This window comes from Prunus avium, chromosome 1 (assembly GCF_965620075.1).
Source record: "Prunus avium chromosome 1, drPruAviu1.hap1.1, whole genome shotgun sequence".
In the NCBI taxonomy this organism is placed as follows: Eukaryota; Viridiplantae; Streptophyta; class Magnoliopsida; order Rosales; family Rosaceae; genus Prunus; species Prunus avium.
This window is the reverse complement of record NC_142284.1, coordinates 4,345,305-4,450,456: the sequence shown is the minus strand read 5'-3', so window position 1 is coordinate 4,450,456 and position 105,152 is coordinate 4,345,305. Positions and strand designations below refer to the sequence as shown.

General features: G+C 35.5%; 9 protein-coding genes and 1 pseudogene across 12 annotated transcripts; 4 read left to right on the top strand and 6 right to left on the bottom strand.

Annotated features, from left to right (window-relative positions):
- Nucleotides 1-16,716: 16,716 nt before the first annotated feature.
- LOC110750908 (Leucine-rich repeat receptor-like protein kinase family protein) lies at nucleotides 16,717-22,403 on the bottom strand. 2 transcript variants are annotated; one of them, XM_088247119.1, is made up of 4 exons: nucleotides 21,789-22,403; nucleotides 21,474-21,537; nucleotides 18,323-21,270; nucleotides 16,717-17,448 (listed from the first exon to the last, which is right to left on the bottom strand). In XM_088247119.1, exons 3-4 carry the CDS (start codon nucleotides 21,258-21,260, stop codon nucleotides 17,027-17,029), a joined length of 3,360 nt encoding a protein of 1,119 aa, XP_088103245.1. In that variant the 5' UTR covers nucleotides 21,261-21,270; nucleotides 21,474-21,537; nucleotides 21,789-22,403; the 3' UTR covers nucleotides 16,717-17,026. The 2 variants fall into 2 exon arrangements, with proteins under 2 accessions (XP_088103245.1, XP_021806987.1); XM_021951295.2 differs by lacking the exon at nucleotides 21,474-21,537.
- Nucleotides 22,404-31,402: 8,999 nt separating this feature from the next.
- Nucleotides 31,403-37,100, top strand: LOC110750909 (protein PAM71-homolog, chloroplastic). The gene is made up of 10 exons (XM_021951297.2): nucleotides 31,403-31,875; nucleotides 32,560-32,713; nucleotides 32,871-33,054; nucleotides 33,562-33,609; nucleotides 34,692-34,788; nucleotides 35,780-35,943; nucleotides 36,167-36,232; nucleotides 36,329-36,379; nucleotides 36,477-36,581; nucleotides 36,679-37,100. Exons 1-10 carry the CDS (start codon nucleotides 31,755-31,757, stop codon nucleotides 36,742-36,744), a joined length of 1,056 nt encoding a protein of 351 aa, XP_021806989.1. The 5' UTR covers nucleotides 31,403-31,754; the 3' UTR covers nucleotides 36,745-37,100.
- Nucleotides 37,101-37,487: 387 nt separating this feature from the next.
- LOC110750918 (Core-2/I-branching beta-1,6-N-acetylglucosaminyltransferase family protein) lies at nucleotides 37,488-41,017 on the bottom strand. The gene is made up of 4 exons (XM_021951311.2): nucleotides 40,272-41,017; nucleotides 40,085-40,160; nucleotides 39,858-39,973; nucleotides 37,488-38,253 (listed from the first exon to the last, which is right to left on the bottom strand). The coding sequence occupies exons 1-4, from the start codon at nucleotides 40,885-40,887 to the stop codon at nucleotides 37,742-37,744; spliced, it is 1,320 nt and encodes a 439-aa protein (XP_021807003.1). The 5' UTR covers nucleotides 40,888-41,017; the 3' UTR covers nucleotides 37,488-37,741.
- Nucleotides 41,018-43,385: 2,368 nt separating this feature from the next.
- On the top strand, nucleotides 43,386-44,869 carry LOC110750933 (hydroxyethylthiazole kinase family protein). The gene is made up of 2 exons (XM_021951326.2): nucleotides 43,386-43,956; nucleotides 44,266-44,869. Exons 1-2 carry the CDS (start codon nucleotides 43,498-43,500, stop codon nucleotides 44,656-44,658), a joined length of 852 nt encoding a protein of 283 aa, XP_021807018.1. The 5' UTR covers nucleotides 43,386-43,497; the 3' UTR covers nucleotides 44,659-44,869.
- A 1,005-nt stretch (nucleotides 44,870-45,874) lies between these two features.
- On the bottom strand, nucleotides 45,875-46,748 carry LOC110750934 (dirigent protein 16 pseudogene; annotated as a pseudogene).
- A 21,106-nt stretch (nucleotides 46,749-67,854) lies between these two features.
- On the bottom strand, nucleotides 67,855-68,687 carry LOC110750937 (dirigent protein 18-like). The gene has a single exon (XM_021951329.2). The coding sequence runs from the start codon at nucleotides 68,619-68,621 to the stop codon at nucleotides 67,872-67,874; it is 750 nt and encodes a 249-aa protein (XP_021807021.1). The 5' UTR covers nucleotides 68,622-68,687; the 3' UTR covers nucleotides 67,855-67,871.
- A 315-nt stretch (nucleotides 68,688-69,002) lies between these two features.
- Nucleotides 69,003-76,071, bottom strand: LOC110750916 (Serinc-domain containing serine and sphingolipid biosynthesis protein). Of its 2 annotated transcripts, XM_021951309.2 has the most exons (14): nucleotides 75,296-76,071; nucleotides 75,104-75,211; nucleotides 74,331-74,545; nucleotides 73,880-73,956; nucleotides 73,426-73,585; nucleotides 73,008-73,032; nucleotides 72,311-72,400; nucleotides 71,904-72,075; nucleotides 71,682-71,755; nucleotides 71,168-71,237; nucleotides 70,534-70,605; nucleotides 70,078-70,211; nucleotides 69,899-69,972; nucleotides 69,005-69,487 (listed from the first exon to the last, which is right to left on the bottom strand). In XM_021951309.2, exons 3-14 carry the CDS (start codon nucleotides 74,542-74,544, stop codon nucleotides 69,396-69,398), a joined length of 1,254 nt encoding a protein of 417 aa, XP_021807001.1. In that variant the 5' UTR covers nucleotide 74,545; nucleotides 75,104-75,211; nucleotides 75,296-76,071; the 3' UTR covers nucleotides 69,005-69,395. The 2 variants fall into 2 exon arrangements, with proteins under 2 accessions (XP_021807000.1, XP_021807001.1); XM_021951308.2 differs by lacking the exons at nucleotides 75,104-75,211; nucleotides 75,296-76,071 and adding an exon at nucleotides 74,839-74,928 and having other exon boundaries at nucleotides 69,003-69,487.
- Nucleotides 76,072-80,626: 4,555 nt separating this feature from the next.
- Nucleotides 80,627-93,057, top strand: LOC110750870 (protein transport protein SEC24 C). The gene is made up of 25 exons (XM_021951245.2): nucleotides 80,627-80,784; nucleotides 81,110-82,088; nucleotides 82,858-83,091; nucleotides 83,323-83,397; nucleotides 83,531-83,629; nucleotides 84,166-84,277; nucleotides 84,721-84,848; nucleotides 85,506-85,625; nucleotides 85,962-86,042; nucleotides 86,207-86,284; nucleotides 86,451-86,543; nucleotides 87,160-87,214; nucleotides 87,820-87,896; nucleotides 88,783-88,854; nucleotides 88,997-89,080; nucleotides 89,375-89,494; nucleotides 89,599-89,667; nucleotides 89,925-90,002; nucleotides 90,184-90,322; nucleotides 90,633-90,797; nucleotides 91,208-91,356; nucleotides 91,433-91,612; nucleotides 91,931-92,019; nucleotides 92,148-92,179; nucleotides 92,524-93,057. The coding sequence occupies exons 2-25, from the start codon at nucleotides 81,195-81,197 to the stop codon at nucleotides 92,631-92,633; spliced, it is 3,333 nt and encodes a 1,110-aa protein (XP_021806937.1). The 5' UTR covers nucleotides 80,627-80,784; nucleotides 81,110-81,194; the 3' UTR covers nucleotides 92,634-93,057.
- Nucleotides 93,058-94,351: 1,294 nt separating this feature from the next.
- On the top strand, nucleotides 94,352-97,631 carry ING1 (RING/FYVE/PHD zinc finger superfamily protein). Of its 2 annotated transcripts, XM_021951317.2 has the most exons (7): nucleotides 94,354-94,574; nucleotides 95,266-95,337; nucleotides 95,986-96,173; nucleotides 96,324-96,384; nucleotides 96,573-96,672; nucleotides 96,992-97,145; nucleotides 97,234-97,631. In XM_021951317.2, exons 1-7 carry the CDS (start codon nucleotides 94,547-94,549, stop codon nucleotides 97,342-97,344), a joined length of 714 nt encoding a protein of 237 aa, XP_021807009.1. In that variant the 5' UTR covers nucleotides 94,354-94,546; the 3' UTR covers nucleotides 97,345-97,631. The 2 variants fall into 2 exon arrangements, with proteins under 2 accessions (XP_088102605.1, XP_021807009.1); XM_088246479.1 differs by lacking the exon at nucleotides 95,266-95,337 and having other exon boundaries at nucleotides 94,352-94,574.
- Nucleotides 97,632-97,922: 291 nt separating this feature from the next.
- On the bottom strand, nucleotides 97,923-103,342 carry LOC110750914 (chaperonin CPN60-2, mitochondrial). The gene is made up of 18 exons (XM_021951307.2): nucleotides 103,149-103,342; nucleotides 102,851-102,875; nucleotides 102,608-102,739; nucleotides 101,722-101,881; nucleotides 101,345-101,520; nucleotides 101,146-101,241; nucleotides 100,806-100,910; nucleotides 100,588-100,674; nucleotides 100,420-100,509; nucleotides 100,222-100,302; nucleotides 100,053-100,121; nucleotides 99,760-99,837; nucleotides 99,475-99,570; nucleotides 99,116-99,215; nucleotides 98,810-98,913; nucleotides 98,570-98,675; nucleotides 98,378-98,456; nucleotides 97,923-98,281 (listed from the first exon to the last, which is right to left on the bottom strand). The coding sequence occupies exons 1-18, from the start codon at nucleotides 103,184-103,186 to the stop codon at nucleotides 98,179-98,181; spliced, it is 1,725 nt and encodes a 574-aa protein (XP_021806999.1). The 5' UTR covers nucleotides 103,187-103,342; the 3' UTR covers nucleotides 97,923-98,178.
- Between the last annotated feature and the right edge of the window lie 1,810 nt (nucleotides 103,343-105,152).

Genomic DNA, 105,152 nt, shown 5'->3' with positions numbered 1-105,152 from the left:
CCTCACCTTTTGTTTCCTAGCACTTAAGCTTATGCTCTCTTGCCTAAAAGGCCTCTCGCTAGGAAGTCAAGTGCACATACATATATGGCACTTTACCTTTCCCTCCCAAGCGATGTGGGATTGCTCACTGATCTTGCTAATTCTCATCTTGCATCTTTCAAGATTCACAGGTCTTAAAATCCACTTTGAATGATGTGGGATTGCTCATTGATATTGCTCCTTCTATTGAAGATGTCGTTATAGTCTTTTCAAATTAATGCAAATCAAACAAGAAAACACACTAACATGTGTTGTATTCATAATTGACACAAATAAATGTGCAAACAACCAATTAAAATTACCCGCAAGTGCACGAATCTATTGAGGTATAGATTATGTAAGTACGGGGTCGATCCCACGAAGAACTGTCGGCTTCCTATAAGTTCTAACTTAAGTACGTAAAGAACACTAATTCAACACAATACAAATTGGAAACTAAAAATGAGTAAAGAAAGGTAAAAGAAATGAAACAAAACAAGAAACCAAAGATAAATACAAACAGTAATTTCTATCACCCTTTTATCACCACTGTAACACCTGTTTATCACCTATTTATCACCATTTGGACAGATTCGTTTCTCTGTTTTTCAGCTTCGACCTCTGTTCAGTGTTTGGTCTATAACTTTCCAACTATTTGTCCACATTTCATGTTCTTTATATGGTTGGATTCAGCACAGAAAAACAAAGAACTTAACACGGACCAAAATCCAAACACAAGTACAAAAACAGACAAAAAGCAATGACAAAAACACACTATGTTTCAAACAATGTAAACACACAAACACAATTTGGGGGGGGGGGGTGTTTGGGTTTGGTTCAAGTGACTTAATTCTAATGCATGAAAGTGAATGAACCTTAAATTTAAATGAGAATGGCAGAGATGAGTTATCAAAGTGTGAAAGTACAAAGTAACAAACACTAGGGTTTCGGAATCCACCCTAAACAATCCTACTCAAGTTCGTGAATACTCAAGTGATGAACTCTAAACGTGTTGATGAAAATGTTCGCAATCAAGACCGGGTTTAGTGGCTCAAGATGCATGATTCTCTCTAAAATAAGTAGAGTGCAGGGTTAGTGCTACAATACTCGTGCCCTCCCCATAACCAAACCTAGGTGTGATTAGTACTTCGATTCAATTACAAAGAAAACCCATTAAGTTCAAAGAGAATATGAACAAGAATCCTAATAGCATGGTGTTTACATTATGCATTCAAGAAACCAATTCACATGGATGGTTCTTACTTCATCCATTTGTTACGTAGGAAAATATGAAGAATTCACACAATCCTAACAACCTCAAGAAGCATGCTTTCAAAGGTGATCAATCAAAGAAGAACATACATCAATGATAGATTATTTTAGTGAGTAGGAATTCATCAACAATATCTAGAAATTCATACACTCAAGCATCAAAACAATAGAGTAATCATGTTTAGGGCTTCAACCTAAGCCCTAGCTATGGAGTTTAGTTGATCATACTTAATTCAACTACAAATTCAAAACAAAACTAGAAAGAGCTTACAGATTTTGGAAGTGATGAAAGCTTGAAGTCTTCAATGGTGGAAGTCTCCTCCCTTCTTCCTCTTCTAGCTCCAAAAACCTACTCTCTTACTCTGCAAGTGCTCTCCAATTCAATTCCCACGTTCCAACTCTCAGACAATCTGCCCAAATGAATTCATGAAGATGCCTTCTCTATGCTCCTCTCTCTCATCCTTTTCAACTTTTGCTAAAGTCTTTGTCTCCTTGTCTCCTCCTCATGATGAAGTTTTGTTTTTCAATATATTCCAATTGACTCAGAAAATTCCACTTCAATCAAGTAATTTCTTGTTACCAAATGGTATGGTAACAAGAAGAATCAAGATGACACTATGGAGGTAAAAACTGGCCCAAGATAAATCTCTAATCTCTAGAGCTGCTGTAACATGTAGGATCAGTTGGATAAGCTACACTTGTCCAATGGAGCTCAAATTTGAATATGTTGTAGTTAACATCCATTGGAACAAGTTTCATGAAGATCTTCACCTCATCCGAGCACCAGAGCATGCTGATCCAAGGCCAAGAAGTTGATCTACGAAAATGAACAAAAAATGCATTCCCGTAATTTACAAACAGAAAGTTGGTTTTCGCAAACTATGAATGCAATTGCATGTTGTGTTTACAATTACCTAATTACTGTTTGGCAATTTGAATGTTGTGTTTGAAATTACCTAGTGACTGGTTGGCAATTTGAATGTTGGGAAATGTTCTCAAAATATAGGCATGTGCCCAAAGTCTTGGAAAATTTAATACTAATCTTTTGTTTTTTTCATTTTTCATTTTAACCAAGGTAAAACCTATGAGAACACAAAAAGGAAATAAAAAGCTATAAAAAGTTAAGAACTAACTCAAAATAAAGGGTGAAAAACATGATAAATCATGTGTAAAAATGAACCGAACAACATGCCAAAAGACACCACAAGGAATTAAGCAAAAAACCAGAGGCACCCACAGAAAACCATCCAAGCCCACATAACGTAGTGTTAATACCACTTTGCAAAACCCAAGAGAAGGTGTCGTATAGTAATGTAGCTCGAAAGTCCGAATGTCGTTTCCACAGAGAGCGGTGTAAAGAAAATAACATAGATGAAAAAGAACAATTGTGATTAAGAAGTAGATTTAAGCAGGACTTGATTTAAAGAAAAATTAATTGATTAAAACACTAAGGCATTGGGGTTCCACTTTTAACATAAGCATGCAACTCTTAATAATTTGATCCACAAAATATTTTCCAATGTAGTTGTTCAAAATAATTAAAGCTCTTTTTAATTTCCTTTAGAAGTATTCTAAGCATAACTTGTACCATTGGCAACAAACTATCAAAAAATAAACTTCATCAAAATTTTATTAATCTTTAGTAATTCTCTTCTCTTTTAAAAGCATGAAAGTTTTTATTGCACAATGGGAAAAACATGATTGAACCCATGAAATAGATTATCAAACATTCATCAATTAATTAAAAAAGAAAACTACAAATTTCATTTGAACAAAAACTACAAAATCACATTAAAGCTTAAGTTTGGATCAAACTAATGAAAATTACATACTCATATTAAAAGCTTTCCCCCTAGCCTTAGCTAGGGAGTTAGTTCCTCATAAAATAAAACTAAAATAGAAATTTAGAACTAGAAGAATCGGAGGAAGGAGAGAGAGCTCAAGAGAAGATTGTGAGCTTGGTGTCTGTTTTTGAAGCTTGAAGACTTCTCTATTTATAGGGCTAAGAGGGAGGAACATCATGATGAATTCCAACACCATCATTCCTCTTTTAATACAATCCATAAGTCCCACTTCATCTTGTCTATGTTAGTGTGGTTGGAATCAATTCTTTTTTGTTTGCTTCCATCCCATACTTCTTTTCCTTTCTTCTTTTGGCATGGGTGTGGCACTTCATGCATTCTTTTCCTTTCTTCTTTTGATAAGAGTTTGGGTGCCACTTCAAAGAGAGATAACCAAATAGAGAATTCAAATGAATTAGCCTATATTTCAATGAAGTGCAAATGGATTCGTAAAATGCAATGGAACATTCTAATTGGTGCAAAAACCAATAAAACAAAGTACTAACAAATATAGATTAGGGATAGAAATTGTAATAATTATATGTTTATCACGTAGTATACTAATCCACATTTTGCTAGCCCAATTTAATACCATAGTATACGAATCTGCATTTATTTGAGTATATTTAGTAGAAAATCTAGTACTGGCCTTTTTCCGGAAAAAACAGTGGTCTAGATTTACAACAACTTTGGTCCATAGTTAGACCTCACTATCCATTGTAAATCCAGGACGACAATCTAGGTAATTAAAGAGAAGATAATTAAAGAGGAGAAAATTTTTAAATTATGCATACATGCGGGTTGCTTTTTGGGTGGGCATAACTTTTTATGTCTCACATATAGTCTAAAATATCGATAATATCGACGAAATATTGAGGATATTATCGTTTTTTCGAGTCACAAATATTTAGAAATGTATCCATACACATGTCGTATAAATATCGGTATAGAAGATATTGTGCCGGAATGAATTATTCTATTGATTGTACAATATTCTTATACAGGGAGAATACAAGCCTAACTAGGAAAATATACATAGCCTAACTAGGAAAAGAATTGTACACCAATTCTAGGAAAAGTCAAACAATTACAAAGAAGGTTTTCCTATTCTAGTTCCTGTAGAATCGGGTATTGATTACTTTCCAACAATAATTTCGCTCACACTTCAGTAATATTTTGTCAAAATATCGCTATAATATCAAAAATATCAATATAATGAAAAAAAAATGCTAAAAAAACACTAAGCACACACACACAAAGGGGATTCGAACCCCTGACATTCCATTCCTCCAACGTCTTAACCACAATATTGCTTACGTGTTTGTGATAATACGTATGTGGTACTAAGTCACTCATGTATCTGGGGTGTTTCATCTTTTTTATTAATTACTACATATTTTCTACACTCACAGTGTTTGTCATCTTGCTATATAATCAACTTAAATCAGTAAAATCCAATATGCAATGCATTTCCTTCCAATTTATTGTGATAAACTAATAGATAATTGACTAAATAACCATCCTCTAAAGTTTCAATAAAAATTTCCAAGTTTTTCTTACAATTTCCGTGGTTTTTATTCAATTTTTATTGATACCGATAATATCCCGATATTTTTATAGAAATTTCCGTGTTTTTGAACTACCGATATTTCCGATACCATCGATATTTTAGACTTTGGTTTCACATGAGTTAGCCTATTTTATATGGGTATATTTTATTTTGGACAATTTTGGGGTAGGCGGCAGCCTACCTTGCTCTAGGCGTAAGACCTCCACCAAGCATTTGGGGAACCTCAAGTTACTATTGCAGCATGGCGTGGGAGGGGACATCTCACCAGTTCACAACACACAAACAAAGGAGAGACAAAAAGAGGTGTAGCATTTGTTTGTGGGACCCTTAACATGCCACGTTCTCATATTAATAATACCAGTTGACCAATACTGTCAATGAATATGGACCAAATTGGTTTAAAATTGAACAGTTCATGCACCACAATTGTTTTTAACCCTATTAATCTATAAATTGGTATAATATCATGTATAGAAATTATCACTATTGGTATAAAATCATAAATGGATAATAGGAATTACCTAGGTATATAACTATATAAGTGGCAACCACACACAAAGACTAGCCATCCTCAAATTCACTTAGCGAAAAGAAAGAAAAACCTATTCAAAGTTTAAACAGTCATCATGGCTTTGTTCACTAGGAATGTAGGATTGCTAGTGCTGCTTGTGTTTGTTTGGTCCTTAACCATGTGTGAGGCAGGAATTCATCCAAATGCAGGAATTCTTCCAAATGTAGGGGCTCTTCCAAATACGACACATGTGAACATTACTAATGATTTGGGCGGAGACTTGACGCTCACTATTCACTGTAAATCCGCAGACGATGATCTTGGTGCCCATGTCCTCCCCCCTCTCATCTCCTATGAATTTGTATTTCGACCCAACATGTGGTGGACTACACAATACTTTTGCTCGGTGGAGTGGCCGGGTGCATCTCATTATATTGATATATACATACAAAAAAGAGATCAAGATAGGTGTGACATTTGTATGTGGGTTATAGTACCCTATGGCGGATGCTTGTTCAACTACAAGACCAGGCTATATGACATTTGCTATCCATGGAAGATGGAACCCACCTAGTTATTAGTTGTCTACCGTCGACACCCTTCATTTAGAATAATTAACAGTTCCATTGTTTCGAATACTATGATCATTAATCTCTCTCTCTTTTTTCTTTTCTTTTTTTTACAGAATAGAGCTATTTTGTCTCCAAATATTAACATTTTATATTCAAAAAGTCATGTATTTCATTCTTCCCGAACAAAGAGGCCTCAAATTAAATTCTTACTCCATGGTTGGTTAATGAAAATGAATAAGAAATATGTATAATACTTGTGATAATTGAAAGGGAGGGCACGAACCAACTATTTAATGTAGCTTTCCATTTTTCTTTTGGCATGTATAGTCCTTTAATGGTATAACCCTAACAACTTCCTTTTTATCCAAAAAAGACTTGGGGCACGTTTTAAAATAATATAATATAAAAAGACATGTTAAATAGTGTGGTTTAAACCATCCATATTGTATTGTAATCTTTTTATAAAAAGACGATAAAATTATATTAAATAAATAAATAAATAAATAAGAGTATAAAAGATACAGACAGTAAAGGGAGTCATCCCAACAGGAATATGGCAGACATGGGTAAAAGCTTTCCCAATGACAAGAGCCAGTCGAAAAGCTGAAACAATCCAGAGAGAATCACTCTTGATAATAACTTTTCTATAACCCATTTCTACCACCATAGTTCTCTTGAATCTAGTCAAATGACTGTTGCATTCCTAAGAGGACACAAATTAATGTGCAAACAACCAATTAAAAATACCCGCAAGTGCACGAGTCTATTGAAGTATAGATTATACAAGTACGGGGTCGATCCCACGAAGAACTTGTCGGCTTCCTATAAGTTCTAATTTGAGTACGTAAAGAACACTTAATTGACACACCACAAATGCACAAATACAAAATGGAAACTAAAAATGAGTAAAGAAGTGTAAAAGAAATGAAACAACACAAGAAAACTAAACAAAAACACAAACAGCATTTTCTATCACCCTTTTATCACCCATTTATCACCAATGAACAGTGCTAAAGCGACCGGTCGTCAGGTAAAAGCGACCGGTCGTTTTTGGGCAGATTCGAAACTCAAAATTTGTCTTGAAAAGCGACCGGTCGTCAGGTAAAAGCGACCGGTCGTTTTTGGGCAGATTCGTTTTCTCTGTTTTTCAGTTTCGACCTCTGTCCAGTGTTTTGCCTATAACTTTCCAACCGTATGTCCAAAATTCACGTTCTTTATACGGTTGGATTCAGCACAGAAAATGCAAGAACACAGCGCGGACCAAAAGTCCAAAACAATTACGGAAACAAATAAAATTCAGTATCAAAGACACACCACGTGTCGAACTCACAACTCACACACACATTGGGGGGGGGGGGGGGGGTTTGATTTGTTTCAAGTGATCTATTTCTATTGCATGAAAGTAAATGGACTTTGAATTTAAATGAGAAAGGCATAGATGAATTATCGAATTGTGAAATTAAAATGTAACAAACACTAGGGTTTCGGAATCCACCCTAAACAATTCTACCTATGTTCATAAATACTCAAGTGATGAACTCTAAACGTGTTGATGAAGATGTTCGCAATCAAGACCATGGTTCGTGGCTCAAGACGCATTGATTCTCTCTAATGTATGTAAAGTGCATGGTTCGTGCTACAATACTTGTGCCCTCCCCATAACCGAACCTAGGTATGGTTCGTACTTCGATTCAATTACAAGGAGAACCCATTAAGTTCAAAGAGAATATGAACATCACAAGAATCCTAATAGCATGGTGTTTACATTAGGTATTCAAGAAACCAATTCACATGGATGATTCTTACTTCATCCATTTATTGCTTAGGATAACATGAAGATACACATAATCCCAACAATCTCAAGAAGCATGCTTTCAAAGATGGCCAACCAAGGAAAAACATACATCAAGGATAGATTAATTTGGTGAATTGGAATTCATCAACAATATCTAGAAATTCATACACTCAAGTATCAAAACATTAAGGTAATCATGTTTAGGGCTTCAACCTAAGCCCTAGCTATGGAGTTTAGTTGCTCATACTTATTTCAAATACAAACTCAAAATGAAATTAGAAAGAGTTTACAGATTTTCAGAAAATGATGAAAGCTTCAAGATCATCAATGGTGGAAGTCTTCTTCTCCACTTTTCTTGGCTGCACCTTGGCTTTCTCCTAGCTCCAAATCTCCAAAATCTGCTCTCTAGTTGTCTGGAATGATAGAATCCTCTTCTCTCCCGTTTCAAGCTTCCCCCAAATCAGATTGCACCTTTGACTTCTCTTCCCTCTCTCCTCCTTTCCAGCTTTTACCTTTTAATATTAAACTACCACCTTTGATAAAGCCTTAGCCCATTGTCCCCTTGCCATGATGAAGTTTTGTCCTCAATAAGATGCCAATTGCTTCAGAAAATATCTCAAAGCTAAGGTAACTTCTTGTTACCAAGAGTTATGGTAACAAGAAAATCAAGATAACACAAAGGAGGTAAAAGCTGGACAATTCCGGATTTCCAGAGCTGTGGTAACATGTTGGATTGGATGGATAGGCAATACTTGTCCAATGGAGCTCAAATTTGGATATGTTGTAATTAACATCCATTGGAACAAGTCTCATGAAGATCATGACCTCATCCGAGCACCAGAGCATGTTGATCCCAGGCCAAGAAGTTGACCTACGAAAATGAACAAAAACAGAATTTATAACCAATAATGCACTTTTAGCTCATTTTCATTCCAACCAAGGTAAAATCTAAGAAAACACAAAAAGGAAGTAAAAAGCTATAAAATGTCAAGAACTAACTCAAAATAGTGGGTGAATAACATGAAAAATCATGTGTAAAAATGAACTGAACAATGACATGAAGGAAAAAACTAGCTGATAACCTGTATGACTCTCCTAAAGAGACTAAGAATACCCATCCAACTCAACTAATTAGTTTCTTGCATTATGAGAGAAAAAATACACATAATACTCATAGAATTTCTGGACTTTATTGACCAAAAAAGACAAAGAATAAAATCTAAAACACACCGACAAAAGGAAGAACAAACGCCACTAATCTTCCTCCGGAACATGACATAAAAAGCGCCACATAATCACTCCATGTCCCCAACGCGCCAATCAATAATAGATATGACATGACCAAGCATCACCACCTAAAAGAGCAACCATACCAGACAAGGCACATCCAAAGCCAACCCAATCTGCCGAAGTAAGACCATAGCGGCATATACACAACTTGTTGGCTATCAAACCTCAGTCTTATGCTTATGTTTATAAAGTTGTTCAAGACTACCATTTATTTATATTTTCAATCTAAATTTCAAATACCAAGGGCACGTTTGATAACCATTTTAGTTCTCAATTTTCGTTTTTGAAAAACTGAAAACATGAAACTTGTTTCGTAACCAATTTTACTCTTCAAAAAAATGAAAAACTGAAAAACTATTTAGAAGTGTTTGGTAACTGATTTGAGTTTTCAATTTTTCAATTTTATGTAGAACTTGGAAATAAATTTCTTTTGGGGTCAAATTGTGAATTTGAGGTCATAGAATGAAAGTGCATGTGTTACAAAGAATTTGTAGTACTTTTCTGCGATTTTTTTGGAGTTATGATGGGTTTTTTGTGAGTTTTGGATATGAAGGTCTCAAGGCTCGAACTAGCTCCACGACCGAATGTAATAGTCTAGCAGCCGGGTCCAAGTCAGGATGTCCCAAATATCGAGTTTTGGTAACTGGAGTGAAATGTATGTGTGGTGATGTAAATTGGTGAATTGAAAACAGAAAATATGTTTGGTAACAATTTTCGTTTTTAGATTTCAAAAGAGTGAAAACTAGTTTTCAAAATCACCCTTATTTTAGAAGAACGATAGCAATTATTGATGAAACATATCATACTACAAAGTCACAAAAGAGCCAAAATGGGTACAACATCTCCAGTGACCAAACACAACAACATGTTGATTTGATATGGAGATAATTACGCCTAAACCAACAAATACTCAACCAAGCAATGGCAAAAATGGCAAATTTGTATTGCAACCGAAAACTAGAATACAAAACACAGCAAACTCCCAAAGAGTTCTTGAGAATTAAAATAAAAAGTACAGCAAACTCCTAATGAGTAATAGACTTAAAACAAGAAACATGAACATCGCTCCACATCCTCTCCGGCAACCGAAGAAATACATAACGCCATACCGGCTAAACCCTTTGTGTCGCACCGGCTAAACCCTAACCCACACAAACCAATAACTTTCATTATTGTAACTCCAAACACTGAACTGGAGCCAAAACTCTGTATATGTGGGCCAAAAGCGACAACTAAATCATGGCGACAATGGTGTTTCGCGGTGTCTGCTTCCACATCACATACGAACCAGCATAGCAACTGTTACTACCTCCACCGGGATAAATAGCCCCACCGATAACTCTTATTACAGCCAAGCAAAAAACACCTAAACCAAAAAAACCTGTAGCCATAAACAAAACAAAAACAAAAAACAAAACCAAGATCTATGAAAAAGGAAAGAGGAGGAAAGAGGAGAAAAAAAAGGTTTTTTTTTTAAAGGCCCTAAATTTTAAACCTAAAGCAATTAACCCTTAAAAATCAAAACGACTTCGTTGGAGGTAAGCACAAGGAAACACCAAAAAATCATAATAGCATTTATTTCTTGCTTATCATAATGCTGGCAATCTGGTACTATTAAATGTGACACCATATGAAGCCAATTGTATAATTAACAACCTCACAAAAAAAAACTATTTTACTTGTACGTATAGGGCCTCATAAGTTTTCTTTGCACATATGAGAACTTTTGGTTTTTCTAGAAACTGCAGTGCATTTTTCGATCTTGTTCTTCTATTGTAGTATTCATGTTTCGATGTGAAGCTCAGTTTTTCTTATGTTGAGGTATGTATATTCTTGATTAAATTTTTATTTGAATTTTCTAGTTATTTTTCAATTTTTATAAGTTGATTTTTCAACTCTTTGATGTAGTTTTTGTTTTTGCTTTGGCTTTTTTTTTTAATCAGATTTGAGTTTGAGATGCTGTTTGGTTAGAGATTTTTGTAGAATTTTCTAGTACTTTCATTATGGTTTTGCCTTTTAGTTCCTCATTTATTAGTAGGTGCATTTTTGCCCAAACTCTGCATTGCAGTTTTCGTTTCCGTTTTAGTACTTTCATCATGGTTTTGCATTTTGGTTTCTCACTTTCTAATATGTTTATTTTTTCTCATACTCTGCAGTGCAGTTTTTTTTTTTATTTGTAGTTTTTGTTTATGTTTTTTTTTTTTTTGACATCATTGATATCTACATTGTATTTTTCTTGCAGTTTTTGTTTTTGTTTGCAGTTTTTGCGTGAACCTATGTTGAAATGATTTTTTTTTAAACCATTGATTGTTTATATAAATATTGTGTACTTGAATAAAAATCACAAAAACAAGTTTGGTGTAGTGATTTGTGAGTGAGGCTTCCTCCTTTGAGGGTCAAGGCTCGAGTCCCTTCAATGATACAAAATATTCTATTTTTTTAGGGTGAATAAAGGCCAATGGAGTTGGTCCCCGGTTGGCCGACTATAGGTGGCTACCGTCGGTGGAGACAGTGGCGACGGCTGGCCTGAAGGGGGATTGCCGGAGGTGGACATGTGGCATAGTGTGCTTGCCTTAGAAAAGAGTGGCATTTGAAGTAGATTTCCTTGAGCATATGATTTTAGTAGAAAGAATTTATGTGGACTCTTATAAAGCGAAGCGATGGTAGTTTGGGTGCAACCTAACAGGAAGTTGGTAAGGACAATGTATTATCACAAGGAAAGTGCTTGAGTCGGTTAAGGCCGGCAAAGAAAGTTGAAGAAGCAAAGTAGCTAAGTGGTTAAGGGTTGAGTTGTGTGTCCTTCAGGATGGACCAATGGCAGTTCATACGGGTTGTCCTACCCATAAACAATACGCGTGTTTGAAGTGGATTTCCTTGAGCATATGATTTTAGTAGAAGGAATTAATGTTGTGTGTAATTTTGATGTTTTTTAATTATATTATTGTAAAATTAGGTACTACTTTTTGGTCTTTGACCTTATGCTAATTAAGTGAAATTGTATTCTCCCTTAATAACAAAATTTATGCGACACTAGGTTGTTTTTTCTTTCCAATTGGATCGAATTCTGGGACCAACCTTTTGAATTCGAATGGCATTCATACATGGAAATTGGAAAAAATAATCTGAATCCTTTACCAGGTACATTGAAGAATCATCAATTAGGAAATGAGTTACTCATTCTAGGTTAGATGAACAATAAATAAATTATTATGAATTGCATGTCGCCTTGGACACTCACTAAAAAATAGAGAGAAAAATAACCTTTTCTCCACCTCCACAAAATGAGTCCATCTTTCACTGCTACATGTGTTCTTCCACTGATGCTGTTGCTACTCGTTGCTCATATAACAACACTAGTTGAGTCGTCTAACCCACCTAAAAAGATAACGGTTCGGATCACCAACACTTTTGAAGACAACGTGGACCTCACAGTCCATTGTAAATCCAAGGACGACGATCTCGGCGAGCACCTACTGCATCCGGGGGAGACATGAATTTCGTTTTGGACGAAACTTTTGGCAGTCGAGCACACTATTCTTCTGCGGATTTCGATGGTCTGGGGATCCCAAACTTCACTATTTTGACATCTACTCTCAAAAGAGGGATGAATGTAGCAAATGCTTTTGGACGGTTAAAAAAGTTGGCCCGTGTTTGTATGGTCAGTGCTTTCTGTGGCATGACTCATAATATGGTTTTATATTGAACAACTCAACCATCATGATACCAAGTAATTCTGGTTCATCATGGATATTAAATAATTATTTCATCTCTTCAATTGTTTGCTTGATATTCTGTTTTTGTTCATGTTAATCTTTACAAGGAAAATTAACTTTTTTCTTTTTTCTTGATTTGAGAAAGTTTAGGGGGAGGGGATTTTCTTTTTTCTCTTTTATTTTTTTTTTGAGAAAAAGAGATAGTAATTGTTGATGACAATTAATTTTTTATGTAGCCGAGGCGGCTGAGGTTTCTTTCCTTAGGGTTTTCTTCTTGGAGAGCGTTTAGGGTTTTTTTATGTAACAGTTCTACTAATTAATTGATCATTATAATGGAATGTTAAATTTTCAGAGGCGGTGGGATGTGAAAAGAATGTACCCACCATCTCTTCAAATTCACCTTTTGTTGAAATAGTCTAGCATGCAAATTATGAATTTATATAAGGTTAGCCTCAACCATATGTACACATGTTGAAATTTTTCCCACGTTAAAAAAAATGAGTCGATCTTTGTCTAGTGTTCTTCCTCTGATGCTGCTTATGCTAGTAGCTCTCATAATATCAGTTGAGGCTGGTCTCCTTCCTAAAAGAAGAACTGTCCGAATCACCAACGCCTTGGGAGCCAACGGAGACCTCGTTGTTCATTGTAAATCCAAGGACGATGATCTTGGCGATCACGTTCTTCATCCTGGGGAGAGCTTTGAGTTTCGTTTTAGGCAAAACATTTTTGGAACCACACTGTTCTTTTGCAGCTTTAGATGGTCAAGAGAGTTTCATTACTACGATGTCTACAGAGCAGATAGAGATGGATGTAGCAAATGTTATTGGACTGTTTATTTTCTTGGCATTTGTTTTCATGATCAGAATTGTTATCCATGGCCGGTCCAGTCGGGCCGGTTCATCAACCCCTAGGCCATTCCATTAGGCTATGAATGTGCAAGAATGCTGATTTTGTCCAGTACATTGATTTTGAATTTAAAATTTTGATGCTTTGCAATTGGTAATTTAATTGTTTTGTATACAATCCCTTTAAACCTTGCGCTACATCAAACCCTATGATTATAAACTGCAAACAAATACCATGGTCTAGCTCATTCACATAACTGCACTATATTTTCATATAGAAATCATTGGATGAGTCTGTGATACATAAATCCTCCTCGCAGTTGAAAATTTTATTGGAATTGTCATTCATGAAAGTTTAATTTTTCCAAGTTCAAGAAATTCATAGTTGAAAATTTTACTAGAATCGTCGTTCGTGAAACCTGAACTCATAATCTACTCTAGCAAGTTGGAGTTTATAGGCCACAACTAAATGGGGGATGGATTTCAACTTGCTATTAATATAGAGTTTTTCTATTTAAACCTCACACTTCTCTTTGTTCACCCCAATACTTAAATTATTAAGATATTAAGTTTTATTATTGTGTAAAAAGACAAAAAAATCAACCAACTTAATATTTAACTCTAGTACACACCCCACCAGGAACAAGTTCAAGCGTATGGCTCAATATCCCACCGCGCACCACCCCTCCTAATCGCCTAAATTCGTCTTTAGCTACTGAAACTTTATCATCGTCATCATCATTGTTACCCCTATGCATATGCACGATGATGCTACTGAACCCCTTGGACTCCGATTTCTGAGAACCATGGTAGTACCCAACCACTGGAACCCAGGCGTTGTGCTAGACGACACCGTCACATAGTCCTTGACAATTCTCTTCCTTCTCAACATTGCTCTTGAAGCCATTTCCCAATTTCACTTTCAGATCTCCCTACAAATTCGCCGATGACCATTGAAACACATAATCAACTGCAACAAATAAAGAAACAATTCGGGGCGTTTTGTGTTCTCAAGAAAACACTAGATTGAAATTGAAATGATTTCGAAGAAGAACGTCAAATTGAAACTCTTGAAAGCTTGCTGTTTAGGGGTTTAGCGTTTAGTGGGTTCCAATTCATTTTACCAAATTTCCCAAAAATTGTGGGGTTTGTAAAAGTGGGTTCTTTTGCAATTGAATTGGGCAAACTAGAAAACTGAGCGTTAAGTGGGGTGTTGATGGGTATATTTTATATTATATATTTAACCCTATTCTTAGTATATTTTGGTTGATATTTTGGAAGAATTTTGATACTTTGAATTATATTTCCAATATAGGACTTTCGACTTCCTCTGGAGCAAAACATAATCAAATGGACGAATTTTGGAGTAATTCCAATTGGATGACGTTCGTGAGTCACTTAGTTTGATCGTATCAAAATTTCAGATTTTTCTACCAAGCGGTTACTTTCTGTCAATAAAATAAAGGAGCAGTGTGCGGTGCTGGAATAGTGACGTTTTGGGCCTTTATTGCGTTTTTGGAGCCCAATATGACCTCAGATGGGTTCGTGGCCTTCCGGAGAAGTGTTCAGAATATTTTTATCTTTAAAACAAGTTATCTTGGGCCAGATTTGGAGAAGATTTGAGGCCAAAACGTGGTTGGGCAGATTGTGGGCAGATTCTCCTAATCCAATTTGGACTTTATGTCATGTTATTATTTTATTTTATTTAGTTTCCTTGTGGGGATAGAAAAGCTGGACGTGGGCAGCTTGTTTGTAGGAGGTATTTAAGTTCTTTTTCATAGCAATTTTTGGGGATCTTCCTTTTGATTTTGAACGTGACATTGTGGAACGTGCTAGGATTTTGGAGTTTTTGCAACTTTAAGGTGTTTTCATTCTTTTCTTTCTTAATAATATTTTCCATGATTTCAGTTATGAATATGCGTAACTAATTCCCTTTTGCTAGGGTGAAGCCTTGAACCTTATCATGAATATGTAATTTTTATTTAATTGCTTATGATTGAGTGCATGCATACTTTGAATTGTTAATCACTGTTTTAAACTATCTAATTGTCTTAATGCCTGATCACCATTAGGATCTTTAGAAAAGTAATTGGATGTAATTTTGGTCGGAAGGTTCCCTGAAGTTGACGCTGGCTTCTTGTGATTAATAATTGTAATTTCACTTAAGATGGACACCGCGTCTTAAGGGTTGCATGGTTTTTCAAAGGGTTTTCACAAAACTTAATGAGTCTTTCATGTTCAGATTTGATCCGAACGTCCGGACGGGTTGCATGTTAGATATACGTTCTATGTTGGAGGTTTCAAGTAGAATATAAATTAGGAAAACCTAACCTTCAAAGTGGCATGTGCAGATCATAAGTAATTGGTAAAAATTCATAGGATTACTAGGTGATGGTGAAACCCTAGTGCTTTTATTAATTGGTTTTTTAAAACTTGTTTTTCTTCAATCGTAATTGTTTCTGTTTAAAATCTGTTTTTAGTGTCAAACAATCTCTTAATCATCTTTCTCAACCTTTAATTTTAGGTAGTTATTTGGAAATTATTTTTACATAAATTGCTAAATAGTCCTTGAGGAGAACAACTTTGCATGAACATCTATACTACAATAGCCTTGTATTCTTGCAAGAATTTTATGTGATTTTAACCTGATTTGCATGGATAGTATTTTAACCTGATTTGCATGGATGGTAAAAATCGTATCAGGTGTGTGGGGGTGTGTGTAAATTAATATTTAATCTAAGGGCAGTTTAGGAAGATAGTGAAGTTTTCTTAGAAAATTTGAAAATTTGAATTAGAAGTTGGGGTGAACTTAGAACATGGGGTGAACAAAGAGAAGTGTGGGTTCTAAATATAAAAACTCTTAATATAACGTTACTTCTCTTCACTTTATTGTAAAATGTACTTCAAATAAAATAAATAAATAAAGCATTAAACTTGTAAAGATTTTTGGGTTGGTTCTATGGAACATTGCAAAATCCCACATTTCAATGAACAAGTGTATACCAAGTGGAATTTTTGGATTAGTCCGATTCGGCTCGAGTTCGAATTTTTGAATTCAAACTTGAAGGCAACGCCGAGTTGATTGGGTTTGTGAAAGTTTTGGATTGGTGAAATATTGATCACTTCAGCCCAGGCCTTGTGCCCCATTGAAGCCCAAGCCTACTTTTTCTTATTTTTCAATTTATGAAAAAAAATCAAATCAAATTACAAAATGTGACCACAAAATCTGTAGTTTTGAATTGATAACAAAAGTTGAATTCAAGCTTCTTTGTTATTCAATGGATTAAGATTTAAAAGTGAACATAATGCCATTTAAAATGCACAAAGCATCATACTGCTAACTGTACACTGATTTTTACTATACTGTATAGACTGTATAGTAAGAAAAGAAACAAACTTTGAGAGCAACTTTACCCTCATAAATTAGAAAGGAAAATTCCAGTATTCATATTTCTATTTGGAAAAATGTACAAGATATTACCATTTCCTTGTTGCAAATAATTGGAGGAAGAATCAGCACCCAAAAAAATCATCTGAGTTACTAAAATCTAGGGATGTGTTGTATACTTTCATCGGGTATCATCTCTCGAAGGAGGAGGTCAGGTTTCATCTTTCAAAGGAAGATCTTCATCATCCTTCGGAAGATCTGTATCAACTTTCAAAGGAAGATCATAAGTTGGAGATGGAATAAAGTCCCCTTCTTGCTCGTTAGACTCAATAAGCATGAGCACAACTTCTCGAATTGAAGGACGGTCGAAAGGCGTCATGCTTGTGCATATCAAAGCAATTTTTAAGACAGTAAGCATGTGATCAACAATACTTCTGTCCTGAAGATTTAACCGACTATCAAGTATCCCAGATGTCAATGAATGGTCTTGAACATAATGCCTCACCCATGTGACAAGATCACCTCCCTGATCCAGTGACTGTACAGGAGTTCTTCCAGTTAGCAACTCCAATAGAACAACGCCGTAGCTATAGATATCGCATTTTTCTGTAACCTTCATGGTGTACGCATACTCTGCCATGAAGAAGAGTAACATTATCAACCATTCAATAAAAAAATTGACTCTAAAAATGATAAAACAGGAATGAACTAAGCAACTGCAGAGAGAGAAAGGGAAGAGCAAACAAATGAAAATCTAAAAAGTACAAAGTTAACAAGTCAGCCACAGTCAGCCATTGGGGCAAGCACCTCGTAGATAAGTTAACACCCACACTTAGATGCTGTCTAACATATATCCACTTATTTATGAGAAGTTATCATGTTTCTCAGTACATGGATAAAAAACACATAAATCAATATGCACACATCAAGCCAATCCACAAATGAGTTTCCTTGTGGACGCATAAGGCTCCTCCCTTATCTTTTAATTCTTTCTAGGTGTTGTTTTGTCTTTAGTTTTTAAATTTTTGTAGACAGCTTCTGAACTTTGGTGATGGCCCCTTGGCACCTTTCAAAAGAGACTAGGAAAAGAATAAAATATCCTAACCAGATTATTTCTGCTGCTTACGTTCTTATTCAAGGGTTCCAATGACAAAATGAGGGATTAAGAAAGAGGTTTCCAAATAACAAAGAATTTAAAATTTAATGCTAATTTCCCTCTTCTTACATATCCTCAACAACCAAGTTGTAGCTGTAACATTATCTATCAACATGGAGGAAAATTGATTTCTATTTTTACTTTACAATATGTAAGAAAAGATGTCCCAACTTTAAAAGAATCGCCAAAATAAATCATCAGGGAAAAGAGGGGCGGAAATATGGGTCTTAGAGAGACTAGAAATTAGTTCTTTCAGCCTTAAAGAATACTTGTTCTTCAGCAGTATTCTCAGAGTAAATGGCAATTCAGTAACTATTTAAGTAAATAATGAAGAACAAATGGGAAACTTACCAGGAGCAATATATCCATACGATCCTGCAACTGCTGACATTGATTTTGAATAAGGCATATCAATCACTTTTGCCAAACCAAAATCACCAACATGGGCTTCGAATTTCTCATCTAGCAAAATGTTATTGGACTTTATATCACGGTGGACAATCCTGGGTTTGCAGTCATGATGTAAATAAGCAAGACCTTCAGCAGCTCCAAGGGCAATCATAAAACGAGTTGGCCAGTCCAAGCTACAAGAGGCACCATGAAGCAATTCACCCAAGCTACCCTTTGCCATGTACTCATAAAGAAGAAGATTGGAACCCTGGTGATAACAGAATCCATATAACTTCACAATATTTCGATGCCTTATATTTCCTAAAGTCGAAATCTCAGCCTGGAAACTGTTTTCAATGTTGTTGCCCTCCCTGTTTGATGACAGTTTCTTAACAGCAATTGTCTGTCCAGTTCTCATTACTGCCTTATAAACTGTTCCACAAGCTCCCCTTCCAATAACATAGCTTTCATGAAAGTTATTTGTCGCCTCAACTAGATCTTGGAATGTGAATCCCTCCTTTGGAGGCAAGTACATATCCATATCAGGAGATAGAGTATCTTTATCTTGCAAGGAAGGAACTGTCTGACCTGGATGTCTCATGAAATATAAGATAATAGCAATGAGAATAAGAGAAACACCACCCACAGCACCTGCAATTACTGTAACAATTTTACCGCGTCGAGTACCCCCACTTTCCAGAGATGGAACAGAATGAAGAGAAGGATTTACACTGCAACCAACGAGAGGTCCACCACAAAGACCTTCGTTCCCGATAAAGCTGCTGATTGCCATGTTCTGAAACAGTGGGATGGGAGGTAAAGGTCCAGTAAGGTCATTGTATGAGAAGTTGCAGCCCATTAAGCTCGACAGATTCTCAAATGTGCTGGGAATGTCACCAGTCAAATGGTTGTTATTGAGTAGCAGGAATTCAAGTAAATTAAGATTTCCAAGCGTTGGTGGTATTCTCCCAGTGAAATTATTAAAACTGAGATTCATTGCGATCTGCAAGCTTGAAAGCGAACCCAATTCTGGTGGTATTTCACCAGAAAACAAGTTGCCACCCATCTGCAACTCTGTCAAATGGGAGAGGTTTCCTAGTGCTGCTGGTATGTTTCCAGTGAAATTATTTTCTGAAAGCCTGAGAAGCTCTAATTGCAAAAGGGTTCCCAGCTCATCTGGCAAAGCGTCTACAAATCGATTCCGACTGAGATCAAGTCGTTGAAGCTTCTTGCAGTTAACAATTTCAGGCGGAATCCGCCCGGTGAGCAAATTGGATGATATGTTGAAAGTCACCAATTGAGACAGATATCCTATTTCCTTTGGCAACTCAGATGTAAAGTAATTGTCTGAAATATGAAGCCTTTGCAACTTTTGGCAGTTCCTAATCTCTGGAGGAATTGGACCAGTGAATTTGTTCTGGTCCAACTCAATTGCAGAAAGGTTTGGCAAATTGCATAACTCCGAAGGAAAGCTCCCAGTTAGCCTGTTTCCAACTAGACGAAGTTGCACTAATGATTTACAGTTCACGACTCCAGGTGGAATGTTTCCATTAAGATCATTAGCCTCCAGGTTCAACAAAATTAGATTGGAATGTTGACAGAGATATGGAGGTATTCTTCCTGTCAGTAAGTTATCGGAAAAATCAACTACCCAAAGTCCGCTGTGAAGTCCAAGCCACCGAGGTATGCTACCGCTTAGAGAATTGTTAAACAGCTGTAACTGGTACAGTTCAGTCAAATATTGAAACCCATCTGGAATAGGACCTTTGAGGTAATTAATTGAAAGATCAAGCTTTGTCAAGTTCCTCAAGCTACTCAGTTCATTTGGAATCACACCTGTTAGCTGGTTCTGGAAAAGGTACAGTAAGCTTAGACCTCTTATCTTACTTAACTCTGTTGGGATCTCACCTATCAAATAGTTCTCCGAGAAATCAATCTCATTTGCAAAAGAAAGATTTCCAATTTCCCGTGGAATGGTTCCATTCAAGCCATTCCTGTAGATGTACAACTTCTTCAATGACTTCAGGTTCCCAAGTTCTGGAGGTATAGGCCCCACAAGATTGTTCTGATACAAAGCAATAGTCTCAAGGCTAGTGCAATTTCCAAGCTCCTTTGGTATAGGCCCAGATACCTGGTTACCCCACAGAATCATATCTGTCATGCTCTGAAGCATCCCAATCGCCTTAGGCAATTCCCCCCCTATAGCATTTTGGGCAAGACCAAGCAGTTTCAAACTCTTACATCCACCTATTTCGGCTGGCATGCTACCAGAAATAGCATTCTGCCCAGCTCTAAAAGTTACCAGATTCTTGAGATTTCCAAAAGAAGGGGGTATTGAACCCGTAATATTGTTGGTGTATGCTACAAAATCAACCAGTAAAGACAAGTTCCCAAGCTCCTCCGGAAGAGAACCATTGATTTTGTTATTACAAATATTCAAACTTCTTAAATTTGACAGCTTACCCACCTCCACAGGTATTTGGCCCGTAAACTTGTTATCATTCAGATAAAGTTGTTCCAAACTCGAACAGTTTCCAATCTCCTTGGGTATGCCTCCCAAGAAATCATTGTGTGAAAGATCAAGAAAAGTTAGATGAACCAAATCACCAATGCTAGGGCTGAGGACTCCTGACAGATTCAGGAAACTTAAATTAAGACCTTTGACCACTGGAGCATAACCAGAAGAGCAATTTACACCTATCCAACCACATGGTGTTTGATCAGAGGAGTTCCAATTTCCCAAAAAATAAAACTCATCCTGAATACTTTTCTTTAGCTCTAAAAGGTACAGCCCCTCGGTATTCAGCCCCTCTGAAGTAGAAGCAAGTAGAGTGAAGGCAAGTAAAATTCCTGCAAACTCCGCTTCCAAAGCCCTCCTCAACTCAGATTTTTTGGACATTTTTGTAACCCTGAAACGAGCAATTACAACATAATCAGATATTTTAACACCTTCAAATGCACAACTCTTCAGATGCAATGCGGTACAACTAAATCAAGTAAAATACAATCAGATTTTTTCACCACAAAAGAATTTGATAATTCAGAAACTGCCTTTAAAGAATCCAGTTTTACAGTACAAAATCCAAGTATATCAAGAGTTTAAGGAACCAACCATTTGAAAGAACAAAACTCGGTATTTAGATAACTCAGCGACCCATATAGATAACATAGAGAACCTAAAAATCAAATTCAGACACGTTAAAGGAAAGAAATGACACAATCATTTGGGACAACCCAATAACACAAAAGTCAAAACTAATGAATTTAGCAAACCTATGAACTGTTTCCAACAAGAACTCAAACTGAATGATTCAAATTAACCAGTGTAAGAGAAAACAGTGACAAATCAATCAAGAAGAACAACCCAAAACACCAAAACTGAAAAATAAATTAACCAATAACAACAAAGTTAGTAGCTTTAGCATACCTCTCAAAGTCTATGATCATCACTCATCAAAAGAGTGATAATGCAAGCAGCAAGTCCACCTCTTGGCACTGACTCCCTGAAATGACAAGCTGAAAACCATGGAATTATGAACCAAAAGACAAAAGTGAGGCAAACCCAGTTCGCCTTTTCCAACAAATGGTGGGGATCTCCGGTCTACAGGCCAAGATTTGTGCACAAATATCTCAAAGCCCACCCCTTTATTGCGGCTTTTGCACCAAGAAACTCAGAGCTCAAAGTGCATAGAATCATATAAAAGATCTCGTTGAGAATATTTTATTCCAGAAATATCAATACCCTTTCAAACTATGAAAAGCAACACACACAGAGGGAAAGCCAAGTCCTTCAGTTGGAGCTCATGGCTCAGAGTCGGGAATGGAATGATGGGCATGAATGATCTTTTGGAAGAGAAGGGACCAGAGCTCTTGGGTTGAAGCTTCAATGGCCGACAAAGCATGCCTTCATATTTTTCTCATCTTTTCTATCTCTTTCGCTGTGTGTGTGCTGCTGAGTCTCTCTATCTAGAGAAGAAGATGGTTGTGGGGACTCGGTTTTCCTTTTTTAAGTGCTTCGGAAAGGGAGCGGAGGGGAACTGTGAACTTTTTAGGCAACCAGAAAAGTTTGAATTTCTTTTTTATCTTTTTCAGAAAAATGCTTTAGGATTTTCTTAGATTGAGTTGGTAGGTAGGTGCTTTACTCTAAAACAAATTCGTTTTGTATCACATCTATCTGTATTGATCAAGTTATTTTTTAATACAAAAATTTAACTTCATCTTTATCTGTTACTAGATTATGTAATTTCTTATTTAATGGTAACTCTTGCATATATTCGGTAAGAGTTCTTAATTATTATTTTTTTTGGAAGACATGCTTTTTAAATAAAAAAAAGCATTATAAGATTGTATAACAGATAACACTGAACAATTGATAATTATATTTGAAAATCGTCATAATGCGCTTTCCTTTTATTTTTATTTTCTTTAAACACATTTTTATAAGAGAGATAGTATTGAAAATTAGTTAAATTAAATGAAATTTTAAAATGTATGATGACTATTTTTTAAGAGCCTATAAGCATATAAAAATAAATAATATATTTTATTTTAATAAGTACCAATGACTAGTCAACGGGATTTAGTTCAATAGTTTCAAATTCGAATCCCCATGACACTTTGATAGTGCGTATGAAATTCCTACTCCGTTGTAATTTAGACTATCGCTTGTATTAAAAAAATTAAAAAATAACTATGAATAACCATGTAGATTTAATAGGACTCTCGAAAATTATCCAACGAATTTGTTGTATGTCAGTTTTTTTTTTCTTTTAAAGTTTTTCTACTTCTAATTTTGTTTGACCGGTTTGTTTTTTCTTTTTCTTTGGAATGAGCATACTCTGTTTTGTCAATGGAGTATTAATTTTCAACCATCGATAAGGCAACAATATCAATAAGGCAAAAAACATTAACTACATTCCTATGATGCTCTCTATTTCTTAGCTAAAATTTAGCTAAAAATATAAGAAAGCTATTTTAAGAGCTCTCTAAAAAATTTCAACTCCAACCATACTCCCTAATTTGGAGAGTCATAAATGCTATAAATCTTTTTTGATTGGTCCATCTCTATTAAAAAATAAAATAAAAAATAGTTAGCATTAAATGAAGGTTTGAAATACTCATTAAATAAGGCAGCATTAAATTATAGGGAGCCACTAAGAGTCATTTCTCTCTCCTCAGATTTAGGAGCTCCTAGAGGACTCCCTATTTTAGGAGGTGGATATAGAGCATGGTTGGAGTTGCATTTTTACAATGCCTCCCTAAAATTTGTCTAAGGATGTGATTTAGAGAGCTCATTGTAGATGCTCTAAAAAAGTTAAATAATGGATTATGCCAAAACCAGATTAATACAAAAACAAATAAATGAATAAAATGAGCATCATAATCTAAGGTAGGCAAAGTTAAAAACACATGGTCCACAAATCTTAAAGGATACAGACGTTGGAAAATTGGAAAGTTGGAAAATTGGGTGAGATAGATCCCTAGCTTGCCCAACCACTAGGCAATGGCTTTATGTCCATATCATCAACCAAGTCCATATTTGTGGGTTATGAGTCTGATTTCTAATCATGGAATGCTGAAAGGTGAATATCAGAGGGTCCCGTATGAAAATTCAAGAACATCACAATTTGACAGAGACAAAAAGAAAGAAAGAAAGGTAATACAGATAGAAAGATGTTGATAACTATTGGAGCACAAGCAAAAGGGTAAGGCTCTTTGCTGGCCACATCCCCTTGACTTGGACAATGTTGAGGGTTGGCTTAACTCCACTAAAAACTCCATCAGTTTCACCATTTAGGTGAAAAAATAGACTCTTTTTTCAATATTAAGAGAGGCGAAATCGAATTTATGATCTCGAGTGCTAGAGAAAATAGACACATTCGATCATTAGTCTATTATATAATCCACAAAACCTAAAAAAGGCAACAAACAAAAAAATTTATGTGAGTATTGTGGCTTAAATGTTCTCACGTTCTCGAAGGTCTTTTATTCCAAATCATGTCACTTCAGTTGGTTAATTTCCAAGTAACATTCTGAATTTTGTGCAAACCATACTTATCATTTCCTTATTATTTTTTTAATAAAGCAAGCATGTCCTTCCCTCCACCATCCTTATCAGTTATAACTGTCAGGTTTAAAATATTTAGACAAACCTGAAAAGGAGTGTGAATGAGGCCTTAGCCGATAATTTAACACCTGATGCAGTGGAGCACTGTACAACAAAAAAAGCATGTAAAAAAAATATAAAAACTGTTGTTGAACTGAAACGTCAGCCTTACCAACTAGCATCTGGTTTAGAGATATTTGTCTTTTACTTAATTAGAAGAGGTCTTAGGTTATACTCGAATGGATGACGAAGATGATATATATTCGTGATGAGTTTGATGTATAGTTAGTAGTATTATAGTCTTGTTGTGGGTGTATTGACCCGTTATAAAAGTATATTGTAATTATCCCATATCGTTTCAAAAATAAAAAATAAACAAGAGCCTTGCTTGATTTTTATACAATAGTTAATTTTTTTGTAAACAATAATTTAGCATCGAAAACCAGATATGCAATAGCGATTCCAGTTGTGCGGCAGGACTGGGGCAAAGGGGGGGCTCAAGAAGAAAAAGGGGTTCCAGCGGGCCTTTTTTGCCCGGGCTAGGTGTGGGCTCCACAAGCCTGGACTGGCCCTCAGGCAAAACTAGCCCTTGCTCTAGCCTGAGTTTGCTGACGTCAGCGATGACATCAACAATCAAAAAACTTTTAAAAAATCTAAAATAAAAATACTAAAATACTAAAAATTTTAGAATTTAAAAATAAATAAATACTTAGTTATATTTTTCATTTCCCACACCAAAACTTTATACAAATTCCTCTCCTCATATCTCATGTGAATAGTGGTTGCCATGGCAATGAGTGGAAACACCACAAGCCTTTTGCAATGCCTGCTACTATGTGAATAGTAGTAGCCCTTACCTCCCCTTACCCTTTGCCATGACAAATGGGTGGAAGTGCTCTAAGAAATTAATCATTTTCCCAAACGTTCTGGTCCCAGCAACTATTTTATTTGGTCTAGTCCTTTTTATCTGTTTTTTCTTTTCAAATGCGCACATGCCTTAGCTATAATTTATTATGTCAGTGATGACTCTCATCTTTGCTAACAATGATACCTTCCTTTACACCTTTTATTGCAAACTATTTTCAATTCCACAATTGAAAACTTGCCCGCCACTAAATATGCTGCAACCAACATGATTTTTAACATGGCCAAAAGGAAAAAGAACCATTTAATTTCACACATGAGATAACAAGATCGGGTATTGATTTGATTGGAAGCAGTGCTTGCTTTATGGTTTTCAGTGCTATCTCTAAATTTGATTAGGATTAGGAAGGGAAGAAGAGTTTCTTTTAATTGTTTAATTAGCATTGACCCTTAAGTTAGGAGGCTCATCTGCCAAGCTTGACTCCACCGTCAACTTTTTTTTTTTCCAAAATTTTGGAATTGCATCATAATTCAGTTTAAAAAGTTACTAGTCCAAAAAATCTCTTATATACATATCCTAACTAAGAGTGAAACTTCTTAGGTTTTTTTTTTTTTTTTTTTTTTTGTGAATAGAGGTTATATTCATTTTTATTTATTTGTTATATGTTCCTTTAAATTTGTGTTAATATTTCAGAGGGATGGATTCAGGACCTATTACTAGCAACATCAATATTGTGTCCAATTTAACCACCTATTTAGCAGGTGTGAAGTTCTATATAAAAGGTCTCGATATTATTAGGAGTGGAGTCATTCATTATATGGGACTTTCTATTTTATTAAGTTTCCGATGTGAGACTTTTGTATTCTTTAACACCACGAGCAGAACTACTTACAAGGCTACCCTGGGCTGTAGTATCGTTTTGAGGATTTTTTTTAAACCTATTGTAGCCCATGTTGTTTTTAAAGAAAACAAAATAAAACCAATATAGCACATCAACTTGCCGTTCACACTTGTGGTTGGAGCCCTCGTTTTGTGGTCTTCTTAGCAGTTTCCCCACTATTTCTATGAATAGGGAAATATTATTTTTCCAAAGTATGTTTTGTGGTCTTCTTGGCAGTTTCTCCATTGTTCTTGTGTTAACCCTTTTGTTGCATTTAATATGTATTTTTTTATGCTAAACTAAACTTATTAGAAATTAGTTCATAGGGTTATGAATTAGCGTGGTTATATGATTTAATGTATATTTTTATTTCTATAAAAAAAAATGGAAATTATAAGTTTAAAAATATTATTAGATTTTAAACTAAAAATTTTAGCTAACCCACCCTTCCAAAAATTCCTAGTTCTACCCTTGTTCAACACATATATGATACAAATTTGCACGAAAACTTACGAGTTTGGGTTGGGATTTATTGAATAGGATTGATAACGAGTGGAATCGAGAGTTACCTGAACTAAGATAACTGGTTGTTTTTTGTCAACCCACGAATCACCCGTTTCAACCATTAAAAATAAAATTATTTCAATTTTAATTGTCTTAACGGCTAAAGCGGATCATCTTGGATAACTCAATAATTTTACGGATCATGTTTATGTTTGGATTTTTCACTCTTTAAGAAAGTTTCGTCACCCTCGTGGCGATGTTTTCTTTTTCAATTGCATAAAATAAGAGGATACAAATATTTCTTGTTTTATTTCTTTCATCAAAGTGGGGGGAAAGAGAATTGATGAGTGGAAAGTTATATCATATATTATAGTATTATACACATGATTAAAAAATAATAAGAGCAGCTAGATGATGTCATGTGTGATGTATCTGGCACTGGTAACTATAGTTAAATTATCTAGTGCTGTTTATTTTAACTTGTTACTGAGTGAGTTTAGGGGCTATGATTCTTGCACTTTGAAGAAAAAACTTACTTATACCGGGAACTGCGGAGCTATTTTGAGTCAATTACTCATTGTTATGTATTTTAATTTTTGACATGACAATGCATGATAAACTTGAGATAGCATCATGGTGGCTTTCCCGTTACATGTAAATTCTTCTCCGTACTAAAGGGGGAATCGAACTTAGGCCCTCGAGTGTAGAGATAAAAACTCTAAACCAATTGAAGCGCCTTACCACATATATCACTTTTAATATCACTTCTAACACCAAATATATTTTGTTGGAGCAATTTTAAAAGAAAAACATGAAAGCCAAACAAAATATAAAAGTTTTCTTTAGTTTTTTGTTAACAGGTGATGGGAGAGATTGCTCCTCATGGTTCTTTTTGCACTTGAAATCCCTTTCTATGTCATCAAGATCCTAGCAAATCGGGAGGTCATCTTCTTCAAATCTTCCTCCGTGAAAACTGTGATTCATTTGGAAAAAAATGTGCAAACATCTTTGTCAAAATTGGGGTTTTGCTGGTTAGGAAAAAGGTGAGATCGATGCAAGTTGTGGAGAAGTAGTTTGTTTCATCGTCACTTTAGAAAAAGTGTGGTCTCATGCATTATTGCAAAATTTGAAACCTTTTTCCATTGATGGAAAATTTTCTCGAAACATACCGTAAGGTAATGTGATGGTTGCTTTACACATTCTTGACCTCTTGTCTAGACTTTGTATATAGTCTGGCGTGGAAGCCACTTAGTCTGTTGATTCGGATACAATAGGCAGATTAATCTAAAGGGACTTCGATAGTTAGACTTTATAGACGTGAGTTAGGTCAATTGATTAAGATAGTGCGTGCGTCTATTTGCACCAAGTTCGACCTCTCTCTCTTCACACATGAGACTAGTTTAGAATCGTTTTATCTTAATTTAAAAAATAAAAAAAAAGAATTTAATGGACATCAATCTCCATGGCAAGGCTTAAAATATGGGTGAAAGTTTGAAACCCAAGCCTATCCTCCAATAATATACACGATGTCGTGCTGCTCATGCAATTGGCCATACTGGGAGCCACGACCTCGTGACACCAGCTAATAGATCTTGTGGTAGTAATTAAGGTCCTCGCGTAAGGAAGTAGGTCTGGATTTATTGCCTCCTCTCTTATATAATGTGTCTAGAAATATTTGCTTTTTATTTTTCTCTAACAATTTTTCCAATGTATATACATATTTCTTTGGTTTTGAAAGCAATTTATATATTAAATATGCACTCATGATCATACTGATCATACAAAGGCCGGTTTGACTTTGTTCCTAAAATCTGTTTTTAAGTGTTATTTTAGTCTGGAAACGCTTGAAAGAGCAGAAACCGTACTACATTAGAGCTTATTATATTCTCTTTACCAATTTTATGGACTACGACAGAACTAAATAGGGTTATCTGTACTCATTCTCAAAAACTAATTAAGTAAATTAAATGAGAGAAAAAAGAATTAATATACTATAAGTACATGTAAAATATAGAAACGATATGTAAGATCAAATGACCGAGAAATTATAAAATACTACAGTAGTATGATCACATGGTACATCTTGTACATGTATTATAATTAACATGAGTGGACTACATGTTTATTTTCCCCCGTTTTAGAGAATAGTATCAATAAATATCCACTTATATTATAACACATGTACAAAATGTATTACGTGACCATACCGTAGTATTTTATAGACAATAAGAAAAAATTGATTCTCAAAATAGATGGATCTATTTTCCATGGGGTTTTCTTTCCTCTCTTGTCCTTGTTTATTTTTTTCCCCACTTTTATGGTAAGTTCTTCTTTATTTTAAGGCATGAACCTTACACAAATTCACGTACCAACTAAATACATGCATCTATAACTTTGTAGCATTAACCCCTCACAATTTTAGAATTCCACGTTCTTCACCTGGGGGTTTCGACGAGTGCCTCATACAATGCTTCACGCCTTCAATTACTTTGTTTTCCTTTTCTTGCTGTTTTTCTTTTTCTTTTTCTCTTTTGGTCATTTCTCCTCTATGATGAGTTACAGATCAGGTCAGGAGCCTTTTACGTATGCTACTATTTCAAATTCTTGAAATAGTTACTTGAAGGAAACCACAGTAGTTCTTTATTTACTTGTTGCAAGAGATTCGAAAGATTTACGGTTCGAATTCAAACGATTCGGATGTTTTCATCCCAACATGTTTTTACCAACAGCTTCTACTGATATTGATCACTTTGATAAGAGAGAAAATTATCTTGTGATGATCAACTTTTAAGTAAGATAACCCACAATCTTTCAAATTAAAGCACTACAAATTATTGCCCTCATTTGCTACAGGAAATAAACTGTAGATTTGTATGTCTCTACGCATGCATAGTAGGAATTATTAGTGATATGATGGAATATTGAAGCAACTTGTCCCATATATATATGTATGTATGTTTCTCAGACAAATAAATGGTAAAAAATCACAACTCACACGTTTTTCTGAACAAATACGATACATTTAAAAACTATGAGTAAAATAGTCATTTGTCAAGTACTGTAATGAGGATTGGGCGGTGGAGGCTGGACCCTCCATCAGACAGAATGCATGTATTTAATGTATAATTTCAAATCTATGTGAAGATATTGACAAATATCCAATTCCATCATGATGATGAGGTTGATTTGTTGATTACCTTGTAAGATTGATGAACTTGGCAGAATTATTAAACCTAGAGGAGACCACACCTCGGAAAAAAGAACTTGGGCTGGCCTTTATATAATGGCATTTCGAGCAAACTCCTTCTCACAAGTACGGTTCAAAGAATTGATTGTGCAAGTTAATTTACCATGCAAAAAATCTTGCAATAGTTCTCAAAATATGATTTGGTGTCCGTAGCATTACTTGAATTATAACAAAAACTGAGCATATTGATAATATAACACAAAAAACTTTAGTTTATAGATCCAACAAGGGAAAATTTGACATTGAAACATCCCCACATTTGCTTTTTGTGAGACTTGTCTCCAGTCTTATGTTTGTCTTACTAATTCTCTAACATGGATGAAGGAAAGTGGAATGAATGTAACAATTAAAATTGAGCCACCTTGCCCCTTCTAAATGTCCAAAGATTCCGTCTACTAGAATGTTAACCAGCTAAAATGGCCAGAAGTCTGGAACTGTTTTTTTTTCTTTCCCTTCACTCTTAAACAAGTCATGTCCAATGAAAATAATAAATTATAGAAAGGAAAATAAAATCCTAAGTTAAGCAGGCTCAAGACAAAGTGATATTGGGAGAGGGAGGAATCGAACCTAGGACCTCAAATGCAGAGGTAAATGTTCTTAACTACTTGAGTTACAAACCCTTACGACTCTATATAGCTTGTTATGGGAACTTGTTACTATATAGTAAATCAGCACTCAGCAACAGCACAAACTGCACACATGCAACTGTACAATATTATTCAATGGTAGCATCTTCATCAAGCGCCGGTCCTTTTGTAAATTGTTGGTTTTGCGTTACATGAAGGGAAGGGTCCAACTCCCCAACCTATCCACACTCTCTCCAAAATGTGGGAGTGACAGCCATAAATCAACAGTGTTTTTTCCTTTCTTCATTTTTGGGCCATCCTATTTGAACTTCATTGATAAGAACATAAATTGCACAAAAGTCTAGTCCAAACTTACAAGTCTACACCAGCCCAACACAACAAACCAAAAACACACATAGAATGACTGACAAAACACCCAAACACAAGAAGGCCCCAATAAAGGTCAAAAAGGGCAGTGAAGAATCATGTAGAGAGGGAGAGTGTATGAACAACATGCCAAAACAGCTCCTTGGCTCTTTAGAAATTGTTGAAAAAGAACAAAGAAGTTTGTAATGATGGCGATACTAGTTAAATGAGTTTGTTGCATCAAAATCAAGTTGTTCCTGTTTGAAATTAACCCATCTTATTTATAGTTCTTTGTTTTTTTCTTATTATAAATGAATTGAGAGCTAGCAAATCTTGTCAAGCATTACATGGGGAGTGATAAATGAACCAAATGGAGATAAGTTTTTTCTTGAAATGTTGCAATCAATCACTCGCTTAAGTGACTGTGAGCCATTGATACATATAAGTTCTCTAATGAATTAACGGTTCATAGTCGCTCAAACACGCTTCGGTGATTGCTAGCATAATCCAAGTTTTCTTTGCTTCAATTTGTAGCCTACGGCCCCCACTACACATAGCCATCCATCGTCGTTCGGTAGGCACGTTACCAAGCTTCCATTTTATCCCTCCCATAACACACGTGGCAGCCTAGAAAATCCCCACCCTCAGTACTTAGAACTATCTTGAAAGCTTTAAAAACAGAGCTTGCTCAACTGGGCAACGGTTTCTCAGCTCAATCCCAAGTTCTGCTTTGCGAAAACTCAAAACCCAACATACAAAAAAAAAGAAAAAAAGAAAGAAAAGAAGAGTCTTTTGGGTTTTGCTGCAGAGAAAGGAGATGAAAAAACTATAAAAAGAAAAGTCTTACAGGAAAGAAAGAATGCAGGGATTGGGGCTTCTTCGTACACCATTCATTCCAGGAAAGAAGCTTCCTTTGTCAGCTTGGGTGGACACTCTGCCAAGCTGTCCCACTGTTTCTAGAAAGCCCATCTCATCCTCGTGTAAGTTCTCATCCAATTATTTCTCTCTGAAACACTTCTATTTTTCAAGTTTGAATCTTTACTGTCTAACTGGAATTCAAAGAGGGACTTCTTGCATATTGGTTAGTTTTTTTGGATTTACATTTGTTTTATGACTTCCTGTACAATTTGAGTGCTGGAAGATTTTTGGTGGAAGTTGAGCTATCAAGTTTTTGATAATTTAGACTCAGTTACCCAATAAGACACCAATTACAAGATTCATTGGCTATCTGGGTTCACCTTGTAGATTGATTCTTGTGAAAATTGTGCCATCTGTGTTGGGAGAATCATAGTGAATCTAACCATTTTATGTATAGTTAAGTGTGTGAGAATTCGGTTTAGGAGGCTGGTTGCTTCAGTTAGTGGTGGTAGTGGACGTGAATTGTTTCAGTTCAGATGGCAGGTGCATATTAGTTGATCCGGATGCATACGGCATACCCAATAACAGTGCATTGTATATTTACTTCTTGTGATTAGTTACAAATGTTTGAAGTAATACATTATTGACTTTTCTTGAACAAATCACTCTGTCTAGTTTCAAAGGTGCTAATTCTTGTAATACTTGTGAAGGCCATACTGTTTGCCTTTCTTCTTTGATCTATAAGGTCATATATTTTGTGTGTTTATAGCATGTTCTGAGTAATACACAGCCTAACTTATTTATAGTAAGATATAGAGAGATATCAAGGCCCACAGGCAGCAAAGTACGAGTTCAAGCATCTAACGTTAGTATTGGATCTGGAGGCTATGATGGCAGGGAGGAAAACAAGAACCAGAAAATCATTCCCAATGATGCACCCACTGACAGTTCATCTGAAATGTGAGCTATATTGAATTGATTTGATTTCCTGTTGAATTGATGATGTAGTAGTGTGTTATATATCATCTGACTTGATTCCTTTGAATTGTTGCATATTAAACTGCTATCAGTCCATAATGAGCTACCTGAACCATACTCATATTTCATGATTTGGCAGTGAGAAGCCTCCAATTCAAATCCCTTATCCTCTCTCAGTGGGTCTTGTGCTACTTGGGTGTGCCTTAGTTTTTTCTCTGATTGCCTTTGTGAAAGGAGGACCTTCAACACTTTTAGCAGCAATCGCAAAATCAGGCTTCACAGCTGCATTTTCTTTAATATTTGTTTCTGAAATTGGTGACAAGGTAACTCAACTTTTTTAGCTCTGTCTTCTCTTTTATTTCCATATTCATGTCAATTGGTGACAAGGATGTTGTGAATTTTACATGTAAAAGATGCGTCTGCATTTCCAAGATATAATCCTAAGTAGAGCAGAATAGTGACCTTAAGTAATGTGGTATGGCACTAAAGATTCATGTAGCTAAACCTAGAGAGATGACAATTTTTGGTAAAGTTGAGTACTGGGGTTAAGAAAATAATAGTTTCTATTTTGTTATTATGAAGATTTCACTTTTAGAAATTTTTAAGTATACTTTAGATCTAACTACTTGTTGACTGTCAATAACATTTGATTATTTAATTGGCTGAGATTGGATATACTATCATCATGAATTAAGGAATTTAATCTATTGAACCTGAAAACTATGTCATAAAGCTAGTTTCCAAGACGTGAAACTCTCCGTAATTTTTCTATTATGTGTGCTACTAGAGTTGAAAGTGGATCTAAGTTAAACTTTCTGTTTATTGACTAGACATTCTTCATTGCTGCACTCCTGGCCATGCAATATGACAAAGCACTGGTATGAATTTTTCTAACTTCTCTAAATTTTGACTACACTAAGGTTGATTATGTTCTTTCTTCAGTTATTTTGCCAATCTGTATAGGCACACATATATACATGTATATTTTTTGTTGGATGAGTGTTTATACCTAGTAACTGACAAATTTATACTTATATATGGATAAACCCTTGATTTCTACTATGGAAAAGGAAACAAACTGTGGTTTCTCCTTGCAACAGAAAATATATTGTTTTCTGCTTTTCTTCCTTTAACGTGCAACAGAGAGGGAAAACTGTAATTGGATATAAAGCGGGACATAATTAAAACCTAAAGGCAGTTGAACCCTTATTGGAAGAGTTATCTTTAGTAAACCATTTGAAGATATGGAATTACTCTTGAATTAAGAAACAATATACTGATTAGTTTGTTTTTGTAGATTCCTAATTAGGAATTGGAGTTCCTCAGTCCTGAATTTCAAAAGATTCATGGAGGAATGCTTTGTTGTCCTTTTTTTTTTTTTTAATTTTTTTTTTTTTTTTTTTATGAGATAGGGGGGATAAAACCCCAAAAGGAAACAACAACTAACAATGCTTTGTTGTCCTTAGTTTGTTCTAGTCGAGCTAATCGTAATTTTGCTCTCTATTGTGCTTATACATAGCTTAGGATCTCAAAAAGCCTGAACTATTCTGAAGTAATTGAAGTACCAACCCCAATACATATATTACAAAAGAGACAACAGCATGTAATTTGATAAAACTAGTGAGATGAAATTAATTCCAAGAACCTCTTACGTTGATAACCAAAATGGTTCAAGCATAATGTTACCCTCCCTATAATCTTGATATTTAGGAGACAAAAAAAACTTGAAAACTTAATGCAAAATCCTTTTCTTAATACATGAGTTTGGAGTGCCATTGGTGAACTAAATCTGTGTTTAGGATCTTCACGCTCCCTTAATTCAAAACAATGGAAATGTCATTCTGAGAACAACTTAGTTAAATGGTGTTGATGAAATTGCAAATGCTATTTCGGACAGCCATATTAAAACAGATTCAGTATTAATTGACGAATACTTGGGTTACTTGCTTTAATTTAACAGGTTCTGTTGGGGTCAACTGGTGCTCTTTCACTTATGACAATCCTGTCTGTCATTATTGGGCGGATATTTAACTCGGTGCCTGCTCAATTCCAGACAAGTAAGTTGTAATTCTTGGCATTTCTCATCTTGAACATAGTTGCAGGTGTATTCAGGAAACAGGTTGGTGAATATTAATGTGCTGCTATCCGGCAGATCAGTTAGATAATAGTAAATAGTCTTCCAATGCTAATCAGCTTGCCAGTCAACCAAGCTTTTTATAAAGAAAAAGGGTTAGTCTCCCCCCTCTCTCCCCCCAAAATCCAAAGGTCCCTAATCAATGTCATTAATGACTTTTATCATCTTGATGATTCTTTTGAAATACAATCCTAGCTGGTTTTTTTTTCCATGCCACATGCAACCTGTCTTGTTCTCTATTCACGCATCTTAGTTGATTGTGTCTACTAGATAGTGCCCAAATTGATGTTAAACAAAGAAACATTATGTTCCTGGATATGTTAGCCTTGACTCAATTTTGATTTACTCCAAGATGGTCTTGATTTCGACCACCCCAACCTCTTGGGGCCTCCCCTAGTGGGATTTGTCCCAGTATTTATTGGTGTGTGTTGGACAGGAGGACTGCATGTGCTCAAATGCTCTGTAATACTCTAACATATACTTCTCGTGGTTCTCTCTTATGCAAAATCATCAATTTCAACAGAAATGAAGCATGTAGCACATGATGATGAGTACTACAATTTCATGAGGATGGGTTGTAAAGAAACCAAATGGACATCATATTCTTCATCATTGCTCTCTATCAATCCTAATTCTCCACCAAAAATCTACCAGAAAATCACCGAATCAGAGAACCCAAGTTCCAAATTACCTGTGCATGGTGCATCGAAGCCAATGTTAAACCATCATGGAAGCCTATAAATTTTGTATGAAGAATTTGAATTTTGAGATAAAATTCTCGCTTGATATTTTAATGACGTCACAAACTTATATCAATTTTGAGATGCATTTTTAATGGCCTGATGAAATTATGTAAAACCATATTTGACATTAAATCTCCTCATCCTTTTGTTGTTCTGTGGCCATATCAACAGCCTTGCCAATTGGAGAATATGCAGCTGTAACTCTTCTACTATTCTTCGGTCTCAAATCAATAAAAGATGCATGGGACCTTCCATCAAATGTTGCTAAGAGTGGTGGTAAGAGCAGCCCTGAGCTTGATGAATATGTTGAAGCTGAGGAGCTTGTGAAAGAGAAGGTAGTCTAGTAGTTCACAAGGTTATAATACTCAGGCTTTGTGCATATACAAAGTTCTGCCTTTTGCAATTTTTTATTGCAGGGGCACAATTCAAAATTTTGTTTTTCTCAATGATTTGGCTGTGTGTTGGCGCATGTGCATCTGTGTCCATGTGTGGTATATTTTCCCAAATCCATTTAGAAGATTCTGTTCTGAGCCATTCTTATCATTTACACTTTCTCAGGTGTCAAAGAGGCTCTCTAATCCGCTTGAAATTGTCTGGAAATCATTCAGCCTTGTATTTGTTGCCGTAAGCACATTGCCTAATTTGCAGAATCAATTTACATGCGTATTAATATGGCCTGAAGGACAGATGTCAACTTTACCATATTGTTTTTGCTTCTAGGAATGGGGAGATCGCTCAATGCTTGCCACGATTGCTCTTGGTGCTGCACAGGTGCAACCATGTTTAGTTTAAGTCAGAGCATATCTTTTCTTCCATGTTTTAGTATATTTTGGTAATGGTTTTTATCTAAAATAATTCCTGAATACAGTCTCCATGGGGTGTAGCAAGTGGAGCCATTGCTGGGCATGTACTTGCAACATCTATCGCTGTTCTAGGAGGTGCATTTCTTGCCAGCTACATTTCTGAAAAACTGGTAAGATCCTTAACCTTCCCTTGATATTATTAATATTAGAAACTTGTAGCTTGATGTTATAATATTACAACATTAAACTCACGGTATCTTCAATCAGGTTGGCTACGTGGGCGGTGGTTTGTTTCTAGTTTTTGCAGTAGCCACATTTTTTGGATTTTTCTAAAATTCTTGCAAGCCCAAGAGAGAGAGAGGGAGGATAGATTTGAGTGCAATAGTGAGAAAACATGCTGCTCATGGAGACGGCCGAGGAATGGTTATTGTAGAGATAGAGAAGACCTGAGGATGTGCTAGAACTTATTCATATTGCACAGGTTTGTAGTGAAGCGTGTCAAAGATTCGACAAAGGGCCGAGGCAGATGTTCAGTCATCTCCATATTGGCTTCCCTAGATGCTTTGTACTATGATGTTCCTCAAATTCCAGGGAACGCCATTGTTAGAAAAGGAATGACAATAAATATGGTCTTAATGTATCGTCGGATTTGGCCATAAAAAAAAGTATCATCGGCACTTGTGATTGCAGCTGCTGTCCCAATGTTAGTGGTGTTAATGTTATGGATGCTAGCAGTGTCACATTGTGCTTAAAGAATTACAAAAAGAAAATCCCTAATGATCCAGCCATCCAAATCTCCCCTTGCCGTTTGCTTTTCAAAAAATCAGTTTTATTTCATAACCTTAATTGTCAACGTTATATGCTACTTTAGCTTTAAGGAGCTAGGCTTTCAATAGTAAAACGAGTCAATTTCATAAATAAAAAATTACAAACTAATATTATCATGCAAATATATTATTGGAACACTCTGGAAAAATAATGACTCAGAATACATATTTTAAGAAAAACAAAATAATAGTTCAGAACGCATGGCACATTTTCACCAACAAACCTGTATGCTTACAGCTCAACCTCGATAGCAAAAGGAGATATATGACATTCATTTCAAGTTATCTGCGTTGTAATACATCACTTGTACAACAGGACACCTTGGTCAACTCCAAGCACAATGATTTGTAATACATTTTACAACAATTTCAATTTAACTAAGCCTAGTTTCGCTAAAATCAGTCCCTATAAGATACTCTTCTCCCAAATTTTCAAATGCTGAAAGGGCAACTTACATTATCGTTTTCATTCAATCTCTTGTGGGACAGAGGATCCAGATCACTCATATATTACATTGATGAGATCGAAATGAGCCATTTGAGAGCAATCCAACCATAAGTTTCTCAAGTCCTCTTGCACCTGGACCAGGCCGCAAAATATCAGCATCTCCCCAGACTGAGCACGTGTCATTTCCAAACCCACCTAAACACCAGCCACCAGGCACAACTTTTCCTCGACCACGCTTTAATACATCTCTATCTATACGGTCAAGCATTGGATCATCTAACCGGAATCCTGTGGCAAAGGCAGCCCCATGATGAATCATAACATCATAATCATCGGAACTGATTGGCTGGGGCTTCTTTCGGGAGGGTGTGTCGAAATTAGCATATAGCAAGTTGTGGTTTATGACAGTTTTATTGAACTGATAGGAGTTGCAAAGAATGGTAGGGAAGTAGTTGGAAAGGGCTGAAGGTGTGTTAGAAAAATACATCAATACAGTCCTTGGCAGGTTATCAGTACCAAAAACACAAAACTCAATAAAATTACGACTTAGAATCGCAAAAGAAGAACCTGCAGAGAAAAATGATCATACGAGTTAGTCTGAATATATTTTTTTTAATAAACTGCTACTACTAAGTTTCCAAAATGATCCCTATCTCAATTGGAAAAAAGAGAGAGCAAAAAAGGTAAGTTTTACATAACAACGATCAGCGAACAGTTAAGCACAGTTCATATCTACAAAGTAGTAGTGCAAATTTCAGGATAGCTTAAGGGCATCACGGTAAGCATAACTGGCACATATCAATTGGTCCATGGTCTCAGTCCCAAAGACCACCAGAGTTATGAGATCTTCAATCAGATAGTCTCATAACTGGATCACCCTACTTTGCTTCTCTGCCCAATTTAATAACCTTACCAACGCTATTTCCCATTTCTCAAGCCTTTCAGTGAACTATTGAAGCTATCAAGAGAGTACGGTGACGAAGGTTACCGGGTGGATGTTACATTTCTTTGCTAAAAGTGTATGCCAAATGCTTTTCTTTCTGATTGTCTTTCTATGCTGACTCTCTTCAATGCCTATTCCTTTTTTTATATGGTAATTGGAAAACATTGTGGTCATTGCTGTATAGGCAAGTAATCTTGAATCTATTCAGTTTAAACCAGGTAAAAAGCTGATATTAACTCATCTAGACTGCCTCTTTGTGACAGAAATCAAAGGTTAATTTAAGAAGAATACATATTTTACATCATCAGTGTGCAAAACTTAAGAATATCACATATTACATAGTATTTATGGGGAAGGAAAAAGAAGAATCACTAATTCCATCTCTAAGTTTGTTGGCAACTAAAAGGTCAAATTGACTCATTCCTAATATCTTTCTGCAATTGACGCTATGGATGGGAAAGTAGTAACCAGTAATTATAATTTTAGTTCTGAACACAAAGTTAAAGGAACCAGTAGATAAATTTTGAGTTAAGAACTCAAACTCACTTTGTTCGAATGGAAATTGCAAGGCTCCATACAAAGCAACCTAGGCTATGCATCTCCAGGTTCTCCACCACCATAGAAAAGACCACTTGAGTAGTGTTCCAGAATTGGGTTCTTTTCTAACCAAAATTGGTTTTGATCCTAAACCACCAAAACCATAATACTTGCCCAAAAAATTCTTGGCACCAATGACAGTGAAAAACAAACTGGAAGGCTGTTACCTTTCAGCTTTTTCTCCAGCTCTAGCAATGCAAACAGAAAGTGATAACCCATTAGATGCTCAAGGGTAAGTGATTGCTTCAATCCGATAACTGCTTGATGGATCCTTATGTATCCAGCAGTGGGACTCACCTAGCCTAATCACACAATCTACAAGCTCACACCACTTTATAGGTTATTCTTTGGTAATATAATTCGAATTTCAAATTTAAACACTTTGCAAATTGACCAAATTATAGTACTAATTGATGGAAGTACAATGGATAACTAAATCTCAACTAAAATTTTGCGAGGATAACCTAGATAGACTATTGATGTTCATTCGCTCTATAAACAACTCATACTGTGTGCAAATGAAGCTCAAACTAACACACAGGCAATCACATTTTTCGTAGTACAATTTCCTCTTTGATAATTGAAATAAAGAACTTAATTTAAGCATAACTAGTTTACAAAGAAAATGCACCTGTGAACAACCGGTAAGCATTAGGCAACACCCTTTTCTGTGCAGCATAGAACATCTCAGTTTTCTGAGAAAGATAAAGCCCCGGATCAACTATTATCGGTTTCAATCTCCTAGACCTGTAAACAGCAAACACATTCAAACCTTACATTTCATTTACAGCACCCACACAAAACTTGAATACCAACATAAATGTGAAATCAATAAATCTGAAAGGCATACGATCGTACTCTCTCCAACCAATATAACTTGAATGGTTCACAAAGTTTAGATCTTTGGGCAGGAATGACATAATGTGAAGAAGATCTACACAACCCAGAAAACCCCATATAAAAAATCCGACATAAAACCAAAAAATACACACACAAAATCAGAAACAGTAATTCAAATCCAACAAAAATGCCACAAAATCCATACCGTCTTGTGTAACAAGTGGATAATCACCAACACTGAGGCTGATAAACCAATCCCAAATGGGCGACAAGCGAAGCAGAATCGACGCGCCATGAAGCGTAAAGGAGATACCAGAAGATCCTGTTGGGTACACAAAATCAGCCTTTCCAATGACATGGACATTCTGGGCAGCTCTGAAAATGGGGAGTGACTGGACTTTGAGAGCCAACTTTTCACGCTCAGAATCAGAAGCAGAGCGGTCAAGGTGGAGAAGATATTGGTTTCTGGGGTGGTAAGTGGCGTAAAGGAGTCTGAGGATCCGACCCAAGTCGCCTTTTGACCCGGACAATAGGTAGGCTATGGAGGGAGGGATGGGATCTGAGGAGTTGTTGTCGTGGTAAACGATGCGGTGGGCTTGTCGGGTCGGGAAGAGATACGGGTCGGGTATAGAATGCGGAGAAGAAGAGGAGGATGAGAATGAGGATGAGGAAGAGGAAGAGAGGAAGAGGAGGAGGGCAAAAAGGGAAGAGACTAGGATGATTGAGAGGAGGGCTTTGGGGTCTTTGATTGAGAGGGCGGTGGGTGTGGAGAGAAATGAAGGTGGTGATAATGGCGGTGGCGATGGGCTTGAGTTTTGCATAGCTGCTTTGGGATTGTGAGTCTCTGCGAGTGTTGCTTGTGTTTTGTTTGAGCTAGAATTTTGCTTTCGGTTTATCTTTCACGCTTTGATGCTCTCTTCCTACTCTGTTTTCTGATTTTTACTTTCTCGTCTCCTCCTTTCTTTTTCTATTTTTTTCAATCAAGTTGTCTTCTTTCTCTATTTTGCTATATTTTTAATTTGTCTGATTTGCAAAGGACCCACTCTTGGAGATCCTCTTAATACCAAGTGTTATGAATCGAATCCTAGTATCTATGTAGTGTATGTAAGTTTAGTATACTATGGTTCCTTTCAATAAGAAAGGTTCTAAATTTAAAATAAATAAAAAATTAAATAGGAAGTGAGTAGAACTCTAAACCTATTGAGCCTAAATTAAGTTCTTTTAGCAAACGATAACTACGGTCTAATATTATATAAACTAGAAAGGTACAAACTAAGTGTGTCAATGTTGTGTGTCCAAATAGCATTACTCAAGAAGGTTTGAAGATATTTATTTACATTAATAATCCCTGAGGTTTTTTATGTTTTCACAAAACCCCTTTAGGCCTAAAAAATTACACAAATACTCATTAAGGTTCCAATTTGTTTTCACAAAACTCCTTTTCGTTGATTGTTCGTCCAAAAATTGATGATTTTATTATAATTAAAAAAAACTTATGCAAATGACAAAATTAACCTCGATGAAGAATGCAATCTAATCTCAAGGGCCAATTTTGTCATTTGGACATTGTTTTGTATAAAATCATCAATCTTTAGACGAAAAATTAATGAAAATGGATTTTGTGAAAACAATTTAAAGCCTCAGGGGATGTTCGTGTAATTTCTAAAATCTCAAGGGATTTTGTGAAAAAACCAAAAACCACAGGGGGTGTTAATGTAAATAACTCTAAGTTCTTTATAGTTGTGATTTTTTTTTCAAAAGAAACACCATACGGCATGTGTCACGGATCGAATCCTCCTAACTTACACATGCACTATTACTAGTGTTGTAACTTGAAAGTCTGTAGGTTGAACTCAATCTAATCTAGGGAATATAATTTGATTGAATCCGACATACTGCATCAACATGTTGTATGAAAACATGGGTCCGCTTTCTCCTTTTTGGTTGATGAAAATATAGACAAAAAGGAATCGGTTTTCATCCTTTTTTTTTTGGGTGAAAAAAATGGCGTTAATATAAAACCTTAAAACGGTAGAAACTAATGATACAAATCCTCTTAAGAAAATTAAATATGAACATATATGATGACCATGAATACAAAAGGAAAAATATGATCATCTTCTTAAAATTTATGTGAGTGAATATAGAGAAAGAAATAGGATGAGAATGACATGATAATCTTGCAGGCTTTTTATTCGAGATTATTAACACTACATGGCGGGAACTCTCTATTTGATTTATATACAAAGAGATTACAACTAATTAAGGAGCAACTGTCGTAATGACCGGTCCCTATCTCCCATGTATATGTCGAAATAGTGAAACTCAGTTCCCCACTGAAATTCAGTTGTCCCCCAAAAGTTGGGCCGAAATGAAAACTCATGCTTGCCTTTAATGGGGATAAGATGGGAACCAAGATCGTCCTGCTTGGATTTACAGTGAATGGTCATCTCTGCGCCGCGCCCAAATCATTAGTGGCGGTAACAGTTAGTCTATGCTTACGAAGACTCCAACCGCAAGTAGTTTGGAACAACACCAACACCATTAGCAGCAACAATACATTTCTGATGAGCAAAGCTGTATTGATATTGTTTCTGCAAACTTGTGGTTTTGTTGGTAAAAGTTTTCCCGAAATTTACTAATTACGCAAAAGGCATGTGTGTGCTGTTTGTGCACCTTTAGAAAGTCCAATTATCTACACACAAAAAAGGTCCAATTACTATCAACGGGGTCTAGCCTAGCCATGCGGCTATACTCACTTTATATATTCGAATTTTTTTATAGTATAACCGGCGGCAATTCTCTCTAAATATATATGAATATTTTAAACAGTACAGCCGCACGGCTAGACTCTTTAAAATATTCATATATATATATATATTAAGAGAGTATAACCGCGCGGCTATACTATTAAAATATTGAAATTTATTTAAAGAGTTATATTTTCTATTTAAATGATAATTATTTGACCATTTTATTCTCATGATATTAAGTTATGAACTTTTAACACTTTAGTTAATCAAGGGAATTTTTTGAATTTTAAAATTTTATTATTTGATAGATGGATGTCTAATATGAAAAATATTTTTACACCATAATTACAAAACCATTTTAAAAGTAAAAAAAATCTGTGTAAACCAACCACAAGAGGAGATCTGGAAAAAAAAAAGAAAAAAAAACCACAAGAGGAGAAATTTAAAATAGCCCTAACACTTTTTGTATGTTTATGATATGAATATCCAAAAAATTAATTGCGAGTCCCAAATTCTCCAACGTCATATAGTTTGTCCTTCATTTATCGAAAAAATTATTTAGAGGAAAAATTGACAATTATAATTTAGCCTTATAAGTTACATAAAGTTGATTTCTTTCTGCTACTAGAACGAGTCTTCACCAGAAACAGAGCTCTACACAAGCGAAAGAGAGAAAGCATGGAAAGCAAGTCCAACTACAAGGTAGAAGAACCAGAGGCAACCATGTGGTCCCGGAAAGCATGGGCCCTACTATCCACAGTTCGATCCCAATCACCGCTCATCCAGTGCATCACAAACTTCGTGTCAATGGATCTGATGGCCAACACTCTCTTGTCCGCGGGTGCATCACCCGCCATGCTCCACACCTTGGAAGAGCTCACGGACTTCACGCCTCAGGTCCACGCGCTCTGCGTCAACGTGGGCACACTCTCCGCCGGCTGGCTACCGGCCATGAAACTCGCCGCTGAACTGGCACATAAGTCCGGTAAGCCTTGGGTTCTGGACCCAGTTGCCGCCGGTGCCTCCGGTTTCCGGTTAAAGGCTTGTTTGGAGCTTGTGGAGCTTAAGCCTACTGTTATCAGGGGAAATGGGTCCGAGATTATCGCCCTCGCCAAGGCTTCTGTGGAACCCACCAAGGTAAATTTTCTTGCTTTATCACAAAAATAGTCTGATCAATGTTTTCATGAGGTGTTATGTCCTGTGCTTTGAATCGGATTTCTGACACCCAAACAAGTCCGTTGAAATTTGTTAATTTGTTTTTTTGTTGTTGTTGAGAAATCAGGTGTTTAAATTGTTGAGTAAAAGTTTTTGGCTTCATGTTATTAGTATAGATGATGATTCAGTTCATTGAATATCAAAGATAAATTTTTTGCTATTTTTTGTTTTTTTCTTTGTGCATACTAAAGTTGTTATAAATCAATTTTAATTGAATTTTGTTGTTTTTAGGGTGTAGACAGTTCCCATAAGTCAACAGATGCAGTAGAGTCAGCAATGTCACTGGCTCAAGCCAGTGGTGCCATAGTGGCAGTTTCTGGAGCTGTTGATATTGTTACAGATGGGAATAGGGTTGTTGGTGCTCACAATGGGGTTGCCATGATGACAAAGATAACAGCAACAGGGTGTTCAGTCACTGCCCTCATTGCTGCCTTTGTTTCGGTTGATCAATCACATGTATTGGAAGCTACAGCTTCGGCGTTATCGGTATTTGGGATTGCTGGTGAGATGGGAATGAAAATGGCAAATGGTCCAGCGTCATTGCGGATGCATTTGATAGATTCACTCTACGGGATCGATGAAGCGTGTGTGCTTTCTCATGCTAAAATCACCAGCTTGTCGTGAACGATGAGGAGCTGTATGTGTGGTATGCTACTTACCATTAGGCCTGTTTTGTTGTGTTTTTCTTTTTTGTAGATTTGCCATATGTTGATCAATCACATGAATGACGAATAACATATACTTTGTTCTTGGAAGTAGAGTTCTGGAGTCATTTACAGGCAAGTACAATAGTAATTGGAAGCATTCCGTTGTAAACTGAACTTTGTTTCACTTATGATTTTTTTCCCCTGTATTTTAAACTTTTCCTTTGTAATATAAAGAAACAGTCTCCAAATAAACAAAGATAGTTTAAAAGCAAAAATTTGGTAATTCATTCCAGTTGTAAGCTGCTGTGCCTGTTCCAACATTAATTATATGGGTTACATAGGGTAGCAACAATTTGGTTTTAGATGAGGTATCCTCTTTGAAAGGCCAAGACTAAGTTGGTGGTCATGAGGCCATTTTTGTCCGAAGGAAATGCTCACTGTTGTCTACAAATCAGTTAAAAAAGAACTAAGAAAATCAGAGAGTCAACATAAGAGTTGATGTCTCTGAGTCAATGGTTCGAGGTCTTAGAATGGTGTAATTTTCAAGTTTATAAGAATCTTCTACTATATAATAACTCTTTGGGGTTCTGTTGGAAGCTCGATGAATACAAATCAGTTCTCAATGAAGGGAATTATTGTTGAAAGCTTGCTGCCTTGATATTTCATATACTTTTTCATCTCTTTTCCACATCATTTTTCTCTGCAACTACCCTAATCATTCTTTTTTTTCTTTTTCTTTTTTCTAACGTTCTTTACAATTACTAAAATTTTGACATCTACAGTCTACAGTAATAGGCAGCACTCACCTTGTGTTGCCTTACATTGAATACTCTTATGAGTCTCATGCTTTAGAGAGAAAATTGTAGTCTAAAGATTACATTATCATAGTTTTTGTTATTGGATAGTAAGTTACTGGTCATCCATCCGTGAGGACAATAAGATTTGGTTTGATATGTGATGTTCTCATGCAATGTTTACTTATATGGTGGCTGTGATCTGCAGTAATGCATCTTGCATGATATGGTAAAGGCGTACTATGACATTTAGTATGATGGTGATTTGGAGTTTTTGTTTGATCTTGTTCCTTGCCCTTTTAGCGGTGAGAAGATCAGTTGACAAGATATTCTTCATTAGGCATTACCATACTTAAGCAGAACAGTTACAATTGAAAGATACTCCACGCATGTAGCTAATACAATCACAAACACTCACATTGACATTGATATCAACACAAACAAACCACTTTGTCTCAGTACTTTAAGTGGACAGTAATCCTCAGCAATGTTTCTGCACCATCTGTTGCATGTTGACCTGGAGGAATCAGTGGTTGCAGCACTGCAAGCCCATTGGCATTTTTAAACTTGCCCGTCCCACCAGTCACTGACAACTGTGACTTGGTACTCCCAATCTTGTACACTCCGAAGAAGTTGAGGTTGTCATTATACTCCCCTCCTTCTATCATAGCCGTAAATGCCATCAGCTGTCTTGTTCCATCTGCAGAGCTTGCCACATAAACTCCTTGCGCTTTTCCAATCGTTTGTGACCCCAAGTCGGGACTAGAGGTCAGTATGTCATCAATGACAGTGATTGTCCCAAAGCCTAGTCCCAACCCATCCGGTGCTAGTTGGGTAGCAGGATTGCCATTCTGTTGAGCATTAGGATTTCCTGCAAAAGCTGTACCAGATAAGCCGGTTCCTAGTGGGAGACCGTTGGCACCATTTACAGTTGGAATGGCACCATTGGCATTAGGGATAGCCACCGCACCATCTGGAGGAAGGAACCCTATCGGCTTTGCAAAGGGCACTTGGCTGCTGTAGATGTTGCCTAGCAAGCCAGTGATTGGCCTAGCTGTAGGGCTACTGCCTCCAAGAATGTCATGCATGTATATTTCAAGAACCGGTTCATTGCCAACTGGTGCAGGATCAACTGCAGACACAAGTACAATTGCATTGTGCATATTTGCAATCAGCATTATGATGAAAACAGATGAAAATGTATGCTTGAACATCCTGAAATTCGGTATCTAAAGATGTAGAATTGAATGCTGAAGATTTCTTGCTGAAGTACTCTGATGGGTAACAGATATTGCTCTTAATATAGAGGAAATGGGCACATGGAGTGGTTGAGGCTACTCCAAACTCAGGAGGTGAAGTTGTTGGATTATCTTCTTTGTAGGAATCATTTGAATTTTGTTCTAGGTGAATTAGTTATCGATCACAGATGGCATACAGAAGTGGGTTTGTTGTATTGTATCATTGGTTCCACAAGACAATTTTCTTTAATTAAATGAACAGATGAGATGATCATCTGATTTACCTTTCTTTTTTCTTCTTTTTTTTTTTTTTTTTTTTTTTCAAATGTCGCAGCTGATTTACTTATTGGTTAATTTCCGCTCTGCTTTCATGGTATAATGTTGTTTTTGCAATTGGTCAAAGTTTTAAGCCTCGCGTATATCAAAGATGTATGCACCAGCAATAATCTCCAATCTTGTGCTATGACTTGTTTAGTAACAGTTCAGAATTTTATCTTTTCACAATCTGGTCCTTTTTGGTTAGTCTTTGCAATAATAATAATAATCATTCCCAAACTGCCCCGTTTATTTATTCATTTATTTTGGTTGCTTGAAAAGGGCTGGAAAAGGAGGAATTATTTTGTGAGCAACCTTATGAGACAACCCTGAAAATCAGACAACGCGGCAATACTTAAGTGTTTTAGAAAGGTATTTTTTAATAAATAGTATAGCCGAGCGGCGGTACTCCTTAAATAGGATATAATTAGGATTATTTGCAGCACTGGTCCCTCAACTATACCCCAAGTTACACTTTGGTCACTCAACTCAAATATTAGTTGCAGAGGTCACTCAATTAGGTGTTTTGTTGCACCGTTAGTCCTACTGTCAAGTCTCTCTAACGGTAGGGACTAATAGTGCAACACAACACCTAATTGAGTGACCAAAATGTAACTCCGAGTATAGTTGAGGGATCATTGCTACAAATAATCTTAACTGAAAAGTCACATTTGCCCATCAATAATCTAAGAGATGCTTGCCACGTCATCATTTTAAACAGAAAAAGTAACAGACTTGACGGTAGGACTAACAGTGCAACAAAACACGTAATTGAATGACTTCTGCAACTAATATTTGAGTTGAGTGACCAAAGTGTAACTTGGGGTATAGTTGAGGGACCATTGCTGCGAATAACCCGATATAATTAAGTAGTATCGCCGCGCGGCTATATTTCAGTTTTTATAAAATAAATAGTATAGCCGAGCGGCTATATTTCAGTTTTTATAAAATAAATTGTATAGCCGCGCGGCTATACCTGGGTTTTTTAAACCTTTCTTCATAAATTGTATAGCCGTACGGCTACACCGGGTTCTTTAGTTTTTTTACTTATTTAAAAATTTCTTTGAATTTCATTTATTGATAAGAGTAGTTTAGAAAATACACGTTTTTAAAAAAGCAAATGTAAATACATGACCATATGTATGTTACATGTCTAATACACATGTTATTTTATACATAATTTTCAATTTCAAACAAAGATTTATGGGTATAGTAGTAAGAAAGAAGGTAATATTCTTCATGTAATTAAAGTGTTGTTTGAAAAGTGAAGCATAAGCAAAAGCATCATGTCCTAAAATCTTATGTGCTGTATCAAATAAAAAAGGCTTCTCTACATGTCTTTAAGAGATGAATGCATCCCTCTACGTATAAAATACTATTATAATTAAATCGTATAGCCGCACGGCTATACTTCAGTTTTTAATTTTTTTAATTTTAAATAAATAGTATATCCGCGGGCTATTCTCTTTAAATATAATATAATTAAATATAATAGCCGCCCGGCTATATTTCAGTTTTTTTTAATAAATAGTAGAGCAGTGCGGCTATACTGGGGTTTTTTTTTAATAATTATTTATTTATAAATTTCCTTGAATTTTGTTTATCGATAAGAGTAGTTTAGAAAATTCACGTTTTAAAAAAAGAAAATGTACAATACATGTATGTACGTATGTTTCATGTCTAATACATGTGTTTTTTTAACAAAATTTTCAATTAAAAACAAAGATTTAGGGGTATAGTAGGTAAGAGATAAGGTAGCATTCTTTATGTAAAGTGTTGTTTGAAAAGTGAAGCATAAGCAAAAGCATGCCATGTCCTAAAATCTTATGTGCCGTATCAAATTCAAAATGCTTCTCTACATGTTTTTAACAGATGAATGCATCCCTCTATGTATAAAATACTATTATAATTAGTGGCTATATTGAATTTTTTTATATATATTTTTAATAAATACTATAGCCGCACGGCTATATGCTTTAAATATAATATAACTTAATAGTATAGCCGAGGGGCTATACTTGAGTTTTTAAAAAGTTTTTCAATAAATATTATCGCCGCGCGGCTATACTTCAGTTTTAAAAATGTTTTTTAAATAAATAGTATAGCCGACCGGTTATACGCTTTAAACATGATATAATTAAATAGTATAGCCGGGCGGCTATACTGTAGGTTTTTATAAATTTTTCCATAAATAGTATAGCCGATTTTTCCATTTTTTTTTCTTTTTCGAACCCGCTCTCACGGGCAGCAGCAGCGGCATTCCTCAGCTCTCATAGACTCGTCGACTCTCTGCTCTGGCCTTCCGTTTTACCCCCAAAGCTTTTCGCGCTTTCCCCAAGGCGCTTACGACGTCGTTCCCAGTTCGTTCCAACCAGCCAGCTTTTCACAAAGTTGTCACTTGTCGTACTGCATCAGTCTCAGCCTCCGATGATGTCTTCACTTGGGACAACGTCGTTAGGATATCCAAACCGGTTCAGATCTCAGAGGCTACTCAGAAAAGATCAAAATATGCAATCGCACTTTCCTTGGTAAGTTATACAATACATTTTCTCAGCTTCCAAACAGAAACAGACCAATTGTTCGTTTATCTCTCCACAATCCATTCCACATTTTATTGAAACTGCTTGCAGGAATCGCACTCTGAGTTCCTTCCCTTTGTAATTGAGGACCATTCACAAAGAGTAAGCTCAAATTCCCTGAATTCAAATACCCGTTTCATGCTCAGATATAGCACTGAATAATTTTCCCAAATCTCTAGTTTTGCTGAGAATTTACGTAGTTTCAAGGACGTGTTTACTTTCCCACCAGAAAATTCAAACTCTAATGGCAGTTGCATTCATCGCTGAGCATAGGACGAGAGCTGTGGGAGATGTAATCAAATGCCTAGAGGAAGAAAATAGTCCAGGTATAAGGAATGAGCTACGGTTTGTTTCTGCGATTTGCGCGCCACCTTTTTTTAACCTTGGTTTGGGTGATTAAACAGTGAATTATAATCAATTTTTGATGCATCTCTAGGAAGTGATTTTGGCTATATTAATCTGTAGGATGAATGGCAACTGGCTCATTGGATTAATTGGTGCTATATATGTATCTAGCAATGCCTGTACGTAGTTTGTTATTAGATCGACATGGAGGTTCTGTGAAAGGGCTTGATGATGAGGCTTTGGAGGTGACACTGTGCGCTATAGTGTTAGCTAGAGAGGAATATAAGATTTTTTGTAGGGTTAGAAATTTCAGTGGTAGCATTGAGTCTGGTTGCTTTTTCAATGGTCACATAGGAAGGAAGCCACTGGCCAGCTAACTCTTTTATTGTTGTTCATTTGATTTTCTTGCAACTTTCCATTTTAAACATTTTTTATGTACTTCTTGTTGGAATAGGCTTATGGAGTGCACATGATGGCTATGTTGAGAAGAATGGGAAGAAGTTTCTATGGATAGCGAAGAGAAGTCAACAGAAACCCACTTATATTATATATATATATATATATATATATCCAGGGATGCTTGATCATCTAGTTGCTGGTGGACTGGTTTGTAACGAGCTTTCATCTTGCTTTAAGGCATTTTAGTTTCTGTTCTATCAGTATATAGGCTGTCAGTGCTCAGTGGGAGCTTGCTTGAATAGTTTGCATTTGGTATCTAGAGCCTCCAGCCTTGATGAAATAACATGGGCATTCCTCGGCTTTACTCGGCTCTTTTTTTTTAATTTTTCTTAAAAAATAGTCTAGCCGCACGGCTATACTCGGTTTTTTTAATTTTCAAAAAAGAAATAGTCGGCTATACCTGATTTTTAAACGTTTTTAAACAATAGTATAGCCGCACGGCTTTACTCGGCATTGTTTAGATTGATATAATAACACTTACATAAGAAACTAATTTAAAAGCCAAACCCCAATATGATGCATATTGCATAAGTGCAGAAATCAACAACCAGAGAAAGCAATAAAACCACGTACGTACTACCAATTTCTTCATCACTCCGCAGGACAGCTAAGACTGAGTTTCAGAGAACCTACACGAAACCTAGTAAACTATACAAAATGAAAAAATATTGCATGACCACTCTGGGAACAGCCAAACTAAACTCAAATGAGGAGCATAAATTCAAGCCTTAACTCACGATTAGAAAGAAAATTCACCGACGCCGTAATAAAAGAGAGAAATTATTCAACAATTACAAGGGATGAATTTCAGGAACAGCAGGAAACATAGAAGACCTGGGTCATCAAGAAATCAATCATCTTCACTCACACAAAGCACTAAGAAGGATACATGAGGATCTCACCGGAATATCATGCCAAATACAACCAAACAGAATGGAAACTCAGACGAAGATTGATATCAAAGTCCTAAATCAATGGTCCATGTATGACAGCTAATTTGCCTCATAATTATCAACCAAACACAGGAAGAAAAGCCTGAAAAATGTAAAGACTTAAACCTCTGCAAAAGTTTAAACAGATTCCAAATACGGGTCATCGGGAAATTGTTAAATTTATGTTATCCTAACTGCAATACCAGTGCTTGTATTATTTTTTGATATTCTTCTTTTATAGCATTCATAATGATACAGTGATGCCAAATACTTCACCTCAGACTCAGAGCAGTCAAGAAAACCAATATCAAGACAAATTAGATAGCAATCTTCAAGCGAACAGGGCTCAGGTCCCTCTGCAAACTATTCTAAGGAACAACTCAAGTAAGAAATTTACTTTGTTATTGTAATTACAACCACAAAGATAAAATGTTGGTTCCCGCAACAACATCCATTTGCCTTTATATATAGCAGGATGCTTACAAAATTAAGAGCATGAGCCATGCATATATATGACTTCTACTGTCATTACATTCCTATTTAACTTAGAGCGTGAGCCATGCATGGATCATTCTGTATAAACGATCTGATATTCATTTGTTAACATCGTAATCTTTCATTCTGTATAAAAGCAGAGGTAACTTCGCATTCATGGTAAATCGGTAATTAAAACATAATGAAAATTCCCAGTTGACTTTTGTAATATTCTTATATTCTTTCAAGTCGAAGCCCTTTGATTGATTGAAGACTATGGTTCGATAGAGATAGACACCAACTGCTAAATTCAGTATCACAACTTCACTTTTGAGTTGAGACCTAAATAAGCTGCTAATTAAGGAATTTTCTTTCAAAGGAAAGACAAATCTGCTAAAAGGAAAAAGAATATGACCCACATATTTCTCAATTGTTTGTAACCACTATTTTAATAAGATTTCCCCCCATTATATTTCTATCGCTTTGTGGACCTTATTTCTTTATTTATTTATTTATTTTGTTCTTTATAAAAGAACTCCACTTGGTTCACAATTTTTTTTTTTTTTTTTTGAGGACCTTTCCTATTGAGAGGGGCGATAGTATACTAAACTCACACATACTACACGGATGCTAGGACTCGAACTCAGGACCTTGCCTGAGGGAGTAAATACTCCAAACCACTACACTAGTGGGTCCTTTGCAAATTCACAGTTGTTCTTAGAGTTGATTATAGAGTTACATTAAAAACATCAGACCCCATGTTGATTACATATATAGCAACAGACAAATGAGAAATAAAAGCTTCTTTCATGGTTTGCTACATTGCCTGTTGTGTTTTAAGCGAAACAAGATCTCTTTCTTTCGAGAAACAGAAGCAGAAGCAGAGTCTTGTTTAAAATGACGAATTTGTAGCTTTTTCGACGGTTTTCGTTCTTTAGTAACGTAATTTAAACCTTTCGTGACGACCTTTTGGTGTCTAATTTGCAAAACTTCTTTTTCGACTGTAAAAACCGTTGCTAACCGTTGCGAATAGATATTTTTGCGGTGGAAGGAAAATCGTCGCTAAACATTGAACGAAATAAAAATTCCTCCATCCCTTATTCGGATAATGATCTTATTCCTACAACTTAATTCTATGACAATATTATTAAACTTTTCACTCTAGTATTTCTTTTTGACCTTTTACGAAATATTAGGCAGATTGAAGTACTTTTCAACTGTGGCAAAATAATCATCACAGATAGTATATCCGGATCAATGATCCTACACAACTAGAAGATAAAATACTTTCTTCCAGCTGATTGATGACCCGAAAGCATCAATAATCCAAGGATGCACCCTAATACACTCCAACTATAACCGACCAAATTGGTGTCATCAAACCTCAAGTCACCAAATATCACCGACGCAGGTCAACGTCAAGGCTATATAAATCACAATGGTCCAGGCATAACAGCGCATCGTTAATCATCTGAATCAATTAAATCCTGTCAAGAACCTGGAGATGATAACAAAGAATTCTTTATTATTGATACAATAACAGTACATAGGAAAACTAATTTAAAAGCCAAATCCCAATAAGATTACATACTGCATCACTGCAGAAATCAACAACCAGAGGAGAAAGCAAAAAAACCATGTACTACGAAATATCGCCCATCAAAACCAGTTAGAATTTATTTTCAGGTTTGCAGTCCTGGGTCAATGGAACTCACTTATCTTCATCCACACAAAGCACTAAGAACACATGAGCATCAGAGGGCACCAGAACACCAAGTGAAAAGAACCCCGAAAACTATCAATAAGATATGAAGCACACCATGATATAGTGATATTTATATCATTCCAAATACAACCCAACTGAATACGCACTTGCAAAACAAGAGATGACAAACTCAGACAAATATTGATATTGAAGTCCTAAACAAAATGTCCATGTATGACATCCCATTTGCCCCATAAGAACCAACCAACCCCAGAAGGAAAAGCCAAGGCTTAAACATCTGCACAAGTTTAAAACTTACAGATGCCAAATACAGGTCATCAGAACATAGTAAAATTTAGATTTTCCTAGAAGCAATACGAGTGCCTGTGTACAGCATTCATGCTGATACAGTGATGCCAAATACTTCACTTCAGATCAGTCTCAAGGAAAGAGATCATTTCAGATGACAGGTACTTGTAAATCCAATAACATAATAAATGGATACCAATAATCAACCAAACAAACAAATGGATACCAATCTTCAAACTAGCAGAGCTCAAAGGACCCTCTGAAAACTATCCCAACTTCTTGGTTTCATTAAACACTTTGAAAATGGTGAATGAAATTGAGAATGCTGATCCAAAATTTAAAGGAGGTGTCTAGAATTAAATTCAAGCAACATAGCTTAAATTGACAAAATTGACAGACGCCGAGAAAGATGACTATTTCTTCTTCGGCAATGTCAGTGGAATATATGAACAACATTCATTGACCTCCAATTCAAAATTTCAATTTTTAACTTCACTAAATTACAAAAAAGATTGACAATACAATGAAAGTTTAAGCCAAACCCTATTAGCGTCTACACAACCGGAGCAGAGAAAACCTCACGCCCCAGAAATTGTTGAAAATTAGGGTTACAAAATATGACTATTAAGAATTACCTCAAAATTAACCAGGATTTTTCAAACCCAGAACCGACGGAGCTCTTACTTTCCACCGTAAGGTACAACAGAGCCGTCGTTCTGATTCGTCTCAACTCTGAACCGGTTCTGCCACAATCGCAGCCCTTTCCAGGTTACAACACCCAAACGTCGTCGTTTACGCTTCCAAAGTTAATGAGAGTAAAAGAATGGTAAAAGAGAGGAATTGGGTTTTCTTGTGGCCCAAAGATATTTTCGGCTAATGAGCCATTTCCTTTTAAAGTCAGGAAAAAAACAATTATTAGAAAAAAGGGATATTAAAGGGTCCTTTTTAATTAATTTTTTATAAACAATAGTATAGCCGACCGGCTATACTCGGTTTTTAAATTTTTTTGGGAAAGACTACTCTGTTTCCTGATTGTTTTAAAACAAATGGTATAGCCGGTCGGCTTCTTTAGAAAAAAAAAAATATGATAGCGGCGCGGCTATACGCCTTTTTAATTTTTGAAAAGAAATGGTATGGCCGCGCGGCTATACTCGGCTGCTGCCTAATTTTTTAAAAGAAACAGTATAGTCGCGCGGCTTGACTCGGCTCTTTTTATTTTTTTATGTTAATCAAGAGTATAGCCGCGCGGCTATACGCGTTTGTTAAAACAATTCGATGTAGTTTACGACTGGCCACACGCCGTACACGTCTGCGAGTAGCTTCGACGATCTGAATCTATCGCAGGAGGTGCTGAAGGGCTTGTATGTAGAGATGGGGTTGAAGAAGGCCAGTAAAGTCCAGGCAATCACTTTGCCCATGATTTTAACCCCTCCCTACAAAGATCTTATTGCTCAGGCCCACAATGGTTCGGGCAAAACCACTTGTTTCGTGCTTGGGATGCTCAACCGGGTCGATCCCAATGTTAAAGCTCCTCAGGCGCTTTGTATCTGCCCCACCAGAGAGTTGGCCATTCAGGTAAAGTTTCTTTCTTTTCTTAATTGGCCATTCAGGTAAGCACTTTGTGAAAAGTTTCATGGATTCATGCTATGAGAATTGCTCCAAGAATAACCAGATAAATTAATTGGTCGGTTATTGTTCCCTAGTTCAACACAGATGTCTTGCTGTAGAAAATAAATGACGAATTATGTCTTTCATATGTAAACTTCTTATTAAAAACAAGAATAAGATTTACAAAATTACTACTTATATTGCTTTATGGGCCCTTATTTTTCGGTTCATTCTAGCCATACCGCCAAGAAGCTCAAGCTTGAGCACCTTCAAACCATACCCGTACCTCATCACCATTCTAAAAAGTTGGGCGCTGGACACATGCTCAATATTTGCCTTGTACTACAATCAACTAAAGATCCAAACAATCTACATCTATTCTATAATATAATCAATTTAATTAGCATCGTTTGCTTTCATCCACATTGAGTTACATTACTAGAAAACCTCAAAAAGAATCACAGACGAGGAACTCAGAATATTGTTGCCATTATCAAATCAATAATGTTATTTGGATCACATTTACTAATCACATTGCTGACCACCTCTATTAGAGAGATGAGCCCCGCCAGTGTATGTGGGAGGGACCCACTTGTATTAGAGAGGTGGTTAGCAATGCAGTCTAAATAGCAACACCCTTATCAAATAGTATATCGTTCGAACATGACCATCATATAAAAACAAATTAATAAATTAAAAAGGTGTATAGACAAACTTGGGGATGAACATATAAAAGAATTTGGAAATCAGTTTTTGTGGATTGAATTTTCTCTAAGTAAGGACTGGAAAACAAAGAAACTAACAATTTGAAATTTTATATATTACGCTAAGTTAAACTACAGAATCGAGTAGCTGGACTTGTTGTTTTTAAAGAGGCATGACAAAATGTTAGATTGTGATGTTCATATAGAATTAATGAAACTTAGCTTTTATTTAAAAAGAAAAAGAAAAAGAAAGAACAAGATTTATACATATATATATTGGAAAAGTTGTGAATCTATACTTCTTACTCAGAAACATAGAGGCGCCACTTGGTTCTTATGTAAATCATAAAAGAGTGAAAATAATAATAATTTGCCTAACAACTGCAAATTCGTCAAAGATTAATCATCGATATTTAGGCACCCAATATGATGTTATTTTTCTCTAGAATTATATATATAATGATGTATAGACACCAAAAATTGCTAAATTATAAATTTAACTTTTGAGGTGAGACCCAATTAACGAAGGAATTTTGTCCAGACAAAAGGCTTCTTTTATTATTATTAGTATAAGCGATAGTCTAAACTACAAAGAATGAGGGTTTCTCACACATACACAGTCAAAATGACGTGGGAGTTCGAACCTGAGACCTCTTGTCTGCAAGTCAAAACACTTTTCCACTAGGGTTAGACCCCCGTTAGCAAAATAAAAGCATGGAAAACCAACTTCACCAGGCACATAATTGTCCCGACAAAAAGACTTAATCAAAAGGGACTCGATGCAATTGATCTTCAAAGAAAAAGGCTCCATTACAGTCAAGATCAACTAAATCAAAGCATACCTGCAATTGATCAAGAAAATCAACAATAATTATGTCATTTCCGTACAATGAGGAAAAAAAAAATTTATGAACACTACCAAACCGCCTAAATTACATCCACCAATTAATAATAATTTGATGCTCACCACATAAATATTTCGGACTTAATCAAATGAAATCAAAAGAGAGACACCTTCAATTATGCTCAAAATGATAGTCCTGCATATATCGCTTCAATATATGCTGCATCAGCTCATGTAATTAGCTACAATCATGCTTAGAACCATAGATGGCTAAAGGGTCTCCCTATAAATTGTGGCTTTATAGCTTCCACTTCCTCCACCAACAAACTCCGGCAATCAAACAGAGTTCAATAAAAAATAAAAAAAAGTTGAAACAAAGAAAGAGGAGGTATGGATGCTAGTGTCTTGAGGGCTGTGCTTTTGATGAGCATGCTTGTGCTTGCAATAGCTCAAGCTGATATTAATCCTTCCTATACCAATGCGGTTCCAAATGATGGCAACACTCTTGGTCAAGTTGATGATGTCTCTGATCCTTCCGACACAAATCATGTGGTTCCAAATGGTCATCTTATTTCTTGTGGTTTAAAATGTGCGACAGAGTGCCTGATGAACCCAATATGCCTTGGCATGTGCATGATCAGATGCAAACATAGGCCTTCAAATATTGTGTATAATTGTACACATAACTGTGCCAACTCTATTGCCACCACAAGCACTTCCAATTCTGGTAATATGCATATTTCCATATGGGATTATTGATCTACCTCTCTCTCTCTCTCTCTCTCTCTCTCTCTCTCTCTCTCTAGCTTTATCATGTTCGTTTTGAATTATATTTCGGTCATTGATATGCTTTGTATTTTGGTTTTATTTGCTTGATATTGTAGACAAGCTATATGTGAAAGGCTACGTGGATTCATGCTATGAGAGCTGCTCCAAGAATAATCATATTAATTAAGGGATTGGCAAATTGTTGCCTAGCTAGCTGCATGCAGCATGGATGTCTTGCGCTCCAGAAAAATAAATGACAATTAGGTCTTGCATATGTAATAATTTTAATTTTAAATAATAATAAGATTGTTCCAATTACTATCTATATTGCTTTGTGGACCTTATTTCTTTCTTGGATACCACCCCCATCTTAATCTGTTACAAACACAACTTCTTCACTCCTACCGCCATCACCAACATCATCAATAATAATAATAGAAATTTAGTGAAATACCCATTCCTAGACATAAAACGATAAATATACCCTATACCATTCAATATATATAAACACACCCAAAAAAAACCCAAAACTGACAACTGTTACCTTTTTTAATTTAATTAGATAAATGAAATACCTTTATTACCCATTTAGTATTAAATTAGTTTATTTGAAAAATTTTGGGCGCTCTCTCTCTCATCTCTCTCTGTTCGCTCTCGTATCTCTGCGTTCGCTCCCGTCTCTCTCCAGCGATCTTGGTGCTCCGGCCACAGCCAACCGTGAGACTGGTCAGAAAAGGACCGGCCAGGGCCGACGATCAAGTCTGGGCTAAAGCCCAGCCACATCAGCCACTCACGACGCCGCTGCGAGCTCGGAAAGGTCTGTGGATTTCGAGTTTTTCGACGTCATTTCCGGCGACTTCGGCGGTTGTTTCCGTCAATCGAGGTATGAAACTTCATCTACTTTTCGTGCTCTAGCTGTTTATGTATGTGGTTATGATAGATTTTGGAGTTTTGGAAATTAATCAATACACCCTAGATTGTGGTGTTTATGTATATGCAATTGTAGATCCAATTCTTCTTGATTTTATATGTTTATTTTTGTTATTGCCGATTTGGAGGCAAGCTATTGGATTTTATGATTTCGTTCTAATTTGTATTTAGATATTCGTTTGAGTTTTAAATTGTGATTTTAGTTTCTTTTTGTTTATAATTTGGATTGATTTCATATTCGGTTTGGTTGTGGATTTGTTGTTTGAGCTGTGGTTAGAAATTTGTGATATTCGATTTGGTTTTCATATTAATTGAGGTATGCTTTTTCAGTTGAATCTGAGTATATTCGTGTTTTTTCTGTTTTTCAGTGTAAAGTTCCAGTATAGGGTAGTAACACTGCTTGTTTGCTATGAAATCCTATTTCTAATGCATGTCTACCACTGTAAAGTTCCAGTATAGGGTAATAACACTGCTTGTTTGCTATGAAATCCTATTTCTAATGCATATCTACCACTGTAAAGTTCCAGTATAGGGTAATAACACTGTTTTTTTGCTATGAAATCCTATTTATAATGCATATCTACCACTTTACAATCCTATTTCTAATGCATATCTACCACTTTAAAGTTCCAGTATAGGGTAATAACACTGCTTGTTTGCTATGAAATCCTATTTCTAATGCATATCTACCACTGTAAAGTTCTAGTATAGGGTAATAACACTGCTTGTTTGCTATGAAATCCTATTTCTAATGCATATCTACCACTGTGAAGTTCCAGTATAGGGTAATAACACTGCTTTTTTGCTATAAAATCATATTTGTAATGCACGTCTACCACTGTTAAGTTCCAGTCTAGGGTAATAACACTGCTTGTTTGCTATGAAATCCTATTTCTAATGCACGTCTACTAGTGTTATTACCACATACTGGAACTCTACAGTGGTAGACATGCATTACAAATAGGATTTCAGAGGAAACAAGCAGTATTAATACCCTATACTGGAACTTTACAGTGCTAGACGTGCATGAGAAATAGGATTTCAGAGGAAACAAGCAGTGTTATTACCCTATACTGGAACTTTACAGCCATTAATCAGAAATTTCAGTAAACTAGCGACTAAAATAATGATAGTAAATGTCTGAAATTTCAGTATAGGTTTGGTTTGTAAATGTCTTACCTTTGAATCGTTTTCTTGTTGAAATTATTCTCTGAAATTTTGTCTTGGTTTTGTAGGTGAGGTCAGTGTGTGGTGTTTGTTTTTGAAAGTATATCAAGCTTGGTTGTGGTTATGGAGTTTCGGTTTCGAGAGATGAAGAAGACGCTTTGATGAAGACGATGACTGAAGGGACGTTTGGCAAAGATGGTTAATTGAAGTTGCTGGAAGTTACGGTTTTGTTTTCCATTTTTTTGGATAAAAGTTACGGTTTTCTAGATGGTTAAAATGTTTGGGCTTGTTTATAAATTTGGGTTGGGTTGATTTTGGGTGTCTTTTGAGTTTTTTTCTGTTGGGCTTATAAGTGGCAGCCTTGTAATATATAGTAACTTCAATACCAATTTGTTATTTAATAAATGGGTTTTGGGTGTGTTTATAAAGTGTTTTCCATATGGGGTTTTTTTATAATTTCAACACCCATTTTGGGTATATTAGTGAAGCTCCCTAATAATAATAGAGAGAAAGAATATACTCTAGAAGGAGCAATACCTAAAATAAGTATGCTATTCAATTTACTGATAAACTGGTATGACATCAGTTTTTCATGCATCATCACATCTCAAGACAACACCCAAACGAAAATAAGTAATTTTTTGTTTTGTTTTTGCACAGAAGAATTTAAATTAAAAAGGATAAGATATTAATTAAATTAAAGAAGTTGGCGAAAAAACAAAACTAAAGAAACTAATTTTATATTTTAAAAAATTAAAAAAAATAACAAAAACACTTCTCCCGATGAAATTTCGTCGGCATAGGTCTATGCCGGCAAATATTTTTCGGATTAGGTTTCCCCCGACAAATAAACCTTCGCCGATGAAATTTCGTCGGGAGAGGTCTTTTTTAATAAAAATAAAAATAAACTTAGGATTTTTAGGTTAATTAATATTTTAAAACTTTATTTGTAGTAATTAAATAATATATTTGACTGATTTCATTAGTTAAATTAGTAATTATATTTTAATTATTATTTATTTAGTGAATAATTAGTATTAAATATTTTAATTAAATTCATGAATTATATTACTTAATAAATAGTAATTCAATTTTTCTTTTTTTTTTTCCTTTAATATTCACTATGTAAATAATAACAAAAACATAATTACTAATCAAAGTAATTAAAAAAGAGAAATACATATTATGCAACTTAAAGGGTTTGTAAAATAGTATAGCCGAGCGGCTATAATTTTAAAAACAATTAAAAAACTGCGTACATCCGTGCGGCTGTACTATTTTTTATACATAAAAAAAGAGGACCCCAGTCATTAGGCGCCACGTGTCAAGATAATTCTACTTTTTTAATAAACTTAAAAACACAGAGTATAGCCGCTCAGCTGTACTAATGTTTTTTTTTTGGTTTTAAAAGGACCCTCCAACTATTAGACGCCACGTGTCACTATACTATTTTTGAAAAAAAAAAATCGTAGTATAGTTGCGACTATACTATTCTAAAAAATCTATCTATACTATTTAATATATAAATTAAAAAAAGAAAAGAGGACCCTCCAAGTTTCATCAGTTTGTACTTTATAGATATTAATTTGCTAGTTTCAACATATCCAAAGTAGATATTAATAAGCCACTATATAATATTTTAGTATAATTTTTATAACATATATTATTCGTATTCAATAATATGTGAGAATTATTTGTATAATACGTGAACTTTGTGTGAATTATCGAGAATTTTGTAAAAAAATATGTGTATTAAGCATTAGAAATACGTATGTACATGTACAAAACGACTATTGTACGTTTGCTTTTTAAAAAACAATAGACGTGTATAGAATACGAATGTATTATTGAGAAATATATATATATATAAAAGACTATAGCCGCTCTTGGGCTCTGGGGAAGTTTAATTAAGACACCCAAACGAAAATAAGTAATTTATTATTTTTTCTTTTGCACAGAAGAATTTAAATTAAAAAGGATAGTATATTAATCAAAGTAAAGAAGTTGGCGAAAAAACAAAAGTAAAGAAACTAATTTTATATTTAAAAAAAAATAGCATAAACACTTCTCCCGACGAACTTTCGTCGGCATAGGTCTATGCCGGCAAATATTTTTCGAATTAGGTTTCTCCCGAGAAAAGAACCTTTGCCGACGAAATTTCGTTGCGAGAGGTCTAATAGACTTGTGCCGACGAAATTCGTAGGGAGAGGTCTTTTTTAATAAAAATAAAAATAAACTTAGGATGTTTAGGTTAATGAATTTTTTAAAATTTTATTTGTAGTAATTAAATAATATATTTGACTGATTTAATTAGTTAAATGAGTAATTATATTTTAATAATTATTTATTTAGTGAATAATTAGTATTAAATATTTTAATTAACTTCATGAATTATATTACTTAATAAATAGTAATTAAAATTTTCTTTTTCTTTTTTTCCTTTAATATTCACTATGTGAATAATAACTAAAACATAATTACTAATCAAAGTAATTAAAAAAGAGAAATACATATTATGCAACTTAAAGGGTTGTAAAATAGTATAGCCGTGCGGCTGTACTATTTTTTATACATTAAAAAAAGAGGACCCCAGTCAATGGGCGCCACAAGTCAAGACAATTCTACTTTTTTAATAAACTTAAAAACACAGAGTATCGCCGCGCGGCTGTACTAAAGAAGTTGGCGAAAAAACAAAAGTAAAGAAACTAATTTTATATTTTTTAAAAAAATAACATAAACACTTCTCCCGACGAAATTTCGTCGGCATAGGTCTATGCCGGCAAATATTTGTCGGATTAGAGTTTTCCCGACAAAAGAAGCTTTGCCAACGAAATTTCGTCGCGAAAGGTCTAATAGACTTGTGCCGACGAAATGTTGTCGGCATAGGTCTATGCCGGCAAAAAATTGTCGGATTAGGTTTTTCCTGACAAAAGAATCTTTGCCGACGAAATGCCGTCGCGAGAGGTCTAATAGACTTGTGCCGACGAAATTTCGTCGGGAGAGGTCTTTTTTAACAAAAATAAAAATGAACTTAGGATGTTTAGGTTAATGAATTTTTTTAAATTTTATTTGTAGTAATTAAATAATATATTTGACTGATTTAATTAGTTAAATGAGTAATTATATTTTAATTATTATTTATTTAGTGAATAATTAGTATTAAATATTTTAATTAACTTCATGAATTATATTACTTAATAAATAGTAATTAAAATTTTCTTTTTCTTTTTTTCCTTCAATATTCACTATGTAAATAATAACGAAAACATAATTACTAATCCAAGTAATTAAAAAAGAGAAATACATATTATGCAACTTAAAGGGTTTGTAAAATAGTATAGCCGGGCGGCTATACTTTAAAAAAAAAATTTAAAAAGCTGGGTATAGCGGTTCGGCTGTACTATTTTTTATACATTAAAAAAAGGGGACCCTGTCATTAGGCGCCACATGTCAAGACAATTCTACTTTTTTAATAAACTTAAAAACACAGAGTATCGCCGCGCGGCTATACTAAAGAAGTTGGCAAAAAAACAAAAGTAAAGAAACTAATTTTATATTTTAAAAAAAATAACATAAACACTTCTCCCGATGAAATTTCGTCGGCATAGGTCTATGCCAGCAAATATTTGTCGGATTAGGTTTTTCCCGACAAAAGAACCTTTGCCGACACAATTTCGTCGCGAGAGGTCTAATAGACTTGTGCCAACGAAAGTTTGTCGGCATAGGTCTATGCCGGCAAATATTTGTCGGATTATGTTTCTCCTGACAAAAGAATCTTTGCCGACGAAATTCCGTCGCGAGAGGTCTAATACACTAGTGCCAGCGAAATTTCGTCGAGAGAGGTCTTTTTTAACAAGAATAAAAATGAACTTAGGATGTTTAGGTCAATGAATTTTTTAAAATTTTATTTGTAGTAATTAAATAATATATTTGACTAATTTAATTAGTTAAATGAGTAATTATATTTTAATTATTATTTATTTAGTGAATAATTAGTATTAAATATTTTAATTAACTTCATGAATTATATTACTTAATAAATAGTAATTAAAATTTTCTTTTTCTTTTTTTCCTTCAATATTCACTATGTAAATAATAACGAAAACATAATTACTAATCCAAGTAATTAAAAAAGAGAAATACATATTATGCAACTTAAAGGGTTTGTAAAATAGTATAGCCGGGCGGCTATACATTAAAAAAAATAAAAACCTGGGTATAGCCGTTCGGCTGTACTATTTTTTATACATTAAAAAAAGAGGACCCTGTCATTAGGCGCCACAAGTCAAGACAATTCTACTTTTTTAATAAACTTAAAACACAGAGTATCGCCGCGCGGCTGTACTAAAGAAGTTGGCAAAAAAACAAAAGTAAAGAAACTAATTTTATATTTCAAAAAAAATAACATAAACACTTCTCCCGACGAAATTTCGTCGGCATAGGTCTATGCCGGCAAATATTTGTCGGATTAGATTTTTCCCGACAAAAGAACCTTTGCCGACAAACTTTCGTCGCGAGAGGTCTAATAGACTTGTGCCGACGAAATTTTGTCGGCATAGGTCTATGCCGGCAAATATTTGTCGGATTAGGTTTTTCCTGACAAAAGAATCTTTGCCGACGAAATTCCGTCGCGAGAGGTCTAATAGACTTGTGCCGACGAAATTTCGTCGGGAGAGGTCTTTTTTAACAAAAATAAAAATGAACTTAGGATGTTTAGGTTTATGAATTTTTTAAAATTTTATTTGTAGTAATTAAATAATATATTTGACTGATTTAATTTGTTAAATGAGTAATTATATTTTAATTATTATTTATTTAGTGAATAATTAGTATTAAATATTTTAATTAACTTCATGAATTATATTACTTAATAAATAGTAATTAAAATTTTCTTTTTCTTTTTTTCCTTCAATATTCACTATGTGAATAATAACGAAAACATAATTACTAATCCAAGTAATTAAAAAAGAGAAATACATATTATGCAACTTAAAGGGTTTGTAAAATCGTATAGCCGGGCGGCTGTACTTTAAAAAAAAATTAAAAACCTGGGTATAGCCGTTCGGCTGTACTATTTTTTATACATTAAAAAAAGAGGACCCCTGTCATTAGGCGCCACATGTCAAGACAATTCTACTTTTTTAATAAACTTAAAAACACAGAGTATCGCCGCGCGGCTGTACTAAAGAAGTTGGCAAAAAAACAAAAGTAAAGAAACTAATTTTATATTTCAAAAAAAAATAACATAAACACTTTTCCAGACGAAATTTCGTCGGCATAAGTCTATGCCGGCAAATATTTTTCGGATTAGATGTTTCCCGACAAAAGAACCTTTGCCGACAACATTTCGTCGCGAGAGGTCTAATAGACTTGTGCCGACGAAATTTTGTCGGCACAGGTCTATGCCGGCAAATATTTGTCGGATTAGGTTTCTCCTGACAAAAGAATCTTTGCCGACGAAATTCCGTCGCGAGAGGTCTGTGCCGGCTATACTGTTTTAAAAAAATTAAAAAACTGGGTATAGCCGTTCGGCTGTACTATTTTTTATACATTAAAAAAAGAGGACCCCAGTCATTAGGCGCCACGTGTCAATACAATTCTACCTTTTCTAATAAACTGAAAAACACAGAGTATAGCCGCTCGGCTGTACCAATGTTTTTTTTTTTGTTTTAAATGGACCCTCCAGCGATTAGACGCCACGTGTCACTATACTATTTTTGAAAAAAAAAAATCATTGTATAGTTGTGACTATACTATTCTAAAAAATCTATCTATACTATTTAATATATAAATTAAAAAAAGAAAAGAGGACCCTCCAAGTTTCATCAGTTTGTACTTTATAGATATTAATTTGCTAGTTTCAACATATCCAAAGTAGATATTAATAAGCCACTATATAATATTTTAGTATAATTTTTATAACATATATTATTCGTATTCAATAATATGTGAGAATTATTTGTATAATATGTGAATTTTGTGTGAATTACTAAGAATTTTCTAAAAAATATGTGTATTAAGCTTTAGAAATACGTATGTACATGTTCAATACGACTATTGTACGTTTGCTTTTTGAAAAACAATAGACATGTATAGAATATGAATGTATTATTGGGAAATATGTACGTACATATATATAAAAGACTGTAGCCGCTCTTGGGCTCGGGGGAAGTTTAATTTAGACACCCAAACGAAAATAAGTAATTTGTTTTTTTTGTTTTTGCACAGAATAATTTAAATTAAAAAGTATAAGATATTAATTAAATTATAGAAGTCGGCGAAAAAACAAAAGTAAAGAAACTAATTTTATATTTTAAAAATAACATAAAAAAATAAGATAAACACTTCTCTCGACGAAATTTCGTCGGCATATGTCTATGCCGGCAAATGTTTGTCGGATTAGGTTTCTCCCGACAAAAGAACCTTTGCCGACGACATTTCGTCGCGAGAGGTTTTTTTTAATAAAAATAAAAATAAACTTAGGATGTTTAGGTTAATTAATTTTTAAAAATTTTATTTGTAGTAATTAAATAATATATTTGACTGATTTAATTAGTTAAATTAGTAATTATATTTTAATTATTATTTATTTAGTGAATAATTAGTATTAAATATTTTAATTAACTTCATGAATTATATTACTTAATAAATAGTAATTCAATTTTTCTTTTTCTTTTTTTTTTCCTTTAATATTCACTATATAAATAATAACTAAAACATAATTACTAATCAAAGTAATTAAAAAAGAGAAATACATATTATGCTGCTTAAAGGGTTTGTAAAATAGTATAGCCGTTCGGCTATACTGTTTAAAAAAATTTAAAAAACTGAGTATAGCCTTGCGGCTGTACTATTTTTATACAAAAAAAAGAGGACCTCAATCATTAGGCGCCACGTGTCAAGGCAATTCTACTTTTTTAATAAAATTAAAAACACAGAGTATAGCCGCCCGGCTGTACTAATTTTTTTTTAAGTCGGCAAAGGTCTATGCCGGATTAGATCTCTCCCGACGAAATTCACCTATGCTGACGGATTATCGTCGGGAGAGGTCTATCTGGCAAAGTTTCGCTGGGAAGTATTTGTGCCGACCGCATTTCGTCGGGAGAGGATTTAAAAAAATAATAATTTAAACTTAGTATCTTTAAGTAAATAAATTTTTATTTTAAATCTTTATTTAGTAATTAAATAATATCTTAGCCTTATTTAATTATTTTCATTAATAATTATTTCTTTAGTGAATAATTAGTAATAAATATTTTAATTAACTTCATAAATTATATTACTTGATAAAGCAGCATGGCTATACCCGGTTTAACCTAAAAGCCAAAAACACATGGCTAATAGATGATCTCATTAAGAAAAAAAACAAAAAAAAAACCATGTTTCCGTTGTAGGTTTTTCTCTCTTTTCGTGTATAATTCGTTGCCTTTTTTAGACTACCATGACAGTTTGTGCAATTGCGGAAGAACTAAATGTTGTACTTGCATCTGTTTCTTGGATTGGAAGAAAATGGAGCAATTCTTTGAAGACCTTTTTATTTGTTCTTCTTCTACAGATATGCTGCAGAGCTTGGATTTGAATCAGATCCAAATTTTTCTGCAAGAGGTTTGAGAATTTGGATTTGAATTATTAGTTTCATTTCAATTTGGCTTAGAGTGGTTGGTTTTGTCGGAAAAAAATCAAAGATGCAATGTTAAGGTCTGTACTCCTATGTTGAATGTCCTATTCGAAACTTTGGTCACTGCAATGAGAGTGTGTAGTCAAAACAAATGAAGTCATCAAGCCATGAAGAGTTTCAATTCATGAGGATTTAAAATCAAATGATTGAAAGCAAGCAACAACTTTTACTCATCAATTAATACAAAATCCAACAGAAAAATTTAGAATACCATTATGACAAAATTAGACAAATTCAAATTTGAAAAACTTCAATCATTGACAAGAAAACTGCATCCAGATTCTCTGTAGATCAAGCAAACAAATCAAACTTGCAGTTAAATTTTCCACACCATATCTGATTCAGTAGCTTAGATGCACAATGATCCTCAGCAATGTCTCAGCACCATCAGTGACATGTTGACCAGGAGGTATAAGGGACCTAACCTCAGCAAACCCACTTGCACCCTTGAATTTTCCAGTGCCTCCTGTCACTGACAAATGTGACATTGGGCTTCCAATTTTGAATATGCCATAGAAGTTTAAGGTGTCACCATATTCACCACCTTCAATCATGGCTGTGAAAGCCATCATCTGTGTGGACCCATCAGCTGAACTTGCCACATAAACTCCTTGAGCCTTCCCAATTGTCTGTGAGCCCAACTCAGGTGCTGTGGTCAAAATATCATCAATGACTGTGATGGTTCCAAAGCCCAGGCCCAGCCCATCAGGGCCCAACTGGGTTTGGGCCTGGCCACTTGGTTTTCCTGAAAATGTTGTGCCAGCTAAGCCAGTGCCAAGTGGAATGCCATTGAGGCCATTGACAGTTGGGAGGGCACCATTGGCATTGGGGATGGCCACCCCACCTTGTGGGGGAAGGAACCCTATTGGCTTTGCAAAGGGCACTTGCCCTCCATAGATGTTGCCAAGTAGGCCAGTGATTGGCCTAGCTGTAGGGCTGCTGCCCCCAAGAATATCATGCATGTACATCTCAAGAATTGGCTCATGCCCACTGGCTTTGACTGGGTCAACTGCTGTCTTGACCAGCACTAGATGCACTGAGGCAATTAGCATAGTGAGGAAAATGGAACAAACTGGTGATTGCTTCAACATCTTGAAAGTATCTCTGTCTCTTGATGAGTTCTAAGGATTTGATTTGTAGAAGGTCTTTTGGTGAGTGTTCAATTGGGTAATGGCTCCTGCTTTTATATAGAAAGTAGAAAAGGTCTAGTGAGAAAGCATGCTATTATTCTGTTTTAGGAAATTCTAGACAGCAATTAACTCTTATAAATTAAGCTAAAAAGGTTGCTACTAGTGGTTGAGAGGTGATGTATATGGGTTTGACTGCATTATAATTAGAAGGAAAAAAGAGAAATGAAACTTTTGATCTACATATGGGTTTGACTGGATAGCAGTGGGAGAATATGCCAATAGTGCATTGGGTGCAACCAAACCAGCAATTATCACAGACTAATGAAAGAAAATTGACCTGATGATGACATACAATTGTTTTCATGCAAGTCAATGTGGCAGAACTGATTAATAATATAACCTTATGAGAAATGCTAACAAATTATGTCGAAAAATTTCACAATTTGACTTCTCACAATATGCCAAACACATTAGATAAGTCATCATGTGGTTCACTTCACATGATTAATCCTCTTCATAAAACCATGGTATTTTCTTCATCTTCTGATGTTTCAAGGTGCAAAATATGTGAATACTCAATTGCAGGGATCTTCTTCTTGATTTTCCAACAATGGAATATTAAAGACTTATTTTTCTCTGCTCCTTTGGTGACTGGTTTGAAGAATAATTGATACAGAAAGAATAATGACCATGTAACAGGTAGCAAGGAAGATCTGCAACATTTTCCATAATCAATCATGGCACAGCTGAGTTATCAATCTCCTGCACAGGCTCTTCATGATCCATGACTTTGGACTGCCTCAGAACCGGGGAAATCAACGTCCATACTGCATAAAAAAATTGGAAGAAAATCAAAGATAGAACAGATAAAAAGTTGTTCTGATTTCCGTATCATTCCAAGAAAACACAAATTCAATTGAACCAAGATACAAACCAATATTTCACAATCTTTCAAGTTATCTGAAAAAAGTTGTTTTACAATTTCGGCATGGTAACTTGTAGTTCAGCCAAGTTTTGAGAAGGGTTGCTAGTGCACCTTTAGAAGAAAATCAAAATGGCTATATTGTGATGTTACTCATGCCAAATATTGAGTAGGGCATATTATGACAGAAGTTGATTATGGCAGACTACAGTGTATTATCAGATTTTGCATGTAGAGAAATAAAACTCAACACAGGAAAAACAATCCTTGTTCAGAAGCAATCCAAATAGGAACTCATATACACCGATTTACTTACGAAATATTGAGGCTGCAAACCATTCGTTGACAATTTTTACCCATGTACTAGTCCACCCAACATCAATGCTCCACCTGATTGTTTCAGAATGTTACGTACACCGATCGAAATTATATGAAATGAATATTTTCAAACAGAGATATCTAAATGACAGGGGACCAGATAGTTTGGTTTCTTACTTCTTAGCTGAGTTATTGAGGTTCCAACTGATGAATAGCATTGCAAAATACATGGCCCCCAAGGAAAATGTTAGGTGGAAAAATCCATACTTGTAAGGGATGTCATCATCCTCTTGAACTTCATCTTTTTGAAACTAAATAGCATGAGAAGTACTTGTTAGTTTTTGGCTAAATAACTGGAATTAAGATCCTGGCTGCTTTTAGCAGTCAGCAAGAAACATCCCTGCATATTTCACACCTACTCCCTCTTTTGTCTATGAATAGAATCTATGTGTCTGAATTATTTAAGAACTGTGTCAGCGAAGCCATGTTGTATTAAACTCAGTTACAGGCAATTTTTGTTTTCCAGTGGCTCAAATCAATTAATGAAACTATTAAGCCTAGATTTTATTTTCTTAGCAACCAAATAAGGTTGGTATATTTCATTCTTTTAACATATGCAGAGAAGTTATTCACCTGAAATGACTGTGAATCTATCCCAGTTGAAAAGGTTGCCATAACTATAGAACATATTGCAATCAGGAAGCCCTGCAGGTAGTACAGTGTAACACAACATATTACCACTATGGAGATTAAAATTGAATAAATTTGGTGCATTTCATGGCTAAACTCATCTGTAGAAATTATCCAAACCGGCTTACACGGAAAGAATGCCAATATGTTTTTACACTGCACATCCCAAAGGTACCTAGACGATGTGGGGCTATTGCTAACAGTCATTTCATCAGTGTCTGGAAAATGAGTTCTGATTAGAAAATGAGGATACTTTTCTTCAACTTAGAAGGATAATGAAGGAACCAGAAACTTTTCTAGTGCTCAAAGACTAAATAGTGCTGGAATTTTTTTCCCAGTTTACTTTATCTATATGTAGCAGTTGTTTTTTCACACTGTAGCAGACTACCAGTATGAGAGCATGTTCAACCCAAAACCGACCATCATTAACTGATGCTTCTATGCTAGTTTTTTCGGTGCTGGATTCTTTTAATATGTTTTGCATATGCTTGTGTGACAAAAACGCGTCTATAAAATATCATTCAATAAATGGAACTTATAGAGGCAAATAAAAAGAAGAAAAAAAGTCAACTCTTACTAGCATGGTACTCCAATCACCATTTCCATTCCCTTGTTTTTGTCTGTTGCATTCCTCATTGGCAGGTTCACTGAAAATCCATGTATTAAAACCAGAAAAGTAACATTACACATCTTGATCAAATTTTTTAAGTTGCAAAGGACAACGCATGGTAGATGATGAAAGCCTATAAAGAAACAGATGCTAGTGCATTTCTCATTTCAAAGATTTTCGATGTTTCATTTGCCTTCAGTGTTAGCTAAAACAAATACAACCAAAATTTGATATACTACTCAGTTTAAATTAAACCTACTTAGAGACCTTTATACATACATAGCATAATTTTATGAGCAGTCACTTGCTAATATGTTGAATGAACCATGAAACTATCTGGATTTACACCAAAATTTTACCTATAATTGTTGCTCAATGCACAACAAAGAGGATGTAAGAATAATAAAAAAAACATTTTGATAGAAAGTTCGGCTGAATCTGAATTAGCAAGTTATACTTGATGTATGGATGAAGTCCCAACCTTCTGATAGCAGACCAGCATAGGAAAACAATGTATGAAGCCATAATTCCTGAAGATAAAAGACCTCTGTTTACCTGTATTAAGAAGGAAAACGAGAATCTATTCTTAACTCGACTGATAATGCAATATTCGAGTAACCAAAAAACTAAAAAGGAACACGAATCGAAGTTGATAAGTAATTAATTTACATCAAATGGAAGTGTTTTGAAGAGCACTGTATACCTTCGAATGTAGCGATATAACCATCATTACGATAAGTAGAATTGTAGTCCATGTGATAAAAAATATGTTGAGAGCACATGAGGATTTCATCGCATGTGATGAGTACATAAATGCAATTCCACTCATCGAAGCAATGTAAAACAGTGTAGACATGAATAATCCAAGGGAGCAGCTGTAGAATATAAAAGAAGATCTATTAAGTGCATTTATCACCAAGAGAAGAAATGAAGGCTAAAGCAATAGTTACAATGGTCTATTTCCTTATTGTGATCTTTACGAAGTCTTTGTTTCTATTTTGTATTAGGTAATATGCTGACCATTTTTTTCATTTTGGGATGACTAGTAATATGGTAGCCATCCAAAAATCTGAGCTAATGTCTACTTTTCCTGTTAATAAAAAGTCATACCTCTGCTTCTTTTGCTCATCGGGCATCCAGTACTTATTCCACCAATTAATAAACTGGATCACACTTATAAGTTGGAGAAGGAGAAAAATCCTGCCATGAGAAGCTAGCACAAACCAATGTTAGTAATGATATGAGCCGAACACTCAAAGCAAATAAACGTGCAAGTTCATGAACTAAAGAATATATTCTACTATACATGCTACACCTTGATTTCAGTAAAATGGAGGATTAAAAACAAGATTCTATTTCCAGACGCGACAACCCATAGGTATGTTCATTAGTTTGTTTTCCTTCTTTTTTTGTCTAAACATTGATTACAGGGTACTCCAGAACTCTCACACCACTCTCTGAAATTGTGTTGATTAAGCTGTCCCATATTGAGTTGATAGTTTCCACATCGGGGTTGCTTTTCTTTAGTCCTATTCAAATCTTAGAAATAATTCTCTCTAGAAGAAGGCAACTGATTTAGAAGTGAGGTAAAGAAAAACAAATTGTACTATGAGTTTGAGAATAGTGTTTCGTGTAATGATAAAAGAATTGCTCTTGCACAAATCATGATCTAATGTTTTATGCAACGGTGGAGCAGGTTAGAACAAAGCACTAAAGATGGCCTTATGCAGGCTAGCAACCAGTTCAAGCAAGTGTAGAATATATAAATGGCTTTCAAGGCATTTAAACAAAGAATTTGAAAGATTACCCTGCACCAACACGAGCAAATTCGCCTGTAAGAAAATAGGAAAAAACTTGTTAATTTGGAAATTCTTTTTCAAGATGCATCAAACAAGGAGGAATAGATAGGTCATGAGTGGTTTATTTGAAGGAAACTACTAATATCCATGGTAACAGAACCCCGGATATAGTAGATTATGTTCTTAGGCCTAGACTTCGTTTTTTTTTTCCCTGGTTTTTCTTAATTGACCATTGTATATACTTGTAAATATGATTGAAAAGAATAATGCATTGAAAGAGATTATTCTCATATGTTCTAACATCAGATGGACCAAGTAAGTCATGCTTCTTTCTCAATTGATGCATAAAGGACCAGTATGAAGAAAGACAAAAGAACATGGTATTAAATATGAAGTGTTTCGTGATTGACTGTCAAATTAACGTACCATATAATTGAACAGAATCTGAAGGAACGAAGAGTGGAACCACCATCGATATTAGTAATATGAAAAACTTCAATCCCCACCATCCAGAATGCCATGCATTGCGAGCTTCACATAGTTTTCTTGTTTTAGATGTAGTGAGGAACATTAGAAAGAAAAATATCTAATTTTGATGTTAAGGTTCACTCTTTGAGGGGACAGAAACAAATCCGTAGCTGAAAATGAATATTAACTTATATAGTAAAACGAGGATAATACAAGTTATAGGCCGTTATTTCGTTATCCATCCTATGATAACACATTTATCCTGCAAACACAAGATTTTGACTACATTATTTCTCCATCATCCTTAGTTTCCAACTGAGCTTTATGCTTAAGGGTACAGCGGTATTGGTTAACCAATTTATAAGGGGTTGCAGTTAAACTTAATCTTATGACTCAACCAGAAAAAAGATACAAAGCTTCCTAAACTCACACGAAGAACTCCCAGTGTATGAAAACAATCATTTCCGCCAGTTCCACAAGATTTCATATCTGCAAAAGAAATTTTAGAAGCACAACACAGAAAGCATCATTATATATACCTTTTCTAGTCTCCAATCATGTGTAAATGAATCACTTCCAATAATGTATGACAGGATTAGAATTTCAGTTTCTAAATGTTGTTCATGTGCAACGGAACATGACTGTGGAATTTAACATAAGATAAAGATCACAAGAAGTCTAGCAGAATCCGTAAAGTGAAACTACTTTAGAAGCTACATAGGGATATTGGCTTTGCAGAAGTCAGTTACTCACAGTATTTGAATTAGGAGCTTGTGATCTGTATAAAATTTGATAATGGTATGGACCAAACTTAAGTAAGAAGAAAATCCAGATCTTTTGAGAAGGGGAGAATAGTTACATACACTGGAGCTCAGGTAAAACCCTTTGCGCATAGTCACGAACAAACCAAGCCCAAAGATTTGTGATTAAGAAGATTACGCCATATGCATAACGTGCCCGCAGCGGCTTTTTCCTTTCGGCCAAGTAATCAATTCTCTTTCGCTCCAATGACTCAGGAACTACTTCCCAAGGAATAACCTCTACCATAGCTTCAACTGCTTCAGCAGATGCAATCATTCTGCAATTGAAAGCACTAAGATGTAACTTCACTGTTAACAAGTTTACACATTGTTCTCAAACTGGATGCGTAGCATAGAAAAATTTATGTAATTGAAAAGAAAATGGTAAAAAATTCGTCAATGTGCTATGATAAATGAAAATGCAGATTTTCTCTTTACTTTGGAAAACTTCATCCATCCAAAGTAAAAGAGTACTTCCACTTAGGTAAATTGAAAACCATAGATCAAATCGAAGTTGCTGAAAATGCATTGTATTGCATAGTTTATTTTACCGTTGCACTCTTTTCCTTACCTAGCTCTGAATGTCTTTTTAAGCATACAACTTCAATGTGGAAAGAGAGGAAGCTATAAGAAAAAGTAGACGAAGATGAAGAAAAACTTAACCAAACTCCCATTTTACATCACAATAGTAAAAATCAGAAAATCTGACAGTGCAGAACTCAAAATAATTCAAACTATCAAGCAAAACTGAGAACAAAAACTTCAAATTAATACTATTATCTGAGAACAATGAAGGAAACATGGAAAATTTCAGTATGTTAAGGCAGAAGAATTACCTTTTGAAGTGATACCCTTATCAGGAAATCAAATTTTATGCAGAAGAATGGACTGGAAAGTAGCCAGTACCAATGGGAACAAAACCAAGCAATAAATAGAAGCAATTCCTTCATGATAACAAAAGATTGTTGCAATTAGTTAATGATATCCAAAGAAGAAAACAGTTAACTTGTAGAGAGCAAAGGACTAACCTTTCACCATATATTTGAAGTGCAGTGTAAGGCTTTGAAATTGACACTGTTCAGTGCTCAGCAAGAATGAAGTGTCAAGGTCATTCATCACTTCTATATAAGGACTAAGTAGACTTCCCAAATATGCACAAGTAATATGAGTATGGTTTTGGCAAAAGGGTCATCAGAAGCAGACAGCTGTAACATATTAAATTGTTGCAGCACTCATAGCCGCTGATCCCATGAACCCTTTTCTAATGTCCTTTTATGTGATGTCAAGATGCCTTCTCCAGACATCTTAGAAACCAAGAAACCCCTTGAATAATCATTAAAAAATCTCAACATATAATATATTTGAGAGACTGAGAGCCCTTTTGTCTTCTCCCTTTTTGACAATTGGTATGAAGCATGCATTGAAAATCAGTTAACAGGCATGGCCTATACAGCTTATGTCCACACCTTGCATGCAACAATGTTCAATTAGACAGAAAACCCAGAACAGAAATATTGATAATAAAAAAAATCCTCCCAAGCCCACAAAAAAGTTGCCATTGTGCCAATGAGATACAAACAACAGGGTTATCAGAAATTATCATTTATGTGTACAAAACTTGCTTTCCAATATAGATAAATTAATAAATGTTTTTGGGTTTGTGGATGTGAATTTTGATGATTAAAAATCATGTAAAGTAAAATGGAAGAAAGAGTGAAGAGGAAGATGGTCTTTTGATTGAAAAAGATTGAAGGTGTTGGTAAAGAAACAAACAACGTCAAGACACAAGGTTGGTTGGCCCTTTCATTGCCCAGTTTCGTACTCTTTTATTTCGCCTGGTTTCTAGAGGGTGTGGGCCCAAATCTAGTACGCGCCTCACCCGTTGGGTTTTAGTTACCGTTGCCTCTGAAGCGGCGGAGCAGCTTTGCTTTTTTTGTTTTTGTTTTTTTCTGAGAAGAATACAAAAACCACTATTTTCGTCCGGAAAATTTGAGCAATAACTCTAAGGAAATCTGCGTTTCACTTCATTTCGACAGAAAGAAATCCGTATTGACTTCATAACCTGAATTTATTTGTGTCAAATTACTACTTGAAAATAAATTTAAGCTTTAGGTGGCTCTGGCATGGCTTTACAAATTTTATTTTATGTAATTTTCAGGTTGGAAAACTTCTGTTTTTTAAGAAAATTTCTAGTTTTTTTTTTATAAAAATTTAAATTTAAATTTTGATTACTTTTTAGTTTGTGAAAGTCTGAGTCATGTCCATTGAGTTAATCAAGTGTCATCCTAATAGTGGGTTGATTGAGGACAGTCCTGCTAGGCTTAAGGCTTGCTTCTCTACTGATTGATGATTACTTGGGGGCTCATAAGGCCCGCTTGATTAATGTTGTGTAGTCTTCTTGGTTGTTCTTGGGGTTCTTCCCCCCTTTTCTCACCGAAAAAAAGTATGAGTCGTGCCTTCACTGGAGGCGGGAGTAGGGGTGTAAGTTGGATTGGAAAATCCGATTCCGACCGATTCCGGTCCGAATATTTCCAAAAAAATCCGACTCCGATAAATCCGATATCCGAAAATGCTGAATCCGATATTTCCGATAAATGTCGAAAATTCCGCAATTCCGATCCGAAAAATTCCGAAGTTCTCCGAACCCATTCCGATCCGATTTTTCCAACTTGATTCCAAAAAATTCCAAGTTTCTAATAAAAATTGTATTATTTTTAGTTTATAGGTCTTATATATATGTTTCATTTCTTATTTGTTATATTTTAGTACCCACATACAAATATTCATACATACTAAACATAGGCTTGGCAAAAAAATATACTAAACATAGTAGTATATAACTTTAAGATTATGGGTAATATATAGTAATATATATTTAGCAAATATGCATAATATGTGCTTGTTATATCCAAACGTACTACAAATATGGTAAATGTAGGGAGTATCATATCATACTATTATATTTTGTATTCTATGTATGTATGTATTTTTAAAATTTCAAACTATCTTCATTTAAAATTTTAATTATAAAATTATTTTATATATACATGAAATACAACACATAAGATAAGTATGTTAAGTGAATCTTAATAATTGTAGTATTCCAATTGCCTAGAGCAATAACACTCTTTACACATGTTCATGCCCACAAGAATCTAAAACCAACGTGATGGTCACTTGACTATAACTTGAGCATCAATTGATTGATGAATGTGAATCCATCTTTAGCATTTGAATCAATAAATTTTCATTCACATGATCAGAGCATGATGATGTTTGAAGGAGAAGATTTGACTGTTTTGGATATAATTTGATTGGATTGTTTGATCATTTGACGGAGAAGGGCTTTGATCATAGACTGAAACCAAAAACGCATAAAATAAGGATAGTTGGTTTTGATATACCATCCATAGGTTTTGGATGCATAGGTGTTCTTTTTCTATGAAAGTTATTGGAGTTGTTGGAGTCCCATTTCTGAGAGTTGTTGGAATCCCACATCGATTGAGAACATAGACTTCAGATGTTTTCTTCTTTATAAATATCTTTACCCCAATTCAGTACTTGAATAGACTTCAAGTTCAGCCTACAATCTTAAGTGGGCTCGACAGGTCATTATTTAGTAGTATTTATGAAGTCTCTAGTTGGGTTTCTTAATTAATGCCTAGTTGAGCTTCTTGATAGAAAGCCTAATTGGGATCTTAATATTATTTTTTTTGTTAGTTACGTATAATATTGATATGAATTTGTTCTAAAGAATTTGAAACTTCGGAATCGGAAAGTTTCAAAAAAATTCGGAATTTTTCGGAATTGGAACAATATTATACGAATTTGTTTTGAAGAATTTGAAACTTCGGAATCGGAAAGTTCAGAAAAATTCAGGAATTTTTCGGAATCGGAATCGGAAGTGTTTAAGGAATTCCGAAAGATTTTGGACGGAAATTGGAATGGCTATTTCCGATCCGATCCGGCCGAATTGCAGCCCTAGGCGGGAGTGATAGGGAAAGGGAGGGGTTGTGGAGGTGGAAGGTAGGCGGTGGGGTAAGTGCGCTGGGGATGGGAGAGGCGAAGGGGGAATTGATAATTTTTTTATGTTTTGTTTATGTTTTTTTCAAAGTATTTTTTTGCACACATGACATATAATTGAATACTAGCATTTTCGCACGCACTTCCGAGCCTGTGAGAGGCTTTTTTTTTTTATAGATTTATTTTAGAATTAAAAAAGAATAAATAATAACGGGTTCCACTTATACCACATCGGCATTTTTAACATATTTTTTGATGGACTTGACAGCATGGGGTAAAGTGAGACGCAAAATATCGGTCAAGGGGGAAAGTAGGTCACTTTAACTTTGCTGTTTGGTACACCTCCTTGGATTGGATTGGATAGAACTATCTTAAATAACATTGGAAACCCATGTTTGGTAAAAGAGGGGACTAACTTAAATGAGACTAAATAGCACAACAGTGATCAAAACCCTTCACTCGCTGCTCTAATATAGCGAAGTTGAAAAGTGGTTCACAAAATAGCGAACTCGCTAAATAAAATAGGCGAGTCCGAACTACACCAATTTCTCCTTCTTCTTCATTTGGAACTAGATTTTCTGGATTTTTGTTTTCTGTAAACCGTATCATACCAAAAACCATACCCAATTAAACACCCATCACCACCCAACCCACTGCATAACCCAGAACCTTGGCATCTCCACCTCCCCTGCACAACCACAACATCCCTTGCACAACCGATTTCCACAGAGCCAATAATTCCATTTGAAAAAATTAAAAACCAAAGAGTGACATATTTTGGGGAAAAAAAAAAATCAAGGGATGAAGAATTTGGATTCTTGAAAATAGAAGAAGATTAATGGTGAGTTTGTAACCTTTGGAAATGTTTCTTCCCCAATTAATAGGCTATTGCGTTTCCCTCTTTCATCGCCTCTTCCAACTGTGAGCAATCCAATAGGACCCCATCATCATCATAATCATCCCCATCTTGTTCGTTTTGTTAATGCGGGTAAGAATCTGATGGCCTTAATTAGGGGCAAAGTGGGGTGATAGGGAAGAAAAGAGGCATGGTTGTGTTTGTGGAAAGCATGGCCTAAGGTGTGTGGTTTGGGGAGGTAGGCAAATGGGTTTGAGGAGGATTGTAGGTGGTGAGGTGACGGGAAGAGGAAGAAGAGAAGATATTTGTGGTTCTCTCAAATATTTTATTAGTTTATAGTTAATTAATTATTTTAGCTTAAATTTTATTTATTAATTGTTTATATCAATTATGATGTTATTATCTAGTTTTTTTAAATAGAATTTTTATTATTTTTTAGAACATAAATTAAAAAAAATACACTTGAAAATAGCTTATATATTATTATTCTAAAAAAGATATTAGAAAGCCTTTACAAAAAAATTAGAATCCTTAATTAAATATAAATATTATAATATTTATTTTTTAGTTCGACATAACACCAAACATAGGTCTTCACTATTTTTACAATCCAGCTTCTTAGTCCAATGCAGCACCAAACGTAGGTCAGTATTTAATACAGCTTAATCCAATCCAATCTAAGATAGTCCCAGGATTTAGTCCAGTTTATAACAGTCCGTCGTACCAAACGACTCTGAGAGTAAAATGAGATTTGACCATAATTTTAGGGGCATTATAGTAAATAAGCCTTTATATTATTGCTTGTAATGAAAAAAAGAAAATACAGTCAGCTAAAGAATAATATTGATGAAACTTGGTAGCTACCATTTTGTTTACCTATGCTTTAATTTAAGGGGACTGATTTTCCCACTTCCTTTTTATCCACTTACACTCTATTTTTCTAAATAAAAAGAAGTGTAGGTGAATAAAAGGGGAGTGGGAAAATCATTTACCTAATTTAATACCTACGTTTTTACCATTTTATCCTCTACTATTTAAACTATTTTCTTTTTGTAATTAAATATTTTACCAAATTTTCATTCTCTTTTTTTTTTTTTTTTTGGTAATTAAATATGGATTGTTTTTTTATTTATAAATATTAAAATACATATTCCTGTTTTTATGAGAAATAATTTTTAATTAGTTATTATTATTTTATGAAGAGTTGTCAATGGTCAAGGATTGTAGTATTTTGTCAAATACGAGCTAGGACTCCTACTCCCAAATGTTTTTTTGGAGAAAAAGGAAACCCAAAAAAACACACATTGTTTCTATTCTTACGTTATTATTGTCATTCTAGTTTTTTTATTTTTCATTTAAAGTCGATTTTCATTTTCATTTTTTTTGGTTTTCAGAAAGCTTCTAAATTCTACTCAGCCAACAAAAACAAAAACAAAAACAAAAGGAAAAGGAAAAAAGAAAAAGAAAAAACCGGGGGTCCTATGCGCAGGGATGATTATTAATTAAGGAGGTTTTATTTTTACCTTCTTATAACACTGCTTTCACTTCGGTCCGTCATACCAACTTGCCTGTAGTTGCAGAGGACTCTTCCCGCAGAGAAACGAAGCAGAAGCAGCAACAACCCACCACCACCACCAGGTGCCTTTTCCTTTCATGTCTATGATCAATACCCATAACTTATTTCAATAAGAAAATCTTAGATCTTGGAATTTTGTTGTGATATGTTGGAAGAATGCTGTTAAATTCGATGATCAGGAGAGTGCTGTAGGATATATGTACATGTTTTAATATTTTTATATCGAAGTACATTAATTGTGATTAGCCTTTGAGTTGAATTGAGGTTATGTGAGAGAGAGGAGGCGATTGATCTATGCATGATGCGAACATTTCAATCTGTTGATTTTGTATTTGAATTATGAGTTTCTGAATTTTGGGTATCTTTGTTTTTGTTTTGTGGTTGTAGATTTGGATTGTGGGTTGTTGATTTGATAAATTGAAGATTTTTTGTGAAGAAAAAAGGGGATCTTGGTCTTTGATTTCTGTGATCAATGGCAGCTCTTGTGCCTCCCCCAGGGGCACCCAGGCCCAATAACAGTAACACCCCACCACCCCCTAATTACAACCCTAACAATGCTCAGAGAAACCCTGATTCATTAGCAGATAATATGCAGAATTTGAATCTTAATAGGCAGCCTAACATGCCTAATTCTGCCCCTAGACCATCCCCTTTAGGCCAAGCACCACCTTTCCATTCATCAGCCCCTCCTGCTGGGGCTCCTGGTGCTCCGCCCCCGTTTTCTCGGCCTGGCCCTCCCCCCGCTGCACTTGCACGACCTGCAGGACCTCGATCAGGACAACCACAACCAATATTACCCCCTGCCACCTCCCCAGTAAGACCCACTGGGCCGCCTGTTGGCCAGCCTTCATCTTTTGTGTCTAGACCGCCTCCTGGGTCTTTGCCCCCTGTGGGTGGGTTAGCTCCTGCTTCTGGGCCACCTCCTAGTCCTTTCCAGACATCAGGTTTACAGAGTGGTCCAGTTTCAACACCGCTACCAGCATCAGGTCCTCGCTCAGGGCCTGGGTCTTTGCCGTTGGGTCAGAGCATGCCCCTTTCGAGTGGACCAGGTAGAATAATGAGTAATGGGCCACCAATGTTTGCTTCCGGGGCTTTGCCAGGTGGGCCCCGTTTTCCTCCGCCTGGAAATGCACCTCAACCACCCGTTGGACATCCACCAGCAATGGCAACAACAGCGGGTCCTCCTCGAACTCCAACCATGCACTCTATGCTGGGTGGCCCAGCAGTTGGTGCTCCTCAAGGTCCTACTGTTCAGCAGGCGCCACCATTTTCGGCAGCGCCACCATTTTCGGCAGCACCTCAGCCCATGCGTCCACCTCCAGGTTCTCCCTATGGCTCACAGCCATGGCCAATGCAACAAGGGCAGGTGAGTGACTTGTATTGTTTTTGAATTATTATGGAGATATCAAATTTCATAGTTAAGTTAATTGATAAAATCCAAATGAATGGCCATATAATTCTAAGGTATATTTCATATAGAAAAAGTGGTATGGTATACTGGCAATTATTTATTTATTATTTGATATAGTGATTGCGGCTTATTCTATGCAAGACCAACTTACTCCAATATAACTTAACTGAAACTAGAGAGATCAGTTTACTCCATAAGATTAGTTTAAGGGACTGACTAAGATGACACATGATTTAAATTATCTCTTAGTAGTAGACCCAAAGAAAAAGAAGTGAACTTAGTGGCTGATGAGTGCGAGTTTAGTAGCACACACCAGCGTGCACCATTGTGGACACTCATGTCTCTTTTCAAGTGAAGAAAATTCTTACCACTGGTGCTTTCAAGTTTTATTCACACTATAATGCTAAAGTATCATCACAATCTGTCTAAACTGATACTTGTAGAATCATTATTAGTTATTTCCTATAATTCTTTATCTAAAACATTATGATTTCACATGTTCAAGCATAATCTTGCAACTTATAAACTTGAACACTATGGCTTTCTTCTCTTGTTCTTTTCTTATTCATTTTGAACACTATTTTCAATTTCTTTTTTTCCTTCCACCAATGCCTTTTCAAAGTGGAATACAATAGTTGTTCTGATAGGGGGAAACAAGGATGAATACATGGATTCATTTCTTCTTACTTTGATTTGGTTCCTCAAATATACTGAATTGCATTAGGTGGCTCCACCTTCACAATTTCCTGGTTCTGCTCAACCACCTAGAATGTTTGGAATGCCGCCCCCGCCACTACCAAATCAGTCCATGACTACCATCTCACCTGCTGTTGGTCAAACTGGAGCACCTTTGGCTGGATCATCAAAGATCGATCCCAATCAAATTCCTCGGCCTGTACCAAGTTCGTCGGTGCTCATTCATGAAACTCGTCAGAGCAATCAGGCAAATCCACCTCCGGTATTTATTCATCCATAAAAACTTGAAGAAAAAAAATATTTGATTTCAATATTTTCTTTAGCTGTATTTCCTGATACTTTATGACTTCTCTACTCTCTCCCTTTTCAAATTATGTATTTTTAGTTTAATTGTCATTGCACAAATTCCTGCTACAAATTAAATTTAAGACAGGTGAAAGACTGGATATTGTCTATTATTTACTTCCTTCTGATTTTTTTTATTACTTTGAAGCCTGCTACAAGTGATTATATTGTTAGAGACAATGGGAATTGCAGTCCTCGTTACATGAGGTGCACCATCAATCAGGTTGGGGTCAAACTTTCATGGGTTGGCTGTCTGTTATATACTTAAAATACTTTTGGATCTCAATTTCAATGCAGCAATTTCATTTTTTTTTGAAATAAAAATGTAATGTTATTATGTTTTGTCAATTTACCAGATACCATGCACTGCTGATCTTTTGACAACATCAGGGATGCCGTTATCTTTGTTGGTTGAGCCTTTTGCCCTTCCTCATCCATCTGAGGAACCAATCCAAGTACTTCATCATTTCTTTTTTCCTCCATATACAACATTACTTATCATTGTAGATAACTGGTTAAAAAAAGGAAACTTTAGTCGTTTCTTCTAACGGCAAGATCATTTGTTGATCAACATGTGATTCATGAGTTCATTTTATTATAAGAAAAGGAGACTTTATTAGAACACAGTTAATAAGGTACAATATCATTGTCCAGAATTAGACAAGTAGTCCACCAAGAAGACAAAAAGAAAAAGAAATGCTGTAGATATTGAGAACCCCCAAAGAAACCCAAAATCGCACTCTTTCTGACAAAAATTTGCCTCCTCTCCAGCTTTCTTTTGTAAATTCTAGCAGTCCTTTCTATCAAGACACCTTAAAAAAGCTAATACAAAACACTTCCACTATGCTTTTGCCTTATTTCTGCCACTAAAGGCACGATATCTGTCCATAAATAATGATACACAAGAAACCGAAATCACCAAATTTTAATCAATTAAACAACCAAAAGTTGTTTCGAGCCAAAATTTTAGTACTGAACCTTTTTGTTATAGGTTGTGGATTTTGGTGAAAGTGGTCCTGTTCGATGTTCTCGTTGCAAAGGCTACATAAATCCTTTCATGAAGTTCATTGACCAAGGCAGGCGATTCATCTGTAACTTGTGTGGTGAGGGAGATTTCTGTCTGTATTATGTTTATGTAATAGTTTCAGTTTATGTAGCAGGATAAATATGGTGGTATTGAAACTTCATCAAAGAAGTGTTTATGTTCTTTACTTGTTTTTTATTTTCGTTTTTGGTTTTTTTTTTCTTCTTGTTTGTTTGTTTGTAGGTTTTCACTGTTTATTTGGCTTGGAAATGTTTTTGAACTTTTATCTGTAACATAAACATGGTGAAAAAACGTTTCAGTTTTTCAAACAATCATTTTAAATGTTCAAAAGAAGGCCGTTTGCCAAAAGTCATACCTTCTTGAGAGCATGTAATTTATCATTCCTGTTTTAGCTCTTGGAATCTTGAAGGTCTCTTCTTTGGATGTGGATTAAGGTGTACTCTGCACTATGTATATTTATGCAAAAGTGGTGATCCTACAATGTATGCCATTCTTCTGCAGGATTTACTGATGAGACTCCCCGTGACTACCACTGCAATCTGGGTCCAGATGGTAGGCGCAGAGATGCTGATGATAGGCCTGAACTATGTAGAGGAACAGTTGAATTTGTTGCTTCAAAAGAATACATGGTTAGTTTATCTGCAATTATAACTGCAGTCAGATTACCATGTTTTGTTATCCAGTATATTTTTTCCTTTTTTTCCTTTTGAGACAAATGAATGCAAATTATCCTTGGCATGTTGGTAACCTGCCAATAATGGTTACCTACATTTGCAGTGCATCCGACGGGCTCTTATGTAAGCCTTCTATTACCTTTGGACTTATTGTTAAGTCCAAAAAAGCCTTGCTTCCACCTCCTCTCTCTCTCTCTCTCTCTCTCTCTGGGTCAACTCTGGAGATTCTTGCAGGCCCAGATTGAGTGTCTATCAAATCATTGTGACATGGAGTAATTTCATGCCCTAATACTGTATTCCATTTTTATTTTGCATGCCTAACTTATCAAGGGAACAGAAGGAATGAATGTAAATCGTTTGAAGATGGAGCAACCATTGCAATACGTTATTTTCATTTATTTTTTTTATAGAGTTTTGCATAACATAAGTGTTCTCTATTGACTCGTATCGACTAATTTGAATTGGCCTTTTGAGCCCCAAGTAGAAGGGCTGTTCCCATTGTCTGTTTTTTTCAAAGACTACTGAACAACTGAACTGCTTTTGCACTAGACTTATATTCTTTTATCTGTTTCTCTTGATCATCTCATTTATGATTCGGCTTTGATAATTCAGGTGCGTGATCCTATGCCAGCTGTGTACTTCTTCCTCATCGATGTATCCATGAATGCCATACAAACTGGTGCAACTGCTGCAGCTTGCAGTGCAATCAATCAAGTTATTGCTGATCTACCAGTGAGTTATCTTGTCTATATGCATAATGTTCCTTTCTACTTTTCTTAAACAGCTTGTGATTGTGCTGTCAATTAGCTAGAGTCATTTGCTTATGTACTGAATTGCATACACATTTTCTTTGTTTATATAGTATTCCTTATGACCTGAGGCCGTTGGTAACCATATATATGTCTCTGACTATGTATGTGTGTCTTTGTGCCTCTGTGTGCATGTATGTATGTATCTTTTTATGTATGCGTATTTGCTTGGTTCATTTTCCCAAAACTGTATAGTCATTAGTGATACATTTAAATGAAACAACATTTGACTCAAGTGTTGAATTATTTATTATTGCAGGAAGGTCCTCGGACAATGGTGGGAATTGCGACTTTTGACTCCACAGTCCATTTTTACAATTTGAAACGCGCGCTGCAGCAGGTCAATAGAAATTTTCCATCCTATTATTGTCTTAAAGTCTATTCTATTTGGTTTATAGGTTTGGTTATATAAAGTGTAACTTTTGATGGATTTGGCTTCTACTTTTGGTGAACAATTATTTTGAAAAGGTTTAACACTGATAGTGAGGTCCAACATGTTTGCAGCCTTTGATGCTTATTGTTGCTGATGTACAAGATGTTTACACTCCTTTGGAGACTGATGTAGTTGTTCAACTTTCCGAGGTCAGCGGCTGTTATTTTTTCGCTTTTGTGAAATGTACTGAGTAGTTATTCAATGTTAATGAATTAAAATTTTACAACAATCATCCATAAGTCAGTTTGTCATCCAATTTATTGAATTTCTATATGCCTCTTATTAAATTTAGATTTTTGTTTTATGGATTCTTAGTGCCGTCAACATTTGGAGCAATTGTTGGACAGTATTCCGAACATGTTTCAAAACAGTAAAATTGCTGAATCGGCCTTTGGTGCAGCAATCAAGGTATGTTGTAGTGTGACACTGTTGTATGTCCTGAACTTTTTATGGTGCTTGTGGTATGCTATTTCATTTGGAAATGCAGAGCATTAAAATTGCAAATGGATATGAAAACATGCTTCGAGTATTGTTTGACAACCAAAATGCATTTGGAGTGTTTTTATTATGAGGATTTCACTAATAAACCCATTTTAGCATGACATAATATACAAAAGCCCTTATAGAGCCTATTTGGAGTGAAAAACCCAAAATTAGCCACTTGTTATTTTCTAATTGGTTCTTATACAATTTTAACACACTAAGAACCAATTAGAAGATGACTAGTGGCTAGTTTTGGGGTTTTCTCTCCAAATAGGCTCGATATGAGTTTTTGTATAATACGTCTTGCTAAAATGGGGTTTGAATAAATCTCTCTTTTATTACGAGGAGCACCGTGTCTAATCTCACTGAGAACAATTAATTGACATATTTCTCTGCTCATTTGTTGCTGTTATGGGCTTTGTGGCCTAGCTACAGGAATAATTAATACCCAATGATTTGCATTTTTTTTCTGGGATAGATTGATTGATGTGTAAATTCATAGCTTATATTCAATTTTTATCTTGTTTTCTTCCTTGCGCAGGCTGCTTTCTTGGCAATAAAGAGTACTGGAGGGAAACTTTTGGTGTTTCAGTCAGGCAAGCTCGTACCCGTGTTTCTTTATAAACAAGTTTATATATGATTTCATTCCAAGAATGAACAACTACATGTTCGGGGTTGCAGTTGCTTTCTTGTTTGGATACAAAACAAATGGCTCTGATCTGTTAAGGATCTCAAGAGATGGTGGAATGTTGCATAAACATTACTAGTCATAAGAATTGTTGGAAAATGCATATTTGTTGCATGGAGTTTCAGTCACTAAAGTTACCTTTTTTCTTATTCCTTAAAGATGAACAACCTATCTTATTCGGGAAAAAAACCAACCTAGAACATATATGTCAAAGTTTTCCATGGTCCCAGTTATCAAAGAAGTTCTTTTCTTCAGTTGTAATTTATGAATTCTCACCATGTCGTGTCGTATCTAAATGATCCAATATTCATGCTATCAGTTGAATTAAAGCCAAATGATTTAGTGATGTTGCCTCTTATATCTATTTGCCATGTATACGTTTTATAGACCAATTTTTGTAACATCTAGTTGAAGATGTGTATGCATATCCATTTTCACATTTAGCATATTCTTTATCTTTCACAGGATACCTGGTTTCTTGTCATGCATACTAATGATTTATGGTGTCTGCAGTGTTGCCATCAACTGGAATTGGAGCCCTTTCTGCTAGAGAAGCTGAAGGAAGAGCTAATATATCTTCAGCTGAGAAGGTATGAATACCTTTTATGTGTTTTCATCCTCTGTCTTTGTGTTTTAGAGTATATCACATGGTATGGTTTCTCCTTTATTCCAGTTACTATTAAGAAACCAGCGCATTGCATCCTTATTTGAGACTCCAATAGCCATATGACCTGATGACCGATCTTCTACCTCTTTTCGGGAGTCCCCCATAGCCCAATGACCCATCTCGTACCAAAGACCATGCTTGTGTTTTCTTTTATGCCTGAATTACTTCCATAGGGAAATCTGAAAAGCTACTTTATGGTTGTAGGACAGCCCATTCAAAGAGAAGAAAACAATGACAAGATTAAAGGATACAAAAAAATGAAAGGCCTTTTGCATGTGACAAAATAGAATGGTCTTTTGCTCTTTTTGTTTAATTTAGGACAAAGAAAACCAAAATTCTTGCTCCATTACTCATTTGGAAAATAAACGTTACAAAAATTTAATTAATAATTATGTATCTCAAAAGGGAACAAATTATAAATAAATAAAAAAAATCTTATTTTGTAATTTATGTTGACATATCAAATTAGGAAGCCCTCGTGTGTAACTTTTGCCTTTGGCCTCACTTTTCTTTGTACCATGTTGCAGCCTATCCTGCGTTTTAATTACATATATCCAGTTAATAGGAATTACATACATTTTAAAAGATTTCTCCAATTTCTGAACCCCTCGAGAGGATTTGGCGAATTAGGTGGCCACGTAGATGGGGTTGGACTGATTATTTCCAAAGAAATTTACATGTCAGGTCTTTGTTGATTTGAATATGCTAAGTGGTGATAATTATCATCCGATCAATTTTACTTTCTGTTGAGCTGTCTGTTCAAATGAATGATCTTGTAATTTTGTTTTCTTTATTTAACTATATTTCAGGAGGCCCATAAATTACTCCAGCCAGCAGACAAAACTTTAAAAACTATGGCAATTGAGTTTGCTGAATATCAGGTGAATGTTTGACTAATTTCTTTTCACTTAATAATCAGTTAATATATTGATGTGAGTTATTTGCTGACTGAGACTTTTATTGGTAATTAGCAAATTGTTGTGCGTAATTTGTTTGGATTTTTTTTTTCATGAATTGCTCCAGGTTTGTGTTGACTTATTTATCACTACCCAGTCATACATAGACATAGCTTCTATCGCTGTCATCCCAAGAACAACTGGAGGGCAGGTACTACTGAATTTTCTTTTATCAATGCCATACATCTAACATCACAATTTCTACCTGTTCTGATCTTGTTAAGGGTTTTGTCTTATGATTTTTCTAGTTTCTTCATATTTTTGTTTTTCTTGAACTACACATCCAACTCAAGCATAAATCTGTAAAATCAGATTTGAGAAGCATTTGAGAATTGTAACTAAAGATCATTTACACGGAAGTCTAACTGCATGCATTTCCTTCTTTTCCTTTGACCTTTTACTTTTGAGGATTTAACTTCAATGCTTTGTTTTCCTCATCTTCCAGGTTTATTATTATTATCCCTTCTCAGCTGTCTCCGATCCTGCAAAGCTCTACAATGATCTTAGATGGAATGTCACAAGGCCCCAGGGTTTTGAGGCGGTGATGCGTGTAAGATGCAGCCAGGTAATTTTATTGAACAACCTCTTTCTCCAGTATTATATTATGATTGCTTGTGTTCTTACAAATTGATTATTCTAGTAAGCTAATTTTGTTTTCATCATTTGTAGGGCATTCAAGTTCAAGAGTACCATGGAAGCTTTTGTAAACGTATTCCTACGGATGTTGACCTACCTGGGGTTCGTACATATTCTACAAAATCCCTGATTGCGAACACATTATGTCTCTTACTTATCATTTATCTTCCATGGAAGTAGAATGCCCCTCAACCCCTGATTATGTTGACTATTGCTCATTTATTTAATTATTGTTTTCTGGTTTTCATTCTCATTCGCTGCTCTCTCTCTCCTTATCCTTTTTTCCTTTTCCTTGGAAAGAGTGAGAGTGGCTTTAATACTGTTTGTTGAAATCATGACCAATCCTTTCTATCGTGCAGATTGACTGTGACAAAACTATTATGGTGACCTTAAAACACGATGATAAGTTACAGGATGGCTCAGAATGTGCTTTCCAGGTAAATTCCAATTTTTCTGCTCTCTGCGGCTCTGCCTAAGGCTTCCAATGCAGTAATATAATATAATACTTTTTGACCTTTTGCTTATATCTGTTATCATACCACTGAGTTGACATCACCTACCTCTGCAGCTGTATGTCTATTTCATTGTTTAATTATATTTGTGCATCTCAATGTCCAGTGTGCCCTTTTATACACGACTGTGTATGGCCAACGGAGAATTCGAGTTACAACGTTGTCTCTGCCATGCACAAGTATGCTAAGTAATCTGTTTCGTGCTGCTGACTTGGACACTCAATTTGCATGTTTCATGAAGCAAGGTATACAATTGTATGCGGTTATTCTTGTTATGATCCTTTCATAATTTATAACTATTGTTTTCCTCAGTTAAACCCAGAGCTTAAATTTGTGAATTTATATACGAAAATCATTATCTTTAACATTTGTCTTTCATCATTCCCATCTGACTGATTTGAATGCGCATGTAAAATTATATTTCTCTATGTTCATTTCAATTGCTTGCTACATCCTGCCAATATATTATTTTTAGGGTTGGAGTTTGTTGTGACATTCATCTAATTTCATTTGGAAGATTTCTGACAATAAGTCCTTTTTGTATATTGTGTACAGCGGCAAATGAAATTCCTTTAAGTGCCCTCTTGCGTGTACGGGAACAAGTGACAAATCTGTGCATCAGTAGTCTGCTTTCATATCGTAAATTCTGTGCTACTGTATCATCTTCTGGACAGCTTATTCTTCCAGAGGCACTGAAGCTCCTGCCTCTATACACCCTCGGTATATTCTTTTTGGCATATATACTTATACCAACTTATATGAATGTAAGAACAAGTGAGTTCCAGCTTCTTCCTCCTTTTTGCACAAAATGCACCAGTGAGAAGACAGTTGGATCTTTTTCTTTGAACCAAATCACAAAGTGTTTGTTTTTCCATGAGCTATGATCCAATCAGACCCCAAAAAATGTCCCTTCGGAGTAATACTGGACTTCTGAATCATTTTATCTGGCTGGAACACAGCAAGGGACTACTTATCACACTGAAAGCGTTTCTGTTCTGGTTGATAAAATGTTTTTAAAGAACAGCATACCTCTCCATTGCACAAACATATTTCGCAGAATTATCAGTCAGCTTCTTAAAGAAAGTTTGTACAATATATTGATGATTGTCATGCTCATGTTCCTTTGTCAGCATTAATCAAAAGTACAGGGCTACGAACTGAAGGAAAAATAGACGAACGGTCCTTCTGGATCAACCATGTTTCTTCCCTTTCTGTTCCTTTGGCAGTGCCACTGGTTTACCCCAGAATGGTGGCCATTCATGACCTTGACTCGAAAAAGGTGTGTCATTTAACTTCTTGTATGATGCTTTAAAATATGAATTTTACATCACTGGTAGCTTCCCGTTAATTTACAGGAGGGTGACGAATCTCCTATTCCTCCGGTTATTCCGCTTTCTAGCGAACACGTGAGTGATGAAGGAATTTATCTTCTTGAGAATGGTGAGGACTGTTTTATATTTGTGGGGAACTTGGTGGATTCTAGCATTTTGCAACAACTTTTTGGCATCACCTCTGCTGATGAACTTCCTACTCAGGTAACCTTATGATTTATCTTTTTGGTTACTTATATTCTGCTTGACATAATTGTAAATTACAATCTTAGCCTCATGCCTCAGGTGTTGAGTTTGAACTTGATTCCCTGGGACCTGTTTTGGTTCACTAGAATGAGGGAGCCTGGGTGCTTATTTCATTATTCTTTATTTTTTTGTATTGTTCCATTAATAGTCTTGATTATACGTTATGATTGTTTAGATTTTGATAAACGTGGATTTTGTAATCTGTGTGTGTCAGTTGAATTTATTCTATTTTCTGTGTAAATTATCATTTTTTAACTTGTAAGTTCTTTTGCCCAGTATGTGCTGCAGCAGTATGATAATCCATTATCGAAGAAGCTGAATGAAGTGGTAAATGAAATACGGCGACAGAGATGTTCCTACCTTCGGTATGATTGATACTGTTTCCGTTAGTGATTTCTTATCCGCAAGGAAGAAAAGGATTAAAGCATTTGAATTCAGTTTTTGATATTTTCATGTAAAGTAATGATTTGTAATTTGTCTTGTTTTTCTGCAGCTTAAAATTGTGTAAGAAAGGAGATCCATCAGGTGAGTGCATTAGAACCACCGTATATAAAGCAAACTGAATGAGACAACTACTATCCCTACAGCTTGTCTGTTGCGAAGTAGATAATTTTAATACTACATATATATAAGTAACTAGTTAACTACAGTAATAGCATCCTTTCAACCTTCAGAAGATAAGTTGTGGATGACTAAGACGAAACTTGTCTTTGAAAAAGAATCTGACAGAATATCTGATGTTCGGGCTGAGATACTATTACTTAAGTGAACTATTTAACATAGTTAACATTATTATTCAGTAGAAGGCATTAAGATAAAGAAATCTTATTAAATGGTTTGATTAAGTATTGTATTCTCTTTCCCTGTAGGAACATTATTTTTCTCTTATATGGTCGAAGACCAGAGCCCCAATGGCCCCTCCTATGTTGAGTTTCTCGTACATGTCCACCGGCAAATACAGATAAAAATGGCGTCATGACTGCTTATAGTTCGTCAGTTTGAATTACAAGTTTTGAGCAACTTCTTGCTAGAGTACACATGGATTCAAAGGATAGAAGAAAAATTAGGTGCTTGCTAGCTGTACACATGCACTCTGGGAACATCCCACCGGTTATATTTATGTGAAGAGTAAGCAGAGCTGAGTTTTGGTATGATAGAGGTTTGTTAAATTGCCATTGACATTCTTAGTAGACAATACTGCTAATAAATACAAAGCTTATTATTGTATTTAAGTTGCTCCAACCCACTTCTTTTCTCCTCTCTGATATTTTGCTTTTCATTTTATTGATGTACTATGAGAACCAGACATGTGAAAAAGATTGTAAGAATTGTTGGCTCTTCTGATAATCCTTGTAAGTTATGGTGGGAGAAAGAGAAATGTATAAACAGGTTGGTTCTACAAATGTTGGAGCTTCTACTTCTGTTTTTGTTTTGTTTTTTGGGGTCGCATTCTACTGTGTGATTGGACTGGGAGCTTTGAGCAATACCAAATTCTACGTGACTTTTAAGATTCAATATTAGCTTTTTAGTTTATATTTTTATTACATGATTTGCCACTTAGGCAATGACAATTTCTCCAGCAAAATCTGCCGACCATCCTGGGTGACATTTTCCGTCCGACTCCACTGACTGGCTTTCCTCTACTCCACTGACTGGCTTTCCTCTACTCGCCCGACACGACTAAGTGACATTAGCAGGATGAAACTTCCCACCTCAAAAATAACACACAACCACTTTCCCAGGGTACTTTGAATGATATTTATGCTTGAATACCATTTAATTTTTAATTTTTCATAACGTTCATTCTAACTTTAATTTGCGTGTGGATCCAAAAGCGTGTGGTCTTGAACTCTACATAAATAGACCAATTTCACGTCTTGAAGTTTAGAAACGTAAGCCCTCGTATTAACACATGTTCTAACTTTAATTATCAAGCCCCTTTTAGCATAAATCAAATGCATCCTAAAAGAATCAACCCTAACTCCAAGCTTAATTAGCTTAATTAGAGTTTAGTTCTCAAATTCTTTCAAACTTTTTTTTTCTCAATATTTTTAATCTCGTTTGTGACAGTTGATTACTTCAACTTTAGGATGTGGAATTGTTCTACAAGTTCGGACTTTTGGGTTCAAAAGTCGAGAAAACTTAAAATCTAACTGAGAAATATATACCAATTGACCAATAAAAGAAAAAGAAAAATTACACTTCTAGTCAATAGACTAGGGCATCCGAACAATAATCATATATAAAACATTCAGTTAAGAGAACATCTGTATATAGCAATGTTTGATTCTTACATAAATTCTGACAGTACATGGGCAATTTCGTCAACTCAAAACCCTTAAGCATAAAAGCTTGTTTGAAACTCTCCCTATTTCATATTAGGGCTTGAAATTGGCCATTTGAGTTTAGAGTTCTTTAAAAATCAGGATTAGTTGTTGAATTTTTTGCCCTAATATGAAATGGGGAGTATTTTAGATGAGCTTTTACACTCAAGGGTTTTGCATTGACAAAATTGCACCTTGTATCGTCCAAAAAATTGACAAAAATACTACAAGTATAGGGTTTTGGGTTTCAACAGTGGTTGAAGTGTGAAACTACAAGACCAAAAGTGACTTTTAACCTTAAATCATCTTTTTTCGGGGGTGACAGCATCCATTAGCTTTTGTTGTCTCTTTCTTTTTTTGGTCAAATTATTTTTGTTGTCGGATAGTGTTAACTTTGCAAATTATTTTCTCCGTACGCGTCATCGCCATCTTCTTCCGTAGCTTACAATTATTAGGGTTCACAGAGAGAGAGAGAGAGCAACCGCAATCGGACTATTAGGGTTAGGGTTTTGGAGCCATAACCAAACCTTTCGGAGGCGCTGTTGGCCATTTGCCTCAATTCATAGTAATGTCATTCCTCGAAGAATTTAACGCCAGTAATCTCTCTCTCTCTCTCTCTCTCTCTCTCTCTCTCTCTCGCTCTTTCCCCAATTTTACGGTCATAACAATTCATCAGTCGAAAGACTTTTCTCTTAAATTTCAGCAGCAATTTTGATTATGTGCAAACCTTTCCTTTGTGTATCAAATTTTGTGTTCGAGTAAATTGATTAAGAAAATTGGGCTTGAAGCTTTGTGTGATATAAAGGTGTTATGTTGGGTTTCAAAGTTTGAATCTTTTGTGAATTGAGGATCCAGTCCTATTTGATCAAATGGAAAGAAGAACTTAATTTGAAGAAATGTACAGAGGAACAAATTAAAGAAAACAAAGCAACACATCATATGAATATGAATAACAGTCTTAACAACACTCTTGATTTCGTAAAAATAGATGTAAAACCAAAGCCCATAATGAATCGAAAAACAGGAATCTTCTCCACAGAACTTCAGACTCTGCTTCTTTTTCTTCGAAACTCTATTACTTCTTCCATTCCAACGAATCCAAAGTAATGCTTTCACTGCACACCTCCATAAAATTCTACCTTCCTTGTCTTCCCAAAACCTCCAAAATACATGCTAACGATACGAGTAAATGCAAATTACTGTATAGGAGAGAAACTCTTCATAGATACCACTTTTTCATTCTGTTTTCACTATCTTCAAATTGTTACTGTATTTCCCGTTTCGCAGATCTGGAATCTCTACCTAATATTTTGGCAAGGCATTATGCAGTGCTGCGTAATCTAGATAAGAGTTTACAAGGTATGATTTTGCCTACTTTAGCTGTTTAGTGCTATTGTCATCTTTTTTTAATTTTACATTCACCACTACTTTGGATCCCATGAAGTACAAAAAGTAGGAACGAGGAAACATAAGAAAGTGACAGATTCAAATTGAGAACCCATATATGGCCAGTGGCTCATCTAACGAAGCTATGGATGGGAAGACAACAAAGAAAATGCAAGCATAACTAATGTACATATTCAGTCAGTTGTGGATACATTAGTCACAGTTATGTTCTTCCCTTAGATAGTTGTGAAGACATGGCACGCCAGATATGTGATTGAACAAAAAATTCATGTGTACCACAAAATGGAGTTGGTTATAGTTATGTTTGTGGTTTAAGTGTTCCTTTGAAACTTACGTTTTCACCATTTTTCTTTGTACTGTGAACCCGCTCTAACATTGAAGGAATGCTATTTATATTTATTCTGGTTGGGGATGGGGAGTGGGACATGTCTTGTAGAATTGTCTCCCGACACTTTCCATCTTTTTTTCTTCTTGTATTACGCACTCTTTGCATTATGAAAATATATTAAAATCTGTAAAAGTTGTGCATGTAGTTACTCAAATTTTGTCACATCTCTTTCTTGGGGTTCTCAAGTAAACTATTTGTTTTTCTATAAACAGATATTCAGAGGCAAAATGAACAACGCTGTGAACAAGAAATAGAGGACATTAAGCGTGAAATTAAGTCTGGAAATATTACACCTGATACATCCCTTATTAGATTCTCGGATGAGGCTCTTGATGAGCAAAAGCACAGCATTGGCATTGCAGATGAAAAGGTTATGTTGGCTGTTCGGGCATATGATTTGGTACGTGGCTGCTCCATCTTGCCCTATACATATGATTACCGAATATTGACCCAAAAAAAAGATGATCACCGAATTGATTGGTTATTTTGCCAGGTTTTAGAGATTTTGTGATCTCTGAATATTTATTTGAAATTTTGTAATGATGTTCAGGTGGATACACACATACAACAACTTGATCAATATTTAAAAACTTTTGAGGAAGAGCTGCGTGGTACTATACTTTTATTCTTTTTCCAACTTGTTGAGTCTTTGATTTTTACACATTTAAGACTACACTTTTGGAGTCCTTTATTTGTAGTCAAGACAACACTGAGAGGTTTCGTTATCTTGAGGACATAATAATTTCCACCTTGGTTATGTGTGTTCCCTAATTTTGTTTGGTGAAATGGTTCATGGCAGAAAGAGATACTGTTGCTGCAAGCGCATTGCCTGCTCCAAGTGCCGATACAGGTGCAAAACCCGGAAGGAGTAGTGAAGGTGGTAGAGGAGGGCGTAAGAAGTATCTACCTATTCTTGATGTTTTATTTATATTCTTTTCAGTCGAGTTTCTGATTTCATGCTTCTACCAGATTTTCCCTTTTCAATTGAGTTATCATTAACCATCCCAGAGAGAATTCATGATTGAGTTATAAATGATAGTTCTTTATATTACTGTTATTTTTACTGAATCTATGGGGTTATAAAACTCATTTCCTACATTCATGAGTTCAGAATGTTTCCAAATTAAGGTTTGATCATGCTTGGTTGGTGGGAGATGCGAAAATTATTCTCATTTTGTTTTCTCTGGAACCTAGTGATGCTTTTTTTTTGCTCTCCAGAACAAGACTGGCAACAGCAACGGCGGCAACAGCAACTGCAGCTGTCAATCCTACTGCTATGGATTTAGATATACCAGTGGATCCAAATGAACCCACGTACTGTTTATGTAACCAAGTTAGCTATGGAGAGATGGTTGCGTGTGAGAACCCCAATGTATATAATTTTCTCCTTGTTTACATTTGTCTTGTTTAAGACGCATCCTTTAAACTTTATTATCTAATTTAGTCTTTGCTTCCGACAGTGCAAGGTAGAATGGTTCCATTTTGGGTGTGTTGGTCTGAAAGACAAACCAAAAGGGAAGTGGTACTGTCCAGATTGCGCGGCATTGAAAAATCGCCGCAAGGGCAGATGATTCTAAGAACTTGTTCCAGGAACCTTCTTGTAGTCATGATCTAAACCCTAGTACCTTGTTTAGTTTGTAACATTTTATTTGTATTGACTAGACAAATTCTGTATAAAAATACTTTAGGATTACCGAGTCGCTCATTTTTATTGCTTTCAGCACATGAGGATGCGTACCATTTTGTATTATGGAACTCAAGCCGGTAGCAGTCCCTGACAAAAGAGCCATTGTTGCTTTCCACAGATTTATATTGAATTTTCAAGAGTTAAATAAAGAAATGAGCCTTATTAGCATCATTTTTTTTTTCTGTATTCGAATTCGCCATCTGCAGGCACAGGTTTTGTAAGTGACAGATGAAAGTAATAATGTCATTTTATGTTTTGATTAATTGGCAGTATTACAATTTAAGTCCCCTTCAATTAAGCTTCAAACTCCTACAACCCTACAAGATGTTTCAAATGTTGAATGCAAGAGAAGCAAGATGAGATATGGCCAAAAATGTAAGATTAACCTTATCAAACCCTCTATACCTTCGCTGCGAGAAAAAAAAAAGGAGGAAAAAACAACTCAACATGACCAAACTACTATGGCAAGAAAATAGTTTTTATTTGAAAAGAATAATTGGTACATTCGAATTCTCCCCTGCAATAACAAGTTTTATCCTGAATTAGAGGAGCTACCTACACGCTGATCTCTCTCTCTCTCTAGCGCTATGACTACACGATGCCTTGCAACCAAAACTAACCCAAGATAAAATTACACCCTGTTTTTTTATTTTACATGCAGATTTTGTGGACTCAATCAGGGGTGGGTTGTCAAATGAGTGTAAAATTGGGAGGAGCCTCAATAATCCATTCCACCCATGCCACCACCCATTGCTGGAGTCTCCTTATCACTGGGAAGTTCAACTACAACAGCTTCAGTAGTTGTCAGCAAAGACGACACGCTGCACACAAAAGGCAACAAAAATCAATGGATGAGGAATCGGAGCTGAAGCTAATCCTTAAGTTAATAGTAAACATAGAGGATGTCTCAGGCGTACCTTGCAGCATCGACTAAAGCAGTTCTAATTACTTTCAATGGATCTATTATTCCGGACTTGACCATATCAACATATTCACCTGGTTAGGCCAAAGGAAAAGCAAAACCAACCAAAATGAGTAAAGAGTGTAGATATATAGTTTTCCGAACTGTTAGGGGCAAATAAAAGGACTATTGTGGAAGCATCTCCTACCTTTAGCTGCATCGTAGCCAAGATCAGGGTTATCTTGCTCCAATAGCTTACCGACAACAACAGCTCCCTCCACTCCAGCATTAGAAGCAATTGTATGGACAGGTGCCTGCATGGTCAATACATGACTTAGAACATGGAGCAAAATAGAGCAAAAGTATGCAAGTAAAACTAAAAAATACATTACTTCAAATGCAATGAATCATAGAAGTCAAACTTAAGACACCAGTAGAAGATACCAACCTTCAGAGCATTCTGAATAATCTGAACTCCAATCTTCTGGTCAAAGTTAGCAGTCGGGAGTTTTTCCAACTCTTTCGATGCATAAAGAAGAGCAACGCCACCACCTGTAAATGGAAGACAGTTTTAAGATTGTCTATCGAACTTGATCCAACCAGATAAATCAGGACAAATTGAGTACACAAACAGGCGACAGACTTTGTGCCAACTGGCATATCTTCATCACTCTGGATGCAATTGCATCTAAGTCTCTTAGGTCTGTAAATCAACTTGACACGCAAAAGTGGGCAAACTGACAAAATAGATTACCTGGTAGTATACCCTCTTCAACGGCTGCCTTGGTGGCATTTAAGGCATCAGTAACTCTATCCTTCTTCTCACCAACTTCAGTTTCGCTAGCTCCTCCAATCTGCAAAATAAGCAAATCTCAGACTGTTTTATCTACAAGTGGCGACATGTGCAATAAATACAGGATAAGGAAGCTCAAACTATTTTTGGCTTTACTTTTATTTATTTTATTATTATTATTTTCCAAGGGGTAAAATGAGGAGGAAATCATAAGACCGTATCAAGACTGATTACTAGAGCTGTGATGACGAAATGCAGAAGAAATAAATAGTTTACTAGACATAGAATGTGAGCCTTAATATATATGACAGCAAACAGACCTTCAAAACAGCAACACCACCAGAAAGCTTTGCCAGTCTCTCCTGTAACTTTTCCTTGTCATAATCGGAAGTACTTAATTCAATGGCCGATCTAATCTGTAACAAAATAGGAGATAAAGGTTATGTACAGATCTGAAATCATAGCTGCAGATGATTCTCAATTAACAAAGAGGAAAAACATTTTCTTTTATACCTTCTGTTTTGAAATATATAACAAAATGCAAACCATTGATGACAACAGTTACAAATTGGACTAACACTATTTCACAAGGAAGCAACAGTAACCTGTTCAGATCTTTCATCAATAGCCTTCTTGTCACCAGCACCATCAAGAATTACAGTGTCATCTTTTGAAATTGTGACCTGTAGCATAAACCCATTCGTTAGGAGAGCGGAGGAAAAACTAGATATGGAAAAATAGCATTAAATTGAATGGGAAACTCCATTAATCCAAATCCACAGGCGACTTGTGTGTCAACAGATATTTCAACACAAAGTGAAAGTTCTCCTCATCAAAGAACTACATGTCATGGTTAGGCTGACAACGCAAACAAAAACTCAAGTATAACAAAGCTCACCTTTTTGCAAGTGCCGAGCATATCCAATTCCACTTTGTCAAGATTCAGACCAAGCTCCTCGGTAATAAGCTAAAATACAAAAGAGATGTCATTTTCGGGTCAAGAAAAATCCAAAAGAGATGCAATTGATTAGGTCAGGCAATAATAATACAAAGCTAAATAAACTTACAGAACCCCCAGTGAGGGCGGCAAGATCCTGCAGACTGGATTTCCTATTTTCACCAAAACCAGGGGCTTTGATTGCACAGACCTGTAGCAAATCACATTAGATTAGCAAATGCTGACTTCCCTACACAAAGAACCAAATGATTACATAGGAAAGAAAAAAGAACCTCAAACAGGAGCATAAAAACGATTGAAAGCAAACCTTGATTCCAGCACGAAGCTTATTTAGAATAAGGGTTGCCAGTGCTTCGCTCTCCACATCTTCGGCGACAATCAGCAAAGGCCTTTGCTTCTGAAAAGGAGGAGCAAAAGTTTGTCAACCAATTCATAGTAAAAATAAACTAGTGAACCTAACCAGACAAATGCTAACCTGCAAAGCCAACTCCAATATTTTCACCACAGCATTAATACTTGAGATTTTCTTCTCATGGATCACAATTAGAGGATTTTCCAATTCCTATCAGCACATACACAAGTTTGAAGATAATCAGCATCAAGGAAAAAGGGACTTGAGGTGCTGCTAACTTTAACAAGCAGCCCTCTAACAGTTTCAAGACATAGTCATTGCTGAGTCAAACTTAAACTTACACATTTCTGATTTTTCTGGTTGGTGATGAAATAAGGGGATATGTAGCCCCTGTCTAGCTTCATTCCCTCAACAACCTCCAACTCATTGTCCAATGTTTTCCCATCCTACAAAAATTAACATAGTGTTACGCTTACATGTCTTGGGTATCATTTGGGAATAAAAAAACTAAAATAAAATTATTTGAAGTAGTCCTACTTCCATTTCCCTATGATTATTTTACTATTATGACTCAAATCTAGACATGAATAACATAAGATGCAAGCATCACCCACTTCTGCATACAACTCAAGCTAAGCATGACTTAGACCATATAAACAGCACCAACAAAAGTTAACATACCGAGATTGTGATTACACCCTCTTTGCCAACCTTCTCCATGGCCTTTGCAATCAACTCACCAATTTCTCTCTCTCCATTTGCAGATATTGTTCCAACCTATCAGAGTTGAATTACATTACTTTCAAATCCTAGGAACAAAAAGAATTATATTGAAGATAAACATGGCTTTACAAGAAAGACCAGAAAATAATAAACATACCTGTGCTATCTCTTCAGAAGTGCTGATCATTCTTGCTCTGCTCTTCAAGTTTGTTACCACAGAATCAACTGCCATAGTAATACCGCGTCGCAAGTCCATTGCATTCATCCCCGCAGCAACTGACTTGCATCCTTCGGTGTAAATGGCTCTGGTCAGGATTGTAGCACAAGTAGTGCCTGCAAGAACAATGGAAATTTGTAATTGCTCAGGTAGAGAGATATTGAGCAATATCGATGCATTACTACATAAGCTTCAATTCCACTTAAAAAACTGAACCTTCTACCCTGCTTTTCAATTATGCAAATCAATCCAATTACAAATTAAAAATATTGTTACATACTGATGAGGGAAACAACATATACGAGCATAAGACTTACCGTCACCCGCTACATCATTGGTGGCATTAGCAACCTGTTTCACCAGGCTAGCACCAACATTCTTGATTTTATCCTTGAACTCTATACTTTTTGCAACAGTTACACCATCTTTTGTTACTTTGGGTGCACCAAAGCTTTGTTCAATAACCACATGACGCCCCTTTCATAGAAAAAAGACAACCATGTCAGTTTTTTTAAAAATATATAAGAAAAGGAAAATACAAGAACACAACATATCAATTGATTTAAACTATGAAAAGTATGAAAATGAGCAAGACAATTAAATAGAAGCAAATGGCTAAATCTATATTCTATTGACAAGGAAAACAGATACGGGGAACTATTAAAGGCCTTTGAGCTCTTTGATTCTCAATGTTTTTTTTTCCAACCGTTTGATTGTATATAATAAAAAAAAGTAGAATTTGAGAGAAACATATGGCAATCAAGCTTCTTTCCATGAGTGCTGTGAAATAGCTCCCTCAAGTACAAGCTATAAACATTTCCCAAGCCTCCAATTGGTCTTTACCTTCACATCTACAAAGACCAAAACATTTTGAAAAGCTTCACCTACTTCCATTGCCAAATTTATTAAAAATACTACAGGAGTTTAGGAACCAGTAGATTCATTCACATTACCCAATATGAGTAAAACACCACCACATACACATGTCAACCAGTACACTGTATTGCCAAGTTGGACATCATACATTCATAAAATCATTGGATTGCACCTAATGCAAACTGAGCACACTAATAACTTAAATTCTCAATACTATGTAAGATCAAAAGATTGCACTAATAAATGCAAAGAGTCAATGTGATAGGTAAACAGCAGAAATATAATACGAATAGCAGCGTAGCACAAAACAGTGGGATGTGGTAGAACCTTAGGGCCCATGGTGACTTTGACAGCATCGGCAAGATCTTCGACACCATTGAGCATGAGGGCTCGGGCCTCCACCCCAAATTTTATGTCTTTGGCTGCATAATTTCTACTCCAACTCAACGTACCACCAATCTGAACGAAAACCAAAAACACAAAAAACACATTAAAAATAATTCTTTTAAACAGAGAAAGCTTCGCATTGCTTCAACCAATAGACCCTTTAAAGCACACATCCAGACGAACCTGCTTGGAGCAGTTCCTAGCAACTCTGCAAACCCAAAAAAATAAAATCGAAATTAGTAAAAACCAAAAGGAAAAATATTCTCACTGGAGAAAAATAAAGTGTAAATTTTGAATTTTATGTTTTCATGCTGACTTATCTTACTGGATTCCACAAGTTTGGAATTGTACATTAAAAATGAAAATCAACATCCTTTTCATTTCCTTTACGTTTCGTGATGAACAAACGAGACAAGTGAGAAAATAAAGAGAACCCGGAGAAGATAAAAGGGAAAAGATAGCAGAAAATAGTGGAAAGTACCGAGCTTTGGATGCGAGGCTTGAAGCAAAACGATACATACTGAGATTGCAGAGTGACAGAGGCAGAGAGAGTGATAGAAAGAGAGAGAAAGTGCACGAACTGAGGGAGATGGTTGGGAGAGAGTGCTTATTAAGCGTAAGGAAGAGTCTAGAAGTAGGGTTTTAGGGTTTTACGGTCTTCACAAGTCACAAGACGAACTATCGCAGTTACATTTTTGAAAGGAAATTGATTGGACTTGGACTTGGAGCTGTGAAAGCCAGCTAAGGTTCTAGTAAAAGCCCATATAATCCACCCAGCTAGATGCAGTAAATAGTAAAATACGACCGTAGTGGTGAAATTAAAAGTGTGCGGCACTTGCTTCCGGTTTGAACTCCATGGTATCTTAGTTGAATGAATGTACGAGAAACCTTCTTTTTTTGTAGTTTAGACTATCACTTGCACACAAAATAAAAATGTGTGTGATTCGATTTGGTTCAATTTAGATTTATAATTTTATACAGAATTAATATAGATCACAATTTAAATTTGTTCAATTTAATGCTAAACTTGTAACATAATAAAATCATGCTAATCTACTCATTGACGATTCAGTTATGTTTGATTCGATGTATGTCTCAAATCTTACACAGAAATAATATAACCTCACATTTAAATTGGTTTGATTAAACCTTGAACTTGTAACATAATAAAATCAAACTAATCCACGTATTTACGATTTAGTTCGATAGTTTTTCATGTTGGATAAGAAAGAAAAGAAAACGGACTAAATTGAATCGATCAGTCTAGTTCGGTTGATTTGGCCGGGTTACGGTTTAAGATGCCCAGCTTAGGATTAGGAGAAATAGGGGTCGTTTGGCACGGCGGACTGTCATGGACTGGATTAAATCCTAGGACTGTCTCGGATTAACTTGGATTGGCCTAAGCTGGATTAAGTCCTGACCTACGTTTGGTGCTGCGTCGGACTAAGAAGCTGGATTGTAAAAATAGTGAAGACCTATGTTTGGTGTTGTGTCGGACTAAAAAATAATTATTTTAATATTTAATTTTAATTAAAAAAATAAAATTCTAATATTTAATTTTAATTAAAGATTGCTAAAACTATCTTATCTCTTCTTCTTCTTCTTTTTTTCTTCTCTTTTTTCTCCTTTTCTTCTTCCTCTCCTTCCCAGCCCGTTTCTTTCTCTCATTTTTTTTTTTTTTTTTTACTTTTCTTCCTTTCTTCCTCTCTTCTTCTTCCTTCCCAGGCCATCCCCTTTTTTTTTTTTCCCTTTCTTCCTCTCTTCTTCTTCCTTCCTTCTTAATCAAACTGTCTAAATTGAAAGCTGTAACCTTTACTGAGAGAGAAAGAGAGAGTGGTCAAGGATTTTAGGTTGAGAAAAAGAGTAGAAAGAGAGAGAGACAGAGGATGAAAATTCAATACCAGCTATTTATTCCATAAGTTCAACTTGATGGCTTCTATGTCATTTACCGGAAGAATCCTTTAATGGGTACCAATTAGTTTTTAGAATTTTTGTCAAACCACTTCAAGACTGGGAATTCATGACTTCCTTCTCTCAGTCTCATACAAGAAAGCCCACATCTCCGTTAATGGTGTCTCCCTTGCAGTTTTCTTGATCATGGTGGATGATTTCTTGGAAGGTTCAATTGGGTTTGACAGTGGTTGTTGAATTTGGGTTCAATTGGGTTGTGGTTCCAGTAGGTTTGAATTGGTGGTGGTTGATTCGAGTGATTGGGTTTGAATTGATGGTGGTTGATTCGAGTGACTGAGTTTGAATTGGTGGTGGTTGGTGTTGCATTCCTAAGAGGACACAAATTAATGTGCAAACAACCAATTAAAAATACCCGCAAGTGCACGAATCTATCGAAGTATAGATTATGTAAGTACGGGGTCGATCCCACGAAGAACTTGTCGGCTTCCTATAAGTTCTAATTTGAGTACATAAAGAACACTTATTTAACACACCACAAATGCACAAATGAAAGAGGGAAACTAGAAATGAGTAA

What these genes read in the sequence shown, in the direction of transcription:
- LOC110750908 (XM_021951295.2), bottom strand. Translation starts at nt 21,808, where the DNA reads ATGATCATAGACTTTGAGAG. An exon ending in ATGATCATAGACTTTGAGAG is followed by an intron (nt 21,271 to 21,788) that starts GTATGCTAAAGC and finishes TGCTCGTTTCAG; the next exon opens with GGTTACAAAAATGTCCAAAA. An exon ending in GTATGGATATATTGCTCCTG is followed by an intron (nt 17,449 to 18,322) that starts GTAAGTTTCCCA and finishes TCTTCATGGCAG; the next exon opens with AGTATGCGTACACCATGAAG.
- LOC110750909 (XM_021951297.2), top strand. Translation starts at nt 31,755, where the DNA reads ATGCAGGGATTGGGGCTTCTTCGTACACCATTCATTCCAGGAAAGAAG. An exon ending in TTTCTGAAATTGGTGACAAG is followed by an intron (nt 33,055 to 33,561) that starts GTAACTCAACTT and finishes TTTATTGACTAG; the next exon opens with ACATTCTTCATTGCTGCACT. An exon ending in TTGCTCTTGGTGCTGCACAG is followed by an intron (nt 36,380 to 36,476) that starts GTGCAACCATGT and finishes TCCTGAATACAG; the next exon opens with TCTCCATGGGGTGTAGCAAG.
- LOC110750918 (XM_021951311.2), bottom strand. Translation starts at nt 40,887, where the DNA reads ATGCAAAACTCAAGCCCATCGCCACCGCCATTATCACCACCTTCATTT. An exon ending in TCCACTTGTTACACAAGACG is followed by an intron (nt 40,161 to 40,271) that starts GTATGGATTTTG and finishes TGGGTTGTGTAG; the next exon opens with ATCTTCTTCACATTATGTCA. An exon ending in TGCTTACCGGTTGTTCACAG is followed by an intron (nt 38,254 to 39,857) that starts GTGCATTTTCTT and finishes TTTTCTCTGCAG; the next exon opens with GTTCTTCTTTTGCGATTCTA.
- LOC110750933 (XM_021951326.2), top strand. Translation starts at nt 43,498, where the DNA reads ATGGAAAGCAAGTCCAACTACAAGGTAGAAGAACCAGAGGCAACCATG. An exon ending in CTTCTGTGGAACCCACCAAG is followed by an intron (nt 43,957 to 44,265) that starts GTAAATTTTCTT and finishes TGTTGTTTTTAG; the next exon opens with GGTGTAGACAGTTCCCATAA.
- LOC110750937 (XM_021951329.2), bottom strand. Translation starts at nt 68,621, where the DNA reads ATGTTGAAGCAATCACCAGTTTGTTCCATTTTCCTCACTATGCTAATT.
- LOC110750916 (XM_021951308.2), bottom strand. Translation starts at nt 74,864, where the DNA reads ATGCTTAAAAAGACATTCAGAGCTAG. An exon ending in AAAAAGACATTCAGAGCTAG is followed by an intron (nt 74,546 to 74,838) that starts GTAAGGAAAAGA and finishes TTTCAATTGCAG; the next exon opens with AATGATTGCATCTGCTGAAG. An exon ending in GTGATTGGAGTACCATGCTA is followed by an intron (nt 70,606 to 71,167) that starts GTAAGAGTTGAC and finishes TACTACCTGCAG; the next exon opens with GGCTTCCTGATTGCAATATG.
- LOC110750870 (XM_021951245.2), top strand. Translation starts at nt 81,195, where the DNA reads ATGGCAGCTCTTGTGCCTCCCCCAGGGGCACCCAGGCCCAATAACAGT. An exon ending in AAGTTATTGCTGATCTACCA is followed by an intron (nt 85,626 to 85,961) that starts GTGAGTTATCTT and finishes TTATTATTGCAG; the next exon opens with GAAGGTCCTCGGACAATGGT. An exon ending in CCTGCCTCTATACACCCTCG is followed by an intron (nt 90,798 to 91,207) that starts GTATATTCTTTT and finishes TTCCTTTGTCAG; the next exon opens with CATTAATCAAAAGTACAGGG.
- ING1 (XM_021951317.2), top strand. Translation starts at nt 94,547, where the DNA reads ATGTCATTCCTCGAAGAATTTAACGCCA. An exon ending in CCTCGAAGAATTTAACGCCA is followed by an intron (nt 94,575 to 95,265) that starts GTAATCTCTCTC and finishes CCCGTTTCGCAG; the next exon opens with ATCTGGAATCTCTACCTAAT. An exon ending in TCTAGATAAGAGTTTACAAG is followed by an intron (nt 95,338 to 95,985) that starts GTATGATTTTGC and finishes TTCTATAAACAG; the next exon opens with ATATTCAGAGGCAAAATGAA.
- LOC110750914 (XM_021951307.2), bottom strand. Translation starts at nt 103,186, where the DNA reads ATGTATCGTTTTGCTTCAAGCCTCGCATCCAAAGCTCG. An exon ending in CCGCCCTCACTGGGGGTTCT is followed by an intron (nt 100,122 to 100,221) that starts GTAAGTTTATTT and finishes TTTGTATTTTAG; the next exon opens with CTTATTACCGAGGAGCTTGG. An exon ending in GTGGTGTTGCTGTTTTGAAG is followed by an intron (nt 99,216 to 99,474) that starts GTCTGTTTGCTG and finishes CTTATTTTGCAG; the next exon opens with ATTGGAGGAGCTAGCGAAAC.